This window comes from Raphanus sativus, chromosome 4 (genome assembly GCF_000801105.2).
Source record: "Raphanus sativus cultivar WK10039 chromosome 4, ASM80110v3, whole genome shotgun sequence".
Lineage (NCBI taxonomy): Eukaryota > Viridiplantae > Streptophyta > Magnoliopsida > Brassicales > Brassicaceae > Raphanus > Raphanus sativus.
This window is the reverse complement of record NC_079514.1, coordinates 759,341-881,521: the sequence shown is the minus strand read 5'-3', so window position 1 is coordinate 881,521 and position 122,181 is coordinate 759,341. Positions and strand designations below refer to the sequence as shown.

At 34.4% G+C, this 122,181-nt stretch overlaps 19 protein-coding genes, 3 long non-coding RNA genes and 4 pseudogenes across 26 annotated transcripts; 8 read left to right on the top strand and 18 right to left on the bottom strand.

Moving 5' to 3' along the window:
• Positions 1-3,074: 3,074 nt before the first annotated feature.
• LOC130510575 (D-2-hydroxyglutarate dehydrogenase, mitochondrial-like) lies at positions 3,075-6,348 on the top strand (annotated as a pseudogene).
• Positions 6,349-6,666: 318 nt separating this feature from the next.
• On the top strand, positions 6,667-7,717 carry LOC130510403 (probable ubiquitin-conjugating enzyme E2 17; annotated as a pseudogene).
• An 18-nt stretch (positions 7,718-7,735) lies between these two features.
• LOC130510402 (uncharacterized) lies at positions 7,736-9,367 on the bottom strand. The gene is made up of 2 exons (XM_057006681.1): positions 8,759-9,367; positions 7,736-8,008 (listed from the first exon to the last, which is right to left on the bottom strand). The coding sequence occupies exon 1, from the start codon at positions 9,292-9,294 to the stop codon at positions 8,770-8,772; it is 525 nt and encodes a 174-aa protein (XP_056862661.1). The 5' UTR covers positions 9,295-9,367; the 3' UTR covers positions 7,736-8,008; positions 8,759-8,769.
• Positions 9,368-9,764: 397 nt separating this feature from the next.
• Positions 9,765-11,262, bottom strand: LOC108854709 (peroxidase 49). Its single transcript, XM_018628331.2, has 4 exons — positions 10,973-11,262; positions 10,703-10,894; positions 10,457-10,622; positions 9,765-10,360 (listed from the first exon to the last, which is right to left on the bottom strand). The coding sequence occupies exons 1-4, from the start codon at positions 11,195-11,197 to the stop codon at positions 9,948-9,950; spliced, it is 996 nt and encodes a 331-aa protein (XP_018483833.1). The 5' UTR covers positions 11,198-11,262; the 3' UTR covers positions 9,765-9,947.
• A 1,175-nt stretch (positions 11,263-12,437) lies between these two features.
• LOC108829321 (long chain base biosynthesis protein 1) lies at positions 12,438-15,351 on the bottom strand. The gene is given in 13 exon segments (XM_018602985.2): positions 12,438-12,730; positions 12,733-12,853; positions 12,948-13,313; positions 13,413-13,456; positions 13,459-13,552; positions 13,626-13,800; positions 13,871-14,003; positions 14,079-14,151; positions 14,228-14,321; positions 14,406-14,497; positions 14,586-14,680; positions 14,784-14,924; positions 15,095-15,351. Coding segments are annotated over 12 exon segments (1,437 nt in total). The 5' UTR covers positions 14,890-14,924; positions 15,095-15,351; the 3' UTR covers positions 12,438-12,686.
• Positions 15,352-19,729: 4,378 nt separating this feature from the next.
• LOC108854708 (probable methyltransferase TCM_000336) lies at positions 19,730-21,576 on the top strand (annotated as a pseudogene).
• A 200-nt stretch (positions 21,577-21,776) lies between these two features.
• LOC108854713 (uncharacterized) lies at positions 21,777-22,434 on the bottom strand. The gene has a single exon (XM_018628336.2). The coding sequence runs from the start codon at positions 22,237-22,239 to the stop codon at positions 21,871-21,873; it is 369 nt and encodes a 122-aa protein (XP_018483838.1). The 5' UTR covers positions 22,240-22,434; the 3' UTR covers positions 21,777-21,870.
• Positions 22,435-25,158: 2,724 nt separating this feature from the next.
• Positions 25,159-26,518, top strand: LOC108848899 (transcription factor BEE 2). Its single transcript, XM_018622353.2, has 4 exons — positions 25,159-25,546; positions 25,651-25,836; positions 25,910-26,200; positions 26,286-26,518. Exons 1-4 carry the CDS (start codon positions 25,307-25,309, stop codon positions 26,379-26,381), a joined length of 813 nt encoding a protein of 270 aa, XP_018477855.1. The 5' UTR covers positions 25,159-25,306; the 3' UTR covers positions 26,382-26,518.
• On the bottom strand, positions 26,468-28,730 carry LOC108848898 (U-box domain-containing protein 5). Of its 2 annotated transcripts, XM_018622352.2 has the most exons (4): positions 28,529-28,730; positions 28,349-28,422; positions 27,957-28,250; positions 26,468-27,876 (listed from the first exon to the last, which is right to left on the bottom strand). In XM_018622352.2, the coding sequence occupies exons 2-4, from the start codon at positions 28,397-28,399 to the stop codon at positions 26,650-26,652; spliced, it is 1,572 nt and encodes a 523-aa protein (XP_018477854.1). In that variant the 5' UTR covers positions 28,400-28,422; positions 28,529-28,730; the 3' UTR covers positions 26,468-26,649. The 2 variants fall into 2 exon arrangements, with proteins under 2 accessions (XP_018477854.1, XP_056865103.1); XM_057009123.1 differs by lacking the exon at positions 28,529-28,730 and having other exon boundaries at positions 28,349-28,516.
• Positions 28,731-33,422: 4,692 nt separating this feature from the next.
• On the top strand, positions 33,423-34,522 carry LOC108852503 (protein RADIALIS-like 3). Its single transcript, XM_018626010.2, has 2 exons — positions 33,423-33,773; positions 34,364-34,522. Exon 1 carries the CDS (start codon positions 33,523-33,525, stop codon positions 33,748-33,750), a length of 228 nt encoding a protein of 75 aa, XP_018481512.1. The 5' UTR covers positions 33,423-33,522; the 3' UTR covers positions 33,751-33,773; positions 34,364-34,522.
• Positions 34,523-38,782: 4,260 nt separating this feature from the next.
• Positions 38,783-40,100, bottom strand: LOC108851853 (GATA transcription factor 19). Its single transcript, XM_018625324.2, has 2 exons — positions 39,569-40,100; positions 38,783-39,432 (listed from the first exon to the last, which is right to left on the bottom strand). The coding sequence occupies exons 1-2, from the start codon at positions 39,872-39,874 to the stop codon at positions 39,073-39,075; spliced, it is 666 nt and encodes a 221-aa protein (XP_018480826.1). The 5' UTR covers positions 39,875-40,100; the 3' UTR covers positions 38,783-39,072.
• A 4,663-nt stretch (positions 40,101-44,763) lies between these two features.
• LOC108852971 (uncharacterized) lies at positions 44,764-46,781 on the bottom strand. Its single transcript, XR_001949637.2, has 4 exons — positions 46,523-46,781; positions 46,263-46,351; positions 45,232-45,274; positions 44,764-45,019 (listed from the first exon to the last, which is right to left on the bottom strand). It is a non-coding gene; the product is annotated as an uncharacterized LOC108852971 (long non-coding RNA).
• A 100-nt stretch (positions 46,782-46,881) lies between these two features.
• On the bottom strand, positions 46,882-47,939 carry LOC130510424 (uncharacterized). The gene is made up of 5 exons (XR_008944069.1): positions 47,769-47,939; positions 47,441-47,658; positions 47,258-47,338; positions 47,064-47,160; positions 46,882-46,963 (listed from the first exon to the last, which is right to left on the bottom strand). It is a non-coding gene; the product is annotated as an uncharacterized LOC130510424 (long non-coding RNA).
• A 1,363-nt stretch (positions 47,940-49,302) lies between these two features.
• On the top strand, positions 49,303-55,204 carry LOC108849916 (uncharacterized; annotated as a pseudogene).
• Positions 55,205-55,303: 99 nt separating this feature from the next.
• On the bottom strand, positions 55,304-59,522 carry LOC108854547 (vacuolar sorting protein 39). The gene is made up of 11 exons (XM_018628139.2): positions 59,047-59,522; positions 58,733-58,944; positions 58,524-58,655; positions 58,293-58,436; positions 58,079-58,191; positions 57,543-57,978; positions 57,147-57,476; positions 56,841-57,062; positions 56,520-56,762; positions 55,856-56,419; positions 55,304-55,740 (listed from the first exon to the last, which is right to left on the bottom strand). The coding sequence occupies exons 1-11, from the start codon at positions 59,453-59,455 to the stop codon at positions 55,540-55,542; spliced, it is 3,006 nt and encodes a 1,001-aa protein (XP_018483641.2). The 5' UTR covers positions 59,456-59,522; the 3' UTR covers positions 55,304-55,539.
• Positions 59,523-60,540: 1,018 nt separating this feature from the next.
• On the bottom strand, positions 60,541-63,407 carry LOC108852832 (uncharacterized). The gene is made up of 6 exons (XM_018626311.2): positions 62,085-63,407; positions 61,800-61,901; positions 61,526-61,702; positions 61,356-61,454; positions 61,016-61,261; positions 60,541-60,930 (listed from the first exon to the last, which is right to left on the bottom strand). The coding sequence occupies exons 2-6, from the start codon at positions 61,854-61,856 to the stop codon at positions 60,688-60,690; spliced, it is 822 nt and encodes a 273-aa protein (XP_018481813.1). The 5' UTR covers positions 61,857-61,901; positions 62,085-63,407; the 3' UTR covers positions 60,541-60,687.
• Positions 63,408-63,552: 145 nt separating this feature from the next.
• Positions 63,553-67,570, bottom strand: LOC108854452 (plant-specific TFIIB-related protein 1). 4 transcript variants are annotated; one of them, XM_057009629.1, is made up of 6 exons: positions 66,899-67,570; positions 66,524-66,682; positions 64,839-66,341; positions 64,511-64,750; positions 64,224-64,275; positions 63,553-63,836 (listed from the first exon to the last, which is right to left on the bottom strand). In XM_057009629.1, the coding sequence occupies exons 1-3, from the start codon at positions 67,478-67,480 to the stop codon at positions 65,583-65,585; spliced, it is 1,500 nt and encodes a 499-aa protein (XP_056865609.1). In that variant the 5' UTR covers positions 67,481-67,570; the 3' UTR covers positions 63,553-63,836; positions 64,224-64,275; positions 64,511-64,750; positions 64,839-65,582. The 4 variants fall into 4 exon arrangements, with proteins under 4 accessions (XP_056865609.1, XP_056865607.1, XP_056865608.1 ...); XM_057009627.1 differs by having other exon boundaries at positions 64,224-64,750; XM_057009628.1 differs by having other exon boundaries at positions 63,553-64,275.
• A 67-nt stretch (positions 67,571-67,637) lies between these two features.
• On the bottom strand, positions 67,638-70,119 carry LOC108849914 (uncharacterized). Its single transcript, XM_018623520.2, has 3 exons — positions 69,671-70,119; positions 69,410-69,589; positions 67,638-67,962 (listed from the first exon to the last, which is right to left on the bottom strand). The coding sequence occupies exons 1-2, from the start codon at positions 69,902-69,904 to the stop codon at positions 69,428-69,430; spliced, it is 396 nt and encodes a 131-aa protein (XP_018479022.1). The 5' UTR covers positions 69,905-70,119; the 3' UTR covers positions 67,638-67,962; positions 69,410-69,427.
• Positions 70,120-70,251: 132 nt separating this feature from the next.
• On the bottom strand, positions 70,252-72,327 carry LOC108849690 (probable polyol transporter 6). Its single transcript, XM_018623279.2, has 2 exons — positions 71,937-72,327; positions 70,252-71,770 (listed from the first exon to the last, which is right to left on the bottom strand). Exons 1-2 carry the CDS (start codon positions 72,070-72,072, stop codon positions 70,386-70,388), a joined length of 1,521 nt encoding a protein of 506 aa, XP_018478781.1. The 5' UTR covers positions 72,073-72,327; the 3' UTR covers positions 70,252-70,385.
• A 2,233-nt stretch (positions 72,328-74,560) lies between these two features.
• LOC108849913 (uncharacterized) lies at positions 74,561-76,387 on the bottom strand. The gene is made up of 6 exons (XR_008944917.1): positions 76,265-76,387; positions 75,924-76,106; positions 75,556-75,771; positions 75,175-75,456; positions 74,992-75,061; positions 74,561-74,930 (listed from the first exon to the last, which is right to left on the bottom strand). It is a non-coding gene; the product is annotated as an uncharacterized LOC108849913 (long non-coding RNA).
• Positions 76,388-83,740: 7,353 nt separating this feature from the next.
• On the bottom strand, positions 83,741-86,322 carry LOC108849912 (vicilin-like seed storage protein At4g36700). Its single transcript, XM_018623518.2, is given in 5 exon segments — positions 83,741-84,081; positions 84,084-84,816; positions 84,973-85,053; positions 85,353-85,531; positions 85,648-86,322. Coding segments are annotated over 5 exon segments (1,491 nt in total). The 5' UTR covers positions 85,985-86,322; the 3' UTR covers positions 83,741-83,920.
• A 1,011-nt stretch (positions 86,323-87,333) lies between these two features.
• On the top strand, positions 87,334-89,125 carry LOC108849911 (HVA22-like protein k). The gene is made up of 7 exons (XM_018623517.2): positions 87,334-87,458; positions 87,756-87,814; positions 88,147-88,296; positions 88,435-88,498; positions 88,584-88,679; positions 88,756-88,828; positions 88,911-89,125. The coding sequence occupies exons 1-7, from the start codon at positions 87,426-87,428 to the stop codon at positions 88,997-88,999; spliced, it is 564 nt and encodes a 187-aa protein (XP_018479019.2). The 5' UTR covers positions 87,334-87,425; the 3' UTR covers positions 89,000-89,125.
• Positions 89,126-89,805: 680 nt separating this feature from the next.
• Positions 89,806-90,365, bottom strand: LOC108849910 (G-box-binding factor 1-like). Its single transcript, XM_057009723.1, has 3 exons — positions 90,140-90,365; positions 90,012-90,060; positions 89,806-89,929 (listed from the first exon to the last, which is right to left on the bottom strand). Exons 1-3 carry the CDS (start codon positions 90,236-90,238, stop codon positions 89,850-89,852), a joined length of 228 nt encoding a protein of 75 aa, XP_056865703.1. The 5' UTR covers positions 90,239-90,365; the 3' UTR covers positions 89,806-89,849.
• Positions 90,366-97,161: 6,796 nt separating this feature from the next.
• On the bottom strand, positions 97,162-100,727 carry LOC108840759 (homeobox-leucine zipper protein ATHB-40). Its single transcript, XM_057008689.1, has 3 exons — positions 100,564-100,727; positions 99,875-100,200; positions 97,162-97,533 (listed from the first exon to the last, which is right to left on the bottom strand). Exons 1-3 carry the CDS (start codon positions 100,646-100,648, stop codon positions 97,291-97,293), a joined length of 654 nt encoding a protein of 217 aa, XP_056864669.1. The 5' UTR covers positions 100,649-100,727; the 3' UTR covers positions 97,162-97,290.
• Positions 100,728-113,724: 12,997 nt separating this feature from the next.
• Positions 113,725-115,493, top strand: LOC108830118 (probable NAD(P)H dehydrogenase (quinone) FQR1-like 2). Its single transcript, XM_018603720.2, has 2 exons — positions 113,725-114,342; positions 115,030-115,493. Exons 1-2 carry the CDS (start codon positions 113,783-113,785, stop codon positions 115,256-115,258), a joined length of 789 nt encoding a protein of 262 aa, XP_018459222.2. The 5' UTR covers positions 113,725-113,782; the 3' UTR covers positions 115,259-115,493.
• A 4,030-nt stretch (positions 115,494-119,523) lies between these two features.
• Positions 119,524-121,165, bottom strand: LOC108829322 (BES1/BZR1 homolog protein 2). Its single transcript, XM_018602986.2, has 2 exons — positions 120,797-121,165; positions 119,524-120,438 (listed from the first exon to the last, which is right to left on the bottom strand). Exons 1-2 carry the CDS (start codon positions 121,034-121,036, stop codon positions 119,740-119,742), a joined length of 939 nt encoding a protein of 312 aa, XP_018458488.2. The 5' UTR covers positions 121,037-121,165; the 3' UTR covers positions 119,524-119,739.
• Positions 121,166-122,181: the final 1,016 nt, after the last annotated feature.

The window sequence follows — 122,181 nt, the reverse complement described above, 5'->3', positions numbered from 1 at the left end:
ATTACACTACAAGGCAGTTGTTGCTACTAGGGTAGTTTTGTTCAACCAAATCAATTTTCTTGTACAAACTAACCAAATTAATCTAGATTTCCGTGAATTGACATAAACTATTTTTAATAAATAAAATAAAGTGGGCACGTCTCTTTCTTATTGATCTTCTTCTTTGTTTCTTTTTTTTTTATATTTCCATGTTTTTACAAAATGAATTCTGTTTTTCATAATTTTTTTTCTAAAAAAACTTTATTTATTCATTATCTATGTTATATATATTTTTTTAGATATGTCAAGCTATAATTTTCACAGTGGTGTAAGGGTGACGTGTATGGTGATTTCAAGTTATAGTTGTATCCATGTTGTGTCTTTACTCATCTTTCCTTGTCGTGATTCAACGTCTTAGTGACCTCATGTGTCTCTTACGTGTTCTGAAACTGACATGATAAGCTTGAGAGCAACAATGGCCAATTTGGGCATTTTTACATATTTAGTCCCTAAAATTTGTTATTTACTTTGTAACCTCAATACTTTATAACTAAAAATTGATTTTAATTTCGTCTCAAACTTCAGAAATACATTTAACCCTTGTAATAATTTAATTAAACACATATACCCAAATCTCTCTAATTGAATGTTGCACCATAGTATAATGTACATGTAGATATGTTCATTATCGAGCTACTTGTAATATTTTAAAATGTAATGCATTTCAAAATATTCTCTACATTTGTAATTTCTTATAAGTACATCTACATGTACATGAATGCTCGATATTCTGTATCTATAACATTTTATTTGTACATGATACACAAATTGAGTGATATTTCATGATTTTAATGTCATGAGTGATCTGATGATTTTTTTTATCATCCACATGTACAATGACATTAAAATCATGAAATATCACTCAATTTTTGTATCATGTACAAGTAAAATGGTATAGATGCGGAATATCGAACATTCATGTACATTTGGATAAACAATGTACACATGTGCAATAAGCATGTTTCGAACATATGTGTACATTAATAATATATAATCTTGTACATAACCATGGTTATACACATGTACATAACCACAAATGTACACATGTGTACACGACCACGATTGTCCACCTTACGTAATGTATCCATCAGTGTGTACATGTGTACACCATCAAAATATGTACAATCAAATGATGTTCATGTGTACAACCAAATGATGTACAACCAAATGATGTTCATGTGTACATACAAATATTATTATCATGTACAATGATTCACTTGAATATTCACATATACACAGTTTTACACTAACTCAACACATGTACACTAACGAATGTACACATGTACACATGTACACTAACAAATGTACACATATACACTAACGAATGTACACAACTATATACAACTTTACACATTAACATTTGTTGTACACATGTACACTAACGAATGTACAAACTTTAGAACATGTTGGGCATCTAAATATATCTCAAAACTATAGCTTCACATATCTCAAAAGATAGATCGAGTGATGGAGAAAACGATTTCATAAAAAAAATTTGAAAAAAAAATTTAAGAATCAAATATGAATTTTCTAAAAGAATAGAGAATGAATGAAGAAGAAAACGAAGAAGAAAAAGAAAGAGAAAAAAAGTAATTTTTTTTTTTAAATTGTAAGACCACTCTAGTTAGATAAAGCTGTCTAGTTGATAATAGTTGGTTTTTAGTCATAAAAAACTACCTCAAGAGCATAAACTGCCCTAGTTTGTAATTAAAATCTTAAACTAAAAAACTCTAGAAAGAAACATAAAAAACAAGATGACTTGTCACCTTCAAATCAACCATTTGGTGATTTCGAAAAATAAAAAAAATCATTACTCGCAAATGTGTATGTTTTTTTGGAATGACTAAGATTTTGGATTCGTGGATCCATACGTTCTTTAAGGTGAAATTCAGATTATTACTTTATTATTCTGGACAGTTGATTTTTTCCAGTGCTATTTGAGTATACAGCTTGCAATTTTTTTTTACTAAATAAATCTAATTTTTTTAACCATAGACAACTCATGGTTGGTTATGGATGACATGACATTTCTCAATCTTTCTCTATCCTTTCTGATTCATTTTTTTTGTTGGTTTACAAACCAGTGAGACTGCCATGTAAACAGTTGATTTGGATAACTACAAACATATACGTAAATTAAAACAAACAAAACAAAAGTTCAACTTGCATCAACACCAACATCATGAAACAAAGGACAGTTTACTAATCGCTAAGAGCTTCTCCATACAAAGATGATCTCGTCGATTTCACAATCCGAACCTCCACAAATCACCAATCTCAGGACTCCATTTCATATCATCATCATCATCAATTAGACACTCTTTATCAAACAGAGGCTTCCTCACATACGAAACTCTGTGTCCTTTGTTTGTTTTCCCATGAGTTCTGTCTCATCAGGAGCTCTCTTGTTTGGTCCTTCCACCAAAAACTAACCGAACAGAACCGACCTGAGAATCTTAAAACAAGAACGGAAGAACCTGTTGTTTCATCTTCTTCATTGAGTTCTGTCAAACGCCTCTGCTTCACTTCTTCCTCTGGAAAGAGAGCATCTCCAAAGAGATCAGCAAATCTCAAACCCATGTTTTAAACCTTAAATCTATTCAGGATCAGACGAATCATCGTTGTAACTTTTCACATTCTGTCCGTCCTATAACTTGTTTCACACCAGACTCTCAAAGCTCCCACAGGACGTCACCGCTCTCTCCTCTTGTTAAAGGGAAACAATGCAGAAAAGCACGTTTGATAGAATTGGCTTCTGTTAACTAAACTAAAACTCTGTTTCATATAAAGTTCAAAACTTTAATACGAATAAAATAACAAACGGAATTATGCAAAATTATCTAAAGTTCAGAGCTTTAAGATCGATCATTCAGACACAAAACGCAGCGTTTCGTTTTATCCAGACACAGGGGTAATTTTGACATTTTCGTATAAGTCTCTTAATCTTTCTAGTTGTTGTTATCGACTAACGAACATTTTCTCTGGTAAGAGAGACGGAGACGTAAGTGCAAGGAAGGAAAAGAACGATGAATGATCCATAGCTGGAGAAGATCAGGAGATTTTATACGATCGGCATGCAAATCACTAAGTAGTTTCCGACAAAAACATAACTCAATGTCTCCTTCTGTTTCAGGTTCGGTTTTTCCAATTTCACTTTTTCTGTAAATTCAATTTCACTGGAAACAAAAAAAAGATTGAAACTTTGGATCAGATTTAGGCTTCGTTAATCGTTACGAGTCAAAAGGAAAGACCTTTGAGTCAAATGCTGGGAAGGGTCGTAACACAGAGCTGCTTGATCATCATCATCATCATCATCATCCATGTCTTGGTGGAAGAAACATGTGGACGATGCAGCAGTATAAGTCATTTGGGTCATCATCAGCTTCAAAAGTCCAGAGAAACCCATTGTTTTCTTCGTTGGAACCTAAAGACGTTAGCTACTTCAAGGAGATACTAGGTGAGAAACACGTGGTTGAAGATGAAGAGAGGCTCGAGACTGCTAATACAGATTGGATGCATAAGTACAGAGGATCTAGTAAGCTGATGCTCTTGCCCAAGAACACAGAAGAGGTTTTTTTTATTTTCTTTTTTCATTGACTGTTTGGATTGTGATGACAATTTGTGTTGAAGATAGATTTATCTTTTGTTTGCAGGTGTCTCAGATACTTAAGTATTGTGATTCCAGGAGTTTAGCTGTTGTTCCTCAAGGAGGAAACACCGGTCTTGTTGGTGGAAGTGTGCCTGTCTTTGATGAGGTTGTTCTACACCGTTTTTCTTTCTTCTACACATTGATTGGCGATGATAATGTTGGATAAGTTGATTCTAGCTACCTACACTTTTGTCACATCTTTGCAGGTGATCATCAATGTTGGTTTGATGAATAAAGTCTTGTCCTTTGATGAGGTAATTAGCCCTCTATAGCTTATTATGCAGCAGATTCGGTTAGATACCAAAAAAAAATTACTTAAAGAGTAATGTAACTACATACTTGGTGATGATATGATGCTGCTATACTTCAGGTTAGTGGAGTCTTGGTGTGTGAAGCAGGATGCATTTTGAAAATCTGGCAGCTTTCCTTGACACAAAAGGGTAATAGAAAAAGAAGATTGTTTTGTTTATTACTTAAAAAATTGTTCGGTAAGCAACAACATAGATTTATGTCTCCTCAGTTTTGTTATGCCTCTAGACTTAGGTGCAAAAGGAAGCTGTCATATTGGTGGAAATGTTTCAACTAATGCTGGTGGTTTGCGCCTTATCCGTTACGGCTCACTTCATGGAACCGTATTGGGTAATCAATTATAGTTCTATTCACTTCCTATCCATCTGATATACTCTTTTGGATCTCATCTTCCTAATATTTGTTTTCTTACCATCTCCAGGTCTAGAAGCTGTCACAGCAAATGGAAATGTGCTTGACATGCTTGGAACTTTACGCAAAGACAACACTGGATACGACTTAAAACATTTATTCATCGGTAATTCTCATCATAACCTTGTGCTTATACAGTCACTTCAGTAATAAAAGAGACTTATAGTTATCTCACAGGTAGTGAAGGATCACTTGGTATTGTGACTAAAGTTTCTATACTCACACAACCAAAGATGTCTTCTGTAAACTTAGCCTTCATCGCCTGCAAGACTTTCTCAGCTGCCAGGTTTTGAATCAGACAACACTGGATACGACTTAAAACATTTATTCATCGGTAATTCTCATCATAACCTTGTCTCTCTTTTTTATATTTATTTCCCTTTCTTTTTCAGAAACTTCTTGTTGAAGCAAAGAGAAATCTTGGAGAGATACTGTCTGCTTTCGAGTTTCTTGATAACAACTCCATGGATTTGGTAAAGCTTTTTACCAACTGTTTGCATTAGTCTTATGATTTTTGCTAACGTGATAATTCATTTGCTAGGTACTTAACCACCTAGACGGTGTCCGTAACCCAGTTTCCTCTTCAGAGAACTTTTACATTTTGATAGAGACAACAGGAAGTGGTGAAACTTATGACAGGTGAAATGAACTTATGCCATTTTTGGTAACAGTTCTCTTTGTCTGATTCAAAAAAACTAATGCAGGGAGAAGCTTGAAGCGTTCCTTTTAAAGTCACTGGAACAAGGTTTAGTCTCTGATGGTGTAATAGCTCAAGACATAAACCAAGCATCTTCTTTTTGGCGCATACGAGAGGTACACACTTAGTATTATATCGCCTTCAGAGAAACCTTGATTTTAAGGAAATATATTTTATACCTTGCAGGGTATAACAGAGGCGTTACAGAAAGCAGGAGCTTGTTACAAGTATGACTTATCCTTACCTGTTGAAGAGATTTACAATATTGTCAACGACCTTAGAGGGAGACTAGGTAAGAAATATATCATATTCCAGTGTTATTTCAATTGTTAACTGCATTCAAACCATGTAAGTCCATGTTTCAGATGGCTTAGCGAATGTCATGGGATATGGTCATCTTGGAGACGGTAATCTTCATTTAAACATCTCAGCCGCGGAATATAACGATAAGGTAAATCAATATATCGACGTGAAACACTTGAAGATGTCCAAAGTAATGAATGTCCTTCACTCTTTTCTTTGCAGCTTTTAGGTTTGATAGAACCTTATGTTTATGAGTGGACATCAAAGCACCGTGGAAGCATCAGTGCAGAACATGGATTAGGTGTAATGAAAGCTAATGAAATCTTCTACAGCAAATCACCAGAAACCGTGAGCATAACAAACAAAACAACGAATCGAACTAACATATCTATAGAGCTTATGGGGTCATTCTTGTCACTCTATTTGCAGGTTGCATTAATGGTATCCCTCAAAAAGTTGCTGGACCCTAAGGGGATTCTCAATCCATACAAAGTTCTCCCTCACTCTTTCTTCTCTCCCTAAGGTGAAAAAAGATTATGCTTTATGAAATTATTGAAAGCACTATCAGTCTATGAGGAGGAATCTATCATCTTTAGTTTTGGGAATCATTGACATTCTTCTTTAAACGAATGCAAGGTGGGGATGAGAGATGATTCTTCAAAAAGAAGAAAATGGGAATATGATGAGGAGCCCAAGTTTGAGCAAGTATGATCGATGCAAAGGAACAGTATAAGCAAGTGTTGATTAAAAAGTCACTTCACTAAAGTATATATGCTTCTTCCATGTTGTTGTCACTGTCTCTTAATATCTTATTAAACATGGGATAAGAAAGAATAAAAACCTGTGGAGCTTACGTGTATTACAAGTTTGCAGTGTACTTAGACTGAAAACTCAGAAAGAGAAGAATCTACCATCTATTTATAATAGCAACTACTGTATCTTCAAGAATCTCTCACACATAAAACCTTATTAAACCAGTTAAAATTGGAAATGGAGTTAAACCGGAACAAAAGGTCTCTCTAGTTTAGGAAATAAAGGCTTTTCCGAAAGTAGATTTTTGGAATGTTTAATGATTATATTCCAAACTGATCGTGATCGCGAGAGTAGCAAAAAGCGTGTAAAGATTCGGTTCTCCAGCACCAGTGGAAAGACATGATAAACGACTTGGGGTTTGATGACTGGACATAGATGCTATGCTTTAAACACAAGATGAAGATGATAATACACTATAAAAAGCTCAAGGATATGGCTAAGGAGACAAACACACACACACACACAATCTTCTCTCTCACACTCATTGTAGTAACTTTTTTAAACACAAATGACAACTTCATCCGAATCAACTCGCAAGGTTGGTTGATTGATTCTTTAATTGTATTAACAATAAGCCTTTTGTTATATCTTCTTTGCCTTGATCATCTCTGTTTTTTTTCTTTTTGTTAGGGCCTGACCAAAATTGCCGCCAATAGAGCTCAGAAAGAGTTCATGGAGTGGCAGACTAACCCTCCTTCTGGTTTCAAGCACAGAGTCTCTGATAATCTCCAAAGGTATATACAGCTTTATATACCCAGTTTTATGTCTTTTCCTTAATATCAAAAAATTAATGATGTGATATTGTAAACTTTCGTGTAAAAGATGGACTATTGAAGTGAAGGGAGCTCCAGGAACTCTTTATGCCAATGAAACTTACCAACTTCTGGTGGAATTTCCTGAGCATTATCCTATGTAAGCTCCACAGGTTATCTTTCAGCATCCAGCTCCACTCCATCCTCATGTTTACAGCAACGGTCACATTTGCTTGGGTAAGAAACAAACACAATGATTCACTCCTGTGTTTCAGAGTCTGATAACAAGAGCTTCTGTGTATATTTTGCTGATGCAGATATTTTGTATGGTTCATGGTCGCCTGCAATGAGACTAAGTTCAATCTGTCTTAGCATTCTCTCAATGCTCTCAAGCTCAGCTGTGAAGGTTTGTTGTGTGTTTGTGCTATTTCCTCTTTTTTTCAAAGGCTGTCACTGTACACTCTTCTTATGATGTTTCTTCTTCTTCTTCTCTTGTACTCATCCTTGCAGCAAAAACCGAAAGACAACGACCACTATTTGAAAAATTGCAAAAATGGAAGATCCCCAAAAGAAACGAGGTGGCGCTACCATGATGACAAAGTATAACATCTCTATGTGATCACTGTGATGTGTACTTTGATATTGTAATTAGTAACTAAATTGTATGATCTCAACTCGAGTTATTGACCTGTTTCAATCTTCAAAACAAGAAGAGTTTCTCTCAGCCTTTTAATCACACTAAAAGATTGTGCAGAAACTATAGAGTCATCAAATAACATAGATTTATTATCAAGTAAAAAAAGAAATGGACTGAATCTTCTGTTGATAAGAGATCATCACCAAGAACTGAGACAATGACTGATCCAAAAGAAGAGACACTTTTGCTCCCATGTATTAATCAATTGAAGCTAAAATGTGTTATCTAAAGTGAAAGGCTGATGATAGACACTCCATGACACGTTACATTCGTAATAAACACTTGAAGGACTACTCAGCATTAGCTTCATCTGTTCCTTGCTCCATTTATAATAACACCTGCAGCCAAAATTTCAACCTTTAGCATGTGACTTAAAGACTATACTGGTGCAACAGAATCAAACATACAGATGCCCTAATATTTAATTCCAGTCGTCCCTATACAAATCTACTAACATTTTAGAGTACTACACCAATAGACTACAAAGGCTAATTCTAATCGCTGTTCCTCAAGATTTACTTCAATATCCAACAACGTCTACGGTCTGTGTACACTGTGACAAGAGCACAGAGAGGTAAATACAAAACCTAATGCTTGAGCGAGCAGAAGAAACTTCAAAAGCCCCTCCTCATGAACCTCAATATAAATCCCAGAACCAAAGTTCCATACAAAAATAAGACATACTGTTCATCATGAATTCCAAGACCTCATATATACTACAATGCAACAAGCTCTATCCACAACACTGCTCACAATAGAATCAGCATACTGTTCCATTCCAATTCCAAGACTTAATAGCTGCTACAATGCAACAAGCGAGCCTCACACTGCTCACAGTCAGAGCTAACGCTTTAGTAGAAGAAAAGCAAACAACTTTATGCTGTTCCTTATAAATTCCAAGACTTTTTAGCTACTATAAACTCAATACACAACACTGCTCACAAGAGCTAACGTTCCATAATAAAAAAGCAGACAGCTTTAAGCAAACCCAGAATCAAACATACTGTTCCTCATCAATTCCAAGATTTAAATAGCTACAACAAAATCTCATACACAACACAGCTCACAATCAGAGCTTAGAAGAGTACCTAAAAAAAGGTCACTCCATATCAACTTTAGCACCAACAGCCTTCAACTTCTCAATGATCTTCTCAGCTTCCTCCTTACTAACTCCTTTCTTCAACAAAGTCGGCGCCTTCTCCACCAAGTCCTTAGCTTCCTTCAACCCCAAATCCGTAACCGCCCTCACCTCCTTGATCACCTTTATCTTCGACGCCGACTCGAACCCTTGTAGCATCACATCGAACGCCGTCTTCGCCTCCGCCTTCTTCTCCTCCCCCTTCCCGGCCGCCGCGGCTCCGGGACCGCCTCCTCCTCCAGATCCCGGAATCGACATCCCGGGCATCATCGCCGCCATCACGGGCATGTCGGTGACTCCTAGCTTCTTCCTGAGGAGCTCGGTGAGGTCCATCGTTTCCAGGAGCGTGAGGTTGGAGAGCTCCGTTACGATTTTGGAGACGTTTTCCGATTGAGATGAGTATCCACGACGAGATTGGATCGGGTTTGACTGGATGGATCTCAAACCTCGTGAGAGATGAGAGGAGATGACTCGTAGGTTCCTCATAGTTTAGTTTCTTCTCTCTCTCTCTAGCAGGCTGGAGAATTCATGTCAGACTGATGAAGTGAGCAAGAGAGCATAAACCCTAACGGACCGAAAGTCATATAAATGGGCCGTTATGGGCCTCTTTGTATTTTGATATTATAGAGAGTGTTAGGATTATTTAGGCCCTAGGCCCAAAACAGCAGTTTAACATAAATAACAGGAATTATTCTAAAATATTTATGGTAGAAACCAAGTTAGTTCATTAGTTTAATTGAAGATTTATTAATTTTTATATAACATAAAATTGGAGTATGAGATTTAAAATGTGATTCATTATCAACTATAACGATTAATAAATAAATTTATACAACATTTTAATATGATGAAAATAAAATTGTTAGATGTGGATTAATAAGTGATGCAAGTAAATCATGATAAAAAGTAGAATTATCATTTGTTGAATGAAGGATGTAATAGAACAATAAATCAACGATAAAATAATAGGAATATATTTCACTATTCTCTTAGCAAAATCAGAAATAACACAACATAAAACTTCAAATGGAAAATTAAAAATACAACATATCACAAACAAATTAAGCAAACTGTCATTCATACATTTCTTTCCCCACAAAATATTTTTTTATTCATTTCAATTTCCTCATATAACGAACTCAAGAATTTATCTTCCTGCAGTTCTTCCTGATTTCTCCACTCGAACCCGTCAAGGGAGAGATGTTTCCCATCTTGATCATTGACTCCGCAAACTGCTTGAAAAACTCTCCTTGATCCTCTGCGTACTTCTTTACAAGCTCTCTTGATTTATCGTTGCTGCTGAACAGAACCTGGTCCGAGCTCAGCAAACCCATGTTCTCTACCAAATTCTTGAAGTAGCTGTTGTCGAACTTCGCCGGGCTGACCTTGTCCAACACCGAGAGATTCTGGTCTCCTCCTGATCTTGGACACCTTTGGCGCAAGTTAGCGGCGAAGGATTGTTCCAGTGTCATGTCCGGACGACCGTTTCCAGACTGGTTGTATAGCCTCTGTCTGAAACTCGTGCATCTCGAGAATCCTATGGTGTGACTCCCTGAGAAAGAGTTAAGCAAGGTAGGTAATAGTTATTTTTTTTTTTGTATTGTTACGTGCATGTGAAGTAACTCTGTACAGAGTGTGGAAAGCTTACCGGAGAGAGCGACAAGGTCGGTGACATCGAGTCCTTGACGTTTGAACTTTTTGAGGATTGTCTGGAAAGTATTGTTTGGCGCAGGGATGTTGTTGTTGGAGCCACTCAAGCTTGCACTTCTTGAATCTCTTCTTCCTAATGGAACCATCCAGCTTGGTCCACCAGTCTAAAACCAAGAACCAAAACGAATCAGATGATTTTTTCATTATTGTTATCAAGACAAGAGAGGTTGTGGAGGAGACTTACGAGAACAGAGGAGTCTCTAGCGGCTAGGGTAAGAGCATCAGCGCAAGAGACAGTTCCAGGGCATTCTTTCTCAAGCTGAGCTTTGATCTGGTCAACTACGTCAAATCCACGAGCTGATTTTCTGTTAGGGTTTGAGTTTTTCTCACTCGCTATCCTCCCACTGCTGTCTAGAAGCAAAGAGCCATCACAACCCTACATTTCACAGTTACCTTGCTCAATACGTAATAAACAAAAAAAAAAGAGTTACACGTTAGAAGAAATTAACCAAACCTTAACGAAACAGTCGTGGAAATGAAGTCTTATCAAGGAAGCAGCCATGCGGGTCTCTCTAGCAACAGCTTTAGCTACAACTGATCTCACGATCTCCCCGGCTTGTGGGCATGAATGTGCATAGTAATATGGGGAGAGTTTGCCTCCAGAGCTCTTGTGGCAGAGACAGAGAGGGAGAAAGCAAAGGAGATAAATAACAAGGAGAAAGGTACTGAGTCTTGCCATTACTTTTAACAAGAAGATGAAGAAAGGAGAAAGGCTTTGTGATGAGGAGGGATATATATGAAGTAAGGGGAGAGGAATGAGGTATTTATAGTAAAAGACCTTGAAGAAGAAGTAAGAAGTGGAGTTGTTACTAGCTAAATCTCGAGATTTAAAAGAAGATTAAAAGCGACAAAAGTTAAGGTTTGGTACCCAACATTGCATGCTAAGTTTGACTAATTAACCTCCTTTTTGGTTTAATTATTTACAATTTGATTTGACTTAGTTTTAATATATGAAAGTTGATCTTTATCCATATGTTAACGACTCATAACAATAACTTAAAAGACCTTTAACTCTTTATTTCTCTTGTAGAAGTAAATTAAAAGCCAAGAAAAACAAGTATGAACAGAATAATCAAATTCAAAAAGAAAGAAAGAAAACACCAATATAATGCCTAGATGTAACTAAATCTAAAAGAAGAAATGGAAATAAGTAATTTTTACTTTTGAAAATAAATAATATACATAGACAGAGACAAATTTAAAAGGCTAGCGTAGTGAGAAAGAGAAGAGAGTAGGAAAAGATTCTAACTACTAGTTTGACAAAACAAAAGTTCTTCAAGTGTCAATCATTGTTTGACTTATGAACACATTCTTGTTCTTGTAACCAAAGCAAAATAGAGGAAGCTTTCTTGTCTTTTTCTGTCATAACACATGCATCTGCAGGTAAAAAAGCAATCTTCACGTGAACTTTCAACTTTTTGACTCTAGTAGAAACTATACAATGAAGGCGAGGACGAGAGGTCCCATGAGAATTGATAGGCAAAAGCATTGTTGATGTCTTGAGTAGCTCTGTCCACTTCTGCTCACCTCTTTACAAAGACCATAGCAAATATATTACATTGAAATTTTCTCTGGTGAGATCCATAAACAACACTTAAAGAAACATTGAGCTCTGTCCTTGATTCCTCATAAATGAATACTTTCTTCTTTTTGTAATGCTGATAGTTTCTAGGAAGCCTGATAAGTGACATGCCTTGCAATGTACCAGTGCCAAGCTGCGTCCATATGTGAACATAACAGTGACTTTGTGTGGATACACAGCGCGACTGCTTTGAGATTAGAAGTAGAGAATCAAGAACGGAGTAGAAGACTATAAATAAGATGAATATTTTGTTTCTCACAAACTTAAAATTATAAATAATCTTCTGCAACTTTAAGCTACTTGATTATGTAGAAAAAAGGTTTAAAAAAACCTCAAATGATCAAATGAAAACATTTAGAAAATCTTCATAAAATGTAAAGAACAAGAAGCTAGTCTTCAAGAACCCTTCTTCATTAAACGAGACAACTGGTTCAGGAATTGGCTTATGAACATCTACAAGCTTTTGAGTCTGCCAAGTTGTCTTGTCTATAATCTCAAATGCAAGTGTTGAAAGAGTTCCTCTGGTGTTCTTGGAGAAAAAACATCTCTCTCTCTCTCTCTGGATGAGGTTTTAGTGTTGCAGGACTTAGAGTAGAAGCTCTGAAGCGAGTCTCTTCAGAGACTCGGATACTTAATAAGATCAGAATCTGAATGTCCCGCGGAGACCAAGAGTTTGATCCCCACAGGCAACCGGCACTTATCAAGAAACGACTTCTTAGAGCTCACAACCAACAACGAGTCTTCCTTCAGAGCCTGCATACATCCATCCACTCATGTCAAGACAACACCAAGACAACCAGGTCTAAGACTCAGTCTTCGCAAAAGAGATAAAAAGATGTTTACTTACACGATCAGCCATCTTCTCAAGTAGAATCAAGTCGTCTTTAGTCGAACCACTCGATTTCTCTAGCTTTAAGAAGACAATAGGTGACTCAGGGTCGCTTGCTAGCGACATCCCCTTGATATCTTTCAATCCTTTCCACAACAGAGCAATGTTCTGCTTCATCTTAACTAACAACTCAGGGTTTTGATCAATGACATCGATGGCTGTGATAGCAGCACTCGCGAGGTACGGCGGCAAAGAAGCAGAGAACACATATCCTGAACTGCTGAGTCTCTGGTAATCGATGATGCGGGCGTTCCCAGTGCAGAATCCACCTTCTGTGGCTAGTGCATGTCCCATTGCAGCAGTCACAACATCTATCTTCTCAATCTGTTTTCAAGGAGAAGAAAAAATCATCATCATCAGCATCAGGATCTGATTTTAGAAAATGATAAGTCTACTTAGAATGTTGTGTTCGTTCATACGCACAGGGACACCGTGATGCTCTGCAAGGCCTCTCCCGGAACGGCCAGCACACCAAACGAGTTGCTTTCATCCAATATAACACGAAATTTATACTTCTCTTTCAGTTTTACTATCTCATCGAGCGGTGCGATTTGACCAGAGTTCTGCAGATTTTAACAGAAGTAAATGGTAAAGCGTCATGAAAGTACGAGAAGAGAAAGAGCCGGTTTAAGATACCTGATATACAGCTTCGGCTACAATGTAACGCCTCAAGTTCTTGGAGCGCTTGTTCTTTGTCATGATCTTCTCGAGGGTGCTACGGAGAGAGTCCATGTCATTGTGCTTGAAGTAGACAATTGTACTTCTGGAAAGCTGAAGTCCATTTTGTATTCCCCAGTGAACACCCTCGTCGCTAAGAGAAATAGAAAAGACAAGAATGAGTATAAGACTGACTATAAGGCTTAAAGAAAATATGTACTTACGCAACAATGATATCGCCTTTTTTACAGAAACAAGGAATCGTGCTGAACATCGTGGAAAGTCCATAAGAGTAGAGGATTGTATCAGGAGTTCCCAAAAACGTCGATATTCTGGTCTCGCAATCAAGATGAACATCTATTGCAACAAAAACAGTAAGAGATTCATTCGAAAAATAGGGGAAAGAAGAAGATTCTTGGTCGAGTTTCTTACCAATAGTACCATAGAATCCACGAGGACCACAAGAACCGACGCCATATTTCTTCAACGCAGAAGTGCATGATTCCTGGCATAGACTTATCTTTTAAGTATAACTGTTCGAACAGATTGAATACAAAGTAATAGCTTGTCGTGAAGTGTACCAGTAACTTCTCGTGTCCAATGAGTCCAAGATAATTAGCTGACGCAAAATTCACCACGTCTTTTCCATTAACCGTTGTATGAGGTCCAGCAGCACTGTTTGGGAAAACAAAAACAAAAAAACAAATATTTAAGCAAAAACGTCTAAAAAAGGAGATGAAAAATAGTATTCCACAACACCTTTCAAGAACTGGTGGCTCGTGAATCATGTCTTCTGTAATTGGTGGTATAAGAGGTTCAGGAACCCATTCATCACACAGCTCATCTATTTCCTAAGGCATTAAATAAATAAAATAAAATAAAAAATCAATACACTTCCACTATGCAAGCACAATACTATGATTCATAATGAGAAAGAACCTGCTCTGTTAATGGTCGCTTGGGAGGTTTGTAACTCTTTTGAGAGAGGAGGATGACAATGACAAAACCCAACAAAACTTCCACAAAGATGTGCCCTGAAAAACAAAGAAAAATAAAAGATTGAAGCTTTAAATAATAATCTCCATAGGGCCTCAAAACTATATATTATATTTCATCAAAATGTAAAGGTCTTCTTACATTGGATTCGGACACCGAACAAGACAACTCGAGCTGAAGGAGCATCCAGAGCCATTGTCACCCAATTCAAACCTGCCCTAAACATTTCCACCAGATTCGTATCCATTGGTAACTTTGAGCAGAACCTAACAGAGATATGTCCTGTCTCCATGTCAGTATACAATTCAGATCAGCAGATAGCACAAAAATGGTAACTTTGAATTCAATTTCATCTTATAAGGAAAGATCTGTGATCCGATCAATCAAAGGGATCGAGAAGAGGAACATGTAATGATTAACAATAGATCCGACACTATGACAAGGGATGTTACCTGATCCGAGTGGATTTGGAATTGCCTACAAGACTTGAGATGCAAAGATTGGCTTTCGAATTTTCTCGGTAATTTTGATGATGAAAAATCAATGAACAGATTATTCTAAGGGAAAGGAAAAAAAAACAAAATTTAAAAATTCTAAGGAGAGGAAGAAGACGGAGTGGGTGGGTGCCTGGCGGGCGGATCTGTCAATGTTCCATGTTAATGGGTCCATTAGTGTTCATAAATACATAATGGGCTTTATATATTGGCCCACTTCTAACAGCTTACATTTTACCAAAAACAGCTTTGCATCAATCCCTCTACTGACACGCGTCCGTGCCCCTCCAAACACAAACCCAAAACGTACCAAAAGCTACTCTCTCTCTCTCCTCTCTCTCTCTCTCTCTCTCTCTCTCTCTCTCTCTCTCTCTCTCTCTCTCTCTCTCTCTCTCTCTCTCTCTCCTCTCTCTCTCTCTCTCTCTCTCTCTTCTCTCTCTCCTCTCTCTCTCCTCTCTCTCTCTCTCTCTCCTCTCTCTCTCTCTCTCTCTCTCTCTCTCTCTCTCTCTCTCTTCTCTCTCTCTCCTCTCTCTCTCTCTCTCTCTCTCTCTCTCTCTCTCTTAACAAAGCATGCACTACACTCATGACTCAACAAGCATTCCACCACCACGAATTATTGTCTTAAAGGTAAGGAAAAGAGAAAGAGAGACAGAGAAAAGAAGACTAATAAGAGCCTAAAGGTGAGGAAGGGATAGAGGGAAATGGTGGCCACCGTCACACACAAGCTATCATCATCTCCCATTCTTGTCTAGCTTTTTTTACCTTTAAAAATTATTCTATCTTCCTCCCTAATCATATTCTATCTCAATGTTTCCCTTGTACTTTTCTAAAATGTTTGTAAAATACATTACACTATTTATTGTCCCTGTAGTTCAACCATATTTCATATAATTTCAGCATGTGAGAACCCATGTGATCATGTACGTGGATTACCCAATAGATTCTCAAACGAGAGTCAAAATCTATTACTATAAAGAAATGTTGTTTTTATCCTGCTGACACATCAGCATCCACATCACTAATTCAAGTTTTTCAGGCTGACACGTGTCCGATTAATGAAACGCAGCGTGCTGTCCTTTGATTTCGTCTTGGCTTCGCTTGGGCTTAATGTCCCATTTTGTTTGCGGCCCAGAGACTACCTACATTGACGCAAACCCTAATCCATGGTGATGAAACACGTTTGTGTTCTTCGGTTCTCTTCAATCAGCGGAGACGGTGACTATCAAGTTTCTGTAACGGAAGGCGGGTCTGATTGCTATGTTTTTAATCCCATTAATTCATACGCCCAGTATGAGATCTTCGATTGCGTTACTCCGTCGGCTATATCGGATATAAATAGGTTCATATCTCTCTTTTGAGAATCACGATCTCAACATCTCTCAGCTACTCATCTCTCTTCATGGCTGAATTGAGGTGCTTTTTTATGATTTGAAGTCCGATCCATCAGTTTTTTTTCTAGATACTGATTGTTCTGATTATTATTTTCCGGCAAACAGTTATTATTTTCCGTCGAACTCTGTCCTGTTTATTAACACTGAATTGTTTTCTGGTGAACCTGATCATGTTATTTAGCTATGATAATGATTTCCTGTTTAGTAGAATTGATACTGTTTTTTTTAATTTCAGCTGAAGTTCGTCAGCAGAAGTTTTGGTTCTTCTTACATCCATCGAGAACATGCAGTGTGCAGTAACCTTGGATGTTTTACACAACGGTAATACTCGCTAGACAATGTCTCCTCACTGAATCTTTCGTTCTGAAAATATTAATACTCTCTTGCCCATTTTTTTTCTAATATGAACGATTAGGTTTTTGGTGGCTTTTGGAGCTGTTCAAAAGATTGCAATGTTTGACAAGAATGGTGTGCTTCAGGCATTGATTCAATAACCAGGTATAATATAAAAATTCTCTGTTTTTTTCATTGTCACTATGATTGGTGAGAGAAAATTCTCAAATGATATGGCTCAATATCTTTTCCTTTTTTCTGATGATATTTGAGCTTTATAATATATGATACCACTAAATATTTGCTTCACCTTTTTCGATCCTGATGTTGTGTTAAGAGTATGATGCAGTATCTATGTTTTTATGAGATGATCATGGGAGTATTTAGGGAAACTCAAATCCCACATTTTTCTTTTTCAGGTATAACGTTTTCTCTGCGGTTACATAGCTGCATATCTCTTAAAAAAACGGGACATCAAATTTAAGCCATTTAAGGCTATATAGTTCATAGTGGGCACATATTAGCTTTGGGGAAGAGCGAACTGGGAATGGTGCAAGAGGTTTTGGTTCATCAAATGGCATCTTCGTTAGCTAAAGATTCAAAGTTTGTTGTTTCTCTTGCGGCTGCTACTGGGAGTTGATGGAGAAGTGTAGAACATGAAGCTTTCATTGGGTGTTTTTGTTTTGGTTTCTCATCCATCGAAAATAGGATGGCGTTTTCCTTTTTTTTGTCAACAGGATGGCTTTTTTTTGTTTTGGTTTCTCATCCATCATAAGAATTCAAGAAAATTTAATTGCCGTTGCTTTAAGTGGTTTAGAAAAAGGTTGATTTCAATTGAAACAATTAAGGGAAAATATTTGTGAAAATATGATCATCGTTTGGAAGCAAGATATCCTTATCAAACATGCCAAGTGTATATGGATTCAACTCTGATAAAAATAGTCAAAACATTTTTTCTTTTCACCGAAGGACAACGATTTGTTGTACACGGAAGACAAGTGTATTACAATTTAGTTGGTTTGTTTTCATTAAGTGCAACATCAATATCTCATCGAAAACAAAAGATTCACAATGTAAAAAATGTTTAAATTGACCTCGGGTGTATAATAATCTTTAGCATGTAACATGAGACTTACAAAATAGCTTTGGGTAGTTCTGAATCAAAGTTATATATTTCTAAACATAATAAAATATGCATAAGCCAAAATAGTAAAAATATATATAAACATAAATTGTTTTTCTTAAATTATTTTATAGTGAATTCAAAAAGTAAATGTTAACAATTATTTTTGTTACTAAAACCTTCCAAAATAAAAGTGTATTTCATGTTATATGACAAAATTTAAATATTAATGAATTTGTGTAGGAGTTTTTTTTTTCTAGGTCCATATGCGAAAACATAAGTATATATTTGTAAAAACATGTTCTGCCCAAATAGTATAACAAAATATATTTCATTTTTTCAGTTTTATTAATTATTTATATATGTTTTTTGTTAATTACATTTTGCCAAAATACACAAAGTTTCCTCTATATTCTTTGGTCTAAGATTATAAAGCATCAACTGCACTAATATTAAAGTATATAGATCACTTCAATTCAAACCAAAAAAAATTATTAAAAAACAACAATATGATCTTAGAATTCTTTTTGTTATTTGTTTGTCTATAATATCATTTTTATAATGATTTTAAATGCTTCATAAATTAATAAAAATCATATAAAACAATTTTTATTATAATTTCCCGCCCGTAGGGCGGGCCGATCCTAGTATACTAATATAAGAATACATTTAGTTCGGTTAAGTGACATGTCCGTAATATAATGGTAACAGAGTCCACCACTAATAGAAATTAGAGCCTAGCACTGACAGCAATAACAGAGGAAATAAAGTACAAACATAACATGAAGCCATCATCATGTAGTTGGAATTTTTTTATTTTTTAATATTATATTTTTTCCTATTTTTGGTTGCTTTGGACTATACCTTACCATCTAACTAAATTCACCCACCCAAAGAAATATCATTTAAATTTCTTTTTGTTGAATCATGAACAATGATGAAGGAACCACAATTAATGAAAAATCTATCTTATTAAAATAGAAACATTCTGTTGGACCTAACATTTATTTTGTAAGTTTTAAAATTAAATAAACTTTTATACTTTATAGTTAAACCTACATTAAATCACTAATGTTCCTTTCTTTATACTACTATCCATGTTTCCAAATAATATACTTATTTCTTTATACTACTATCAATGTTTCCAAACAATATATTTTATATACTACTATCAATGTTTCCAAACAATACAATAATTAATCTTAGTTATTTTATATTCATCATTTTCTCTTTAAAATTTTGTAGACACGTCATAATTTCATAAATTGCAAAATAATGAACTTTAAAATTTGGATTATAAGATTACAAATTATAAAACTGTTACAATTTAAATCAAATTAGATTACATATCGGTCATCCATCAGTTCAATCGGTTAGTCTCGGTTTTAGTGATTTTTTAATATGAATATTTTAAAAACCTAAATTGAATTGTTAGATCTCCGGATTAACCGGTATAATCACAATCGGGTTGAATTTAAAAACACTGATTTAAATGCAAAAATATTTTAAATACACAATCTTTAAAAGTTACCAAAATATTTGTTAAGTTATTAATGAAATTTTTCATCGTAAAATATTCCACGCTTCAAAAGCGCGGATCAAGATCTAGTTTCGTGATTAAATGTTAGAAGATAAAGAGTTTATGGGAAAAAAAAAACACCCAAAAAAGTTTGGTTAATGGAAGATTGAAGTGACAGGCCAAAGATTACTCCATTGAGAAACAGAAATTAAAACAAAGAACAAACCCTAACCCAAGAAGTTAGTGAGGTTTTAAAAACTTCTTTTTGTCATTGTGATGAATCAGAGGGATCTAGAAAGAGAGTTTCACATGACAGGAGGAGTTGGGAAAACTAGTTATGCCAGAAACTCTTCCTTACAGGTTCTTGATATTTCAAATGTCTTCTTCACTTACTTCATAATCTAGACTTCTACTTACCCTTCTTGCTGTTTTTAATATTTGTAGAAGAAAGCAGCTGATGAAACAAAACACATAACACTAGAGACACTGCAACAACTCTACAAAGAGACAAAACCCAAGAGTTTAGTAATAGCTGACCTGGGATGTTCTTCAGGACCAAACACTCTCTCCACCATTAGAGACATCATCAAAGCCGTCATATCTGTTCACCGCCGCGAGAACCCAAGCCAACCCTTACCAGAAATCAGCTTCTTTCTTAACGATCTCCAGGGAATGACTTCAACTCCATATTCAAGACCTTGCCTGACTTTCACTTAGAGCTCAAGAGAGGTACCAACGATGATGATTACCCTTCAGTTTTCTTTGCAGCCTACCCTGGATCATTCTATGTAAGGCTCTTCCCTGAAAAGACCATCCACTTTGTTTATGCCTCTTACAGTTTACACTGGCTTTCCAAGGTGAATATATTGAGAGGATAGATATCTTCAGATGTATGTATATACACCTAAACTGAGTTGTTTTTTTTTCTTTGCAGATTCCTCCAACTTTATATGATGATCAAGGCAAGTCCATAAACAAAGGTTGTGTTAACATCTGCTCCTCGAGCCCTGAAGCTGTTTCCAAAGCTTACTACTGTCAATTCAAGGAAGATTTCTCCATCTTCCTCCGGTTCAGATCAAAAGAGGTGGTTTCTGGAGGTAGAATGGTGCTCATAATACTTGGAAGAGAAGGTCCTGATCATGTTGATAGAGGAAACTCTTTCTTCTGGGAACTTTTCGCAAGATCCATAGCAGATCTTGTTGCACAGGTATATATATATTACAAAATTCATAAATATTAATTTTAGTTTTGTCTCAAAATAACACTTTAAATATAAAAATATAAAATGATATTTATCAATCGACAAAAATATTAAATTAAGCTAAGAACATCAGTGTTACAAAAAAAAAACTAAGAACATCCTAAACACTAATCACAATTTCACCCCTTAAATACTACAAACTTTAATCACTAAACACTAAATTCAAAAATATAGATATATTTATTTATTTACTGATGTTTTGGAGATTTTATTTCTTGTGTGATATTTTTCTTTAAACAAATTTGATCTAGTGTTATATTATTATCCACTTATTTGTAGGGAGAAACTGAGGAAGAGAAGCTAGATTCTTACGAGATGCACTTTTACGCCCCGAGTGCTGCTGAGATAGAAGGTGAAGTGAACAAAGAAGGGTCTTTTGAGTTAGTGAAGTTAGAGATGTTGGAAGTGGACAAGGAGAAAGGCAACGAGGATGGTATCAGTTATGGTAAAGCGGCTGCAAAGACGGTAAGAGCGGTTCAAGAGTCAATGCTTTCACTACACTTTGGGGACGAGATTCTTGACAAGCTGTTTGATACATATGGTAGAATGGTTGACGAGGAGTTGGCTAAGGAAGACATAAGACCCATCACATTTTTTGTTGTTCTGAGAAGGAAGCTCTGAAAAACATTGAAATAAAACCTATATATATGTAGCACATACTGATTATATGATGATAAAAGCAAAACCATTGAAATTAAAATCGTTGAAACCTATGTACTGTATGTATGTCTCAGTGTTTTAATCATTTGGGGTTCATTTTTGGTATTTTCCAATTTTTGTAAATGGAAGAAGAGAAGCCTTCCTTGAGCTTCAAGTAACCAAATGTAGATTGATTAATTCCAGACTTCCTCCTAAACGGCACCGTTACAGTTTATACATGCCTCTACAGTCAAACCAAAACCGCTTGACCTTTTCACTTTTTTTACTCTGTGTAATGTTTTTGATTTGAGACTTTTAATCATTTCGAATCAAATATGCTCAAAAACATACAAAATTTGTGTTCAACCCGTGTATTCTTTATAAGAAATTTAATGATTTGATAACTACAAGGGAAGAATATCATCACAAAATTAAAACTTATAAAACAATCATTTGAATTTTAAACATCTACTTGTAATAGATAACAGGCGCATTAGATCTAGCATCCCACATACCACCTTCCTTCAAGTACTCAAGATACCTAGAAAACTCAGGCTTCCTCGTGGTAGACTTCTTCTTCTTTCCATATAAAAAGCTAAAGATAGGGTGGCTAAACTTGCTTGTTGGTTTGACTTTCTTGGATTTTTGACGGGGAAGCTCCTCGAAAATGGTTGGAACACCACCAGCACCAAGCTTGATAGATGGAGCGTAGTAAGGAACACTCGTTGATCTCCTTAGCTTTGCTCCTAGTAAACTGAAAGTTGAATCATCACTTACTCGCTCGTAGCCTCCACGACGGCTTCTTGTCCTCGTGCTAAAGCTTCTTAGCATTTGCATTTTTTTTTTTTCTTGAGAATAGTCAAGTCAAAAATAAGAATATGATGATGTAAAGAAGAGATGATTTAGTTGTTTGGTGTTGCAATGAGCAAGAGTTTCATCAGTGTGGTTATATATATGGAGATGTAATGAGATTTTATGGTTTTAATTATTTTGTTTTGTTTGAAAGTAGAAACGGTCAGAGTTTGCCTGCCAATTCGTAAAGTCTAAAATAATTATATGGTTTTTAATTATATAAGATAATATAAATTAATATGTAGGAAGGAAGGATTCGTTGAAAAGATATCAAGCTCACAAGAAAGAAGAGAGAGAAGAGAGAGAAGAGAGAGAAGAGAGAAAAAGGAGATCTGAGAGCTTCCGGCGTCCGGCCGGCGCGTGAGCGTCTGTGCCGGCGCCGAAATCCTTTTCCTTCGGTCAAGAGTTTTTTTTTTGCCGTTTCTTTTGCCGCCTACCACCAAACGCCTTGTCGGAGCTCTGGGTTGGCGCCATCGCTCAAACGGTGGTTCTTTTTTGGAGGGAGGACGCGTTTATGTGGAGGCTCTCGGCGGAAGAGGTCGGGCTTGCATGTTCAAGGGCTGTTTCCGGGTGATGGAGGCTATCGGAGCTCTGTCGACGCGGTCTTTACTCCGGGAGGCGAAGGCTCTTTCAGCTTCGCCGCCGGTTCTAGTTTCCGAGAAGGGGAGGCCCCGTCGGCTCCGTTTTCGTCGGTCTTGGCGCCGAAGGGTAGAGGCTCAGATAGATCTACGCTGTCGGTTTTGGTCTCTTTAGATTTTTAGGGTTTTATTTCTCTTTTGGTTTAGTGAAAGTCGCGGTGTGGTTCTGGTGGTTCGTTTGCGCGCTAGGGTCAGACGGAATGAGATTTCGTTGGACGAGGATGTTCTCCGGTGACAGCGGCGACGACAGGAGAAGTTTAGCAGAGTTTGGGGTCTCGGGCTTCTAATGTCCTTTAGGTGGTGTGAGGACTGGAGGAGCTCTCGGTTTCTCCGATGACGCCTTCCGTGACAAACTCGACGGAGCAAAGCCGCTCAGGCGGAACCGCCGGTGAGAGACAAGAAGATGTGAAGCCAACATGTGTCGCGGGTTGGGCAGTGTTGGTTTTGGGCTTTCAGATCGTGTATTGTGTTTTTCAGTTTTTTTTTAATTTGGCCATTGGGCCTGTGCTGTAAGGATTGTGGGCTCTCCCCTTTTTAATCAATATTTCTCTTGACGGGAAAAAAAAAAAAAAGGAAGGATTCGTTGAGATTATTTGACTTTTCAATGTTATTCAAACGCAATCCTTGACCTCATTATCATCCGGGAACTTCCACGAGACTCCGTTTATACTTACATTAATAGAATTAGAATACCTAAGTAGGTCAAATAAATGTTTAACATGTTTTTATTGTTCATAGTGAATCAAATTAATGAATAACATTTTGTTAAGGAAATCATCTAATGATGTTAGAAAACATATGTTTTTATTGCTCATAATGCATCAAATAAAAGAATAATGTTTTGTTAAGAAATCATCTAATGATATTAGAAAACATGTTTCTTAAAACTATATTTTGTTGTGGCAATCAGAGAAAATTAGCCTAAGATACAACTAACTGGAAACACAGAATAGTTTTTCTTAACGACTCTAGAAGCAGGTCATATAGCAAGGTCAAAGTGAACAACACAAGCCTCTACCGTTCTTCTGAGTTGAATCTGTTCCAAGCTTCCTGGAAAGTTAGAAACATTTTAGCACATTTCTAGATTTGAATGTTCTTGTTCAGAGATTGTGTTGACAAAACATGAGATATGTGTGCAGTCCTTAGCTTTAGATGGAAGACCTTTTCGCAGATACATTTCATGATACAGTTAGAGATCTCCCTTTCTTGTAGCAAAACAGAGTAGCTCTGTTTTTTTATGTTTGTAGTACCTGTAGTAAACTTGTCCAGCATTTGGATCTGTTGCAGGTTTGGAGATGGATTCGACAAGAAAGTCATCCACATTGAACTAGCCAACTCCACAGACAAGAATACATGGTGTTGTAACTAACCTTGAACTAACTCCACAGAGAAAGACGCTTATCCAACAACACGTCTATTTCAATGTTCTTAGAGCTTTACATTATGCTATCTCATTCTCACACATAAGCTGTAACCTGACAACATTCAAGATAAACTACAATCTTGTATTGCATTCAAGATAAGGAATCTCCCAATCATCTACGAATGAAAAACTTTCCAAAACAGTACATATTCTCTTGAATGATCTCACCGAGTAAATAGATAATATAAGAGATATGTAATTACAAAAATATAGAAGAGAAAATGAAATGTATAGGGACCAAACACTTTGATATGTCGCTTAACGTCCTATCACTTATCTTCACACCCATTTTCTTCTTTGGATCTCTCTCTCTCTTTTGTTGTCCCTATCACTTTCAAATTTCTATTAAATAAAGTAGTAGAATGTTTTAAAAGTATTCTTAGATGCGCTCTCTCTAAGATATATGCTTATGGTTAACGATCTCCTTAATATATAAAACATAGTAAAAATTGGTGTAACTTATAGATTGATAAATGGTAGTAACTAGTAATAATACGTCACAAGAATCACGTATACATTCACAACAAGACATGAACCACCGCTCATGATTCAAACATTGTTTCTATTCATTTGCAAGTTAAGATTCATAATTCATATTCCCCACATTCTCAACCTTAAGAAACACTCTTTCTTTAAGTAATTTATAAAAAAAACAATCAGGGAAAGACACAGAAGACTAACTTAAGACACCCCTCACCTCATGTTTATAAGGACATGAACACATGGTAGGTTATGTCAATTAGACCCCACAAACTTCTCATCTCACCTTCTTTGTCCCCAACCTCCTCCACTCTTTTGTCACTCTCTCACTAGATTTCGAATCTCATGTGTATGGGTCAATGTTGCTTTCTATTAAAACCTAAGAATAATCATATCAAATGGATTACATTTCTCCCCAGACATACAACTCAAACTCTCTATTCCTCTCTTTAGCTTTAAGCCCCCTAAAGAAAAGATAAGAGCTTTAAGTTTTTTTTTTTACCTTCTCTACATGGACTTGACTGGACTTAAATGGCTGCAACAACAACAACAAATGGTTTCACCTGAGTTTCTTCAGATGCTTGGCTCAGATGGGAGAGAAGAGCTCAGAAGGGTTGAGACTTATTTGGGAAAAAATATTTTTGATACTATTGATGGCTGCATCTCCAGGACAAGTAGCTTCCAAACGGAACCAGTGAAGAACAATGAAGAAAACAGAGCCGTTGCCTTGCTGAACAAGAGAAAATCTGAGGTTTGTATCTCAAGAAAGCATTGATTTTTTCAGTTTAGGTTTTGTTTAAACATTGATTTTGATTGTTTTTCTTTTTCTTTTTCTTAAATCAATTTTGGTTATAGGGCAAGACAGAAACAAGAGAGAAGAAGAAGAAGAAGATCAAAGCAGAGGATGAAACAGAGTCAAGCATGAAAGGAAAATCAAACATGAGCAACACAGAGACATCCTCAGACATTCACAAACAAGATTACATCCATGTGAGAGCTAGAAGAGGTGAAGCCACTGACAGACATAGCTTAGCAGAAAGGGTAACTAATACTACAGAGATCGATTGAAGAGAGATTAATTATAAAGGTTAACCTGATTGTTTTTTTTTGGCAGGCAAGGAGAGAAAAGATAAGCAAGAAGATGAAATGTCTTCAAGACATTGTTCCTGGATGCAACAAAGTTACTGGTAAAGCCGGTATGCTTGATGAGATCATCAACTATGTCCAGTCTCTGCAACAACAAGTCGAGTTCTTGTCCATGAAACTCTCTGTTTTAAATCCACAGCTTGAGTTTCATATCAATGAATTATCCATGATGGCGGATCTAAGGTCTTTTCCATTACACCAGCAAGGATCTCTAGATTACTCAGTCATGAACTCAAACCAAACCACATCTCTCGTCGTTGTACTAATCGTTTGCCTTGCTATTAAGTTCTTGTTTCTTGTCCGTGAAGAAACCTATTAGGTATTGACCTTTTTCTTTCCTGCAGAAAAATGATGCATTTTCAAGCTGGGATATTCACTCACAGTGTCCTTACAACAACTTGCGAACCGATCCTGTTTCAAATTTCTTCAGCCTCAAGTAAAGAAGTTAGGGATAAGGGTCATTGAAAAGTCTGCAAGTTTTATTTCTCTCATCATTCGCTTTGTTATTAGAAATATGAACCAGAAAGACAGAGGAAACCATTTTTAATTATTTAATTTTACAAAATTTTGCAAACTATTGTCCTATCAAATTACAATTACATAACTGGACTCCATTTGGGCTGGTATCAGTATATACAAAACCTAAGTCAACAAAGAGAACCAGACAAGACAAAAAAAAAAAGAGACTTCAGCGGCCTAACACAAAACTTATGCTTTTATCAAACTTTTAAATCTTCTTGAGAATGGGAATCTGAGCCCAAGAAGACCAGACTTCTTCGGTTCCTGATGCTTAACTGGAGTAACAACAACAACCTGTGAAGTAGTTGCACCTTCTGGTGTGGAAGACTCTTCTTCTTCTCTGTTGGAATCTACTTCTTCAAGAGCTCTGAGCAACTCTGATGCACCCACCTTGGCTTCATCAGTTCCATTGTTGGATATCAAGAGAAGAGACGAGTAAATATCAACGCCTTCTCTCACGACAAGTTTGCAATACTCTATCTTCTCCACACAGAGCTGTAAGAGGATGGAGATTGCATTCTCTTTCTCCTCTCCAACATCTGAGTCTAGTAGTTCAGCTACTGAAGCTAAACAACCAGGTGTTTCGGTTATGCAACCCCGTCCTCTCTCCTCGTTGCAGAGATTACTCAGAATGATGATTGAGTGCTTGCTGAACAAGTTTTGTTGCAAGAAAGATGTGAGCTTCTGGATGAAACCGAGAGAAACCATTTCTAGACAAATCTCATTGCTCAAGGAGAGGTTCTTGAGTGTGTTCATAGCTTGTTCCTGGAGATGTTCTGCTCCAGACTCTGCAATCTTCAGAAGGGAAGTTAGAGAGCCTGATGGAAGCTTAGTGTCCACCTCGCTGTGAGTAGAATCTGTGACTTCAGTTCCTGATTCAGAAACGATCGTCTGCATTGGCATGAAGTAACCACCCTTTGACATTTTAGAGTAAGATGGAGAATCAGTGGTGAAGCTGGAGCTGAAATCAGTACAAGAGAAGCAGCTGAGATCAGGGATATTGCACAGAGAGCTTCCAAAACTAGCAACGGAGAAGTCAATGTTATGCTCCTCAGAACACCCGGCTTCTGAAGCACTAGCACACACAGGATCATTCACAGACCCAAGATGTGTGAAAGAGTTATCTCTCCCTATAATTTTCTCATGCTTCTTCAGGAGACAGAGAAGATACTTCAAAACCTGTCTCTTGTCCCCTTCACACTTGACGAAAAGCGAGTTCAGGGATCTTCTCTCAATCACGATGGCCTCAGGAGTTGAAAGCTGGAGCTTTAACGCTGCAAAATGAAAAACTCTGATCTCATCAGAGGAAGATGTGCTCTGTTTCATCAGTTCTCTAACAGCTTTCCCAGCTTCTTCTTCTTCAGATGATTCTAGAGATAGCACAGTTGATCTTAGATCTTGAACTACCTGAGTTATCTGCAAGCAAAAACTCTCATCAGTGATTCTTCATTTTTTTTCCTAAAAGACTCGAAAACATAGTTTTAGTACACAAACACCTTTATAGCCAAAACGGTCGGTACCATGCTTCGGATGTCACTTAAACTCTGCTCTAATAACTTCTTTGCTCTACAACCTCTTGAGAGTATAGCATCTCCTGTTACTGCCATGTAGAGTTTACTGGATTCACTGCAGTACTGAAGAAGCAGCTTAGCTTTCACCAAACCTTTGTTGAGCAAACATAGAGTCTGTATCCCTGAGGAGGATCCAGGTCGAGCATTTTCTATATCAGGAAAGATGCTCATGACCCTATCAACTAAGTTGTTCAATTCTAAGCACATGGAAGAGTGCATCTGGAAGCAGAGCAAGCAAACACCAAACTTATGTTATTACAGTAACAAACACAGTTAAAAGGCATAAAGTTGAACTATAAGAGATGCTTATAACCGACCTTGAAGGAATGAGGCAACTTCTCTATCCTTGGAATGGTATCAATTGCCATCTAACGCAACAAGTTTCGAGATTCTGCAAGTTTGATAAACATATATTTGTAAGACAATTTGTCAAGAAACAGAGCATCAAGTAAACAAACCAAAGCAGAGCAGAGATAAAGGTTAGAGAACTGACTTACCCTAAAATGTCAGCAGATTCTTATCCAAACCCTTGAACAAACCCTAAATTCTCTGGGGGAAAAAGAGTCTTTGAAGGTCACTCGTGTTAAGAAATAAATGTACAAACTTTGGTTGTTGATTGGAGGAAAAAAAAAGATTATATTAGAGAAACAGAGGACTGCGAGTGTTAAAGTAACTCGTTGAGCTCTCACGTCTTAAAGGACGATAATTGGCTGTGACGGAATCTACCTAACCGCGTTATGGTTCTCACTTCTCATAAGGGATGGATTGGTCTGTGTGGACTCGCACCGGTCAAGTCAACTATACACATGCAAACAATTTTTATTTTTAGTAATTTACACAATTTTTTTTTCTCATATCCTTTTTTACTCTAGAGAAAATGGAACTTCTGAGTGAAAAGTCTTTCTTCTTTTGTCTTTTATTTCCGTCTGTGAAAAAATCTATATTGCTTTAAAAGTGTGATAAACGAATGATTTTATTCTAGACGTATGTTGATATATGGTAAAAGTTAAATCGATGGTGTCTATTGTCTAATGGTGCTTTAAGTAAATCTTAGTCAGTTTTGAAGTTTTACCTTACTATTCATGGTTAATATAAATTAACTACCCATCTATAGTTTCATGCATCTGTTTGCACATGTTAATATGGACATTATTTGACAAACTCTTTGCTAACATAAAATTACCTATTCAAATGTCACTAGTAAGTTTTTTTTTTGGTTAATATGTAAATTGTCAGTATGTAGTTAAGGATGCGCTATTTCACTTTAAATTACCTATTCACACTTTTGCGACATTTTCTGGTTTATTATCTTTGATCATACAAATCTTGTCAAGATAGAAAAGTGATTTTTTTTTTTTTTGAAAAGATAGAAAAGTGATATTATCGCCAAGATTGGGTCCTATGCATGTTGTAATCTTGCAACATTATAACCCCAAAAAAAACTACAATGTAAATAACATAGGAGTGTGTGGTGGTTACATCACATGGCATGAGTGATAGATATAACACTTTCTTGTGACCACAACCTTCGCAAACGCTAAATTATCAACATTGTGTAAGACTTATATTTCGTCGCAACCCGTTGACTGGTCCACCTTATATTCTTCCCCAGTAAATGCCTAAACCTAATCTAACTGTTTTTTTCTCATATAAGATATTTTGCTAACCAGACGATTGACATTATTCGCACGTTCCGTTTGTAACGATAATACTCTGCAGCTGAATACGATAATATTGTTAAGGAAATTATTCAAGCATCGGAAGTTCAAAGACTGCTGCTTCGGCTTAATAAGATTTGAGGATTGATGAGTCACAGTGTATAATATGGATACTAGTTGGCAGTACATATCACATTAGTTGAATTTTTTTAGTTTCTTTAGTAAAATTTGAATAAGTATCAATTTCCAATGTGAAGGCATTAAGGTTCCTTATTGGCCAAAGCAAGAGAACAAGAATCTGTTTTCTGATGTAACATGTTTGATGGCCCTGACCTAAACTTTTTAAAAGAAAATGGCTTACGAAAATTCTGAAAATGTATAATATGATTGGCTTCACTTACTCATTGACAAGCAACCACCACTCTCAGCCTCAAAAGAAAGATGCTTAATTGATTGGTTGCGAAACGCCTTACAGAATATATTAACTTAATCTTTTGGATTTTTTCTCCAGTATGATATAATCAAGGTCGATATTAAAACAATCGGAATAATGATTGTTTAGGTAAACATATAAGGTGATGTAAGCCACATTTATATAGTCAAGAATATGCATAATCAGGAACAGGTTAGTGATAAATCATAAATGCATTGGTCGGGAGAAAGACGTTAGGAACCTCAAATAGAAGGTGAAGGTACAGGACAAAACCGGGCTGCTCGTGGGTGCTGACAACACCGCCCTGAAAAGGAGAAAGATAGGCTAATGGGAGTGACAATGAATGCCCTTGACAAGTTAATGATAATTGGGCCTCAGGCCCATTCGTAGTATTAAAGCTCATGAATAATTTAAGCCTGTGTGAAAATTTACGTAGAGAGTATGTACGATCAATTGCAAGCTGACGATAGTAGATATCTTTTGTCCCAACCATTTCTCATTTATTTTGTAACAATAATTATTGTCACTCATCCAGCACGAAATTGATTTTATATAAGAAAGAAAAGTATGAAAAAAAATTAAACGAATGATCATTCCAATTAAGTTATCTATCATTCATCAAATGTTCATTACGAAAATTGTAAATGACTATACCTCCGCTGCAAAACAACTTGATTTCTTATGTACATGTAGATTTTTAGTGTATAGAAAATGACTGGCGGCTTTTATTTTTACTTAACAAAATATATATAAACATATACATGAACTTTCACTTACAATATATATTGCAGCCAAAATAGTCTTCCCCGGACAATTCCATGCAAATTGGAGAATTTTTTAATACATTTTATCCTCAAAACAAAAGTTAAGGTTCTGATGTTTGTGATATGGTAACATCAAAACATATTTGATTGGGGAACATATAGTAATAAAATAATGAAAATTCCATTTGCACTTAATTGTGTGTCTTCATAATCAGTTCATATATAATGGAAACATCATCTTTCTTTTATATTTATCCCAAAAAGAAGTAATAATACAGAGTAGCAACCAAACGTTAATAGAGGTTTTACGATGGATAGCATCTTCCAAACGTCAAATGCAGTCCACTTCAAAGGGATCATGTAAATCAGAATCTAATCAAATAAAGAAGTAAAGATAATTTCTCCCCCTGCCCCTCTAGACTGAGACAACGACAGTATTATTTGTTACATATCAAGTCCGATCATAAGTAAGGGTTTGGATATCAAATCCGATCTTCATGAAACGACTAAAGATGAGCAGAGTTAAAATCCGACATTCACGAAACGATCAAAGAAGATCAAGTTAAGGAACACGATATAATTGTGAGTCGTGATGACGTTTGGCGTACTAGTGACGTTCTAAAGACCTTATAACAGGTTTTACTTTGTTTGACATGGATAAAACATGATTGTGTAGCTCCCATAATAACTAAGATACAAAATATGAACTGCGAACTTTGCACTTTCATCATTTCCTGACGGTGAAGGTCATGATTCAAATCCAATTATTCAGCTCACTGATCTACTGTAAATCAAAAGCGATCTACAATATGAGTGCTTGCTTACCTTAAGCAATGAAGCGTAAAAATGACGGTACGGATCCAAATGGAAGAGTCCAAAATAATATTCCATGAGGACAAGTTGTTGAGTGGGCAAGTGACGTTGAAAGGAGATGAATATCTCCCAAAATAATGTTTTTATCACAAACCTTAGAATAGAGCAACGAGGAGACAAGAAATACAGTCCAACTTCTTCTTTTTGTTATTATAAATTTCTGATAATTATAATATGGATCGGATACAATAAAAATACAGTGAGTGGAGAGGAATAAGAGAAGTTAAACAATTTCCAAAATTCAGATGTCGTCGATAAGATTCATCGACGAGATCTTACCAAGATTTGGAATATCTCCACTTTTATTACCAACCCGATGTTAAAAATACAAACAAGAACACCTGAATATCTTCAAAGAGGTGCTGCTTTTTTTTTCCTCATTAATCTACTCGATCGTGGTTAATGCATAAACTTCGGTTAATAGATTTCCTCAATATATTAACAAAAAAAAGTTGTCCTCAATATATTAAAAGTATAAGTCTGAATAACATAAGCAAAGTTGAAATCTATTGATGAAGAAACTAAAATTGTGTTGATGTGTTTTGTGAAAGTGATCGTTCTATTCTATTTCATAACCATTGCATGGATATCATTTGTTTTTTTTTTTCACCTTTTGGCATAATTTATGTGAACAGATTCTTACAACAAAATAAATTTATTCGATCCTGTATCAATCGTTCATTATATACTGTTTTGTATCTACGTTTTATAAATAATTAAAAAAACAACCAATCTTCATATCTCGTTGCTAGAAAAGAAGGACAAAGGAAAGAATCTAATAAGGTTCGGTTCTTATGGCTTTCAAAGAATGTCTTTGTGGTCAGGGCCCAAAAGAGGAACATTTTTACAGGCCTAATCTCTCATTATTAAGCCTAATCGCTTCTTAATTAGTATTTTAATGCAGTCTGATATCTGGTTTCTCACTGGAGGACTGTAAAATCTAAAGCTAAAAGCTACATGAGAGCACCAAGACATGTATAAAGGGTTTGGTATTAACTAATAAGGCCTGCACGAGTTTGCATCCTCAGCAGATGCTCCTCACTAGCCAATATGTAATAAAGATCACTCAGATGATTACATTACCGAAATTGTTAGAAGAGCCATGGGAACAAGAATGGCAAGAATCCGTAAAAGAAGTGATATGGTGTTATTTTTATGACTATAATGACATATTACTAAACAGCTAGATCACCTAGACCATTGAACGCGTAGAGAACCTATCAATCATACATAAAAAAAACAATTAAAATGGATGGAAATCAAAAGAAAGCATCAAACATAATCTAACATTCTCATGTGTTTTATATAAGCATCGGATACTACGATATAATGATGATAAGACTCTAGATCACATCAAAAGCCTTAAAGAGGTAAGAGCAGGTCTCAAAGCATGGTTACTGCCTTAGTATTTACTGTACGGATCGTAGTAAGTAAACAAAGAAAGGAAGTCTCTAAATTTTTTTTTCTATTGCATGGGCAAGCAATCTCCGGTTCCATTGGATTGTTTCACCATTGTGTACTTTCTCTACTACTTTACGTGGTTGCTAAAAGAAATAGTCACTCTTTAGGTATATATTCGTCCAACTGGCTTAACCCCACACCATGCTCTTTCTTGTTATATATAAGGAGCTTCTCATCCTCTCAAGTAACCAAAACAACTCAATACATACATCTTCATTCGTTTACTCCCTCCAAAGAAACCAAATTTTCATTTTCCGAACACTTTCGATTTTGTACCCTCAGCATACACACTTATTCGTTAAATGGCTTCTTCTAACACTTCTTGGACACGTCAGGAGAACAAACTATTTGAAAGGGCTTTGGCGATATATGACCAGGACACACCCGACCGTTGGCATAACGTTGCTAGAGCAGTTGGTGGGAAATCAGCTGAAGAAGTAAGGCGACATTACGAGCTACTGATTAGGGATGTCAAAGATATTGATTCAGGGCGTTATCCGCTTCCTACCTACCGTTCAAATGGAAACTGAAATTACTTAAGCTACTCAAAAAGGTGCACATCATATCATAACTATTACTATGCATAAGAAAGCATTATCATTTCAAAGAGTAGGCATGCAATCTCTAGTTTTTACGTGTGTATCTTGTTTCACTGCCTACCTAGATCTGCTAATTCACACCAATCATGCAAGAAAGTGAAAAAAAATCTCTTAATAATCTACTAGTAAACACCATGTATTGTTTGTTTGTTTGATTCCCATTTCTGTAAAGAGTCCCAACTTCTAACGGTGGGGCCAAAAAGAAAATCTAGTAACAGAGAAATACAAAAGCTAGTTTTGTCAAGTTCTTGGAACTGATCATTAGGCCATTATCTCCATGCCTGTTACTCTTATATTCATAAGAATCCATTCTTGAACAGCCTTTCGTCCAGCTTTTTATTTGTCCTTTAGCAGCAAAAATATAATAATCAAAGTCCCACATGATGATAACATGTTCCATGTCTCTACCTTTGCAAAAACCTCCATTGCCTAAGTTTTTTTTTTGCATTGCCTAAGTTATGTAACAAGAATATCAAGATGCGTCGTTAGTTTAGTATTTACCTCTTTTCGTCTTTTAACTTATAATTTCATATGTATCTTGCAGGTTCCTCTGAAACCAACATGGCTCCAAAACCAGAAACAAAATAGAGCATCTTTGTTTTTTGAACCACCAAAATAGAGCATCTAAATAAAGATATATCAATGTATTTACTTACTTTGTGTAATATATACGAATATGTAAGAATTTTATACTTTCATGCTAGCATAAATGCATAAATCAATCAATGCAAGTTTTATATGAACCAGAAAAAAAAGATCGAACTAGTTCACCTTGAATTCTATTCATACAATCATACTTAATGAAAAAAAATTCTTTATCACACAAATCGCAAGTTTAACTTTAATTTGCACTCATGTCGTTCTGACACGTAGCTTGATGATACTTGACATGGATAACAAGAAAATTTACTTAATGGTGATATTTTTGAAGAGAAGATGCTTTTTTAGACGGATTAATCTATATTGCATCGTTTGGTTCTCGTCTCGACATGGCATATTATTTGAATATGGACTTATAAAGAATACCTTCATTATAATATTCTGGTTTATAGCAAAGAAATGGAGAAACTCTTATTTCACCTGGCGATAGTTTTGGCTTAGTATACAACACAGAGTTGACAATTGACATAAACAACTTCTATAAAAAAGGAGCGATAAAAAGTAACAAAAGCTGATAGACTTATACTATAGGTTTTATACCCCAAAACGTCAAAGATTAGAGGTCCACCATTGAGCTATACAACTTTGTAAATTTGATTCGTCTCGAGTATTATTCGATTGTACCAAAACAAAAAATGTAACTAATATTTTAGAGCACATGCCTTGTATATTCTACCTACGTCGCAACATTATATTGTGACCTATATGAACCATGACGGAGAATTGGAATGATTTATTTCACTCATTAAATATAATTTACAAGTTAAATTCGTTTAAGAGAATTAAAAGGTACAAGTAATATATTGCCTGAAAAGAGTGATACTCATCTGCAAGATTTTAGTTTTACAGGGCATGTTTTGTATATATATATTCCCGGCACAGAATTGCATGCGACCCATACAAACATAATGTAAACCTAAATCACTGTTAAGTTGTTGATCCATCCCTTTTCATGTAATCAAATTTTTTGAGCTGGAATACAAACTAATATCTGAAAACTTTAAAATTTCTAATTAAGTTTGCTATCAGAAACGTCTACGCTGACTAATGAAAATTTGTACTCCCTCCGTTCCCTTTTCTAGAGTTTTCACGTTTATTAAGAATTTAATAAATATTTATATTTTTGTTTACTATTTATTTTTTATATCTTTTTAACAACTATCCACCAATTAAATTTAATCAATTCAAATATTTACAATTAATATTTTTCAAAAATATACAAAAATATGTTAAAAATATAGAAAATCTGTTTTTGTGTAATAAGAATAAAATCTAGAAAATTTTATTTTCAGGAATGGAGGAGAAAGTAGTTTGTTGAGATTTAAACCATGACCTAGACAAAGATAATTAAATGTAGCCATTGGACTTACATTCATTGGTGCATCATTCATATTCACGGCGCAACAACAAATAAAATACATAAGATAGCAATGAGAGAATCAATAAAAAGGATTTATTGGTTAGGTTTCATTTATGTATAGTACAATGAAGTGGATTATATTTTGTCTTGAAATATTATAAAATACTAGAATATAATGGGCGAATATAATTAGTATTGTTAAACTTACAAATTCGCAGGTACGTACGTTCGAATAATTCGTCTGTCCACTAGCTGAAATGGTGTGTGTTTTAATATTATATCGAGGATATTCAACTAAATTCAGTATTTGGTAGTTTTATATAAATTTTAATTATATGAATGTGGATTGTGGAATATCTTCTTTTTTTTTTGTGGAATATCTTCTTTTATTTAAGAACAGTTTTTGAAGAACAATTATATCTTACGTAAGTTCTCCTTTTTAACCATACTAAACAAACGAATCCTACAAATATTTTTTTCATGCCTGAGAGAACAAAATCCCGTTGCCATATGCAATCCTAAAGAGGCTAGATTTTTTTTTTTTGGGACAAACCTAAAGAGGCTAGATAAAAATTAGTCCCTACTCTGTGTTTTAACAATATATAATGATGTATAGTATGGTTTATAAACTTTATATTGTTGTTGTCTCTACATATTTAAAACTCTTTTCCATTTATATTATTTTACAAAGAGGCATACGAGAAATGGGTCATTTGACTTACCGAATAAAGGTTCAAATTTAAGTTAATTTGATAATTAGTCATATCAAAGTATTCATGTAACTAGTCTTATGTCATTAGCCGCTTACTTATTGGTTAGTTAGTTTAAGAGTAGACGTAAGTATAATTGCTAGGTTCGATATTTTTATTAAGACATAAAAACAAATTGATAGAAGAAAACAATTTGACATGCCTGGAAAAACAATTTATATGAATTTTTGATGGTAGAAAATAATATGTAAGAAATTAAATAAATTCATGGCCCCAAAATATCCAAACACAAAGAAAAACATAAGACACAATGAAATATAAACAAACAAAGCGAAACATATTAAAAAAATCTACATAATACAAGAAAAATCCTTACAATAACCATATTTAAATAATAAAATAAGGATAAATACAATTTTCAAATCAACAAGTTCTGGTCCTCTAGCTTCGGATTCTAGCTCTGCTTGAAGTTCTAATTTCACATATTAACCGTCCATATCGTATTTTGGGATGTTAACTCCATTAGTATAGTATCCGAATGATGGTTAATAGTTTGGCGGAATCATGTTGGACTTATAATTGAATGCATTCAAATCCTGCATTATTTTTTGATCAAAACGACCAAGATCATCATAATCAACATTGTGATAAAAGTAAATATCTGAAGTAATATTACCAAAACTTTCTCCTAAATAACCTTGGGAAACATCCATTTGAGAATTTTGGAAGATCTCACCTACTAATTTATTTATTTTTATATATCAGGAAGAACATTAATCAGATGGTTGGTTTGATCTTGGTCGAAGTCTTTCACATTCTTTTCATACAAATTCTCTTTTTGTTATCTGGTTACTCTATAGTATCCAGTGTTTTCTCCATTTTCTCTCATCTTCCTAGTTTGCCAGCACCTATAAAGAGTTTCATTTTGCGTTAGATGAATGTAACCAACCAATTATTCTGCACTAAATAAGAACATGACATATTTATCAGTTTTCATACTAGTTAATCGGAGAGAACGAGACATGCTTAGATATATTAAAATTTTATAATAATTCACAATGTTAACTATTTATACAAGATCATACCAGTTTAGCTTTATTTGATATACACGGAAAAAGTTGGAATCATTTAGAATTCAAAGCCAACTAACAATAATTATGTATATTACAGTATACCAATATTTTCTACTCATGTACAAGTAGTTTGTATCAGTATAATACATATTAAATTTTTATTTTTAAATGCACAATGAATAAGTGAGTTTTGGCAAATTGACCTCAAACAGGAACACGAAATTTGTTTAGGTATAGCTCATTTTTCTCTCACACATAAATCAAACTCACTTATTAATTATGAAATATTGTCACTTCGTTGATTTTTTTGTTTGTTCAAGGTATCTAACACAAACTTGAACTATAAAATCATATATGCTTATAAAACTCTCATGTTGCCTGATTATTTGCTTAAGTGTATATATTTCTCTTGTAATACACTCTCACAATTGTATATATATGTTTAAATCTCAGCAACTGATTTATCTACTAAGCCCAACACAAGTTCTTGTTTGTGATGAGACTTCTGACCAGGTGTGATTATAACATAGATTTAGTTTTTGTAGTTTTGCTATCCGCTTACTTATGTGTTAAGCTATTGGTGGTACAAAGAAGTTTGGATGACTCTTTGTTATGATGACTACTGTTTTGACTACTTGCCACAATTTTGACAATTGATATGATCAAATTTTCAAGACGATTTGGGCTTTAATAGGATAAACATTCATCTTGTCAATCCTTAAGATGGCTTTCTCCATCTTGATCTTTTTTGCTTTTTATTTGTGAATTTAGTATTAATTGTTTTAGTTTGGAAAATATGTCAAATACTTGTAAAATGCATTCAGAAAATATTACAATGAATGACTGACTTTGTACAAGTTCTAAATTTCACTAATGTCTGAAATCTTAATGTTGGCAGTAGAGTATCCACTAGAGCTAGTGCTACGAGACCCATTTGGCTGTTGTATTGATCGTCGATAGTGTTCAAAGAATCAGACAAAACCTATGATTTTCTAAATTTACTCGTAAATATACACGATTTTATAATTTCTAGTGGAATCCTATGTTTCAATAATTGTTTGCTGGGAATATAAGAAAAATAGTACAAGCCAGTACTTAAAGATATGAATCAGAAACGAAGTTTACAGTATATTAAGCGAAAGAGATTTGATCTTGAATCATGGTCAGAGTAGGGCATCCAATACTAAAAAGGTTATAAAGTACAAGTATCACTCGTACATTTACCCGAGAGAACATTCGTATTGAAAATAACACCCAAGTACCTTCATCCGAAATTTAAATTTAGAAAACTTACATAAATACCAAAAATAACATTTAATAGATGTAAAATAAAGAGTAAAATTAAATTACTTTGGCCAAGGCTAATGGTTTCTTTTTGTTGTTGTTGCTAGAAGTAAGGTATACAAGGCTAAGACATTTAATGGGGAAAATCTATGTGATCAATCATTCATCACATCGTAAAATCGTGGACAAGGCTGGCCCGGTCGGCTACGTTAAGCCTCCAAGACAAGAACGGATCGGTCGTGACATCATGATTATCGTCTCTGACATCATCAGCGAAAGAATATTCGTTATTCGCCGGCGAGTAATAAGGAACCCTATGCGTATTTTGATGTTGGTGGTGAATCCAAGGCGACGATGAATCATAATGATTATTGTTGTTATTATTATAGTAATAATTTGCACCTCCGTAATGATCAGTAGCCGGAACACCAGCAGCCGTTGATCCTCCGCCGGAAGTTGAGTTTCTGGCGGTCGACGCACGTCTCTCTTCCTTCTTGAATCGGATTCCACAAGCATTGCACAATGACTGGCCAAATTAAAAATAATAAAGTTATTATGGATATTTTTTTTGTCAACAAGTTATTATGGATATAGAATTAAAAAATTGACCATACCATATGGTTTTATATAAATATTGATGTAATTGGTGCATATTATAATACCTTGGGACCTCTTGGACCGTTTCTCCAAAGAGGAGTAGAAGTGGTGTCACAGTTAGCGCAACGGCGAGCCAATAGGTTATTTCCGCCGCCACCACCACCTTTCTTGCCACCGTGCAAGAAGTCCCATGAGCCTAAGGAGTTGGACATATTGTCAGAAGTGTGAGAAGAGAATCTACGGTCATCTTCGTCGTTATAGAGGCGAGTTGAAGGAGTTCCAAGAGAGAGAGTGCAGTCAACAGAAGCATAAGGCGAGGAGTGATGGACAACTTCGTTTTCTGAGGAGAAGAACATTGAGAAACCCATCATTATCCGTAGGTATATAGCTGTATAAACCCTAGAAGGAACTCGTGTTTTGAGAGAGAAAAAGAGATGTGTGTGTGTGTGTTTTTGGTGGTTATGAGGAAACGGTGAAAGATTAGTCAGCTAGAAAACAAAGGAATACACGTTGCTGTGTGAAGTGGAGATAAGCGAGAGTATTTATAGAGCTTTGGTATAACTCGACAATAGAGCAAACCTTGGTCCCGGTGTTATATATGTAACGTATAACTGAATCCATATTGTTCTTTTTCTTTCTTTTTCTGTTTGTTCTTTAGATTTAGATGTGTTTGATTCTTTTTTTCTTTCTAAAAAGATGTTACAAATGAGTATTTTATATATGTGTTGGGCCTTTGGTTCAGTTCTAAGCAGTGTTTTGAAAACCGGATCAGACCGGCCGGTCGAACCGGTCCGACTGTGACTCGCTGAAGAAGCCGAGTCCGGTTCGGTTTAAAACCCAGATTTGATAAAAATCAGTAAAACCAGCTGAAACCCGGTAAAATCGGTGACCCGGTTTAATGTTAAAACCCAGTTCTTAAAAATTAACATATAATTAAGTGTTTTTAATTATTACTAGCTAAAATTTAATATTTTATAATTAGTGTTCAACTATCACTATTTAATTGGTTTTTTATTTTTCTAAGAAAAATGCGAAAAATATATTTTTGACTTTCATATACTATTTTTATTTTACCATATTCTTAAAATTTGAAATGTTAGTTGTAAAAATAAATAAATATGTTTGTTTTAGCTGTAAATCATTTGTTTTTTTTAATTCTTAGTTTACATAGTAATCAGATTTATGACTGTTGTTTATTTTGAGTTAATAAAAAAAGAATAGAGAAAATATTATATGTAGAAGTAAAGTTTATATAGTATAAATATATAATTATATACATTTTTATATAAATAAAAAAACCCGGTTCAACCAGTTGAACCGATCTAACCAGTTAACCAGTAACTTCACCGAATCTGTGTCCGGTCCGGTTTTCAAAACATTGGTTCTAAGAGAGATCTTTTGTTGAAGTTACGTTATTGCGGACTGTCCGGTTGGTGATATAAGTAATACCTCAATAATTTTATACATAGAACTAACTTAAGTAGAAATGAAGTCATGTATACAAATAGAACTTTTATTAGTATCTAATGTAGCAAATACATTAAGGAGGATGTATTCAATTTAACATTTGATGTGATTTGATTTTTAATGGAGTTTTAGATGATTTTAATAAGTTGCAGAGATTTAAGTGATTTTTGTTAAACTACTCTAGAATATCACCTAAAATAATGGGATTTGAATTTTAGTTTTTTTTAACTAAGAAACTCCATCCAAACACCCTAAAATCACCTCAAAACTTTAAAACTCCACAACTTAAAATATTTTCAATAACAGTGGATTTCAAAGTACTTTACGAAATGTCAAGTTCAATAACAGTGGATTTTAAATGAGTTTTTAAAATTCATGTTTGAATAACAGTGAATTTATCATTTTAATACAAATCACCTGAAATTCTCGGTTGAATACACCCCTAAGTTATTTTGATTATATCTTTTAAATAATTCCGCATTCATTTTCTTTCATATATACTTCTGTTAAATCAGTAAGTAGATTATAATAAGTGCAGAGCGAAGATAATTGGTTTTGAACAAAAACTTAAGGTTAAAGAACCATTATATTTGTAACATTGTAAATAGGTATATATTTCACCTTAAACAATACTTTCTGCACGGACGAGATGTTGTTAACACTGCTAAGAAAACTACAGTGTTATAATGAATTAAAGAAGATATTTTAATTTAATTATTAAAATGGTAAAGTAGGAAATAATAATGACAAGTTCAATCTGCAGTTAAAGAGAGAATGTAGTCAAAAGAGGACCACGTGACTGGGGGATGTCACGGTCTTCTAAGGATCTGGTCTCTCTCTCTCTCTCTCCGATCACGATCATCGATCTATCTCCAAAGTCGAATATCTCAGTCCCCTTCTTCCACACGTCATCGCTTGCTTCACCAAGTCGACGTGTAGTACTCTCATATTTGCAGTGTCTTTTTATACATGTCCGTCCTTATGGCGATAACGTTCACCGCACTAGGTTGTGTTAAAGTATAACACACCATTTTTAATTTAGTCTTAGATGAAATGTCTAGAAACTGAAATAAAATTGGAACTCAGAGTATGGGTCAACTTTTTTATTACCACTTCCACAAGAGTATTGGAAAATATTTCAACTCTTATTGAAGTCTTACTCAAAAAGAGTATATATTTATATACCAATCGATTTTAAAACTGAACATTCACGCGTACTTTAATCGTTGCAAACTTTATATACATTTGAACATTATCATTGTCACGATTGTGGCCAATGCATGAGAGATATTAATGGTCAAGATTGGTGCTTTTAAGGAGTCAGGGAATAGAACTAGCCAATATTGTTCAGGTTAGAAGTGAAATATAAAGGGCTAAAGGTAAAGGTGGCCCAGTTGAGATACTTTGCAATGATTTAAAAGCAACAACATTGTGTTCTTTCTTTAGCCTGGCGAGAGATAGATTCTATTGATTAGTCAAAGAAGCAAACTCCAACTCAAATTTAAAATATAAAATAAAAAGGGTACAAAGAGAATGAACCCATCAAATGAGTGCAGTCTGTAGCTCTACAAAAAATGTTTTTTTTTTTAATTTTCTTTATCATTTATCTTCATTTCTTTTATTTGGATCAGGTCTATGTTGTTTTTGCCCATAGTTTTACACGACGTAAAACAGTTGAGTTTGATCTAAGCGGGAAACAGTTTGATCAAAAGGGTATATAGACTTATAATGGAAGAACAAAAATCAGATCATGAAGTAAGTTTTTGAACTGTTACTGTGGGGTATATAACAACGGTTAATTCTGACCTGAAAATTACAATTTTAAAAATTTGGATTTACAATTCATAATATAATTAAGCTACGTATTATATTTGTGATGATAATCTTTTTTGACACATTCCCTCAAAAACGTTTTTTGCCGAACTTTAATAATGTTTGGACGTAGTATGTCGATTTTGGATTATTGATGAGAAATATCCCACATCGGAAATATAAGAAATATTCTACTACTATATAAAGGGTTAGGACCAATCCACTAATTGCCAATTGGTTTTAAGTGTGAAGCCTATAATTAACCCGAATCTAACATGGTATCAGAGCGATAAGATCCTTTGACCTAATTTACTACAACTACTACTACACCGATGTTTCCCACATTGTCCACGTTTCAGACCTAGATGTCTGAGCGTGAGGGAGGGTATTGATGAAAAATATCCCACATCGGAAATATAAGAAATAATCTACTACTATATAAAAGGTTAGGGACAATCCACTAATTGCCAATTGGTTTTAAGTGTGAAACCCATAATTAACCCGAATCTAACATGGTATCAGAGCGACAAGATCCTTTGACCTAATTTACTACAACTACTACTATACCGATGTTGGGCCCTCTGTGGATGTTATTCCCACATTATCCACGCTTCAGACCTAGATGTCTGAGCGTGAGGGAGGGTATTGATGAGAAATATCCATCGGAAATATAAGAAATATTCTACTACTATATAAAGGGTTAGGACCAATCCACTAATTGCCAATTGGTTTTAAGTTGGAAGCCCATAATTAACCCGAATCTAACATGGATCATTTTACTACAACATATTAAGTTTATATATATATATATATATATATATATATATCTCGATCTTTTTCAAATTAACAGTCAACATTTTCATTGCCTACCAAAAAAATCAACATTTTTTTCTTTTCAAAGAAGAAAAATCAACATATAAAAATTTCAAAGAAGATGTTTCAAAAAAAAAATATTCAAAGAAGAAGATTCAATGTATAAACTTAATTATTATGCTTAGTGTGATATCTAAGATATTAGATACATACACATCTTATTTACCACCATGTGGAACTTTTAACATAAATGTGGTGTCATCAACTAGTCTTTTTAAATTCGCCCATCAACCAAGTATGTAGTACGTAAACAAAAAAAAATAAGTTTTAATCAAGCGTTCGTAGCTTGGTGGTAAAGGAAGTACAGCTGTACTGCCTGCCGAGCGCTGGATCCTTCTCGGGGGATAGTTGGAAATATAGCTGCCCAGATACCAGAGTTATCAAAAAAAAAAAATTTTAAGATTAAAAACATCTTGTTGGAGGACGTGTGCCGCCAAACATGAACGGACAAAAATACGTGTAACTGGAGAGAGTATGATGAATATAAAGATTTAAACAACACCAAGAGACCCAGAGAGGAGGGAACAAAGAGAATCAGATCGGTCTTGAGATTGATGTTTTCTTGGTTCAATTGAGACGACCACACCGCTTTCCCAAAATATGCTTCTCTCTCTCTCACACTTTGACAATTTGGTTCTTGGAACACCAAACCTAACGATTACCCCAAGACACACTAAGTGTTCCACTTTGTAATTTCACATTTCCTTGTCATGTTTCTTCACTCACGTGACTTCTTATCTTATTCTAATCTACACCCTCCATTTGCATGTATTTTATAAGTAGCGAACTGAAGTACATCACTTGGTATATATAAAATCATGGTGCAATGTAATTGTTGTGCATGCATGCCAAAACTAGAGTAATTTAATAACAAGATACACGGCATATACCTACGGTTTTCTTTCTTTTTCTATCACTATTGTATTTTTATGGTGTTTGACGACCAATTGTCTTTTATATAACTTAAGTCATTCATATTACTAATTTAATATGATCTCCAAAAAAACTACTAGTAATTTACCTCATATAGTTCTTTGTAGCCGACCAAAAAATGCATCTATGTAATAAAACAATAACCATCTATCCTATTAAAAGTGAAGTACAAATGAGAATTTACCCTGACTTTACTTTATTATTTACAACTGAATGCCACTGGTTTTAATCACAGAACTTTTCTTATTTGTCCATTTGTATTACACGACATAAGACCAGCCCATCACGTTTTTTTCATACTAATTATCAATGGGCTACATTATCTTAATGTAAATTTACTAAGAGTTGGGCCTATTTACCATTTATCTAACCAGCTTTAACCAGATGACCATAACATGTGAGGAAGGTCGGGTTTAGTCATAAACTGTTCTCTACAAAACAAAATTTGAAACATTATAAAAATTCTTTTCTAAAAGTCAAAATATGTCAATATTTGGCTTATACTACATATGCCAATCTTTTGGTTATTATATCTAAGATATTACAATCAAAAACCAGTTGGTTTATCAAATTCAATTTAGAGTTGCGATAAACCGGTTTTCTTATTAATTAATTACAATATTACTCAGATAAGAAAACTAACCTTTCAAATATTTGATTAAGATTTATGAAGATCTTCCTTGCACCTGTCAATCCCAAATAAATTGGATATTTAAACAATATATCGGATAATACCAATTTAAATTAAACAAATCAACTAACTACTATAAGAGTCAATACATATCTTTAATACTTAACATAATAATCCCCTAAATTTAAGGTATCACATCTATAATAGATATCAACATACTTGCTAATCACGATAATATAGGATCATTTATTACAATTAAATTTTCGAAATCATTCATTTAAACCTTCCTAATAACGTGATCAAAATTGTAACCACAAAAATCTTTAAAAATATTCGAATATTTAATATATTCCTTATCTTCGACAACTTGCTCATCAAGTTTTATATTAATTAATTTATATTTACCTATCACCTATCTATCTATATATATCATTCATTCTACGATCAATAGCAACATTCATTCTGCGATCTAAAACAATCCCTATCCGAGGTTGGTATTTTTCTACCAAGACCTGTGTTTTCACATGGACAACTCTTCGTGGCTGTTTCTAGGGTCACTTCAAAAAAAAGATTGAAAATTCTAACTGTCCACAAAGATGGTAAACCTCAAAAAAAAAACTACAAATGTTGTCTTCAAAGAAGTTTTTGCTAACCTAGAATAGTTTTTGTGACTAGGTATTTTTTTTTCCTAAGTTGGTATTCTTTACATAGCTTTTGTCATTTAAATATGCGTAGATAAGTCATCTGTTTACTTCTTTTCAAATGCAGGTTGGAAAGCTTTACAAACAAGACATGCTTATGGAGTATTTCCCGAATCACAATCAAAACTAAGCACACTATCTTCTAATTTTCGATATTTTCAGATCATTCTACAAACAATTTTTATTGTTTTTCGGTACTTCTTATTTTCCGTTGTTTTTCAGAACAATAAACACTCCATCATAAAAGAAAACACTTCACAATATCATCTCCTAACTATCAGTTTCGGTTCCATGCCTAAATGGAACCTGTTTCTATTGAACCTATTACTAAAATGGACTTACTTGCTTACGTATTAAGCAGGGTTGTGTCTGTCTCCCATGTCTTGACTGAAGTAAACAAGCTTCGTACTCTAAAGATCCCACTGCACAAACTACACAGCAATTGTAAACATTAATATATTAACTCATTATTTAATTATATGTTATCGTCAAAATCAAATAAAGCTTGGACAACAATCTTATTGTCATTCTATAACGAAATCAAAACATTTAATAAACAAAGGCATCTGAATACGTCAGATTAGCAACATAAAATTACTTACGTATTGACTTGATGTTGTGTCCTGTCTCCCATGTCTTGACTGAATAAAAAAAAAGCTTTGTCCTCTAAAGAGGACACTGCACAAACTACACAGCAATTGTAAACATCTTAATATATTTACTCACTACATTTCAGTTACACAGAGTAACTCATTGTTAAGACAACGAAAGATATAAACACTTAGGGACTTATCTTCAAACTGCAAGGTTTTGGTTGGACTTTGCATCATTTTCATCCTTATTCGTACGTGTACTTTTTCTGTGTAGCAAAACTATAAGACATTAATTAACAGTTTATTATATACAAATATTGAGATCAAAATCTATATTAATGTACGACAAGACAGAGATTTCCGAATGGGCTTATCTTTTATATACACATCAGAAGTTGATCTTCATAGAAGCATGAAACACCAGATCTTTGTATTCCATGTTTTTGTTGCCTGAAAAAGAAATAAATGATAAGAATAGTAACAAAACAAACATTAGATTATAAGAATAAGCAAATTTGAACTGACTCAATCATTTCAATAATATTTTTACCATTTTATTTATATGTAGAAGGCAACACAGTCTTTTAATTGCTTCAGCTCTTTTTCAGATACATAAAAACCACTTCAGCGTCATATGCAAAGATATCCTAAAAATTAAATTTTAGTTCTCGATATTCTCTTTACAAGGTTTCAGATTAATATCAAAACATGGAATAAAAGAAAAAATGAGTATAGATTATTAACCTTTTTGTTGTCTAATTAGTTTCAGATCTCTTTGCGCGGATAACCTCGATTTCCTCAAGTCATCATTCAATAAGAACTAATCTGCTTCAAATTTCAGAAACTCACCATCTCAATTGCGAAGGAAATATTCAATTTATAGAATTAAGAAACGGCCCCTGTTTCCAGCCCCTGTTTCCACCGTACCTGTTCAATCTTAATCATATCGTTGATATATGTTGGTTGTGGACAAAACGGATGAGCCAAAGAAGCGATTGAGTATTTCCGCAAGATGATTGATTCTGGAGTTTCTCTCTGCTTGTCGACATTCTGGGCTGCTTGAAGAAGCAAGATCCCAAAACAAATCGATAAAATCTGTGTATGGTCTTGAACCGTGACAATATCTGGCCGATCGAGGCTTACATCTGCATTTACAGAAGAAAATTGACTTCAAAAACTTGAAGAACCTGACCGATCGACAGAAAAAAAAACTGTGGTTGTAATTGAAAACTTGAATTAGGGTTACAGATATTACCTTCCATAAACTATTTCGATCGAACTGTAAAAGAATTCCTCTAATTTTCTTGAGCAGATCTAACTTTGATATTGTCAAACATCATTTGTGATTGTACATCGAAGAAGAAAGAGAGAGGTTTTCTCTCGCCGAGAATCATATGAAACAAAACACTGGGTTTTTTTGTGTCTTTATCATCGGTAAAGACAATATTTTTGTTACAGTTCCCGGAAAAAACGGTTACACAAGTGGACTTTTCCAATATGGGCCTTCAAATCTTAGTTTTATGGACAATTACCTATTAACATGATACAAACCAAGTCCAAATCTATTTTAATATTAATTAAATTATTAAAAAAACAAATTAAAATATATTACATACCTGTTTTAATATGTTAAATATTTCATATAAACTGAAATCATAGACGTGTATTTTCTATAAACATGTATAGATAATTTTCCATTTTCAAATATGGAATTTTTAGTCATAGTTATTTATTTATTTGTATTTTATATCTATAAAACTATTTTTTTATTGTATAGAACTTTCTAATTACATATATATGTTGAGTTTGTTTACCTTTTTTATCTTCTTCATGAAATACATGGTTTAACATGAAAAATATTATAAAAGATAAAAATATAATACAATTAAATAGAAGAAAGACATCATTTACGATTAAAAAATAAACAAAACCCGAAATTTTTTAGAGACACTATCTTTATTCGAAAATTCATTACATCTTCTAATTTCATACACTACCACAAACAAACTATATGGTTAACAAAATATACACTTTTAATATGACTATAAATATAAAATATTTAATATAACAATTACATAACCTAAAATCTTAATATTATAATATCATAAATTTTCAGATCAAAAACATACATCCGCGCGGGCGCGCGGGTCAAAATCTAGTAATTATCTTTAAAATCTAAACGGACTCATTAATAAATATATCCAACATACTCGACAGTGAGGCAATCTTTTGAACCGTAGAAAGAACTTGCACACCAGACCCGCGTTACAATTCTTCAGCAAATTATCATAGACCAAAAATGCTTAATAACCTTTTTTCTTATTTTAACTATTTAGTGATTTAAAAAATATGTATAAGTTCAATACAAAGGTTAGTGGCGTTAGTAATTTTGGTGTTACATGTTATTTTTTATTTTGGAAAACAAACACTATTTTGTTACTCAAATTTGAGATGATCTTGGTTACTTATGTTATCTAGTTTATGTTTTATATTGGCAAATTGTATAATACTCGTCAGAATAATTAACATGGCACAATCACTAAAATTCGTAGATTAATCATGCATATACTTCTGAATCAATATAATCCAATTTAAATTTATTTTGATAGATTAATTAATGGTACAAAAGTTTTGATCAAATGAAAAAACTTTGGGGGTAATATGTTCTTAACCCTTTAATCACTATCTGGGCTTACATACCGTGGGCTCCTAGAAGCTTAAATTGGGCCGACTACTATAGTAATGAAACGGGAAAATATCAAACGACAGCGTTTTTTCATAAGAAAGAATGAACTCCGAAAAGCAGCAGTGAAGGGTTTAAGCTTTAGTTCCTTCTTCTTCTTCTTCTTCTTCTTCTTCCTCGCTCAGACGCTAAACCCTAATCATCGAGAATCTGGTCAAAGATGGAGGCAGATGCTGTGATAGACTCCCGTACTCTGAAATTGAACGACTTATTAAAAGACATCGAGAATCTGGTCAAAGATGGAGGCAGATGCCTGTGGACGATTTCGTTTCGTCAATTAGCAAAGCCATTGATGCAATCCCTGACGATTTCAAGGTGGGTTTGCACAATCTCAATGTTTTTATAGAAAGTGCTTTCGTTAACAATTTGAAGAAAAAAACAAAAACTGAAACTTTATTAAGCTTCGTTGGAGACATTGGTGCGGATAAAGTAGAGTTCAGTTTCAAGAAGCCGAGTGGTTTTAGTCTCTCCGGGAGTTACTCCACTCGTTGTATGGCGAAGCCCGATGCTTCTGTTGATCTTCTTGTTCACTTGCCTAAGATTAGTTTCTATTTGCTGCTCATTCATTTCGAAGTTGATGTTGTGTGACTGTAGAAGGGGTGGTGGTTGCAGGAATGTTTTTATGAGAAGGATTAAATGAATCATCGATACCATGCCAAGAGATGTTTATATCTTTGTGTGATTAAGAAGTGTTTGTTGTCGTCGTCGTCGTCTTCTGTTGAGAAGGTTGAATGGTCTACATTTCAGAACGAGGCTAGGAAGCCTGTCCTAGTTGTGTTCCCATGTCGGTGTGCTTTTGAGTTTTTTCTCGCTAAGAGAGTGAGAGTTTTTTTTTTTTTTAAATATTGACAATGTGTTTGCAGCTAAGAAGCTTGATGAATTTCCTGGATTTTCCGTGAGAATAATCCCTTCTGCAACTTCGCTGTTTAATGTTGCAAAGCTGAGTATGAGCAGGAACAACGTCCGTTCTGTAAGTGCAGGTACGCCGTTTGTTTCAACTTTCAAGAATGTTGAGGCATCATTTTTATTGATTATTCTGATTTTTTTTTTTGTGATGTTGAAGATGGTGTCTCTCAGCCCACACCGACTTATAACTCGAGCATATTGGAGGACATGTTTCTGGAGGACAATTCTGAGCTTCTCAAGAAAGCTTTCTCTGGCTGGAAGGAGTTGGGTGATGCTTTGATATTACTGAAGGTATGTAAAAAGTTAACATGTATTGTTTAGCCCTGTGTTTATTGGAGTTCTTAAATGTCTATGGTTGTGTGCAGATATGGGCTAGACAAAGAAGTTCGATATACATCCATGATTGCTTGAATGGATTTCTAATCTCTGTAATATTATCATACCTTGCAACTCATGGAAAAATTAACAAGTCACTAAACGCATTGGACATATTCAGGGTGACACTGGATTTCATAGGTCTGCTAATACAGCTTAAGTCTATTTTCTGCATTTGTAGTTATTTGATTTTGGAACATGGACAACCAAAATGTTTGGCAGCCACTTCTAGACTATGGGAAAGAGGTCTGTTTTTTCCTCCACAGAGTGAAAACCCTGTCTTGAAGGAGGTGCGTTTTCGACCTTACTGTTAGTCTGTCTTGTTTTTTGGGAAGTAGTATGACTCTGCACTGGTGCTATTGGATTCATTTGTTGCTGAAACAATCAGAGAGAAAATCTACTGGTCTATAGTGTCATTCTGGTGTGTAGCTTGAGCCTATAAGGAAGTATTTATAGATAGAAGTATTTATACTGTTCGAAAAAATCTTATGTAGGCACTAGCTTTTTCGTGTATTACAGTCAAGTGTTCTTATAGCAATTGCATTTGTTGACCAGTAGTAGTATTGCAAGGTGTTTTCTATAGAAGAAGTGTTCCCTGCTCATTGTGAATTACTGATAGTTAACGTTTAAAATTTCAGGAGAAAATGCAATACAGAGAGTTGTTCCCTGTTGCTATATTTGATTCATCTACACTTGTGAATTTGGCGTTCCGGATGACCAGTGTTGGATTCCAAGAGGTACCTTAACCTGGAGAAAACTTTTATAACCCAATTGAGTTCGCTTTCCTGATATCTTATCCAAGGATGAGGCTTCTTCGACGTAATTTTTTTCTCGGTCCGTACAGCTCCAAGATGAGGCTTCTTCGACGCTTAAATGCATGAAACTCAGAGATGGAGGATTCGAGGAGGTCTTCATGACTAAGATCGACTTTCCTGTTAAATATGACCATTGCATAAGGTAAACTTTTCTTGGTGGTATATTTGTGTGTTTTAGGGATGCAAGTGGCTGGTTATGTTCTTACTTTTGTCAAAGTGTTTTGTGCATGTGGAAGTATTATTTTTTCTGTGCTTAATTTTGATTCCTTCCAGTAAGCAATCCCTAACATATAGTTTATATCAGGTTATACCTGAAGAGGAAAACAGAAGTGTCATCTACATCAGGTTTTTGTTTGGACAAGGAGTGTTGGAGAACCTATGAGCAGAGAGTGCATAGCCTGCTGAAACAAGGACTGGGCGACAGAGCAAAATCGATCCGCGTTGTTTGGAGAAATACTAATCAAGATTGGCAAGTAGAGAGCGTACGTTTCTTTCAGATTACGAATTCTACTTCTCATTACAGCCAAAATAGACACGTTATTCTAACGATTTTAACTGTCTTTCAAACAGGGCTTGTCAGCTCTTGACAGAGAAGCACTTTTTATTGGCATATCTATCAGCTCTATCGAAAATGCATTTAGAACAGTTGATATTGGACCAGATGCTGAAAACAAGATAGAGGTACATCAAGAGATTTTTTTTTAATATCATCCTTGTCTCCTTCGGTCGTATTAAATAGTATATATTCTTCTAGGCACTCAGATTCCGAAACTTTTGGGGGGACAAGTCTGAGCTAAGGAGGTTTAAAGATGGAAGAATAGCAGAAAGCACAGGTGTGTTATACTGTTATAAATACATGTTTTTGGCAGAGTTTAATAAATAAAAGTTTCAAGTAAATGCAAGCTGAGTATTTGTCTATTTCATAATCTTAGTCTGGGAGACGCAGCAGTGGACAAGGCATCTTATCATGAAGCAAATTATTGAATATATCGTTAAGCGGCATCTTTCACTCTCGTCTGATGACATTGTACAGTTAGTTGATCAACTTGACTTCTCTCTGGTCTATGGAGATAAAGGTAATTGTTAAACTTTTCATTTCTTTTCTTCTATGTATTGCACGCATGTCTCATTATGGTTTCATTCTAATTCTGCAATAATGCTTTTTTTATGTCTCAGACCCAATATCTACGTCTGGAAATTTGCTTAAAGCCTACGAAGATCTCTCAAAATGCTTGCGTCAGATCCAAGGCATACCTCTAAAGGTTTCTAGCGTCCAGCCTTTAGATTCAGGTTTGTTCTCCTGTAGTTCCCTTTTGTAGTGTTTGCAGTGTTTGCAGTGTCTGTGATAAATTTTTCTTATTCGATTTTCCTCGTGACTTGTCAGCTCTTAGGTTCACATCTGTGTTCCCTCCTGAACCTCACCCAGTGGCTTGCAAAAAAATTGATCCGCGAAGTCAACATAAACTTATGCCATCTTGCATACCAACCAACAATGGAGATCATGGATGATTTGGCAATTATTTTTGCTATATGCAGCTAGAAGGTTCTGGTAACTGGCCCATGGATGATTTGGCAATTGAGAAAACAAAAACTGCCTTCCTCCTTCAAATTGCAGAGAAGTGGGTTAAACTGCTGTTTTGAAACACTTCATTCTATTATGTTACAGAATGTTCTTATCTAATCTCTTACAAATGAAAATACTGACAGCCTTCAGAACGTTAAGGGAATACCATGCACAGCTACTGAGGATAATGTCGATGTTCTCATGGGTGGTTACGCATTTCGCCTGAGAAATTTGCATGAAAGAGGCCTGAGTTTGGTGAAGAAAGAAAGTGAGACTTCTTCTCTTGGTTTCAACATATCTTCTATTTCTGAATAAGTAGCTTCTGTGATTCTAACCTCCTGAACGTCTACTGAGTTGCAGTTGGAGCAGACCCGGGGAAGCATGTTTCCTCTACCGACAAAAAGCTTTTCATTCGCAGTCAACATGCAAGCATGATCAATGGTTTGCAAAGTCGATTTCCTATTTATGCACCAGTTGCAAGGTAAAAAAGGCTTTAAACTTCATGTGTTTACTTTTGGCTTCTTTGAAGTTTCATAACCTCATACCTTGTCTGCTATCTCAAGGCTTGCAAAAAGATGGGTTTCTGCGCATCTCTTTTCTGGTTGCTTGGCGGAAGAGGCCGTTGAATTGTTGGTTGCACATGTCTTCCTCACGCCTCTCCCATTTGGTGTTCCTTGCTCCAGAATTAACGGATTCCTGAGGTTTCTTTCCGCCACCACACTTTTGCATTTACATAAAATAATCAAGTTATGGTGTTGCCAACAATTAAAAAAATTACATATTTTTTTTCGCTGGACTGTGTAACAGGTTCTTGCGATTACTAGCAGAGTATGACTGGATGTTCTATCCTTTGATTGTTGACATAAACAATGACTTTGGCAGAAACGACGAGAAGGAAATCAATGTGAGCCCTTTTATAAAAAAAAATGGGTCTAATGTTAAGATAAGATCTGTTAGAAACGCCATAAGTAAATGCTTTTGTGGTTTTGTAGGATAACTTCATGTCAAGTAGAAAGGGCTATGAAGAGGACAGACAAAACATAAGTTCAGCCATGTTCTTGGCAGCTCCTTACGACAAGGCATCAGATGCATGGACATCAATTTCACCAAACGTATCGGTTAGTACTTCTATTGAAAAGCATCTTGAGCGTTGACTTGTATTTTGTTTTGTTGCTTTTAACTCACAATTTACTATTCTCTGTTGAAAGGAGCAAAAAAGGTTGGTAGCTTATGCTCGAAGCAGTGCGAACGTGTTAAGTAAGCTGGTATCGCAAGAACACAGTGATTCTGTTCAATGGGAGGTGAGTGAGTGAGAGAGACTAAAAACACATTGCACCGAGCTTGTTTTACAAGTAACATGATGTGGACTAATATTAATTGTATCTATATATGTTGCAGTGCCTTTTCAGAACACCTTTAAACAACTATGACGCAGTTGTTCTACTTCATAGAGAAAAATTACCTTACCCACATCATCTTCTGTTTCCTTCGGAACTTAGCCAAGGTCCCAAGCTTGGCCCGCTGTCTCTATCTTTCTCCTATGTTTTTATCGTTAAAACTTATAAACTAATATACCCTGGCAATGATTTGAGCAGGGAAACATGTAGCACGTGGAAAGGCGAGTACAGCGTTTAACCCATTTTTGTTACCTGGAGATTTGAAGAGAAGCCCCGAGGAGCTTAAGAAGAAGTTAATGGTGGACTTTGAGCCGACCAAGTGCTTCATGAGTGGGTTGCAGGCAAGACTTCTAAATCAAAACAAAAATAGTAGAAGTTACTCAGTTCATCGAGGTTCTTATATTGTGTGGTTTGTCTGCAGGAAGAGTTTGGGACTTTGAAGACCTGGTATGATCATATAGGAGGTGATGTAGTTGGTTTAACGTGGACTAAATACAATTCAAAGGTAAACAAATAAAAACTTCTCATCTTTCTTTACAATTCTAATAGAAGAAGAAAAGATGAATGTGTAATGTTTGATTACAGAAACGAGAACGAGATGAAGAGGAAGTGGAAACTAATCCAATAGAGATGTTAAAGGCTGTAGGCAAAATGGGTAAAGGGTTGGTTAGAGATATCTACTTGCTCAAGCCTCCATGCTTTCTCTGAAGCTTTTATTGCTTGTGGACGGACCTGTGGTAGAAGAAACTGTAATGTAATTTTTACTTGAGCATCTTCACTAAAATTTTGTTGAATGCTTTTGTTTAAACTTTGATATAATGTACTTATTATTTTTTGATAAAAAAAAGATGTACTTATTATTTAATTGATTTAAAATCTGATTGATCGGAATTCAACAGGATGCTTGTTAAGATTATAACAAATAAAAAAACTGCACCATATTTATTGAATTTTAAGAATTTTATAATGTTCTATAAAATACCAAACAAAACACTCACAAAATCATTTTTATAAATTATTTTCCAACCGAAACGGGTTTTACAACAAGACCAAACTGGTATCCTCAAGACCACTGTCGCCATTTTCAACCAAACACAAAAGTACAAAACCAAAGAAGAACAGACATCAATAATCAATAAGCTCAAAAAGCTTTACAAACTTACAAACAAGGAAGAAAGATGGTTTAGTGTCTTGAACCTGTGTTTAGTTACAGTAATATGATCATCTCATCGTCTTCTTCCATGAGATGTCTTAGAAACAGCTTTCATGCCTTGAGAATCTTTGAAGCAGACAAAGTGAACTAACGTTTTCCCGTTGGGATAAACAGCAAACACGCTTGCCCCAATCTTCTTGTTGCACAACGAACACATGCTATCGCTTGTTACTTGCACCACTCCTTTCCTATGTTTGTACAGTTCCTCCTTCACCTATTTGTTTCAACATAAAAGAAATGCTCTTTTATGACTGAATAAATCCTTTATGATTCATCATCCAAGAGAAGATAAAGAGATCTTTTGCTTCCAGAACACAAAACATATATACCTGTAAGTTTTCGCTCTGCCTCAAACTCTTGATGACTGAATAGTTCCTGTGTGCTTCACTTGAGTTTCTAAGAAGGGGTGCAAGAAACGGGAGCAGGTTCTGGAGTTTAGTTTCTCTAGGCAAAAGCTTGAGGGCTTGTGCACCATTGATCCTCTCCCACCTTTGACTCAACAGATCAAGAACTTCAGAAATCATAACGGTGGAGTTTCCTTCTTCCATGGGCTCTACTTCAGCATCAACGTCGCTTCTTCCGCTGTCAGTGCTGCTACTGAGACCAGCTCTCAGCATATCCTCAGCGCCTTCTATCGCAACAACTTTCTTGGACCTGCTGCCTCCTTTGACTTTTGAAGACAAAACAGACTCCATCATCTTCGTGGTATCTGAACTCTCGAATGATCCTAGAGCTACAATACGTTTCGCAAAGTCCTTTGCACTTTTCTTAGGATTCAGGTAGATTTGCAGCAGCGTGAGGTAGATGTTGCTTGCCGGTTTTCCAGATGGTAGAAAAGATACGGACTCATATATACGATCACAGTAAGCCAGCGCCAGATCAGGTGCATTAAGCTATAAGAAAAAAAAAACAACCAACGAGTTAAGCCATAAGCATCACATAGTAGTTTCACAATATATTTAACTAAATGCATTTGGCATAGCAAAGTGTTACCTTATGAACATAGATAGACAAAGCAAGCTCGTGTTGATTCATTTTACCCAATATAACAGCACGCTCTTCATAGAGAGCATCGCGTGGAAGACGCTTCAACAAAGTCTGTGGATTATATCCGGAGATGTTCTCTAATGCAGACAATAGCTTTTTCCTTTCAGGAGGATGATCCTTGTCGTCCCATTTCTGCTGCGCGCTTAATGCAGCATGCAAGTCAAGCACTTCTGAAAGGTAGATTTGTACCTGTTTTAACATCATCCAAATTGTTACTTCCTTAAGCTCAATGAAAATGCTATTTGACAATAAGTGCTGTTTCCTCACCATCTCGTTTTGGAGATTCCCAGAAACTGCGGTTTCGTTCATTGCCATCATAAGTTCCAGATATCTACCCTGCATGTATGGAGCATGCTGCTTCAGATACGAATTGACAAGGTCAGCCGAGATGTTTCCCGACAAAAACAGGTCGATGGTTTGTGTTGGACAGCTCTCCAGGACAAGCATAGAGTACTCCAAGACGAGCATAGGATCAGTCCTGCAGAGAGGCTACAAAGAGCAATCCAAATAACAAGCAGTTAGCATATCACAGCTGTTTCTTAGTATCTAAACATAGCAACGAGAGAAACCTACCTTGAGATATTCAATGATCAACTCAGGACTAAAGATCTGCTTCATTTCAGTTTGAGACTGGTTTGATTTGGACTCTTCCGAGAGCTGATTAAGAAGCTTAAGGGCTTCATGGTGCATCGAATTGCTCTTGAACAATTCTAATAGAGCAGAATAACTTTTGCTTTTCATTAGAATCTCCTCACAAATCTTTACGTCACAGTAGTTGACACCCTTTAATAATTCTACAGCAGCTCCAGACTGGCCAGTGTGTAGAAGTGCTTGGAGAAGAGCTGTATCAAGAATTGCTGCCATCTCCCTCGCACCTGAATTAAGCGAGATCGTACCACGTCCCTGCAGATCAAAAGTTTTATTCAAAAATGTTATCATCCAGTCATTCAATCAGCTATTATTTATTACCTTGTTGGACTTCTTAGTCTTGGAAGAGTCATAGGCTCCGTAAGTTTTGCCAACGGCATCAGAAATGACCTCTTCTGTTCCTTCAGAAGTGGCCTTCTCGATAATGCCTGGTCTCTTCTTCTGCAAGTACTTTATCAGAGCCATCAGAGTGTTGTGGCTCATTTTTTTAGACTCAAGGGCTGCATTGCCTTCAGATTCCATAAAATAACGAGGAGATGAAGTCTCCATATCATCAGAAAATCCGGATGAGCCTCGTGACAGAGATGTTTCATCCCCAGAGATGTCCACCATCTTATCTGGTGGAGGAATCATTGTTGTTTTAGGAAGAATGATGGACGGATACATGGAAAGCACATGCGTTATATCTACTTGAGACGCCAGAAAGTGTTCCATGGCTTCCTCATAGCTCCCGTTTTCAAAAAGATAATGAGCAAATCTGTATCATAAAAAAGAGACAACGAATATGAAATTCAAGATACCCATGGAACTAAGCAGTACCCTTAATGAGTAAATATTGAAGTTCTAGCTTTAAATACCTTGTATGAATCGAACTCTCTTTCGCAGCTCTTATGCTTGACTCTTCAGGGGGGAGTAACTTGCATAGAGCTAAGGCTTCCTCAAAGTTTCCAGAAGCTGTTAACTGTACAATCTGCGAAGACACTTAACTCTATCATATTCATATTCATTCATGAAAAACCATGAGTAGTAGTAGCAAGAAACAACAAATATTCTCAGAGCTAGAGAGAATACCTGAGCACCGATAGAAACAGGGAAGAGAGCATGAACAGAGCTATCCAAACCAACAATCACAGCATTGTTGCTCTTGACAAGGTGACGAATATTCTGGAGAACAACTGTCTGTATCAAAGGATAAGGGCTTCGCAGCAAGCGAACCTACCAAAACAAATCCAAAAAAAAAAAAACGCATAAGCTCATTAACACGTTTCTAAAGACAAGGCGAAACTAGCTTTATATACATACCTCAACTCGTCGAGGTAACAAGGCTATTGCATAAGGGTTCTGAATGACTATAGCTGTTGGAGCCTCTGACCAGCAAAGCCTCTCAGTCTGAAGTAGCTTCCCGTTTTGATCAACAAAAACTCCAATGTTATCCTACCAAGTACCAAAAAAAGAAAGAAACTAATAAAACAAACACAAAAGGGGGACAAACAAACAACAGATGTTTATACCTTCCCCAAGAGAAGTTCACCAGAAGGTAGAGAAGTGACGAGAGGAGGAGCAACTCTACCAGAAGGAAACACCTCAGAGAGAGTCCCATTAGCAGTGTTGAGAATCACATACTCTTTCCTAATCCCTAAGCAAATGTTCTCACCGCACCAAGAAATGGACTTTACAGTATCAGGAACTCCAAAGTCTCTCACTTCCACAAACCCTCCTCCTCCTGATAACAACCCATCCACCAAAATCAAACTCAATCAATAAAAAATCAAAACTTTTTTTTTTCAATAAAAATAAAAATCAAAACTTTCAATCCAATTCGTACCGTCGTGCTTGAAGATGCAGACTCTCTTCTGCCTAGAGAAGCAGAGGAAGCCACGTCGATCGTCCCAAGAGTAAGCATTGGCGCCTTTAGCTTTGGTGATGACAGCGACGGTCTCCAGATTAGGAAGCTTGTGAAAGGCGATCGACTCCGAGAGAGAGAGGAGCAGCTCTCTGGAAGCTAAGACCTTCATCGCCACGATTGGTTTCTTGGAGAATCCGGAGACGGTCGTCTCGAGGACGTAAGAGTCTTGGCGGAGCTCAGAGGAGGAGGAGGGAGATTGGGGAGAGTAGATGCGGAGGGAGCCGTCGTAGCATCCGGCGAAGAGCTTGGAGTTGTAGGATTCGACGGCGTCGATCCGGGCGGGGCAGTTGGTGAGGAGCTGGAAGGAGTCGTAGGCGTTGTGAACCATTGTTTGTTCTCTTTCGTCGTCAACCTCGGTGGGAAGGGAAGATAGTTATCTGGGGATCACCATGGATCCATGGTGTTTTAAATCCAATTATAACCAAAATGAAATGTTGAGATTCGAACCCAGGGCCTTTGGGTCAAAGACAAACACTCTAACCAAAGGAAAATTAATTAGAAATTGGTTTGAGTATTCGAACCCGCGACCTTTGGTCCTAAATTTCATTAAAAGTATTTAACTTGAATTCCTTATTTTGTAATAGACAGAAATAAATAAATAAAAAGTGTTGACAAAAAAAAAAGACAGAAATAAATTGAGCGAATAATTCATAACTAAATTAAAAGAAAAATTGATAGACTCTCAAATCTTTCAATTAGTAAACACACAAAAACAATCAGACATGGTAACAATATTCTCAAACACACATTAACTTTAATGACAAGGAACGTGTCAGCTAACTAGAACATTGAACAAGTCTTTGTCTCACTAATTTTCTTAGTTATCTGCACGTTTTTTTTTTAATTTGGTTTTCCATCAATGAGAATAAGCTCTTTATTAATCTTCTCTTCTTGTTTATGTGTTTATATGTAGATTCAGCTCTCAGCTAGTTGCTGATGCAAAGAGAAGTGGTCGACTCAGGAACAACTTCGGCTGGAGAGAAACCGTTTGGTTGCGGATACTGTTTCTCTTCTGATCCCCAGAACTTTGCGGTTTTGAGATCGTCTTCAAACATTTGTCTTGAGAATTCCTCATGATCATACTCTAGTCAGTGCCGTGCTCAGGGTTTTTGGGGCCTAAGGCAAAATTGATGATATAATTTTTTATTTAAATTCAATATTAAATAAATTAATATTTTAAAATATTATTTTTATTAAAGAAATATAATTAAAATGATGATATGTTATTTTATATATTGAAAATAAATTAAAGTCAAATATAAATGATAAAATTAAATATCTAAATTAATTTAAATATGATAAACAAAATATATAACTATAAATTTATATATTATATGGAAATTATAAATGAGTTAAATTCTTTTTGTAAAATATATGTGAACAAAATCAACAGAAAGACAAAAACAATTAATAGTAAAAATTTAGGATAATGGCTAAATCTATAACTAAAAGAATAGGAAATAAAATAGATTATCCTAAAGAGATTTTTTTTGTACCAATTATTATCATCTAGTGTAACCATTTAGCTAAATCATGAAGTCATGCATTGTATTTGACTAATTACACCGAACAACAATAGGAAAGGGGGCCCCAAAAATAGCATTTTAGAAGGGGCCTGAGGCGGTTGCCTCTTTTTCTATGTCTATGGCACGGCTCTGACTCTAGTGTTGCTTCTCCTCCAAACTCCTTGGGAAGATTCTCCATATCAAAATGTGATCTCATCAGTTCATCACTTGCTTTGTCATTTGGGTACACGAAGTTCACCTTTTGAACTGTTCTCGGGTCCAAGAAGTACTTAACAGCCTAGTAAATAAACGCCTCTTTAAAGAGCTTTTTAAAAACTTTATTAAAAAGACAATATTATTGTGTAGTAATGACTCTTTTGTACCTTGTAGCCTGCTTGGAAGAGTCTTGGAGGATTGTAGAGAAAGGACATACCGAGTCTCTCAGGGTAATGATTCTGTAAAATGTAGATAATGTCGCGTGTTGTTTTCATGGGGGCATTATTAGCCATGGACCAACCAGTAAAATCTATGAGCCAAGACATTTGTTCTTGTTCTTTGGGAAGATTAATGATTGCGTTTTCAAGAAGATACACCAAGTGCCTGATATTACCTTCTGCTGATGTTGTATTCTGATTCAAAATATTAGTTGAGATACATATATGTGCATTTGAGTTCTTGAAAAATATTTTAAAAAAGAATAAACAGAAAATCCGATTAAATTACCTGTAAACCTGGTCTCATTATAAGCACAGTCCTACCTTGACGATCATGAAAACTAGCTCTTGAAACTTTTCCAGTCTCACCTTCATGTGCTACTTCATGCTGGATATAATCAGAGAAGAAAATAAACAAACACAGAACGTATCTTTTAAATCTTTAGATGTTGAAGTTACCCAAGGGATCTCATGAGGCTTGTAAGTTGATCTCCATTTAAGAGTCTCCTCAATCATTTGCTTGGCGTTTTCGACATTCCAACTACGAGCATCCAAATATCTCCTCAAGGAAGTATCAGAGCAGAAAACTAAACTATGTCCTGAGAGCGGTCCTAACGCACACTTCAGTTTGCTAACCTGAATGTTGGTATAGGTTTTATTAATTATTATTATTACTAATGATGCTTAAGAAATTTGGAAATTATGTTAATACTAAAAGAAAAACTTCTTGTACCTTGTTATCTTGCTGAGAATCATCCTCAGGCTGGTGATCACTCCTTCCCTTAAACATGTTTGATTAAAAATCTTTTAATCTCTAAGAGGACTGCTTCAAAACCTAGAAACGGTAAATAAATCAGGTTTCGCAAAAAAAAAACAGAGTTTTAATACAATAAGAGCAAAGATCAGATTCACAAAATATATCGAAGAAGTTATTACAAAAGATCAGTAATTAGCAACGATAAAGCATTTTGTATTATATGAAAAACAAGATCAATGAAAGGATTGAAGCTAACGTAACCTTCGTTAGTGGAGAGAAACTTGAGAGTAGTAGGAGCCTTGTTCAATTCAATAACACGTACGATGGAGAAACAAGAACCGAGTGAAAATTAAAATCAAAATGCAAAGAGGATCTAACCTGATAATACGGATCTCTTTGTATTAGTGATCGAGAGAGAGAGAGAGAGAGAGAGAGAGAGAGAGAGAGAGAGAGAAGGATCAATGGGTTTGGTCGTGACGCGAGCGATTACATTCCCACCTCAAGAGTCAAGAGGTCTAATGAAAAAATGCTAGTAACGTGGAAAGGACGTTTACAAATTTATGTGGCAGTTAAAGTTTAAATATTATAATTAGCATATTTATATATGGTTTTGAACTTTGATTAAATCAACAGCATTTACAATAGACCAGTTAAACCATGATCAATGGGATATCTTACGGTGAGGTTCTAAAACTAAAAAATATCTTTCTAAATACAAGATACAAAGTTGACGTCTCTTAACCAAAAAATGTCAAATTATGTTCTAAGAATCTCAAATGGGTCTCTCCATTAATCATGCTCTTATTAAGTAGCATAAAATTATACTATGTCACATCAATCCGACCCTTAACGCTTCTTAATTTATAGCTTTTTTATATCTCTTCTGCAAAAGAATATAATTTAGCACACAGCGCAATTAACATAATTCACTGGTTATCTCACCAGTCACAACGACAACACCATTTACCGAAAACACAACATGAGCTAGCTAGAAAATCGGACTGATATCATCATCAAATTCTCAGTAAATCGGAGTGAACTTCATGGAGCTCACAAGAGAAACTATGGAAATCCATTCGGTCCATTTCTATTATCCATTTCCTACTTCATTCCTATGTATATGATATATAAACTTTAGGGCTCAACCATTATTCTTCTTTTTTTCTTTATCGTTCAAAATCCAAAAGACGTATACAGAATCCAGATAATCATAGTGATGGACATATTTCTTTGTGCGACCGTATGTGGTTAAGAGTTACTGTTTACTTGTAACCCAGGTCATATAGGTAAACATCATCACTGCTTCAGCCCTGACCAGTTCCTCTTTCCCTTGTGCCAAAAAAAAAAATGTTCTTATTGAACAAGGACTGATATATCAACACAAAGTAAATTCAAAATTAAGATAATGTAAAGAAGGTGAAAACAGATCTGGGTGGATTCGAACCACCAACCTCTCGTAACGAGAGCTCTACCATTTTGAGCTTACAGATCTATCAATGCTAACCTTGACCTCTTGGTTTAAACGTATGGACTTACTATGTTTGACATGTCTGCTCCTATCTTTCTCCACATTCCTAAAAAACGACATCAACAATTGAGTGACAGAGTTCACCAACCCATCAGATAGATGGGTCAAGATTTGCAGCTTGCTTTAATATTTACCAATAAAATTATCTGACAATTTATCAAATTGTACCACTAAAACTAATGCTGCAAGTGAAACTCAACATCAATAAAAACTGTAATTGCTAATTCAAAGAGCAAATCGACGTAATACAAGTATAATCGAGACATTACAGTATAAAATTCATTATTAAGTGAGATAAATAATGAAATATTCAGATTTAGAAACAAGATCTGTGGGCTCGAACTTTGACAAATTTGTACAAAAAGAACAAAGTAACTTCTTTTATATACCTTCTGCTTAAACAACATGAAAATTAACTTCCCTTGGGGGCAGGTTTTAGCATGGCTGGGGAAAATCTTTAAAGGTCTTCAAAGCCATTTGCAACACTAAAAAACATACATGATACATTACAGTATGCTTACAGATTGGTAGAAATGTAACAAGATACAATACACTATAAAAATGCGTACAAATTGTTGTCCCAAACAAATTTTACCTAGGTATATACACCTTGTAAATCACATGTTATTATAGACGAAAGTAATAAGTAATTTCAAATTCAAATCAATAGTGAGCCGAGGTAATGGTAAAGTGATATAAATATAGATGCAATATATGATTTCTTTGTTACAAAAGCCTAATTAATAATAATTCAATTCTGAATAGTAATAATCTTTTTTGTCCATGAGAAAATTAAAGACGGTTGGTTAGATATGTTATGTTGTAGGATTAAACAGCTGAATGGGAGAATTGAAACTAAAATTTAAAAGTACCTCTGTGTCTCCATGGAGTATGTTGGATTAGGCCGTGCGTTTGACTCCAGATCTGCTCAATAGTAAGATCTGGATCCATTCAAAATATGTCTGTATCGAGATATTTTGGTGAATTTGAGATCAAAAGGAATCAGTGAGTGTGTGCGAGAGAGCGAGATGCAAAGACACAGGTGAGGGGGAGAACCCGGGCTAAAAAAATATGTTCCCCGTGCGAACTCCCCTCACAACAACACGAAACTATTTTTTTTTATTAAGGAACTTTTTTGTGACCTGCCATGCAAGCGCACCTGTCATGGCAAAGGTCGGATGACAAAGATGCTAATTCAGAACTCAAGCCCTCTCTCATCAGAAAGGCTGTATCGTCCTTAACAAACATCTCATACATCCTTCAATCATCTCATATCATTTCACATATCTTCCTCATCTTCTCTCTTCTTCTCCAGTCGCTCCTCCTTGCCAATCGGATTCATCATCTCCGAGACGCAAATCACAGATCCAACGAGGAACCTCGCGATCGGAGATCAGATCTGAGAATTCGAATTGAACAATATTACAATGAATCCAATCAAACTAAACAAATCAATTATCAGATCCAGCTACGATAAACATAATCACCAGCTATTCAACCGATCCTGAGAGATCTCTCAGCAGCTACGATACGTCTTCTAGCATGAATCAAACCGAAGCCACTAGATCCATGCCGATACGAGTCCTATCCGTGGATCGAGAGCTGAACTCCGACGATCTGAATCGGAAAGACGATGACATAGCAGAGAGATCTAATGAACACAAAGAGATAAATTGAAAAGAATAATAAGAAAAAAGCGGGTATGGTAACCAAAGAGATCAATGCTGTTATCTTTATACACAGAGTCGGGGATAATCAACGGACAAGATCAAATAGTTGAATATAAGATCAACGGTGTATAGTTTACACGAAAGAAAAATAATATTTAAGGAAAGTAGACAGCGAATATGGGTTGTTGGCGTTTTACTAATTCCATGCAACACGTTTTCTTATTTGAAAACGGAATATTCCTTGCAATTTCCTTCACGACTCTTCCATATTTTTATTCTATTTTATTTATTTTCCAAATTTGCGTACCAGAAAAAAGTCAAAAATATACAACAGGCCACGAAGATGATTAGGCTACTACAAAAGCCCACAACCCAATCCATCAAACACAAAAGGGTTAGGCAGCATAACTTTGTACTTGTACTCTTTCTGACACTGAATGTTTACAAGACCATAGCGAAACGACTACAGCCAAGATGCATACGAACAAAGACAAGAGTACATGCATTGGATATGTAAAGAACTTCAAATCCAAGTGAAGAGTGTTACCGTTACACTAATGACTAATCTCCATGTGGATTATTAGCATTCTTGTTTCCTGATTGAGATCCACTGCCTCTGATCTCAGCATAACCCGGAGGCAGTTTCGGCGGATGAACAACAGGCAAGCTGCTTGAGGACCCGGTACCACCAGAAGGTCTGAATGACCAGTTGATTGTGCTGATACTTGAAGATGGAGATGAACTCGAAGGGAATTGGTTATGTTGTCTGAGATATGTAGGCAGTGTTTCCTTATCCCCTAGCTGCTGCTGCTGCTTATCAAAGTCAGGTTTATCCGGCTCGCTTACCATTTCCCCTGGGCTCATGACACTGGCAGTTCCAAACAGCCAAGGCTGTCTGAATTTCGGATGCTTTTCTTCTTTGCCTTTGTGTTCTTGTTGTTGGTTGGCATGATCAGATGTTTCCACGGGTTTAACCGGTGGCTTGTCTCTGTCTGCTAAACTCGGTTCAGGTGGATCCACGGCTCTAGGAGTTGTTGAGCGGGTTGTAGAGATTGTGGTTGTAGGGAATGCTTTCTCTGGTGGGACGGCTGGTGTGTAGTTAGACGGGAGAAGGTCGTCCCAATTCTCCAGAAGCTCCTTATACACTTTTCGCAGGGTTACTTCCGTTAATCCGGTTATCTTACAAATCTCAGCTTGCGTCTTTCGTTTGTCTTCAAGCTGACATGCTAGATAGATAGCAGCTGCAGAAATGCTGATAGGGTTTCTACGGGTGCAGAAGCACTTGTTGATCACCACTTCTCCGATGTGTGTTGCCAGTTCCTACGAAGATTGAAAACAGACAAATCAGCAAAGGTGTAATGGTTAGCATTAGTGACACCGAGTGGGAACAATGTCATTACAAGCCACTTTAAAGACTCCAGAACTCAATAGAGGCGGGAAAAGAGATATTTCAGGTTGCATTGTATGCATTTCACAAAGAAGTATCAGTTTAGTGGGCACACCTGAGCAGATTTGTTAAGTTGAAGGAGGGTGCAGAATCTTGGCATATGAACAGATATAGAGTTGCTGTTGATAGGTTGACTTAGTTGTAGAGCTTCTCCTAAAATCTTGATGTACTTGCCAATTTCCTTCTGCTGTACATTGGCTGCAATGGAGATCTCCTATTGTTCAAAGCAACGGAAAAGGCATTAGACAGAAACTCACGGTAATGAACTAAAAACAAGTGCTGCATATATCAAACGGTCCACATTAGTTGGTAAGTTGCTGCTAACACAGCCTGAGTAAAATATATAAGCAAAAACAGTTCAAAACTATCATCAAACAAAAGCTCAAAGACACTATCATAAAATTGTGAATGAAACAGGATGTGTAGCTACCTGAAGAGTTCTAGGCTCCTGAGCTTCTCTAATAGCTTGAACAAGACAAGCAGTGGCCAAGGCTTCGACGCTTCTGTTCCTCAAGCAAGTAGCTGAGCAGCAATCCCTAAACAACTGGAAAGCATGCTCAGAGATATCGCAATCCAGCCCCAGAATCGACGCCACGTCGATGATCTGCATATAAGCCCTCAGGTTATCCACCACCACAACCGTCGACGACGACGACGAATTCGAAGCGAGCTCCAGGGTTCGCTCGAGCTCGGCGAGGTGACCGGAGAAGGAGAGGGAGGAGCGGGCGAAGATCGGGCTCGGCTCGAGTGACCATGTTGAGAAGGCGGTGATGAACCCGGTTGGCTCGAACGGATCTTCCTCGTCGGCTGGAGACGGTTGCGCGGCGGGGGGTTGGAGATCGGGAGTGACGAGGCAGAGAGGAGTGTCTTGCGCGCGGAGATGGAAGAGGTGGTGGTTTTGCGTCTGGCGTTCTTCCACTACGCGGCCGCATGAGGTGCATTCCGTTATCGATCTGCCGGAGGTTGCGGTGGCGCACCGTCCTTGCGCCGATGAACAGTAAGGACACTTCATTTATTTTAATTTTTTTCTCTTTACTCTTTTTGTTTCCTCCGGCTGTGTTGTTTTCGTTACTACTTAGTGCTTACTGCTTACTAGTGTTGAATATTTATAACAACAGAGCGTATAAAAACTTTGTCTTAACGATTTGATAATGTATTTTTGTTCAAAAAAAAAAAAACGCTTTGATAATGTATAACTCAGTGCTTTTGTTTTGGTTGTGTTTGCATTACAGAAATTAGATTTGCAACAATGGTTTTGTACTGAAGAACACGTATATCAGAAAGATTCCATGTTTCAGCACATCATAAAAGTATTTGTATGTAATTACCAATCGATAGAATTGAATAGGATCATCTTTTGGCTTCAGCAAGTAGAAATGATCATAGGTTTATATGTAAACGTGTTGTCGCCAGTATATATCATATCACCATCAGCTATTTGCTGCTTGGCTAGTGTAAAATCTTCTTGAAGCTTCTTCCCAAACCCCTTGCGCTCTGATTAAAAAAAAAAAAAATGTAATAAGACGAGATCATAGCCATCATTGTACACTCAACAAAATCGGAAAAAAATACATTTACATACGAATGATGACTTTGGAATGATGACCTGACCAACCAACTTCTTCTACAAGTGGGATTTTGGAATAAAATGCAAGAAACAAACCGGAAGCTATAGCTATCTGAAATGAATCAAATGCTCAGATACTCTTTGGTGAAAAAAAAAGTGCTCAGATACTCTTCATCTGAAATTCATTTTATTTTCATTTATTTTTAATTCGAAATCTGGCAAAAAATCCAATATATCCTTAATGAATCTATTTATTTACGGACCATGCCATTAAACCTAATTTTCTACCTTATCTCTACAGATCTAGATCTATCTTTTATTCTTCATCTTCTTTCTTTCTCTCTTCTCTGTCTTTCTCTCTTCTCTGTTTTTCTCTCTTCTCTTTCATTCCTTCAATTTTCCATTTAAATCTCTTCTTTTTCGAATCAGTTTTTCTCTCTGTTTCTTATCTTGTTTTATTTCGACTCTTATCTTTTCTGTTTGCTCTGTTTTTTTATCTCGTTTTTCTCTGTGTTTTTTTTTTGTTCTTCTTTGAATCTCGTTTTCTTTAGTTGTTTTGTTTTTTCTTTTGTTCTTCTCTGAATCTCAGATGTTTGTTCTTTTTTTCTTCCACATCTTCCTTCTTCTTCTCTACCTACTACTCTGCTTATTCTCCACGTCAACTTTAGTCTGCTTTTTGATATTTTCGGTTTTTAAGATCCAGAAACGTATATATCAAGATAGAGCACGAAAGTGAAACTACAAACCCACAAAAACAGTTTTACCAAGTTATACTATTTGTGTAACTTGGTAAAACTGTATAACTAGGTTATAGTTTTGCCAAGTTTTACCTCGACAAATGTACAACTTGGTAAAACTATAACCTAGTTATACAGTTTTACCATTCTCGATGTATAACTTGGTAAAACTAGGACATAATTACACCACAATGGACTTCGACAATGATGTAACTTGGTTCAACTTAGTTTCTAGTTTCACTAAAATTCAAAATTCAAATTTAGTTTCACTAAAATTCAAAATTCAAATTTTAAATTTGATACCTAAATTCGACAATGGTATAACTTGGTTCAACTTGAGTTCTAGTTTTACTTAAATTCAAAATTCAAATTGTAAATCTGGTACCTGAAATTCGAAATTCAAATTTCCGATTGAGGAGGAAAAACGTAAGGGCAAAATCGGAAAACTCTTATTTCATGAAGAGTAAAGAGTACTTCAGATTTCGTAAGAGTATCTCAGATCACTTTTTGCCTCATTAAGAGTATATGAGATTTTTACTCATCTGAAATCTCATAAGTGAACATATTTTTTTTTTAAAAAGACAGAATCTCTACTAAATCACATGCTACCATGTTATTGAAACACAGAGACCAGTACCTCTAAAATGTAATATCCTTAACCTCCCATAGCATTGTCTCTAACCCCAGGAACATCACTAGTAAGCTCTTCATAAGCAGCGACGAATGCCTCTTGCCAAAACTCAGGCAACTTGATCCGACGACTGTTAGTGTACACGTCCCACATACGCTTCACCACTCTCTCCCTCTCCTCCATTTCCTACAAAACACACAAATTCGAAATCAGCTCCAAAATTCGATTACACAACAAAGAGGTAGAAATCAAGAAAGAAAGTGTCACCAGAGCGTCGAGGTGATCGTAGTTCCGAACTCCGAGATCTGCAGATAACCGGTTTAGATTCCCGGTGGATAACCGGAGAGTGACTGTACCGGTGAACATCGACCAAAAGGCTAAAAGCAAGAGAGCAGCGAACGCATAGAACTTGTAACGACCTCCTCCAAACAAAACCGATTCGGAGTGTTCCTTCTTCGAATTCGCCGTCGCCGACGTCGGCAAGGCGTCGTCCTCCTTCATCGGTAAAGTGTCGGCTCGATTTAGAGCTCACTCTCTCTCACTAATACTATTACGAGCCGTTGATCTTATTATACTGTTAAGAAATGCTAAAACTATAACTGGATCGTGACCGTTGGTTTATATAATTTGATAAAAGCCACATACAGTACAACAAATATCTAAATGATACTCCCTCCGTTTCAATATAGACGATGTTTTGGAGGAAGTATTTTGTTTCAATTTAGATGATATTTTGAGTTTTAAAGTTAACTTTAACTTTATTGGAAACTATTCAATCAATTAGATTTTGCAGTTTTTTATAATTGGTTAGTTGATTATAAAATTATATTTTTAAAATACTTATCTAGAAAGATTCTAATTTTCTTAATCTTTGTGCATTAAAGTAAAACATCAAATATTATGAAACAGAGGGAGTATCGTGTAAGACCAACACGTTAAACGCAGTCATATAAAGATAACTTAAAAAGAAAAGAAAAAAACACTAAGCTACGTCGTTTTCGCCGCGTACTTTATGATCACCGTCTCTTTGAAAAAGCGCTTCGATCTCCTCAAGCGACTTTCCTTTCGTCTCCGGCATAAGGAAGAAGAAGAAGTTCCACGCCACCGCTGCGATTCCGGCGAACATGAAGAAGGCACCACCGGTGGTTATCGCTTTGGATAACGACAAAAACGACATTGATACTGTGGCGTTCATGACTCTGTTCACCGCAACTCCCAGACTCGCTCCTTGCGCTCGAAGCTTCAACGGGAAGACCTCAGAACTGTAAACCCAAGTTATTGGGCCGAGCCCAATAGAGAAAAACGCCACGAAGCTATAAGCCGAGACTATACTCAGCACCAAAGCCCAAACCAGTTTCCCGCCAGAGTTCTGAGCCATCGTAAGCCCGAACCCAAGCATCGTCAACGCGCCAATCATTCCTCCGACGCTGGTCAACAAAAGCTTCCTCCGACCTACCTTGTCAAGCAAAAAAGTCGCCGTGAAAATAAACGTCGTTTTCATGATTCCGACACCGATCGTAACCAAGAAAAGCTTGTCTTTGGTCGTGATTCCCGCTCTCTTGAAGATCTTCGGACCGTACAGCAACACGGCTTCGATACCAGTGGCGTGCTGGAAGAAATGAATCCCTAACGCGGTCAGAAGAACTCGTCTCACCGCAGGAGTAGGTCTCAGGATAAGCTCTTTCCAGACCCCTTCGCCGTGAGTCTTCTTGTTCTCCATCTTCACGACCTCGTCTTTGCACTTCGGGTCGATTCCCGCGGCGGTTTTGATGTCTTGAAACCGTAGCTCCGCCTCTTCAGGCGAGTTCGAAACCAAGTCCAGTATCCTCTTGCCTTCTCCGAGACGTCCTTGTAGAATCAACCACCGTGGAGATTCAGGCATTTTCAAGATCCCGAAGGCTAGCACTAGCGACGGGATCGCAGCTATGCCGAGCATCAGTCTCCAACCGATATGCATTGGTAGCTTGGAGAAGAAGTAATTCACTAGGTAACCTAGTAAAATCCCTATGCTGATGCAAAGATGAGGTAGAGAAGCTAAGAGTCCTCTGTGTGAAGCGGTTGCGATCTCTGCCGAGTAAACCGGTGCAACCATTAGGGCGAAACCGACTCCGAGCCCGGCTGTGCATCTACCGGTGAGGAGAACAGGATAGCTTGGGCCCCAGCCCATTAGTATTGAGCCCAACATGAAGAGTATTGAGGCTAAGACGATTGTGTAACGCCGTCCGATTATGTCAGATGTTCTACCGGCGAGCAGTGATCCGACGAGGGCACAAAGGTTGAGAATTCCGGTGAGGACTTCGATTTGAACTTCGTTTGTCTTTAACTCTTCTTCGATAAACACCATCGCTCCGCTCATAACTCCGGTATCTATACGCAACGTATCTTATCATGAGATAATTACAGAAGAATAATAATAAGTAAATATTTTCTTGCACATGTAAAATTTTTTTGTTTTTTTTTTAAAAGTTAACATCTATACATATTAAAATCCCTATAATTTTTGGAGATTTCTTAATTCTTATTACATACTTACCGTAACCAAAGATGATGGAGATTATGGAGGCGACAATAGCGCATTGAAGTGCGTATCTATTAACTCCAGTGTTCTCCTCGGTCGGCTTCTTGGTCGGATTTTCGGTCGTATTCTCGCTGGAGATTTGATCGGCCATGGTTTATTTAGCACCACGTGATTAGAAAATTATAGAGTATACAAACTTTAAAGTTTAACTAATGTCTCTCCCAGTTGTAAGCTTTTGTCTGAAAGTAAGTTATGTGTTTGGTAATCTCTCCCTCACTGCCAAAGAAGATTCGTTGATTATATATAGAAAAAACATAGATGACAACACAGAGAAGACTGTACTCGTGAAAGCCACAAGTCTGAAAAGAGAGGATTTAGTTATTTGAATCCAATGGACAAGATTCATCCACATATTTCTATATTTTTATATATTTATAGAAGTTTGTTTGTGACATTAGTACCGAAGATCCGATCAATGATTCTAATTACAGACCCTAATTAAGTACATGTGTAATAACAGCTGGACCTGACTCTAAATTTGGAAGTCTGTGTATCTAAACGTCGATCGTTGCCTTAAATTTGGAGTACTAGTTAACTTTTGATTTTGGATAAGAACATATCTATAACCAAGCTGGCGTTTTGGGCGTAGTTAAAACGTAGAAGTTTGACTACCTAAGATATTTTGTAAATTTAATGAAAAGATATGGGTAGAACACGAGTCTGCTATAATTGGATAAGAACTAGTAGTTTTTAATAGCTGCTTTTTGTTTTTATCCTCGTGAATGTCTTGATGTCAATGTGTAACCAAACTCATAGTGTGGCTAGACTCGCAGATTCAAGGTCAACTATGGAGAGTACTGTGTAAAACGTCATGGGTCCATTTTCATACTTATTCGGAAGTTTGAAATTTTGATTATTTAATGGGAAATTGAAGTGGCTATTTGGAGTTAAGAAACTCTAACAGGGTTGATTAATTAGACTTTGAGTCCTACGAAAAGCCAAATATGTTTTGCGTAAAATTTTGAAAAAATTAATATCATGTTTACATAATATGATTGAAGTTATTTCTTCCATCTTTTCTTGTAGTTTTTCATAAATTCTTTCCCAAAAGAAATAAAATAAGATAAAACACAAAAATCTAATTTGAGAAGCTTACACGTACTTCACGTTTCTCAGATTACACACATACAATACATACGATAATATTAAGCAGGTGTTGATGAACATAAAACATTTGTAATGAAAGTTTCAAAAAAAAAACATTTGTAATGAATAATGCATACTTATAAATAGGATTTTATACAACCAATTCAAAAATACTTTAGAATAGTAGCTTACTATAGTCCAACAATAGTAAAATGAAATTTCTATATCCACAGTCCACACCGCCACAAACTATACAATCCTGACACATCTTGCGACTAAACTAAGAGCAGGTCCAATAAGGAGATGCTACTAGGTGTCTAAAACTTAAAAGAAAAAAAAAAGTAAGAGAAATTTTTTTGTAGAAAACACAGCAATCGTCCTTAAAAAACTACTGGAAAAAAACTCCTTACAACTCAAACAAATACCTGTCAATATAGTATTTTTAGTTCTACACATTTGACTTTAAATATTTAAACAAAATAAATTAAAATAATAATATTTTGTTATTAAGAACCTCATTTTTAGAGCTGGACCGATAAGGTTGCGCTAAATAGATCCGATATAATAGAAAATATCTTGAATAATTAATTTGATTTGATCTTGAAAAGAATACTTTTTGAGAATATATTACTATATATAATTAATAAAAACTTGACGACAAAAGATCTAAGAAAAGTCTATGCATTGTTTATGATATTGTTTGCACAGTTTATGATATTTTCTCTAATGTTGACTAATAATACATCATGTGATATGTCACAAAACTTGCGTGGTAACGTATTTAACTAAACTATCAAATATAAAGATAATGTTGAATCGCTGTTGCCATTTTAAACTCAAAGTAATGTTAGATATTTAAAAAAATTTGATGAAATTTTGTGGCCTTTATATATGTATTAAAAATAAATCATTAAATTTTGTAGTTAAATGTTAAAAAACTATGTTTTTGAATTTAAAATTGTGAGATTATTAAAACGTATTTTAATCGCTCTCTAAACTCTGTAGAACAACAAGAATCACAGTAAATTAACCGTAACCATACTTCTCTCTCACACACGCACCCACACAAATAATCGCTAAGTTAAGTTAACTGCTCTAATCTCTATTATAAAATAAGTGGACTTTCATGTTTTCCATAAGATCATCATTTGAAAGAAAAATATTCCACAGTACTGTCTCCGGACAAGTGGTGTTATTGGACTTTTTCGTCAAAAGTTTATGTTGGACTTATTAGTATGGAGACGTAATAATTTTTCAACAAAAGTGTTCGATAAACAAAATGTTTATTAAATTATTAAAGAGTCATATTGTCACTATTATCATGCAGAAAAATAATTTGATTTTTGCACATTGTCTTATTTGCAATAATAAACTACTTGTGGAAGAAGCTAGAGGTTAGCAGAGTGCTGCTCAAACAGATTAGCTCCTACGAGCTATTAAGATCATCATCATCTACTTTTCCTACATCTTTGGAATTAAAGATGGAAGCTCTACCATACTTAACAACAAACCTCTTCTACAAGTGGGATTTTGCTAGAAACAATACTGAAAGCTATAGCTAAGAAGACCGAATCTACTGAATCACATCCTACAATTTTATCGAAACATAGAGGCCAGTACCTCTAAAAGATGTAATTACATTAATTAACCTAACAGTATGATCGAACCGTTGCACGGGTCAAGCATCTATGCGAGTCTCTTTACCTTTGCATAGAGAGTCCAGAGAAGGCCTTCGAGGCAGAAGTCTTCCAAATTCAATGCGAGTCTCGAAATATCTATTACTCTTCTTTGGAGGCTCGCCAGAGTATTCGTACTCGAAGACAAGCGAAGTGTCTAATACTTTGGTGTGATCCAACTTGAGTGCTGTGAAATAAGTCAAGTCAGTAGGGAGCGACTGAACAATAACAAAAAGTTTAAAAGCTACCTTGTAGGTCCTTTTTGAGAGAGTGACCGACCATAATAGTATCCACAGAAAGCAAGTTAAGCAGTTTTTCCTGCCAAATTAAAGGAAATTGATTCAGGAGAATGACAACTGAAACCATGCATATATACAAAATATATATATATATATATATATATATATATATAATATATAGTGGAAAAGAACCTGAATATCTGCCAGAGAGAGAGTGTGGGAGGGATTCTCAAGATCTTGGACTGCTCGTCAAGATCTTGGACTGCTCGTCAAGATCTTGGACTGCTCGTCATGACTCGGTGAAAAGAGCTCGTCAAGAATCACCTTAAAATCAGAGTCAATAGCAACAACTCTAACAGCAGAGTCACTCCCATTTTGACAAAGAACCATCTCACAACAAAGAGCAATTGCATCGATGTCCTTGGCATAGTCTGATCTGCTTTTCTTTCTCCCAATCCCAGTAATAACCCAATCCTGGTTTACAAAGATAACAAAAGGTTCATGTCAGGTTAAAATAAAATAAAAAATAAACAACAATCTATTTTGTGGTGTGAAAAATTAAGAAACACAAACCTCAAACGGTGGAGACAAAAAGTAGTCCAAAGGGTGATCTTCACGAGCCAGAGTGGTTTTAACGAGAGTGTGCCATCTAGAATACACAGAATAATCACTGAACTCTATTGGTCTCATCTTGAACAACACGCTATCAGGAATATCGTCATGATCAGACCGCTTTGAGAGTAAACGAGCCAGAAAACGGCTGGGATTAAGAACCCAAGCTTGTTATAACTGAAACAAGGTTAAAAAAACGAAACACTATCTCATCAGTTGAGAGGAGATCTACCACAAGATAATATACTACCATACAGTTGGGGGATCTTAGCTAAACAGACTATACATATATATAAGTGAAGCAAAAGAGTTGTGTGTTTGATTTTAACCTGCAAATCATCTTTCTTTTGGAGGGTCAGGAAGAAAGCGATGAGATCTTCTTTGCTTCGACGTACAGGAGTAAGAAACCTGTCTTCGCGACGTGGGAATTTAGATTTCATGAACTCGTCCCATGTCCCATGGTCGCCTTTCAAGCCTCGACTACGCACTATGTGCATCAGTCTTAGGAAATCCTATATATTCAAAATTAAAAAAAAAAAACAAAATCCTTAGTTTTAGCACCATGATAAAAAAACACACACACAAAAACATAAACAAAAACAAAAACAAAAACAAATACAAAATACAAAATACAAAATACAAAATACAAAATACAAAATAGTGTGGCCACCTTTCTGTCCAGTGACTCTAGCATGAACTCCATCACGGCGGCGTAGCTTGCGGATTTCCAATCTCAGGGGGGCGCTTTTTTCAGCTTCTAGAGAGTTAGGGTTTCTGTTTTAGCAATCGAAACCGTTTAATAAATGGAAAAAGGTTTTGCTCAATAATTTAAGTTGGACTAGTTCGAATTATGTGTAACTGAATTAAATAGAAATTAAGATAATTGTCTTTTTGACGAAAAATTATATCTTTTTGAAAAAGGAAAAAATAAATAAATTTCCAATATATTTTAAACCAAAAAGGAAAAAAAAAAGATAACGTGCAGTATATATATGGGATGTGGATTCTCGTAGCGAGCAGCATCGATCCCTTGGAGGAGAAGTCTCCACCGTCTCGCAGAGACCTGCATTCACCACAGCTGATTTCAGATCTTCGTTTCCAATGGAGGAAGGTGATGCTGTATTTGACTCTAGTGCTGAAGTGGAACTTGATTCTGAGCTATACTGGTGGCATGACAAGTACCGGCCAAGAAAACCAAAGTATCTCAACCGAGTTCACACAGGTTACGAGTGGAATAAGTATAACCAAACGCACTATGATCACGACAGCCCGCCTCCAGAACTCGTTCAAGGGTACAAGTTTAACATCTTCTATCCAGATTTAGTAGATAGGTTCAAGGCTCCCGTTTACACTATAGAAAAAGATGAGACAAGCGCTGAAACTTGTGTGATCCGGTTCCATGCTGGTCCGCCATATCAAGACATTGCGTTCCGGATTGTGAATAAAGAATGGGAATATTCTCACAAGAAAGGTTTCAAATCCACGTTTGAGCGTGGGATTCTGAATTTGCACTTCAACTTTAAACGACATCGTTACAGGCGATAAACTGATCGGAGTTTAAGTTGGCAGTCATAATACTTTGGGTGGTGGTGTTTCATTAATTAAAGCCTTGTTTGTAACAAGATGGCAATACATAGTCTTGATTAGTTTTTTTATTTTTGGAACCAATTATCTGGACTCAAGTTAGTGTCTTTAAGATTAGAATAATATGCATTATGCTGGGATATTTTTATTTAAACTGATGATCAAACATAACGGAATAGAACATCAGTTATGTCATTAAAATATTAAAATCCTTTCTTTTTTCGTTTCTTAAGCATCTTTCATGTTATGTTTGCTTAAACCCCGCTCTCAGAATCCTAGCCCTCCCTCTATTGCTTGTAAGTTTCAGGCCTCGCAACCCGCTCAATTCTCTCTCAAGTAGTGCCCTGTTTTTAATAGGAGAGCTACCTTTTGTTTTTATCCTCGTGAATATTTTGATGTCAATGTGTAACCAAACTCAAGTTGTGGCTGGACTAATAGATTCAAGCTCAACTATGGAGAGTACTGTGTAAAACGTCAAAGGGTCCATTTTAATATATTTTTTAAAAAAGTTTGAGATGTTGATAAAAGTGAAGTGGCTATTTGGATTTAGAACAACAATCTATTAGGATTTGATTAATTAGACGCTGAATCCTACCGAAAGCCAAATACTCTTTCATGATGTGGATCGCACTAAAAGGGAGATTGCAGACGACTGATAGAATGCAGCACTAGAATAGCGCTATAAACACAACCTGTGTTCTCTGCAATGACACGCCTGAATCACGTGCTCACCTCTTTTTTGGCTGCCAATATTCTATGCATGTTTGGAGAAAACTGGTTGTACGCCTCATGCAAGATGAGTTCACGACAGATTTGAGTACTTTGGTTATGACAGTCTCAAGGCAATGGCTAACACCCATAAAGACTTTCATCCTTCGATACACATTGCAAGATACAATGCATACAATTTGGTGGGAGAGAAATGCACTTAGGCATGGAGAGAAGCCTAAAGACATGGCAAATCTGATACAGTTTGGATAAAATTGTGAGACTGAAGCTTCTATCAGTTAAAGGGAGGGGGAAACACTTTGAAGAAGGGATGATAACACGGTTTGGGACAAGAACATGACGAAACAGTTGGTTCTTCTAGTTTTGGAATTGTAAATTCATCAAAAAAACTAAGATGCACTTGATGTAATACTGTTTTTGTTTGAATAAATTTTACATTCATTCAAAATTTTTTTTGAAAGTTATCATGTTTATATAATGTTTGAAGGTTATTTCATCTTTCTTTTAGTTTTCATAACATTTTTCCTAAAAATAAACAAAACAAGATAAACCCAAAAGACTTATTTGAAAAGCTCATATGTACACTTTATGTTTCTCTGATAACATACATCATGATGAACAAAAACATATGTTTGTAAAAAAATTAACACTTATAAATAGAACTTTTATACAACCGGGTAAAACTTAAAAGTAATATTTTAGTTTAGTAGTCCAAACAATAGTTAAATAAAATTTCTCTATCCAAAGTCTACACCACAAAAACTATACAATCCTAAATCTTTCAACAAAGATTTAACACCTACATCTTTCAACAAAAGATTTGACTAGTGGCATGTATTAGAGTTGACTTAATAGTTATGCATAAAAATCAAAATGTTACCAATCATGAATTAGTTTTGAAAATTTTATGTTAGGTTTGAGTTATAATGTGTTATTGTTGAGTTACTGTTTTGAATTATACCTTCTCTATTTACAGAAGTGATAAAACAATCTTAAATTAACGTCAACAAAATTCTCATATTATTAAGACTTGAGTTAAATATTTTTTTTGGTTTTCTATTAACTACCCCACGTCCTTTTTTATTTTTATCGATTTTAAAACTATAATACATGATCATATGGTTGTACGTTTACTTATTATTAGTTAATATATATTTTTAGCAATTTAATAAACTACCTACTTGTTAGCCAAAGACTTTCTAAAAAAATTTCACTTTAGTTAGTTTCTAGAAGAAAAAAAAAGACTTTAGTTTTTTTTTTTGTCTGGTTGATTATGCTATTACAAATCATGAGAAACATTACATAGACGATATTACAGCCGACAATACTACCTGTCTTGTGAAGATTCACGCCTGACTGCATCACCCTGAGTCGCCCTATGAGATCCATTCCTGACGGTATTCTTTGCGCCATGCTGAAGATCTCTTGTAAGCTTTTTTCTCTAATATTTCTGCATAATCCACCTTCTCCGGGAATTGAAACCCAGACTTCCTCCTGTAGAAATTGCATTCGAACCCCAGACTTGGGTGTAGAAGCCTTTAAACCTTGACCACTAGGCCACGGTGCTTCCACAAAAAAAAAAAAAAAAAAGACTTTAGTTAGTTAATCCAAATTGTTTTTATAGTTTCATTGTTAATTTTGTTTGATAATTAAAAAGTTATATCCTATGATTTTATTTGTTAATTAAAATTATTAATTTTGTTTTTTAACTAAAAATATATGTACGTAAACTATTGTGTATATATATATATATGAATATTTTATATAAATTTAATTTAATTATTTTCTCTAATTTTATTAAATTAGTATTAAAGATTATTTATTTTAAAAAATAATACATACTACAATTTATACATCAAAAAGATTACCAATCAGTTGTACTGACAAAATATTCAGATATTTACGGTAAACTCACCACATAAATCTATAATTTTTAGCATAACTTTTTAATACAGATTACATCAAACTATAATTTTTATTGTAATTTAACTCTAATACTACATATCAATTGAAACAAAAACTAATGAACCCGATTTAAGAAAACTATCCTGAATAATTTTATCTAGTTTGATCTTAAAAGTCATACTTTGTTGAAAATATATTAACAAAACTCAATACAACGTTGACGACAAAAGATCTAAGACACTTCTATGCATTGTTTATTTATGATTTTTTCCTCTAATGTTGGACTAAGAATACATCATCTTTTGTACCAAAAAAAACCATCATCTGCGATGTCATAGTCACTGTCATCTATCAGAACTGAAGCGGAAATGAAATCATGCTGAATCAATTAAACTTATAAATTTTTTATGGCTTCGATTTCATATTTGGTTACCAATTTTACAAACTTGGCACCTTATTCAACTTTAATTTCCAGTTGATTTGCCATTCAACAAAAATTACAAATATATATGCTAAATAAATAATTACATATAAATGCACACTGGTGGAGCAATGTCTGTTGGGTCATATATTTTTTCAACTAACCGGAGGAAATCAAAAGAAAGAAAAATCTAGATTTATTTTAGTTTAAGTTAAACAAATAAGTTCACAAAAGGAGTAAATTTTGATAAAATATTATAATTTAAACATATAAATTTTTTTACAGCATTAACTAGTGATTTATTAATAAATTCCAAGTACAAAACTGAGTCTACGATAACATAAGGACACGAGATCATCATCTCAGTGCTCTTCAAAAGAAGTTTTGAAGCTCCTCAGAGTTCTCATTTTCAATCATCATGTCACTCAACTTCCAAATACCGTAGGCAGAGAATACAAGTAGTTTTGATGGTCATCCTAGTTACGTCATTAATGATTCTCAAATCAGATGCATCCTTACCTTCGACTACCATTGTAAGAGTAAAATTTGCGAGCCCACCCTCCATTGTTAACTTCCTCGGGAATTAAGTTTGCTCCAAAGATTCATAATGTCAATTCTCCAATCTTCAGAATGTTTCTTCTAGAGAAGAAATATAAATGACCTTAGAGTTCTAGTTTGTATTAGATAGCAAGAACAAAAAAATGACATACTTATTAAAAACAAGTAACAAAATTTTGAATAAAATCACTTAATGATATTCAAAATATGTGTGTTGCTACCTGCAAATCCTCATTCTTATCAAGTGTCATAATGAAAAAGATCAAGTCCCTTTTGATTCATATATAAGGAGGGTGGCTAATAATGTTTCTTTTGATTCCTGAAAAATATTCTGCACAAAAAAGAACATTTCATGACTCTTAAGCTTCAAAATGAATTTTGAATCAAATCTACCTATAACATTAATATAAGATCAATTAATTATTTACTTCTTAGGTACGGAAAATCAAGTAATCTATTGTAGTTGTTTCCGCGTTGTATAAACTAGTAACTCTCATATTACCTATGTGCGTACTCTTCTTGACTCTCGATGAGATCTCAAATTCAAAAATACAATATAAAAAGGACGACTTTACGTACGGGGTTGGAGTTTTTGATTCTCTATGTACGTAGCTAGAATATTAAATTTGAATATAAAAAATAACGATAGATCAATTAATAATTTTGATTGTACGTACTCTTCTACCTTTTTCATTATTGAATGAAATGCATGATATACGTATGATCATTGTTTATTTTAAAGAGGTCGACTTCAAGTATGGCGTTAGGGTTTATGATTCCCTGTGTACGTACTCTTTGTCGGGTGACATTTCATGACTCTATAGCACGATCTTATAATGCTTGACACAGCTTGAGTATTAAAATAGAATTAAAAGAAACCATTCCCTCACATACAGGTATGAAAATTAAATTCTTATAGCAATTTCAACGCTATAAAAGGAACCATTCCCTCACAAACATCCTTCAGTCGCATATTTCCTTCTACACAATCCTTTTTGCAGAGAAAACTTTGAATTCCAAACACAGATCTTTTGCTTGAGCAATGGCTGGTTTTCTCATTCCAAACCATTGTTAACTTCCTCGGGAATTAAGTTTGCTCCAAAGATTTGTAATGTCAATTCTCCAATCTTCAGAATGTTTCTTCAAGAGAAGAAATATAAGTGACTTTAGAGTTCTAGTTTGTATTAGATAGCAAGAACAAAAAAAAAAATAGACATAATTATTAAAACCAAGTAACAAAATTTTAAATAAAATCACTTAATGATATTCAAAATATGTGTGTTGCTACCTGCAAATCCTCATTCTTATCAAGTGTCATAATGAAAAGATCAAGTCCCTTTTGATTCACATATAAGGAGGGTAGCTAATAATGTTTCTTTTGATTCCTGAAAAATATTCTGCACAAAAACAGAACATTGGAAAAAATGACCAAAGTGTTGAATTTATAAGCAAGTATGTAATCTCTTTCTTTTTGTGTGTTTTGCTCTTTCGTGTTTCCTTTAATCTTTTACAAGGGCTAACAACTTAATAAGCAATATATTCATCTAGAATATTAAAAAAATATTTGATCAAAAGGGTTAGCCAAAAACATAGTGATAGACTATACAACTTCTTTACAGAGTTCTTTCTTCTGTTAATAAAACTGTTATTAACGAATTGAAAAATACAAAATAAATGATGTTGACTAACCTTTTGTAGTGTATGAACGAGGCAAAAAAGCAATTACAAAATGGAACACGGGAAGAATGATGAGGTATGGATGAAGGTGATGGTGATGATGTTGTTGATTTGTAATTGAAGTAGTGTATGAATGTCTATAGAACTTTAAATGTACCATTTAATTTTCGTATACCAGAAAAGATAAATGTCATGGACACAAGTGTAGGTCTGGCCAACATAAAAAGAACCTGGTAAAATATATGTAAAATTTGCTTGAGTCCACCATTCTAGAGTAAGTGAAAAGTTTCCAGTCAAGAAAAAAAAAGAAATCACTTGGTAAGAAAACATTTTTATCCTGTTTACTCTACTTGATTTACTCCACTCTACTTTATTTCCCTTGCTAATCACAATCTTTATTTTCAAAATCAACCGTCATTTTCTTGTTTCTTTCCTTTTAGATTCTACAAACCACTTTATTTTGCCACTTGTCGACTCAGTTCCACCAATACTAAGTCTCAACTCAAACTAAATGGGTTCATCTTCTGTAATGTACCAATCTTAATAACACGTGTCATAATAAATATCGCAGTGTATGCACACTTAAAGGTGAACAAAAAAAACGAGTATAATAATGCAATTAAACAAGATAATTGATTGAAAAGAAGGATTTCCAATCGGTCCGATTGGGTGGATTTCAAAATTTTCGAGGATATAAAAATTCTCTCTATTTAATTAATGAAACGACTAGTAATGTTTCTTTTGATTTCTCGTGAACCTGGAAAACATTCTGCAAAAAAACTGACAAAATGATGCAATGTGTTGAATTTATAAGCAAGTGGATTATCTCTTTTCTTTTTTGTGTGTTTTAATTTGCTCTTTCACGTTTTTATCCTTTATAAGGGTTAACAACTTAATCAGCAATATATTCATCTAGAATATTAAAATAGTATTTGATCAAAAGAGTTAGGCAAAAACATAGTGATAAATTATACAATTTTTACGGTATCTTTTCTTCTGTTAATAAAGCTAGTAATCACCAGACCTTTTCACAATATTTGGTCACTCTGTTATGAACTTATGATATAAGAATGATAAAACTCGTAGTAAATTTAATTCATCATGGATTCTAGTTGAAGACAAATCTAAAAAAGGCGTCATAGACCCTCATGGACTCATGGGATGCGACATAAGTTATTTGTTACAAACTTACAATATATCATAGAGATAAATCTTTAATTATTTCACATTAATTCCGCATCTACGCACACTAACATTTACGCAAAAAAAAAATCACAACACAATACAATACAAACGTAACGAAAAGAAGAAAGCATGGAAGAACGAATTGACTCGACAAGGAAACCTAGTCAAAGGGTTGCAATACAAAACACATTAACAAATAAACAAGAGACAACAAGACCAAACTTTCGACCATCAACGACCTAAACACTCTTGACATAATTAAAAGCTTTATCTCTGTGGTGGTTGCTGAGGCTGTGGCGGCCATTGCTTCTTCTCCTCTTCTTCTTCTTCTTCTCGTTTCCTCCTCTCTTCCTCTTCTTTCTTGGCCTCTTCTTCTTCTCTCTTCCTCTCATCATCTCTCTTCTTCATCTCCGTCTCCACTTTAAGCTATCCAACTCTCCTTCCGCACAATAAGGACATCCCAACACAACCGCATCCTTCTGAGCTCCCAACAATCCATCAACCATCGCACTACTCACATTCAAAGAGGCAGCTAATACCTCCCGGTCAAGAAACCGTAAAGCTGAGTTCTGTCCGGCTAAGAACTGTGGCTCGTTGTTCCTAGCTGAAGTAGTAAACCCAATGAACAACAATGGCTCATCTATAAAAGACATTTGAGCCATTGGATGTAACCGTGGAACTGCGAAAATATCTCCTTCCTCTACCTTAAACCTCATGTTCTTACACTCTGATGATGATCTTGAAGAAATCGAAGACCTAAGCACACGTACCATTCCAGATCCTTTCAACACAACCGAGATCTCACAAGCCCATGGGTTCCAATGGGGTCCCATCATCGATGCTTGAGTTAGGTTCACCATGGAAACTCCAACCATTGAGCCGCTTAACACATTTAGATCCTTCCTGTTAATCGTTATAGTCTGACCGTTAGGGCTCTGGAAATCAGGTTCAGATTCGAAAACATTGAATGTCTTTGCTTTCTTTGTCTTCTTCTCCTTCTTTTTGTTCTCCGCTGCGCTTACATATCGGGCAAAGATTTTGAGTAACCGCGGTTGGAGCTGCCACGTGTTGGTGTTGGCCTCACCAGGCGTGCTCAGCATGTCATGCACGATCAGTGGTGGCTGCGTACGGTTCGTCATCAGACCTATAATTTCCTCAGGAACCTAATGAAAACAAGTAAGTTCAGTGAGCACAAATGAAAAGCGCCTCTACTAATGTAGCTTGAGAAGCAAGGTATACACATATTCGTATCTTGCGGCTCAAGTGACCTGATATCTTCTCTAGTACTATAAACTACACATTAGAAAATATATGCATACCCCAAAAGCTGACTGGAGAATGGTCTCATCAAAACCAAACAATAGATCTGTGATACTGGAATACGCACCAAAGCAAGGATCCTGCATCCACGAAGAACTCCACAAGTAAGAAAAAATACATATGAAGAATATGAAAATAAATACTATTTTTAGTTGATATTTAAGGTTAATGCTGACAAATTAAGAAAAATGTAAAATTTTATACACATATCAGTAAACAAAAATAATTTCAACCAACAAAAAAATGTAGTGTTAAGTAATTGATCACAAAAATCAGTTATTTTGTAACAAATAATTTTTTTTTTGAAGAAACAAATAATTTTTTTCTTGAACATCAGTTAAATTGGAACAAATAGAGTAAAGGAATTATAATATCTTACGTGTAAACACTCTTCGGTGTTTGAGAAGATTGCGTAAATCCTAAGTTTGGTTCCAAGGAAGATATCAACCGGTTTGCTCTGTAAGTAGAAAACTGTACCGGGACGTAGCCTGTAAACGTCCCCTCGTCTTATCTCAGAACTCGTCGCTTCCTCCTCGACCCAATTCAGAATCCCACTCCCTATATACAATAAACAAATCCATTATTAACCTAATGCAAACCAAACCGTAAAACTTATCCTTAAACCAAACCGAAAAAATATACATGTCAATGAGACAGTTTATATATATATGTACCAGAGTCGACAAAGAAGACCATGTCTGAATGAAGAAGAAGAGGGAGCAATAGAGCGTTTGGCTCCAACGTTATTGAATGTATTTTGTAAGGTCCCATCCCACCGCATCCCTCGCCGATTTGAACGGTTGAGATTTGTCCGAACTTGGTCTCGAAGATTGGTTTCCATTGATCTTTCTTGATCAGAAGAGGCGACGAGAACCCGCAACATGACGGTACAGCAGCAACGTCGTTTTCTTCGTCCGACTCATCAAACTCTTCAGACTTAGCTAACGACTTAGTGCAGAGTAAAACGAGAAAGAGAAGAACAAAGAGTGGCAATACGGTAAATTTAGTCATCTCTGTGCTATTCACTGCTAAACGTAATAAATCGTATAATATAAAGGGAACGTGAAAGATAGACAAAGTAGGCCTACAATCACAACGTGTATTAATTGTTTGGACACGTGCTTGTGTTACGTCGACAAGTGCATGGTTCTTTGATAACAATTTAAACTACTCGCTAAGACACAAAGCTTTAAAATCGGGATGATAAAAACCGTTGATTGTAGAGAGGCATAGTTTGTATCGCAAGACGAATATATGTCACGGGTTTAAAAATATTGTATTTTTCACTGAATTTGTGTTACCAATACCATGCACTTCATCCAAGGGGACGCATACCTGATTCGTTTCTTTTTGGTGTTTGGCTGAAAGCCAACAAGAAAAAAAAGTTTTGCCGTAACGTTTTTCAAAGGGAAAAATGTTCGATGAATCACACAATCATTTAGTGTTTGGGCCAAAAACCAAACGTATGCATATTGGGTGGCAACCAACTATAATTCTTCTTCTTCTGCAACCAACTATACCTGCATGCATTGTCATTGAGATTGTCATTCTCATCATATTTTTCTGTGACTGGATATTATATTTGACGTTGAATTATCTGTGTATACGAGTAACGTACGTTCTCAACTTCAGTTCCATATAAAGAAGACATAATATTTAATTACAGGCAAGAGAGCTAATCCTGAAATTGGTATGTTAACAAATTGTTTTGGAGTTGTATATGTGTGATCGTAGACGGAAAAATAAGTAAAATAATGAATAAGAACAGAAAGAAAGATAAATGCGTACAAATTACAAATTAAAATTGTTAATCTTTATTTGTAATCTCAATTAATTAACAATCTTATAGTTTGTACGCATTTTAAGATTGTTCTTTCTCAAAAAAAAAAAATCCTACAAATTAAGATTCTTGGTCCGTTATTGTTCAGAATATCCAAGCGATTAAAGAAATTTCCGGCGAACCAAGCGATCCTCGACTCGCTCAGCTCCCAGTTGTCTTCTCCGTTCGTCGTCCACGTGGTTGATTTTGAGATCGGATTCGGTGGTCAATATGCATCGCAAATGAAAAAAAAAATCGCTGAAAGATCAGTCAACGGCGGGTTTCTGAGAGTTACGGAGATTCTAACGGAGGATAGCGCCGTCGAAAGCGAACTTAACTCAGTTCAGCGGTGAAGATGAAAATTCAAGCATTCGTTGACACGTCAATTTGGCGCTTTTAGATAAACCGTATGATTGACTGGTTTGGTTTGGTTTGGTTTGAGAATGATATAGAATCGAATTGTCACCTTTTCCCTTTAATTTCAAATAAATAAACTATTAATAATAATAATTAATAATACAAAGACAAGACTCTGATTGAACGAGAGTCTTTCAATTCGTTCATAAGCCCTATTCAGAGAACAAGGGAGAGTGTGTAAAACAGAGTTCGTCAATTACTTCACAGATTCCATCCATGGCGCTTATCGGATCCGGCTTAGCTAGCGAGGTAATTTTATAATATATGCTCACTGTGAAGGTTGTTTCCGCTTGTATGTATGAAAGACAAAAACTTTATGACTCTTACTTGATTGTATATGTGTGTGTTTGGGTGGTTTCTGTCATCGTATTCCTCTTTTTTCGAATTCAAAAATTTTCGTCACCATGCCTGAGGTTTTTGTCTGATCATCTGAAAGTTTAAGTCTTTGTCAACGTTTTGTCTTCTGGGTTTGGTGAAATTGAGTTTTGCTTCAAAAGTGGGATTGGTCTTTTGAGTTGTTCCACTTTTTGTCTATGGAAATTGCAGGTTGGGTTACGTGTATTGCTTTCTCCACTTGGTTCCAACATCGTACTTCGTACAGCATGGTCAGTTTCCTTTATCTTCTTCTCCCAGATTCTTATTGTAAGGTGATAACCATCTAATTGTTAAACCACAATATAAGGAGGATTTGAGTAGGTAGGTTTTGGAGTGTTTTCATTGTTATTGGCTTAGCAGAGTGGTCAAAGGTTCTACACCTTGTTGGAACAAGAGTCAGCCAATCTCTTGTGTTCCTTTTGTTCTGTTAGTATAATTTTTTTTTTTTTTTTCTAGTTGCTTTTTGGGTTCTTTACTCTATTATTAGCTGTAACTAACTCGAAAGGATTTGGTTATAAAAGAAAAGTTTTTGCTGTTTTGTCTGAATCTTTGTTTCCTGCAGCTGTTCTGTTGGCATCGGGTTGCCTGTATACTCCACTTTCAAGGCCATTGAAAATAGAGATCAAAACGAACAACATAAATGGCTTGTTTACTGGGCAGCTTATGGTTCTTTCAGCCTTGTTGAAGTGTTCACGGACAAACTCATCTCTTGGTAAGATTTGATATTTCAAAAACTATGAACAATAATATCTTTTACTATAGATACAGTTTATTGCGACCTCATAAAGAATATGGCTTTACTGAAATCAATATTCAGAGTATTGATAGAGTTATCTTGTTTCGTTTACAGGTTTCCGCTTTACTATCATGTGAAGTTTGCGTTCCTCGTCTGGCTTCAACTTCCCACCGTAGATGTACTCTTCTCTCCATCTCTCTTTGTAACCATCATTTAATATATTGACAAGCTTCTTAAAACTGTTACTGATTGGTTCTGATTAGGGAGCGAAACAAATATATAACAACCACCTTCGCCCTTTCCTAACACGACACCAAGCTAGATTGGATGGACTCGTGAATGGAGTGTATGATCAAATGGTGTTTTTTACTTTCTTCAAAACTCAACCCTCTTGAGCTACTTTGCTAATGCCTTGTGAACGCACGACATTTACAGGGCAAGGTCATTAGTTCACACCAAGGAGAGATACGTTTTGTGCGATCAATGATTGTCAAACTCTTGGGATCAGGTTAGTTTCTCTAAACTCTAATTTTCTATCACGAGTTTATACTTTTCTTTGTTTGAATCCGGGATTTTTCTTGTTGTAACAGTCAATGAAGTTGCATCACCGAGCCAACGACAAGGAGAAATCCCAAACCGTAGCACTGAACCGGAATCTGAATCCGATCATGAAGACTAATAAAAACAACAAATGTAGTCATAGCTTTGCAGCTTTTACACACTTCTGTCAAAACGATTGTAATGGTCACGTAAATCTCAAATAACTTTTAAGACTGGTAAACAAATAAGTGTTGAAAAATCTTAATCATCCGTTATAACATATATAGCTCGGTTCTGAAGAAATCAAGTCCTAGTGAATATAAAGAAGCTTAAACATAGCAGATGTAAAAGGTTTGATCAGAGATGTTCCTTCATCATCTTTAGACGCAGCAGGAGCATTCTGTTCTACATTAGCTACGGCCTCTGATCCATGCATGCACACTTACCAACTCGTCCTCTATGTTTTATTCAATGACTTTATTTCAATAAAAGCCAAACTAAATAGAATCAAAAGTTGTTATTGTTACCTGACTGAATAGGGTTGTTCTCAGTCTTGAGCTTCTCACATTCGTTGGACAGTCTCTGTAACTCATCTCTAAGGCTTTGAAACAATTTCTTCTCTTTTGGGAGGAGTCTCGACTCATCAGTTTTCAACATCTGCATATTAGACAATTTAGATGCAACTAATAAGAAAAAAATAAATAAAAAAGTTTCCACAGCCTCTTTACCTCATCAGGCGGTTGTGTAATATTCGGAAAGACTACCTGTTTATCTGCCAAAGGAGAAGCATTTCGTTGTACAAGAGTAAAACGATTGAGTCCGGTAATACTAGTTCTTTTTTTCTGTCTTTTGAGCTCTCTGTTCATCTTGTTGAGTAAACACCAACATCAGAAAGGGTACGTTGCAAGGTGAAGATATGATGAAATGATGATATGGTCTTACCTTCACAGCTACACCAGCTTGGAAAGACCATAAGTCCATTCCTGTATTCAGATTAGTTCCTGGAGGGCAGTGACTTCATGGGCACCGAACCTTGGATTCTCACCAGTAGTGTTACTCTTAGAACTTGCTGTTAAAGGAAACTATACCAAGTCAACAAACAAAATACGAGCAAAGATTATACTATGAGCTGGTGGCGACGAAGTGCTTACCATCCGCCAGCATTTGTCCAAAACTCAGCTTTCTAGCTGAACCTTGTTCCTACATTAACATGAAACTCAATTATACATCACATCATGCACCAAAGTTAACAGAGAACACGTCAAACTCAAAACAGTACCTGGTGGTTGTTAGCATTCTCATCAGATGAACCCGCTGTGACACTTTCATCACTTCGCAACATAAAAAAAAGCATAATTACATCAGAAAGCTTCTTCATGATCAAATTGTAAGAAGAAAACGCATTTGAATAAAGCTCCTTGACACTTTCTTTTCAAGTCCCGCTTTGACTTCTTGCCTAAGGGCTTGATCTTTCCCGCTCTCCTTGTTGGTCAGACCAGAAGCTGGAGGCTACTACAAACAAAAGGGTGTCAAGCAAGTTATTTATTCTATCATGTATTTATTCTAAGTAACAGAACAAAAAAAAAAACAGAAGAAGAGCAAATTCAAAACAGAGACATATACTTACTATAAACAGAGCAAAGGTACAACCTTTTTGATTCAAAACAAAATCTCCAGCCCCTAAAATTACATGAATTATACTTGTACACAACTTCTAATTAAAGAACTTATTATTCAATCGAAATTGAAACTAACACACAATAACAATCTGTGTTTATAATTCAGCTAGGATATATTTTCCAAATTATAGAGTGAGTGATGTGGTGGAAGTCCAGCTAGGATATTACCTAAATTATTCAAAGCTTTTTTGTTAATAAGAATAAAAATCGTTAACCTTTTATCATTCCAAGTTTTTAATTAAAGTTCTTAGAGGTGTTAGTCAGATAAGGAACTTTTTAACCAACATCTCTGTAGGGTTAACCAGAGGGTGGATAAAAATCGAACTGAACCAAATCGATCCAAACCAAAAGACTCATTAATGTTTACTCATTAATTGTCAAATGACAGCAAAACGATTCATAATTTTTCACCAAAAGTAAGGTTTATTCTATCAGAGCTATTTTTTCATTTAAAATTCAGTAAAGTCTTGACCATTTAGATTTAAAAAACAAAGGTTTATCAACATTTCTCATGTGCATATCTATGCCATCAAGTACTCTTCTCCATCTTTTTGTAACCACCGTCAATGTAATCTGACAATCATTGATCGCTAGCTCCTAAGAGACTCAGAGCTGGTAAGAGCTTTGCAGTTAGCTTTTCCAACGAGAGCCTGAAACATGTTGAAGTGGAATTTACAAACGTTGGTTCATCTGCAATTGAGGCATCCTTGGTGAGGGAACCGATCAAACATCCTTCCATGTAGGCGTTACATGCCTTCAAGATGTGATGACCACATTTTCTAAAATGCTCCTTTATTAGTTCTTCAAAGCCTGCATTAAAGAGAAATGTTTACAATGTGATATGACTAAAGAAAGAAAGAGAAGCAGAACTAGCCCTTACCTTTGGTTGGTTCTTCATAAGATGCATCATGGTTTTACAATTTAGCAAAAATGCATCCTCGTTGTACTCAAGGGAGCGTTTCTCTCCTTCCATCGAGCCGACCAGTATATCATAGCCATATTAGGAGAGTGACTAGTTATGTTTCTTTTGTTTCCTTCTGAACCTAAAAAATACTCTGCACAAAAAGTGAATATTGGAAAAAATGACGCAATGTGTTGAATTTATAAGCAAGTAAGTAATCTCGTTCCTTTTGTGTGTTTTGGTCTTTCATGTTTCTTAATTGATCTCTTCTATTGTTTATGTTTTGATTCTTGTTGTAATAAAACACTCATTTGCAAATTTTACAGGTATGAAGAAACCACCGGTGTTGTTTATTTCTGGTGAGGCTACCAAATATGTAGTCGCCATGAGATACATCTGTGGATGTGGAAAGGGAATCCACATTCGTTTCTATGGGATCAAGCAATTTTTCATTCGCACCTTTCCATTTGCTACTAGTTTTAAATTGTAATGTAGTGATACTCGTGTTAAATGGCTTTAGCTGTTCAAGCTTTTGTTTACCTAAAGCGCGCAATGGATTTGCCTGCTAATGATGAAAATAATTAGTGATGCTACTACTAATCAATGTGATGTTGAAAATGAAGAAGTTCGATGTTGATGTGTGTTTCTTATCCTCGAGTCAGTGCATCTAGTTTAAGTTTCTTTTTTATAAAAAAAATCATGTGTGTTAAGTTTCTCTAGCTGGTGACTTTATTAGGAGATCCTTTATTAGTGCATGTGTGTTTAAATTTAGAACTTGTTGTTGTAGTGGCCTTATTAGTTTCTGTTTTTTTTGGTTAAGTTGTTGTAGTAGTTGGGGCTATGCGTGTTGTCTTGGTGTGTACTCTCTCTATTAATGTCAAAACTATGTTTGTGTGAAAAACTATGTTTGTGTTAAGATTAACTAGATTAGGACCCGCCCTAAAGGGCGGAAATTGATTTGTCAAATTTCAATTAATAATATATGGTATATATAATATGTGTATATAATATTATATATATTTTGTGTAACATTTATATATATATACATATTAGACATATATATATAATATTTTATTAAATATATATAGAATTTAATAGTGTTATAATTTGTGTTGTACTTGTTATTAGTTTGTATTTAATCTTCTTTCATTTTTAGTATAATAATTTGCCTTATCACACCTTTTACCTTTTAACTTATACACATAGTTATGCCCGTTTTCAAAAAAAAAAACTTATACACATAGTCTCGTAAAATGTAATATATAAAAAAACATATTTAAAAAATCTACTGACCATATGCCACCATTATTTGGTTGTTTGAACAAAAAAAAATCATGTTCTTGCATAACTGTGTATGTTGTGATATGATGTAGGTGAACAGTAAATATATGGAAGTAAAGTTAGTGATACGAACATGAGCCTATGTTAGTCTATGCCACAATTATTTGGTTTTTGGAAGATCAATGAGCATAAGCATACACGGTCTTTGTATGCTTACGTTGTAAATGAGTCGGATATTTTTTCTCTTATGTCTAGAATGATATGGAACTCGTTGATTTAAGAGTGGTTCAGTTTTAACTAATCTATGTTGGTTAAGATTTGGTTTAATTTAAGTTAGTAGGTTACATTGTATAGGAGGCATGATATATTCTAGTAACAACTATGAAAGAGTCCAAAATTTAAATGAGAACTTCAAATAGTAGATAATCCCTAAATTAATAGATTAGATGTTTAGAAAAAAGCCTATGTTTGTGTGTTCTTGTTACACTACCAAAAAAAAAAGAGAGAGGTGGATAGAATCACATAAATTGCAACTTATTTATAAATGATACAAATATGCATCATTTTAGCATCAATTATAATAACTGATATTATTATTAATTAATCTAGCATCAATTCAACAAAGTGATATGATTTTAATTGATTTGTATCATTTTAACAAAAGTGATATTATTATAGGGATTTAATTTGACTGAATAATTTATGTATTTATCTTTTACTTAACACCACTTATAGAAATAAGACATAAATTTACATCAACAAATACAAGGTTAGTAAAAGTTATATTAATAGCAAAAAAATATCTATGTAATTATATTTTTGTAAACATCAGTCTAATAAAAATGACTTTACTTTAATTTATGTTATGTTAATTTACATCAACAAGACTTCTGATACAGAAAATAACTGAAAACCGAACAGAACCGAATCAATTTTTTCGGTTCATTTCGGTAGAATTGTGGCCGAACCGAATAAACCGAAATCAAAAATACCCAAACCGAATAAACTGAACTATCCGAACCGCAGGGCTAAGTAAGTTGGTGGTTCTGGCATCAATTCTCTAATTCGTGTCTTATGCAAATGGCCAATCATCACGATCAAACGGTTAGTTGATTTTTATTTGTGAAAATAAGAAAAAGTCCTTCATGTCCGCCTAAATATCCATTCCAAGCGTTTAGTTGATTTTAAAAATAGTTATTATTTTTTCTGCACTTAAAAATAATAATTATTATTTCTATATAAATGAACTACAGCTAAATTGCTAGATTCAAGTTTCTAAACAATTGAAGTTGGGAGGAAACCGCCGCAAACTCTTATCCATCGAGATTTTAAAGAAGAAGAACAAAAGTTTTAACAACGTTTTTTCCTGTGCATCTCATTTCTTGGTACGTTTGATACCTCAAAAACTATAAACAATATATTTTACTAGAAATACAGTTTCTTACTTCTTCTAATGGACATCATCAAGAATACGGCCTTACTGGAAATCATATTGATAGAGTTTCTTGTTATTGATACTTGTTTCGTTTACAGGTTTCCGCTATATTATCATGTCAAGTTTGCGTTCCTCGTCTGGCTTCAACTCTTCTTTCTATCTCTTTGTAACATCATTTAATATGTTGAGAAGCTTTGTCAAACCGTTACTGATCGGTTCTGCTATTTTCAATTTGCTTACTCTTCCGGCAATAGGGAGCAAAATATATATATATATATAACAACCACCTTCGCCCTTTCCTAACATGACACCAAGCTAGACTGGATCGACTCGTGGATGGAATATATGATCAAATGGTACTTTTTTGCTTTCTTCAAAACTCAAACAATCTTGAGCTACTTTGCTAATGCCTTGTGAACGCACAACATTTACAGGTCAAGGTCATTAGCTCACACCAAGGAGATATACGTTTTGTGCGATCAATGGTTGTCAGAATCTTGGGATCAGGTTAGTTTTTCTAAACTCTAGTTTTCTATCACGAGTTAATACTTTGGAGGAAGAAAAAAAATGATTAGTCGGAAGAGAAATTAACGTACCTTGAGCTTGCGGTCAACTGCAGCAACTCTAACAGCAGCTTCTGTGCGATTTTCACAGAGAACCTTCTCGCAACAAATGGCAATCATGTGGGTTTGGGAAAGATCGAAAGGCACTTTTGGGCGAAAGGGTACAGGACCACGAGGTGGGCTCTCTAGGATACCAGTAAGGAGCCAATCCTTGGGGTTGTAGGGGATCATAAAGTCGAATGGGTACTCATCATGTGTTACTGTCATTCGAACTAGGCTATGCAGCAGGCAGCAAGTACAAATATGATGATGATTGATAATGATGTTGATGATTGGGTCTCTTCTCTTAGACACCCGAAAATCAAAACATGGCCCATTCATGGAGACATGTCGGTCCATCTGAACAAAGGCCCAATAACTTTTACAAGAGCATTCTAACATATTACCCAGAGTGGGACAAGTCAACTCACGATCCTATCCTAAAGCCATGGCCATTCAACTCCTCATATAACACCAATGTACAGCGATTGTAATGTGTCATGTAAATCTCAAATAACTTATTACAGTGGTAAAAAAAATAAGTGTTGAATGACCAAGAGTGTTTCCATTAATAAAGCAGCTCCATGTTTCCTAAGTGTGTTAGTTAATCTGTTCCTTCAATCATCCGTTAATAAAACAGCTCCATGTTTCCTAAGTGTGTTAATTAATCTGTTCCTTCATCATCTTCAGAAGCAGCAGCAGCATTCTGTTCTAGATTAGCTACGGCCTCTGGTCCATGCAATCTTACCAACTCGTCCTGTATATTTATTCAATAACTTCATGTAAATAAAAGCCAAACTTAACAGAATCAAGTTTTGGATTAAAGAGTTGTTGTTGTTACCTGAATAGAGTTGTTCTCAGTCTTGAGCTTCTCACATTCGCCGGAGAGTCTCTGTAACTTCAAACGGATCATTATCTTAAACAAATATATAATCTTTCGTGGAGCATTAGCATTGCTAATAGATGATTATGTGAATGATCACCATATAAAAAAGGTGACAAACTTTCTTAATCTCATCGGAATGACGACTCAAGACAACATAATTCTACACGCTCGATACAGTGAATGTTTTGAAACTAGAAAGTAGATACGAGTACTTCAAACATACTGATTTAGGAAAGACCACTACACTACGTTTGTTTCACACTTCACTTTCTATTTTACCCAAATTACATCAAATTCTTCACCAAACATTTCTTCGTGTGTCCACGGTTTCTAAGATGTTCGGTCAATATTAAACAGATGCATTAATCAAATATCTTGCAAGGATATACTAAAAAGATGTATGTATCAAGAATCCTCAAATCCGGAATAGAGACATTTTGCTTTTCAGAATACATATGCGTTCATATTGAATGTCACCAACAACACATGGAAATATCAGTAGCCTACACTTAAATGGATACAATCAAACTAGATGGTTGTTCTATCTTGATACACTAATCGTTTAGTTTTTACGATTTTGATATGACTATTAAGGGGTTGACTGGTTTTCCCGCTACCACCCGCAAACGCAGCTTTTGCGGTTCATAGTGGTTGTTGGCGTTTCGAAACAATCACAGAAAACGCTACAAATCGCTTCAAACCGCTCCGAACCTCTTAAAATCAAAAGCTGGTTTCAGCTGGCGTTTGCGGTTGCGGGCGGTTGCGGGAAGGTAAATTTTTTTTCTTTAAAAACAGAATAAATAAAATAATACTAAAAATATCCAATAAAAATTTTCAATTGAAATAATAGAAATTGTAAAATGTATTCATATTATATTTCAATTTATATTATAAAAATTCAAAACTAAAATATTTTCTATAAATTTTTAAAATTGAATAATATGATTTTATAAATATAAATTTTATATTTATCATATTATTATGATTTTAATATTTTTATAATTACCTAAAATGTAAATATTTTTAAATTATTATTTAACAGATGTTGCGTTTGGTAGTTTACCAGTCATAAAAATCCCGCAAACACAACAATTTCTAACAGCTGTACCAGTCGTACAAATCTCTAGAAAACGCTTAAAACCGCAACTACCCGCACCCGCAAACTTCCGCAACCGCAACCGCTGCGGTTACACCAGTCAGGCCCTAAGACATTTTTACATTTAGTATGCGAGTAAGACCTCTGATGAAAATGGCTAGTATGTGCTAACCATATTATCGAACTCTACTCGTTAATTAGTTGTCAAGTGACAAATACAAATTTACTCATTATTTCACCGAAGTAGGAATATTCTATCTAAACTCCTGTTTTGAAAATTTTGACACACTCTTATCCATCGAAATAAAGAGTTTTAACAACGTTTCTCATGTGCATCAGTGCATGTCATCTAGTCCTTTGATCTTCTTGACGTACGAAAAGATATTAATTGATATATGTATAAAAAAGATAAGATTATGAATTTCTGAAAACCCATCGTCGTTATACTTATTTGTCATTAGAAATCCAGCAGTTACATAATCTATTAAGATTACTTAAAAATATTCTTCCCTAATTAATACAGTTAAAACATTACATTAAGCTAGTAATTTTATATGTATAGACTCGCCCATTCTACTCCGTCCATGTAGGTGTTTTCCGGCACCGGATAAAAGAGGTTATCGTAGTCATCACCGTCGTCTCCGACGTTATAATCTCCGAAAAACGCTGTTTCATTGGCTTCGACAGAAACTGAAGAAGAAATGGGACTGTTGCTCGAGCCTCTTTCTACTCTTTCTGCCAATCTTTGGATCTCCCTCTCTGCATCATAGAGTTGTTCCTTGAGCTGAAGGAGCTGAGGAAAACAATGCAATGTTAATTTAATCATTAAGCAACTAGCCACCGATACAGACGTTTGATTAAATTTTAAATTATTTTTTTGTGAGTGGGTCTCCTCTATGTCTTGAGTCCCATTGAGAAAGAGACAAGTGACTATTAGAAAGATTATAACATTGTACGGAACACGTAAAACTATTTTATGTTGTGTAATATGGTAGCAACACTACAAAAAAACTGTTGTTTAGCATCATTTATTTTATATTTTTGCATTATTTATAAATGATGTAAATAAAGTTTGTATCACTTAACTAAATGACTCTGAAAGTGGTGATGCAAATAATTTGTATCAGTTTATTAATAATTGATGCAAAAATAATAAATATTTGTATCATTTACTATAAATGATGTCAAAATGTATCAATTACACAGAAATGATATTAACATTTACATCAATTTATTTAAATGATGTTAGTATTTGTATCGGTTGAAATAACTGATTTCAATTATTTATATCATTTATTAATAACTGAAACAAATTAATATCATTTTAAAAAGTGATTTTAATAATTATCTAATTTTAAATAACAATTTAAAATATTCTTATGAAATTTAAATAATTTAATTAGATTTTCGTATCAAATAAATTTATTTATGAAAATAAATTAAACAAAATATTTTTCCATTTATAATTTGTTTGTACACACAGGTATGAGAAAGGAAAAAATAAAATAAAAGCTTTACAAAAAAAATCTCAGAAAAAATGAACAAAGAGAAGCTAAGTGAATTCTCCACATGAGTTCTTCAATCGACATTTTGTCATCTTCATCTCTTTTTCATCTTCGATCTCCATTAGTAGCATATAATCGTTTGAGTGATGTTAATAAGATTGGAGAATCCGTCATCACTAGACTAGAACTAGTTTCCTCTTTCAATGATTCATGCCTTTGGTACTCAATGACAAATTACGTAATCATACGATCAAGTCTCTTGCTCCGGAGATATAAAATAAGATTGATAATCATTTCTTTAGTAAAATCTGAAACAATTACAAGGCAAGAAAAAATGAGTACAGCAAAGAAAGATCGTTAAGTCATAAACATAAGACTGTAAATCATAACTTCATTTAGAAAGAAAAAAAAACAGAAGAATGGGAAAGAAAAAATAAATAATACCTTCTCAGATTTCCAACCAAATTCGTGGTCATCATCATATATAAGAAAATAATGGTTCACTTCACGACTGGCTTCTATCTCTTGGCTCGTATAAAAGAAACAGATAGAACAATTAAACTGTTAAGAAAGTTCAAGCACTAGAGAAGAGAGGAACTGCTAAATAGGATCTAGGTTTTGATTAAAAAGAATATGTTTTTTTTAGATGAAACAGTTAAAACAAAATCCAATTAATTTGCAGCCATAAGAGAAAAATATTAAACCCACTAGATCTCAACTGCATCACGTTTTTTTATTATCTAGGTTCTTTATTTTTTTTTTGAAAAGAGCTTTTATTATCAAGGTTTTTTCAAGTTTTGTATCAGAAAAAGGTTTTAAGTGATGCAAATTTAAATAAAATAACATCATTTTAATTAAACTGATGTCAAAAGAAAATGCAGTGAGAATTTTTTTTGTTAGCGTCAGTTTCTTATTGATGTAAATATTATATCAATTTACTAAGTGATGTTAACAAAAAAATCATTACATCAATTATTTAATTGATATAAATAAATATAATCATATCGTTTAGGTTCAAGTGATACAAAAATCATATCACTTTGTTTAACTGATGCCAAATCAATTAATATAACATCATTTAATTTAACTGATGTTAGATTATTTATATTAGTATCATTTGTAAATAAGTAATTTAAAATAAAATCACTTAGTTTTGTGATTCAATTTAAGTGATTTAACTCAACTCTTTTTTTGTAGTGCAATATATTGTTAGATGTCGCTTTTTCTGCTTTCAACTCAAGTCTCTGCTGTCTTTCATTATTGTGTTCTTTAAAACAAACTTTTTTCGAATCTTGAGCTCATAAAATAAGTAACAAGGTAACAGAAAAAAAAAGAATGAAAATATTTGCTTAAAATTGCTGAAAAAATGTTGACAAATAATCCCTTCCGTATGATTAGATAAAGTTTTGAATGAAATTGTTTAGTATATCTACCATCATCACAATCGTTGATTTAGATATATAATGATGAAACCTAAAACCATTTCTGCCCTTATTAAAACTAATGGTAAGAAAAATAATTAACAGAGAAAGAAAATGATTAAGCAAATTTTCTTTAAAAAATACTTATGAATATAAGATTAAAGTTTACAAAATAAAATAAAATAAAATAAGCATTAGGAAACTATACCTCTGACTCAAGTCGGCACTTGTCGCCAAGGACGTTGTCATGTGAATTTTTGAGTTTGTTGTATTCTTCCTCGAGCCTTTTGTTCTTCCATCGTGCACGACGGTTCTGAAACCAAACGGCAACTTGACGAGGGTCAAGCCCTAGCTCTGCCGCAAGTCTATCTTTCCTCTCCGACTCAAGCTTGTGCTCATCGCCAAAACTCATCTCCAACATGTTCACTTGTTCATCGGTAAGCTTTCTCTTCCTAAAAAAGCAGTTGCTTACATCTCCAGTAGCCACGGCTCCTTTGCTCTTCTTCCTCCGTCGCTTCGGTGGCTTCACTGCTCCTACCGACCAAAATAGATAAAAGCAAATTAGTAATTCGCTAAAAAAAGAAACATGACAAATGCTTATCAAAAAGAAAAGAAATAAAGCTTTCGATTTTTCTTTACTTTTTAGTTTAATGTGTCGTGACTTTTTTTGGGGGAGACTAAAATAGATAGGCCACTTGAATTTTATAAAAACTTATTCCATAATATTTGGAGGGAGGGTTTCCAGACTCTAAAACAACAGAAAATATTGAAATTTTCGGATAAACTAGCTAACCAACTTTTAACACTAAAGTCCATTAAATTGGGGTTTCTAGAAATTCAAAACAAAGTTGCTCAAAAAAAAAAAAATTCAAAACAAAAAAAATGATTGAAGTTTACCTTGTTGAGGTAGTATCTGAGTGTAGACATCAGGGTACAACTGAGAGATAAAAGCCAAGTTTTGATCATCCATCGTGTGGTTCATGTTCTTGGATCACTCTCGTTCCTACGTAATTTGTCTCACTTTTTATGAAATGCGAGAAGCTGTGTTGGGGGAAGAGGAAGACCTACGATTTATAAGGAGTGTAGTGCAAAGAAATGAGTTTTTTTTAATGAAGTGTAATTTTCCTGATGTGGGGTTCTTGTATTTTAAATTTACGAAAATGCCAGTACCCATGATAACACACACCTAAGCCTCGTTCACTCGTTGTTAGTCTTGTGAGATACAATAATTCATTTAAATAATGTATTTGAATTTAAAGAGAGAATTTTTTTTTCTAAGTAATTTATATTGCTTTGGCTTGTAATTTAGACAGACATGACTTTATAATTTAAACAAATATGACTATATAATTTAAACAAACATGACTAACTTAAAACTCATATAAAAGTAGTATTTTGAGAGACCATAGTTATTAAAAACGATACGAAAAAATAAATGAATAATAATTGCTAGCTAGTTTTTGTCTTTTTATTTTATTTTTTTATATTAAAAACAGAATTCTTTGCTAAAATGAGAGTCACCGTGTGTGTGTATGTGTGTTTTTTTGTAAGCTATCACTGTGTGTGTGTTTGAAACTTACTTTTGTGTATATGCGTATTGGATAACATAAATTGCAAGCAATTCTTAGAAGATGCTCGATCGACTTTCACAATACATGCACACACATATGCAGGCATACACCATTGCATGGATAAGTCTTCAACAAACAAAGAGAAGAAAAAGGTCGAATTAAAGCTTAGGCACGTGAACTTAACCAAGTGAAAGTCATTTACTAAGATTATCTCCAACCCATCTCTATATCTATCTCTATATTTTTTTATAAAATAGAAAAACTCATTATAGAGGTGGATTTGTTCTAATATATGCCTCTATAATAAAGTTCTTCTATTTATAGGGAAAAATATAGAGAATTGTCATTTTTATCTCTAAATATAGAGAAAAAATAGAATTTCTCTATATTTTCTTCTAAAATAGAGGAACTCTATTATAGAAATATACATTGGAGTAAATCTATTTTATTTTAGAGGAAAATATAGATGTATACATTGGAGATGATCTAAAATCAAATGAGACGTACATGATGTGTAAATAATGTTCTCGAGCCTCTAGGAAACTTAATAAAAATTAGAGGGAACACCAGTAGTTAAGGGATTGGCTATGAGACTGTTCTGTCCAATTGATAGGCCATGCACTAGTATCAATGTCCTCCACGACCCAATCAGTCCCGGTCATTACTTCTAATTCGTGTTAAGGATCAATGGCTAAGAAATTTGTTATTATTTATTGGTAAAGATAGTCGGTGCCCCTCTTCTATTCGTTAGTAGACTAGGGATGGAAAATAAGCCATAATTGGTTTGTCTCATAGTTTATCATATAACAATTAAGATTTCAGCTGACAACATTTTACTCCACCGGATGAAAAAAAAGCGTAGTATATATGAGAACATGTATTGAAGCTACAATAACATAATAACAAAACGGCATAAATAGTCAGAGGATCGGCTATAAAATGAAATAAACTACACTTGCTAAAAATGAAACTTGTTATTTTATTTCATAACTGAAAAAGAGAAGAAAAAAGATAGACAGTGAGGAAAATAATTAGTTAGACTATTTGCTTAATTTGTTTAAACTCTAAAGCCAAAGAGGATATTCTTGGGGATCAAATTAATAGAAACTTTAAGTGGTTGGAGTGTATACTTATTGTCATTTTCCAACTCCTGCCAATCAAATCATTAATTAGTTTAAGTTAACTATATTAAAATGGGTTAAAGTCCATGTTCATGATGTGAAGTACTTGTATATGTAGACAAATGGCTACCTAAATTGGTGTAAAGATGTTTTTAATGCACGTATGCATGTCTTAATTAGGATAGTGCTTGCTTCCAACGTTTTATCATTTAAGCTTTATTAGATTGAAAAATAGAATTTCGAAGTTAAAACTTATTGAATAGTTGTCAACTATCATCTACTCAAGTCAATCGATTTTCCTTTTATGTTATTATCAGTTTGTAAGGACCATTTAGGATTTAGCTTTGTACATCTTGTTTTGTTCCCATAAAAGACATTTATGTATTTCTAACATAATATTTACTACGAAAAAATCAATATTTACTACTCAGTCAGATGCTTAACACAACATAAAACAAACTTTAATTAACATAATATTTACTACGCAAAAAAAAATCAAAAGTATAATACTAAAGCATGTGTAATCAAGAAAATGTCTGTAGCTAAGGTCTAAAATCAAATCGTCCAAACTTCATATATTGAAAAAAATACAACAAATGATGTTCAGTTAAAATAAATTACATGTTTTTAACTGCACTCTACACCATGAGGATATCTTGGCTGTAGATGGTGACTACTAGGCTCGGCTCGTAAGTTGAACTGAGGATTTTGTATACGTCATTGAGATTTTTTTTTGGTCGGCATCCAAAGAGAGAAAAGGGAGGACAAGAAGAAGATGAAGGAAGTCATGTGAAAGGAACGAAATGTGACGATTAAGAGTATCTTCAATGTAAAACTCTATTTTTTCCTTCAAAATAAAGTAAAAGTGAATATGAAGTAAAATTGGTTCAATCTTACTCCATTCTTTATTCCATAATGGAATCATGAACAAACAAAAAATAGATTATTCCATTTATGGAATAAACTTCAAATGGTGTGAAATATGAAATTGGGTTGGAGCATTTGTTACTCCATATTCACTTTTACTTTATTTTAGAGTAAAAAATGGAGTTGAGTTAGAAATGTCCTAACAACACTACTAAGATGTGTAAATCCCGAAGTCACAAAACAGTCACCGGATTCAAGTATATATTTATTCAAGTTAAAGAGGTCACATATTACTTTAAGTGGTTATGGTAGTCGGTTGACGGATATGAAAAATATTGCTCTCATTACTTTTTTTTTGTATTGTTATCAACTATAGCTATAATAAATCCATGTATGCAAGCAAGCATTTGCAAGCCATCCAAGTAACGGATTAAGACATTCAAATTAGTGGGGCATATTTTTTTTTTTAAATTAGTTGTATCTATAAGTAAATAAATCTGGTAGGTTTTCTTATTAAAATATAATTTACTAGGCATTTTTTGTTAGAATAAAATTTGTTAAAGCTCTAGTTCTAATTTCTCTTAAATTCATATTTGAACAATTCCAAAATTATGAATTTGTTTTCGGATTTTTGTTTATTTTTTAATTTAAATTATGATATTTTGAGGGCATTATATTTGAATCTAGAAGTTTCTTTAAGGAATGTTACGTTTTCATATATAATTAGTTATGATTTATTTAAAGAACTAAAGATTTTTCGATAATCAATGTCTGAAAAAAATTGAAACACATTATTTTTTATCGCATATTATTGGTCGTTTCGGTGTAGTCGCCACATATAAAAGAAGTTTTTTCGAAATGGTTGAAAGAATTGATTATATGATTTATTTTAACAATTTACTATATGATTCTAAATAATGATTTTGTAGAAAATAATATAAGTAAAATTATATTTCTAACAATATGTGTATAATATCACTATTTTTATAAACAGATTGTAGGTTTCGATTTTTTAATGAATATTTACGCTGTTTTTTATTGTTCTGCGATAAATAAAATATGTACAAGGACATAGTTTTAAATTTTGATTGGGGCAGTACCAAAAATTGGTCCGGCACTCGTAGTGATTAAACTTATCATTGTACTTTAGGTGCGCTTTAAAGCAGGCACGTCTGGAAGTTTTTCGTTTATAATATAAACATTTAAATGGGTAATTAGACTGAGATATATGTGAGTCACATTTGATATAGTAACAAATTATGTCTCAGTTTTTAGCAAAAAAAAAAATTATGTCTCAGTCTAATTACCCATTTGATCCTTGTCGATATATATGCCGAAGTCAGATAAAGTACTTTTGATTAAAATCTGATTCCACGCCAAAGAGAAGGAAATTAAATGTGATATATATGGCAAGAACAAGGCATTTGTTCACGTGCTTCATACTTGTCAGCATAGTACACATCCTCTTCTGTTGGTCCACGTGTTCCCAACCTTCAGTTCACGGAACCTGACTCAATTTTTGAGACCAATTAGATTCGTTGTTCTCCCATAGCCGCCATCCATTTTTCAGTTATAAATTTTTATTTGAGAGTATCTAAATCGGTTTAGATTAATCCAATAAATCATACCAAAAATGAAAATGAACATTATATATATCAAATTATTCGATTCTCTTCCTTTTTAATATAATAAGTTGATAAGAAACCAAGTCAACTGAACCAAACAAAGTAAAAATGAATATTTATTTTTTGGGTGAAAATATTTACATCAATGACTTTTGCTACAGAACTAAACCAGATGAATTTGGTATATGTACATATCAAGTTAAAAAGAACAAGATTTATTTGTACCGGAGATTTCGAAACTGATAATATAATCGAAATCTTAACATCCAAAATACTAATAATATCATCGAATTATTTTGAAAGATATATGATAAAGTTTTTTAATGATAAAGTAGACAAACATAGAGGGGTATTTTACACATTTATTACACCCAAAGAGGCAAAAACTTATCCACAAAGAGCCGTTTGGCTTTTTGCTTTTAACTCAAAATAGTTTGCGTCACAAAAAGATCACGTGTTGGTACAATATCTACCAGATCAATGGAATTTGAACTGTGAATTGGGTTATTCGTAAAGGAATCGTTACGTATGTCTTTAGAAATTTCCTAATTGGGTAATGAGACCAAACAATGTTACATGTGAGCCTACTTTTTGACCAAACCGGGTAATTCAATCCGGAACATTGGATCCTCGTTGTATTTTACTTCTTGACCATTTCACATTTCTTAGAAACCTCTATATTACTAAACGGTTTATATAACTACTCCAGTAGTCATTAGTGGATAAGAAAAGTTTAAATCTATGAAATCTACCAATGCTCAAGAGTGGTGCAACTGCTACGATTTAGCTTTGAGCATGTTGTTATGTGAGGTTAACTTTTATATTTGGTAAATCACTATTGGAATCGAGTTACAAAAAAAAAAGAGATTTGCATTAACTTGAATTTGCTTGTTTGGCTGTTCATGCTTAGAAGAGCTAAACGAGATTAGATTTGGATTAAAAGTAATTAAATGCATTACTATGTAAAGCTACAAAATCTTAGACCCGCGGAAAAAAATGATATCTTATGTTATGTACACATACATTGGTATAATCAAATGCATTACTATTTAGGGTCCTAAAGCTATAAACAGACACAGAAGTTAGTTGCAAAAAAAAAAGTTAGGCTTATGTAGTCTACAAAATATTAATTTAGAAATTTATCCAATGGATTACGACTAACAGGAATAGTATCTTGTTTGTATGCTCTCTCATCCAATACGTTACTTTAATTGGAAAGTCGTATCTTAATATATACTTAATGCCCTTTTAATTAAATTATATGATTGGTTGTGTTTATGCCAACACGTTTTATTTGTTTCAAAGTAACTTTCTTTGGGGAACATTTCTAGACCAATGTTTGTTCATTAAATATTCTCCCTCAGTTACGGCATAATTTGAGCACGAAATGAAAAGTACGATGCCTTACTTCTGTAATATAAGGCGCACATCCAAATAAAGGCGCACATCCAAATACTTCAAATATGTTTATATCTTTCACTAATTTGAAATACGTAGAAATGTCTTTTAAAAAATATTGTACGTATGTGTTTTGTTGGCTCAAAAAACTCACGGGATGATTCAATCCCATCTCGTCGGGAACGAATCAAATATAAATCAGCTCATATGCTGAACTAGCTTGCTAGATCACACTCGAGTTAGAGTTCCTTAGTGTCTTGTGAAGCTACCTACGATATATATATTGAACAATGATATGCATGCAGTTTAGAACTTGTATTAGCACATAGAAAGACTGAGTTTGCTCTCTCATCACGTCTTTGGTTGCGTTTCTCTCAATAGTAATAAGAATTGGCCTAATCGATGTTTTGTCAGTAAATAAAATTTTCAAAGATTCACTACAAAGGTAAAAGCTAGGGACCTTAAAAACTTTAACAAAGCATACAATTTTTTTCTTCTTCGTATTGGGTCAACACTCAAAATATTCAATGCAAAACAATTGGGACACAAAGCTCTCCTTCTCGCACGTCGCTCTCACAGTCTCACCGGTAAAAGCAAAGCGTCCATGCAACAGAACCAATGAATCAATGATTATAAAGCATATTATGCTTAGTTATATTTAAAAAAAAAAGTTTTTTTTTGTCAAACAGATGTGTATCTTTTTTTTTTTTTGAAACTAACAGATGTGTATCTCTACAGCTAATTAATCTATCATATTACATAAAAGAATTATCTAAAACAGTTTTTTATATAAAGTACTATTGTTCAGATTAGTTTTTATACAACTATTTATCAAAAACAACATATATATGCAGACAAATTTACACAAATACCATCTGTGTTTATTAATATTATAGTTTAAAATTAAAAAAGAATTACGGTTCGCCGGTGCCAGCTTAATTCTCCTTAAACCTAATAATTATATCTTCTAACTTTTTCTTAAATATTATTTTTGTTTCCTGTATTCTGATAACCAGTACGTAATTGAAGTAGTAGTTGATTGTTGAAACTCGTTGGTTTAAAAAATATAATAGAACTCCTTAGATCCTTCTGTAGTGAACTATAAGCATGGACAATCTCTAAACAGCTAAGCCTAAATCTTTGGTTCTTTAAAAAACCAATTAAAGATTCTCAATTACTCGATTAAGACACTAATCACCACCCTAATCTACATGATCAACATTCAGTGACAAACACAACGTGGACGGTCCTGAAAACAATCACGTGAAATGAAAAAACAAAAAATACTTTCCATATTAATGTACTCCATGTTTGCTAATTCATTTTGCCTCTTTCGAGGTCCAACCTGTCTTTATGTTTCTTTCTCCTACCGAAATCACCATTAGAGCTTTAAGCACATGGTTAGCATTTAGCAACTATACAAATCTTGTCATTAGCTCCTTAATTTAAGAGTATAAATTTCCATAAAGCTTTTTGAAACGTGGCATCTCTACAAATGTCCCTAATGACAGCTAAAAGAGAATGCATTTTCTAGATTGCTCTTGGGTTTGGTCCTAGATTCGTGGGTGTTAGTTTTTAACGTATTTTTAAAAAAAATAATATCAAAATCAGTCTTAATTTATTGTTTATAAACATACAATATTCTTTATATATGTGCTAGCGCAGCTTTAAACATGATCTTGTAGGATTTTCGTGGTGGTCCAAGATAATACATGGCAAAACATGAAGTATGGTGTTAATAAACTAACAAAGCTTATCAAAGCACTAATAGTAATTATTGGCTGTTAAGACCAATCAGGTAAGAACTAACTGTTAATAGCTACCATAAATAGTTAAATACTCAATTCAACATTTTGAATTTATTTTTTTGGCATCCACCAGTAAAGTTTGGATGTTGAATTACTTTTAAGTAAAACAAACTGAAATTTGAATTTTAAGGTCTAAGTATTCTCCTAATTAAAAACTGTTTTCTTTTCTTTTTTATTAACATATTGTAATATGATTTTAATGTAATTTCTTTTGAAAATCTTGGGTAGGATAATATTATGTTAATTTGACTATGTTAGTGTAATACTAGTACACTTTCATATATGTCAAACGACACCAACGGATTATCCACTAAGAAAGCAATAATCATATCAATTACCATGGCTATACTATGTATAACTATGTAAATGTACGCACACAATTCATTGGTGCATGATTTTGTTTATCTATTGAGAGATGATGTTGTTTATCTATTGAGAAATTTAAATATATATTTGGGGATGTTTCTATAAAACAAATTGAAACAAATGTATAGGTTTATCAAATTTAGGCTTTAATATTCATATAGAGAGAAGTTAACAAAATTGACACAAGTGAATGGTCAAAACAAACTTATCGTTCTTACATTTTCTTATATAAAAGTAATGATATTTGACAATAAATAGTAAATATATGTTTTATATATACCAGAGGGTCTGGTTTTTTTTTTGTTTATGGCTTTGTGATTTAGCTTGAGAGAATGATTGCTCTCCGTTGAATGAGAACTCTTACATGGTAATGAACACTCTAGTTTCCTTGTGTATTTTGTTTATTTAGAAAATATTTTATTGAATATTTCATTTTATTCTATGCACAAATTATTATAGTTTTATTTGCTAGTTATTTCAATCTATTATATTAAAAAAGAAGTTATGAGTTTTTTATGATATTTTTATTTGAACCATCTTTAGAAAAAATATTAAATATATTTATTTAGTGCTAATAATATATAACATTTTAACTACTGTAGTCATAATATTTTAATTTAAAATATATATATTTAAAAATTCTGGCAAATCTATTGAAAGATAATTGCAAAATAATTTTCAATTATGTCATGTTTTGCATTAAAATGGTTTAATAATCAAAAGAAAATTCAATAGGACAAAATAAATACATAATAAGAAGTTTTGATGTTTTGAAATAATTAATTAATTTACAGCATAAAAACTATAAAATTATTGTAATTGGATTAATTATATAAGCAGTAAATATATGAGTAACCTTAACATAAGATACTAATTATGTAAACAAGATATATACATATATAAAAGTGAAAATACAGATCAAAATCTAGTAATTCTTATAACAACAGTAATTGTTACTATAGGTTGATTGATTAATAGATTCACCCACCTATCACCTATGCTTGTATTGAATTTATAAACGGGCTGATAAATATAAAGCCCAATATCCAATAACCTTGGCTTCTCTTGAAATATTACAAAACGGGTCGATAAATATAAAGCCAAGAAGATTTAACCCAGCTTAGATATTGGCCCGTAAGGTATACGGCGCCGTTTTCGCGGACCTGACTGTTAAATCTTCACTTAACCCCCCCCCCCCATTTTTTAATTGCGATCATTACTACAGTGTTGTTTGATTAGTTTGTTTTGTTTTTTATTTATACTAGAACTATTTTCCGCGCTACGCGCGGATTATGTATTTTGAATTTATTTTATTTATATATAACTTCGTGTAATACATTATTTATAACTTAATTTAGAACAGTTGTTTTGCTACCAATTTAAATTGAATATTTTGTAATATTTCCAAATTTAATTTTGAGTTTTTTCTTTCAATTGTGTCACATAATTTATGTTATTGTAAAGCAAATTTACGTGTTTTATGTAACCGTAAAACAACAAAATTAACGTAATAAATACACGGAAAATGAATTGAGTTATTTTTTAAAAAATTTAAGCATTTTTATCTTTTATTTTGAAATTTATATTTGAAGCTTACAAAGTTTTACAAATTTATCGGTGTTAATTATATGATGACAAAAAAACTATTAGTGCCAATTGTATTAACAGTTTCGGTCTTTTTAGTTAAAATGTTGAAATTTTATCACAAAAACACATGGGAACAAATTCAAACGTAGTTTTTAATTTGTTATACTTTTTATGCTCTATTTGTATTTAACTCTCTTGGTTCATTTCCAAAGTTTAATATACTATCTAATATTAATTTTATATATAATTATTTTCTATTTTATTTAGAAAAGAGAGAATTTTATTCTTATAGATTCCGTCAAGTGGTTCTTCCTCGAAAAAGCCCGCAAAAATGCATTTTGAGACATGGAATACTTCTGAACTGCATACCACCAAAGCAGTTTTATGGCTCTTCTTTGTGGCTTCCTTGTAATTGAATTAAAAATTAACCGTCATATTGGCCCAATGTTTTTCTTGCACAATTCCACATGAACCGAATAAAGGTCGGAACTTGCATCTGGTCTCAGTGTTATCCATGACTCAGTTCTTGAGAAGGGATTCCATGATGTTAATATACCCATGCAAACGAAACTGAACCAAATATACTAAAGCTCTCCGCTTTAACAACTTAATGAATATTTTTTCTGCAGTCCAGACCTTCATTATGTCACGGCTTTAGGTAAATTCTAGTAGTTAAGAACTATTATCATCTGCAACAAACAGAAACCATATGCGCTGATGGATTAATAGTTGCCTGAAATATATAAGTAACACAGAATACAGTTACCAAGCTCACATTGTGAACCAACATGTTGGAACTACGATTGTAGAAAAGTTTCTCTAGTTAGCTTATTAAACGTTTAGATCAAGTTTTTCCTAAGGACAAAACGAAAACATTTTTGAATATCTGTCCGTAGAACATTCTCCATGCAAGAGCTGTCTGGAACCAAACATAATAAGCACAACGTTACATTCTCAAAATTATTCCTCCACTTAATCAAATTCCTAACCTCATCATAGCTCACTGTGCGCAACTCCAGGACACTGAGGTGATTCGAAATGCATTTTTCTGTGAACAAAGTAATTTCTATCTCCATGTCCTATGGTTGCTGATCCCATTGAAGTGAAACTAACAGAGGCTGTTGGTATCGGGAAGCAAGCAGCTGTGAATTTCAAGCGAGTTCTCTCCAAATAACCTTTCCCATCCAAAACAAAGCTTAAATCAAGAACCGCCACAAAGAATCTATGCTCATCTGATCTTTATGCAAGCTAGACTTTATAAACAGCTGGAATTGGCATGGAGATCCTTCTCATCAGAGAAAAGGGTAAGCTGTGACTTGGGCATACCAATGAGCAGTGTGTTGATAAAAGGCGACATAATCACCTCAGAGTTTACTATGGCTAATGATCTCGAAAATCCTTAAAGTCTTAAATATTATTACATTTTTAATATGATATTTGCAAACAAAGTAAAAAAGTATGCACTTTCTCAATTCTCAATTAGACTCAAATAAGATGCATGTTTCTTTGTCTATTTATGTGCAGTGTATTTTTAAACAGACCATGATTATGAAGAGACAATTCAAGTTAATCTATAAGAGAACCTTATACTAAATGGACAAAGCTGAAGGCACATGACTATACCAATCAAAAGAAGCTAATAATGTTTTTTGAAAAAAGTACTGGTGTCGAAAGTGGATGGATGGTTGCCTAAAGTAACGTTAGGTAAATAATTGTGGAGTAAAACAGTGGAATCCTACAATAGGTAAATAATTGTGAAACACTTAGAAAAAAATAAAATAAAAAGGAACAACCATCACCTGTTTAGCAAGCATGCTGTTTTCTCATGTATTGTCCACAAAAATATAATGTACAGTAAGAATCCTTTTCTTTCTAAACTATGAGGACAGTAGTAGCAATTTGTACATCCTCATTATGACATACATTATACATTTTGAATAAACATGAAAGACTATAAATAGATATGCATCGATGATAACCTGGAAATGAAGGATGCTTAGATCTTAAATTCCACCAGGAATCATAAAAGACTGTACTCCTTTGCATGACCATGCAATCCTGAGGTTATAAAGCAAATGAGATATGGTAACAATTGAAAAAAATATTATCAGTGAACCAAGCAGACAACAGCTCAAGGGAGGGAAATGGGAAGAAGAGTTGCTTTCCTGGAATAATCCCAACAGTTGGGGACATTTTTATAGCCTGAATTTAGACGTCTTTCCCTTTCTCAACTGAAGTATCAGCCTTTTTATTACTCTAAAACCAAAGAAACCCACCCAGCAGAGTTAAGAGAAAAAACTAAAGTTTGACTAAACAGAACTATATTAGCTATAAATTTAACGTAGACATTTAAGAATGGCACAAACCAAATAATATTAGACTTGTTATAGAGGCATATATGCTGACAGTGACCAAAACAAAAAAAAAACACAAAAAGGATTTCAGTGATCTGAGAAAGTGCTGATGAATATAAAAACTTAGCAAAAGAAAGTTTGACCTTATATTTAGTGTTATAACCGAAGAGAGTATTATATACAGAACATAAAAAGAAAAGTTAGTATATCATATTTTTAAGACAACGAATAAAGACAGATAATGGTATTTGAAATTGACCTAGGATCCTTACAATGCTGGTGCACTGTGACCAAGCGGCTGTAGCAACAAAGCTTTAGTGTTCTGTATTGGTTTATAACAGGCACACACAAGTATTCATTCTTTGATGTTGGCCGATGACTTGAAGAGGCATTTAAACTCTGTAACCTGTTCATACAATAAACAAAGAAAACCAAAAGAGATTAGTCAATATCAGGAACAATAAATGATGTTTCTATAGAGAAGAAAGAACGTCGGGCTGGAAGATTGACTCCCATGGATCTCTCTTAAAACCTTTGCACGCTCCATGACTGTCAGACTCAAATTTTGAAGGACATGTGAGTCTTTTCCAGCCAAAATCTAAACTCTGCAACTTGTTCTGCACAAACCAACACATTCAACAGAGCACAAACATAATAACAATAAGATTAAGATACAGAAACCAAAGTATTTTGTGGGTGTATATACAGTAGTGGGTGAATAGACTACATAGATAACAAATTTTCTAAAATATTAAAAACAGACAAAAGAAAAAAGTATTAAAAACAGGAGGAAAATAGGAAGCTGCACCTGTTCTTCAAGGATTAAAACTCTAGTTCGATGATCATACCAGTTTCAGATGGATTACGTACATGGCATAATCCGGGGACGGTACATTCCTTCAGATGGATTACATCGATGATTCCACTTTTGTATATACATCGTAGCAACATATTAATTTGACTATTGATAGACTCATCAATTGACAGTCGTTTGATTTTTTAGGTTATTGTAAGGTTTTAGGAGCTTCTCTTCAACTGAAGGGTTTTGTAAGAGTGGTGACTAAATATATTATGAAGCTCAAACGGTGTATTAAAGCAGAAGATGGAAAATAAGAAGATGAAGATATATAGTGAAACGCCTGACGTATGGTTTTCTTAGCCAGCAAAAGTAGACATCGAAGGAAGAAGGAGAAGCATCGTATACCGTCGATAGGGTTTAATAAATTAATGATCCAGGTTTGTTCTCTTTTTTTTTGCAATGAAAAATGACATGGCAATTTGGAAAAATATAATTGGCTGAATTAATTTGATGAGTTGGACACTCTCTCCTTTGAGAGTATTTGCCTTTTAGTATAGTATTGATTTTTTTAAGTTAAATCGATTTTATCGTTTGACGGGGAAGGTTGGGAGATAATCACGATGGGGAAAGGAGGCGGATGCGTTCCGAGCAAGAAGAAGAAGCCGTCCTCTCTCGCCACCACCACCGCCGCCGATGGTCCCGGAACCGACGATGCTCCGATCCCAATCGAGGACGATCGCACGACGACGACGGGAACGACGACGCCGGCGATCACGGCGAGGACGACGATCTCTCCGCCGCCGCTGAAGATCTTCGTGGTGTTCTACTCGATGTACGGACACGTGGAGAGCTTGGCGAAGAGGATGAAGAAGGGAGCGGAGGGAGTGGAGGGGGTGGAGGCGAAGCTGTACAGAGTGCCGGAGACGCTTTCTCAGGAGGTCGTCGAGCAGATGAAGGCTCCGGCGAAGGATTCGGAGATCCCGGAGATAACGGCGGCGGAGCTGGCGGAGGCGGATGGGTTTCTGTTTGGGTTTCCGACGAGGTACGGGTGTATGGCGGCGCAGATGAAGGCTTTCTTTGACTCGACGGGACAGCTGTGGAAGGAGCAGACGCTTGCCGGGAAGCCAGCTGGGTTCTTCGTGAGTACGGGGACTCAAGGAGGTGGACAAGAGACCACTGCGTAAGCTAAAACTCTGTTTCTCTTTAGGCTTCTTGCATTTGGTTTTAAAAAAAAGTAGTTGACTTTGAAGTAACAAGTGTTCAGTTCTTGTCATCAAAGCTGTGTCTTTTTGATTTAGGCATCATCTGAAATAAATGCGAAAGTACAGAATGACATGAGAATTTATGTTTTGTCTGTAAAGTTTGTTGTGTTCAGGACTTTTATCTAGTAGAACAATTGAATTTATAGTGTATGGTGGAATCTTAATAAAGGTTTTAGTTTTTGGATCTGATCACCATTGAGTTCACTGTTCTCTGTGTTGGTAGGATAGGACTGTAAAAATGAAAACTTTATTAGATTTGATTCTGTAAAATTTAACTTTATAAGAATTGATTCTAACTAACTCAGCATCACAATTACTGGAACTGTAAATTGTAGGTTCTTCAATGTTCTTTCATTATTTAAACTCACTTACAGTGTGGAATCTATTCCCTTCAGCTCTTTTGCTCCTAAGTTCTATAGAATATGTTCCCTTCGGTTTATTTTCTTGTCACTAGGCTGCTGTCATAGTTTGGTTCCTTTACACTAATATAGTTATTAACATCACATGGGTTTTGGCAGATCTTCACAAGTTTACGATTAGGAGGTCATTTATTCTGCAATTTTTTAGTGTGGATCTCTGAAACACATGTTGTGTTTGTTTTGCAGATGGACAGCAATCACACAGCTGGTGCACCACGGGATGCTGTTCGTCCCCATAGGCTACACATTCGGAGCAGGAATGTTCAAGATGGACTCGATCCGTGGAGGCTCACCTTATGGAGCGGGTGTGTTCGCTGGTGATGGCTCAAGAGAAGCTACGGAGACAGAGTTGGCTCTTGCTGAACATCAAGGAAACTACATGGCTGCAATTGTCAAAAGACTTGCACAACCTTGAGCCCTGATGGCTTCTTTATTTCTCTTGTTTTATTCAATTCCATCCATTTTTTTCGGAGTGTTTTTTTTTTTAAATTTCGCCATTATCGGAAGAACATTGAACCATATCATAAGGTTCTTACGTTAATGGTTGTGTGTACATGCTTCTTCTTTTTCTTCTTATTACTATTGTCTCTTTGATTATTTTCTACAAATGTGAATTCCTATAAAATAAAAAGATTATTGTGTTTCTTTTATGTGAGTTTCTGATACGAATGTTACCAGAAAATATATATACTTATGTATTCTACTATATTTAAACTACCATAATCTAGGAAAATTATACGATTTGATTTGGAAAAAGAGAACATACGGTAGGTTTCCGTCAGCTATTAGGATGATGATGAAAAGGTAACTCTCTTAGGGGGTGTATTCAACTGAGAATTTTAGGTGATTTGTATTAAAATGACAAATCCACTGTTATTCAAACATGAATTTTAAAAACTCATTTAAAATTCACTGTTATTGAACTTGACATTTCGTAAAGTACTCTGAAATCCACTGTTATTGAAAATATTTTAAGTTGTGGGATTTTAAAATTTTGAGGTGATTTTAAAATCCCACAACTTATTGAAAATAACAAATCCACTGTTATTCAAACATGAATTTTAAAAACTCATTTAAAATTCACTGTTATTAAACTTGACATTTCGTAAAGTACTCTGAAATTCACTGTTATTGAAAATATTTTAAGTTGTGGGATTTTAAAATTTTGAGGTGATTTTAGGGTGTTTGGGTGGAGTTTCTTAGTTAAAAAAAATAAAACTCAAATCCCATTGTTTTAGGTGATATTCTAGAGTAGTTTAACAAAAATCACCTAAATCTCTGCAACTTATTAAAATCATCTAAAGCTCCATTAAAAATCAAATCACATCAAATGCTAAATTGAATACATCCCCCTTATACTCTATGTTTTTATGTTTTAGAATTTTTACACATAATAAAAAACATATAATTTTTGATTATCAATATTTTATTTTTGTAATTAACTATTTTATATATCTCTTAACTAATAAAATTTCAATAACCATAATTGTTTTTAGAAGTTTACAACTTATAATTAATTAATACATTGAAAATGTGAAAATATATTTTTGAAACAAATATTTTTAAAAATATTTCTATTATATTTATTTATTTTTTACTAAAATAATTAAAACTATGTTTTCCTTTAATGAGATCAGTTGTTTACCACTTATGCCACTATATCTAATTTCAGTTTTTCTTAATCTCTATATTCTTTTTTTTTCATTTTTTCTCATATATCTATGTAATTTTCTCGTTCCTATTTTTCTTGATTTCGTTTCAATTTCTTCTTAGTATTTTCTTCTTATTTGATTTCGTTTCTTTGTTCTTTCAAAATTTAATCAATCTTTATTCTTCTACTATTATTATGTTTTCTCATTTTCTTCTTCTTCAATCTTTTCTATTTAATTTCTTTATTGATTTCTCGCTTTTTCTTTCGATTTTCCCCTTTTTATCTGATTTTTTTTAAGGAAAATTGCCAATAGAAAACAAAAATTCATCATGGTTGTCTCTATAATATAAAACCATCATTTAGTTGTTCTTTTAGTATAATTTTTTTCATAATCCTAAAAATAACCCTTAATTAATCTAATTAAACACATTAAACTAATAATTTTTTAAGAAAAATTAACTAAAAATGTTTTAAAAAAGGAAAATAAAAATAGAACTTTTTAAAAAGTTTTAATAAAATAAATTCGTAAACTTTATCAAATAAAAATAATTTACAAATCGTTTTAATAAAAAATGTTAAATTAAGTTTATCAAAAATAAAAAGTTTAAAACTTTTTGATAAACTTTAATAAAATAAAACTTGTAAACTTTATAAAAGTAAAAAAATAAAAAAAAATTAAAAAATAAATAAAAATAAATAAAAAATAAAAAAAATAAAAAATAAAAAAAAACAAAAATAAAATTAAAATAAAACTTTTCAATAAAAATTAATAAAAACTTTAAACAAACTTTATACAATATTTTTACAAAGTTTTATTTTTCAAAACTTTTAAAACTTTTGTAAACTTTTAAATTTTATCAAACCTTTTAATAAAAATAAAAATTTTAATTTTTTTAATAATAGCAAACTTTGTAAACTTTATATAAATAAAAATAAAACTTCACAAAAAGTTTTTAGTAAAAAATTTTAAATAAACTTTATAAAAACATTTACAAAGTCTTTTCTTATAAAAAGCTTAAAATGTTTGTAAATTTTTTAGTTTTTATTATATTTAGAAAAATAGAATAAGAATTTGTGAAAATCACAAGACAAACTATGGAGATATCATAGATTTATGAAGAAAAAAATGCAAAATCAGTTTTTCACAAGTAAAATCGAACATAACACGTTTTAGAAAGTTTGAATATTTTTATGAGATTTTTAAAATATTTTCTTAACTGAAATTTCATTAATTTAGGCGTCTTTTTTTAGTTTTTGACAAGTAAAATCGAAAATAACACGTTTTAGGAAGTTAGAATGTTTTAGGAGATTTTTAAAATATTTCCTTAACTGAAACTTTCATTAATTTTTGCAAAAATCAGATATTCTTATCCGTAGAAGGCGCATTCTAAAAGTTTAGAATATTGACAAAAATCATGAACACGCTTTCTACTTTTAGTAGACGTAAGAGTACATTTTAGAAAACACATTCCCCGAAATTTAGAATACTTAATAAAAGTAGAAGATGCATTCGGACGAAAAGTAGATAACTTTACGATTAGTAGAATGCGCATTCCACTTATTTAGAAATTTAGTAAATAGTAGAACGTGCGTTCTAAAAGAAGTAGATGAACGTGTTTATTTTAAAAATCGTTTTTACTATACCATTTTCCGTAGAAGACACATTCTACCTTTAGTATAATGTATTTTCAAATTTTTATTTATCAACTTTTTGAAAGAAAAAAAAAATATCAGCTTGTGTATATGGGTGTTTTATTAATTGTTTATATTTTTAATATCTTTTTTATTCACAAAAGTATTTATTTTATTAATTTTAAGAAATACAAAGGGTAAAAATGAGAAAAATTAGACAAAAAAAAATTTATACCAAAGGGACAACACCCTTATTTTTTTGTTCTCTATTGGCAATTTTCCCTTTCTTCTTTTATATCTACATATCTATGCAATTACAAAAACAAATCCAAAAATAAAACTATAAACTAAAAAAATAGTTTTACCAAGTTATATCATCATCACATGAGTACAACTTAGTATAATTAAAATCCTAGTTATATCAAGTTGACCATTGTCAAATGTTATAAGTTTGATATAACTAGAATTGTCATTAAAGTTTTAGTCATACCATTCAACAATTTTTGAACTCTGGAGTCAAGTAAATAATCAATCTATTGTTGTATTTCTATTATATATTTAAGTTGTCAAGCATTATACAATCATGAATACAACACATGTTGAATTAAATCCAACTACAACAAATCAATGTCTCTAAAACATACACACAAATAGAATCATTCACAAACATAGACACAAATAGAATCACTCACATATTCCATTTTGAGAAACGCTACTTTTACCATACCAATAAGTAAAAAGTGGAAATAAGACAGACACTCCACATTTTAAAACCTTGTTTTTATTTTAACATATCTTCAGTAGCTCTTGATACAGTTTTCCATTTATTCTCGGAAATGTGTTCGAGTATAAATGTAATGTGCCGGATTAATATGTTGAATCGTTCCCTTCCGAAAAATTGCAAATAAAAGTGAATAGCCTTAATTTAGTTAGGCATGATCATTGACGTGTCATATGTAGATGAACAATGTTTTGATCGTAATTCACCACCAAAGGAAGAAAATATAGAATAAAAATAAGCAAATCAGTCTCACGTGTGGACCCAAAGTAGGTCGTGTTATAGTTGCCTCAACAAATGGGCAATGAAAATATTGTCTTGTATCGTGAGAGTTACGACATATAGAACCAAGTATTTAATTTACAACACGCGATGACTTATTATAAAAGAAAGAAAACAAGTGCAAATTGGTGATAGAAGGAATTAGTTGTTTTAGGTCCCAGCAAAAAGAAAAAGAGAAAGCACATGGGAGGGGTCCATTATCCTCTCATGTTCGTTCGTGGAGGTTTCGTTTCATTCAAAATACTTCTTTGCACCAAACTCAATACATACCACAAAAGTCCATAATAAACTCTATACTAACAGTTACTAGAAAGAAAAAAATCTGAATATTATCATATCTGCAAACAACTTATATTATCAAAAACCCATTCATTATCCTGTGACCAAGCATACATTACATCTCTAGTCACATTAACATCACAAAAGAACATTTTTAAGCATAAACGGATAAAGGTAACATTATCTAAAAGGTTCGACCTTCCTCGGCCACACGAACTCCTGTACAATGTCCAAGATTTGCATAGGTTATGATCACAAAGACACGATCTTAGCCTCAGCATCGGGTTTTAGTGCCGCCTAGCGTGAGCTCGAGATCTTCTACGCCAACTTCATGAATCATTTCACCTTCCCATGGCTTAACAGTTCTATTCTCGAATTCAAACTCTGAACCCTTCATATTCATACCAGAAATCCCCCAGTCTGATCTCTTCATGTCAATAACCATAGATGTTTGGTTCACAAGATTAAACGTTGGTGAGCTAGGAGCTGTAGATTGAAAATTAATCCACCTTCCTGAATCCTCAAACGAACTCTCCTCGGACTCGTCACACTCAGGTATAGTAGGTGGTGTTTGGTGACCAGCACGGCGTGTAGGACTAGATGGAGCTGAGATAGCGAAAAGCGGATGTCTCAACCCATTAGTTGGCAACTGTTGTGTCATGAGTTTCCTCTTTGAGCCACGAGAAGTAGGAGAGGACAGAGGCGGAGTAACAGGCGCGCTGTTTGATATTCTAAGAGGGGGAAGGTTTGCTGGAATGGAAGAAGCGATGTTGTGTAGGAAAGGGAGGAGAAGGTACGAGGAAGGGTTACCGTCATAACGAGACGGGCTAGGGAAGGAAGAGGAGACGGGACTTCCATGGTAAGAAGGTGCTGGGCTTGGGAAAGCAGATGATTGTGGACTTGGTTGGATTGAAGAGTTTGTGCTGAATGTTGTCGGAGTTCCTAACATGTCTGATGCTGGTGGCTTAGACCCCTGTCACACAATTCAAAAACAGATCAATATTCTAAAAATCCATCTGTTATAAAAATCGCTGTAAGCGGTACTTAGGTGTCCGCATATGCAACAAAGTAACGTAAATTTTGACTGATTTTTGGCGCTCAACTAATCAATAATCTCATGTAAAACGTTTAATTAATTACCGTTTATAGAATTCCTTAACACTGAAACAGATATTCAAACTATCTATTTCTTGGCGTCACCAAGATGTTATTACAACGAAGACAAGACTGAGTTACTAAGATTTGAAATAGATCGGTAATGAATCATTTTGAGATTCTTCTCATGTAAAAGTATTTTAGGTTAATTAATTATTAGAAGAAAGATCAGGTACCTTGCGATAAGTGGTGCCATCGTCTTCGACGATCCAACCAGCTTCGAGACAGAGAGCTTTAAGGACCTCGTTGTTATCGCAGTGCTTAGGAAGCTTGTAGTTACCTTGACCCCTGAGACCAGAGTAAATCTTTGCCGTGATGGCTCTTCTCCTCCTCTCCCTCCTCTTATTGTTCTCCCTCTCTTTCCACGTTGGAGTTCTTCCAGACGATGATCCTCCTCCTCCTCCTCCTGCTGCCATTGAAAAAGCTCTGATCTCTCTCTCTCTCTATGTTTCTGTGAATCTCTCTTTATGAAGTCTTTGTCAGTCTGGCGCACGAGGGGAGAGAGCGTTTCTTTTAATTATTACGGTGACTCTTAAGCCTATTGGCTACAACTTTTCTTCATCGTGTCTGAATATAACTTGTTTGTCTCCCCGCACGTGCGATCCGTGGTCCGCTTTGCAAGTTATCTTACACGTGTTGGATTAATGTAACGCACGAGCTGTGGTCCCCTCGTTGTTTCCCCTTCACTATTCGATGAATTGGTATCTTTTTCTTTGCGATTTAATGAGTTAGGAACTTTTTTTTTTGGCACAGAAAGCATTGTAAACATAATTGAAAATAGATTTGTAATTGTAAAATATGACGACATGATTGCATATTGTCATATCATGAGTTTGCAAGGACCATTGATACAACTCACAAGAGTTCCACATAACTTTTTTTTTTGAGAAAAGGGCTTTTAGTTTTTTTTTGATAAAAAAGGGCTTTTAGTTCCACATAATTTTTCTTTGTACAAGTAAATGTATGTGATTTATTCGAGTTGTCTAATCGAATAATTGAAATGTATAATATTTCCTAGTTCATGTATGCGTATCTATAATTATATTTCCATCTTCTAAAATATTTTTTAAGTGAGGGTTTTATTTGTAGACTCTAAATAACTCAAAACGGTGATATTCAACTCCATAAAAATCCAACAAATTACTTTAATTATTAGATGTTTATTGAGCTCTCTAATCATCAAGATTCATTCAAATGTATCTACGTAATTTAAAAAAAAACTAAAAACATTTTTAAGTATAAAGAAATGACACCATTTGGATCATCGTGGTCGGACCACGTGCGGTTCCAGTTAGGCGTGAGCAAAGACAGGAAGCAGAATCCCCAGCTGGATTCATGCTATTATTACAGCCAAGCCAACTAATTTTAGGAGTATAATTAAACACAAACCATTTATTTATATACTCACCGATTAGTTTTTCACAATTTCGACTTATTTTAAAATAGTATTAAAAATATTACTTATAACTACTTACCAATCAAATGAAACTATTCGCGTTATTTTTCTTGTTTAGTTTCTACTAGTGGTATTCCGGCGCTACGCGCCGGGTTTGTATATTTT

Bases quoted from the DNA above. Each gene is read 5' to 3' on its own strand.
- LOC130510402 (XM_057006681.1), bottom strand. From the start codon at position 9,294: ATGAGGAACCTACGAGTCATCTCCTCTCATCTCTCACGAGGTTTGAGA.
- LOC108848898 (XM_018622352.2), bottom strand. From the start codon at position 28,399: ATGGCAATTGATACCATTCCAAGGATAGAGAAGTTGCCTCATTCCTTC. The intron at 28,251-28,348 runs GTCGGTTATAAG...CTCTGCTTCCAG, and splicing joins AGTTGCCTCATTCCTTCAAG to ATGCACTCTTCCATGTGCTT. The intron at 27,877-27,956 runs GTGTTTGTGTAC...TTTTGCTTGCAG, and splicing joins CGACCGTTTTGGCTATAAAG to ATAACTCAGGTAGTTCAAGA.
- LOC108854547 (XM_018628139.2), bottom strand. From the start codon at position 59,455: ATGGTTCACAACGCCTACGACTCCTTCCAGCTCCTCACCAACTGCCCC. The intron at 58,945-59,046 runs GTACGAATTGGA...GGTTGTTATCAG, and splicing joins CTGCATCTTCAAGCACGACG to GAGGAGGAGGGTTTGTGGAA. The intron at 56,420-56,519 runs GTAACACTTTGC...TTTTTCTTATAG, and splicing joins TGTCTATCTATGTTCATAAG to CTTAATGCACCTGATCTGGC.
- LOC108849911 (XM_018623517.2), top strand. From the start codon at position 87,426: ATGGCGCTTATCGGATCCGGCTTAGCTAGCGAG. The intron at 87,459-87,755 runs GTAATTTTATAA...TGGAAATTGCAG, and splicing joins GATCCGGCTTAGCTAGCGAG to GTTGGGTTACGTGTATTGCT. The intron at 88,829-88,910 runs GTTAGTTTCTCT...TTGTTGTAACAG, and splicing joins TGTCAAACTCTTGGGATCAG to TCAATGAAGTTGCATCACCG.
- LOC108851853 (XM_018625324.2), bottom strand. From the start codon at position 39,874: ATGATGGGTTTCTCAATGTTCTTCTCCTCAGAAAACGAAGTTGTCCAT. The intron at 39,433-39,568 runs GTATTATAATAT...TAATTTGGCCAG, and splicing joins ACGGTCCAAGAGGTCCCAAG to TCATTGTGCAATGCTTGTGG.
- LOC108854713 (XM_018628336.2), bottom strand. From the start codon at position 22,239: ATGCAAATGCTAAGAAGCTTTAGCACGAGGACAAGAAGCCGTCGTGGA.
- LOC108852832 (XM_018626311.2), bottom strand. From the start codon at position 61,856: ATGTTTAAGGGAAGGAGTGATCACCAGCCTGAGGATGATTCTCAGCAA. The intron at 61,455-61,525 runs GTAACTTCAACA...GATTATATCCAG, and splicing joins AGCCTCATGAGATCCCTTGG to CATGAAGTAGCACATGAAGG. The intron at 61,262-61,355 runs GTAATTTAATCG...ATTTTGAATCAG, and splicing joins TAATGAGACCAGGTTTACAG to AATACAACATCAGCAGAAGG.
- LOC108852503 (XM_018626010.2), top strand. From the start codon at position 33,523: ATGGCTTCTTCTAACACTTCTTGGACACGTCAGGAGAACAAACTATTT.
- LOC108849914 (XM_018623520.2), bottom strand. From the start codon at position 69,904: ATGAAGGAGGACGACGCCTTGCCGACGTCGGCGACGGCGAATTCGAAG. The intron at 69,590-69,670 runs GTGACACTTTCT...TGTGTTTTGTAG, and splicing joins ACGATCACCTCGACGCTCTG to GAAATGGAGGAGAGGGAGAG.
- LOC108840759 (XM_057008689.1), bottom strand. From the start codon at position 100,648: ATGAACCACACGATGGATGATCAAAACTTGGCTTTTATCTCTCAGTTG. The intron at 100,201-100,563 runs GTAAACTTCAAT...TTTGGTCGGTAG, and splicing joins TCAGATACTACCTCAACAAG to GAGCAGTGAAGCCACCGAAG. The intron at 97,534-99,874 runs GTATAGTTTCCT...TGTTTTCCTCAG, and splicing joins AGTGCCGACTTGAGTCAGAG to CTCCTTCAGCTCAAGGAACA.
- LOC108849910 (XM_057009723.1), bottom strand. From the start codon at position 90,238: ATGAAGAAGCTTTCTGATGTAATTATGCTTTTTTTTATGTTGCGAAGT. The intron at 90,061-90,139 runs GTACTGTTTTGA...ATGTTAATGTAG, and splicing joins AGAATGCTAACAACCACCAG to GAACAAGGTTCAGCTAGAAA. The intron at 89,930-90,011 runs GTAAGCACTTCG...TTCCTTTAACAG, and splicing joins TGGACAAATGCTGGCGGATG to CAAGTTCTAAGAGTAACACT.
- LOC108849690 (XM_018623279.2), bottom strand. From the start codon at position 72,072: ATGGCCGATCAAATCTCCAGCGAGAATACGACCGAAAATCCGACCAAG. The intron at 71,771-71,936 runs GTAAGTATGTAA...CGTTGCGTATAG, and splicing joins CTCCATCATCTTTGGTTACG to ATACCGGAGTTATGAGCGGA.
- LOC108830118 (XM_018603720.2), top strand. From the start codon at position 113,783: ATGGGGAAAGGAGGCGGATGCGTTCCGAGCAAGAAGAAGAAGCCGTCC. The intron at 114,343-115,029 runs GTAAGCTAAAAC...TTTGTTTTGCAG, and splicing joins GGTGGACAAGAGACCACTGC to ATGGACAGCAATCACACAGC.
- LOC108854709 (XM_018628331.2), bottom strand. From the start codon at position 11,197: ATGGCAAGACTCAGTACCTTTCTCCTTGTTATTTATCTCCTTTGCTTT. The intron at 10,895-10,972 runs GTTTGGTTAATT...TGTGAAATGTAG, and splicing joins TCCACGACTGTTTCGTTAAG to GGTTGTGATGGCTCTTTGCT. The intron at 10,361-10,456 runs GTAAGCTTTCCA...ACTCTTTCTCAG, and splicing joins CGACCTTGTCGCTCTCTCCG to GGAGTCACACCATAGGATTC.
- LOC108848899 (XM_018622353.2), top strand. From the start codon at position 25,307: ATGGACTTGACTGGACTTAAATGGCTGCAACAACAACAACAAATGGTT. The intron at 25,547-25,650 runs GTTTGTATCTCA...TTTTGGTTATAG, and splicing joins TGAACAAGAGAAAATCTGAG to GGCAAGACAGAAACAAGAGA. The intron at 26,201-26,285 runs GTACTAATCGTT...TCTTTCCTGCAG, and splicing joins AAACCACATCTCTCGTCGTT to AAAAATGATGCATTTTCAAG.
- LOC108829322 (XM_018602986.2), bottom strand. From the start codon at position 121,036: ATGGCAGCAGGAGGAGGAGGAGGAGGATCATCGTCTGGAAGAACTCCA. The intron at 120,439-120,796 runs GTACCTGATCTT...ATTGTGTGACAG, and splicing joins ATGGCACCACTTATCGCAAG to GGGTCTAAGCCACCAGCATC.
- LOC108854452 (XM_018628018.2), bottom strand. From the start codon at position 67,480: ATGAAGTGTCCTTACTGTTCATCGGCGCAAGGACGGTGCGCCACCGCA. The intron at 66,683-66,898 runs GTAGCTACACAT...TTTGAACAATAG, and splicing joins AGGAGCCTAGAACTCTTCAG to GAGATCTCCATTGCAGCCAA. The intron at 66,342-66,523 runs GTGTGCCCACTA...CAATCTTCGTAG, and splicing joins AACTTAACAAATCTGCTCAG to GAACTGGCAACACACATCGG.